General features: G+C 42.0%; 2 protein-coding genes across 3 annotated transcripts in view; both read left to right on the top strand.

The window, feature by feature from the left end:
• LOC117513525 (zinc fingers and homeoboxes protein 1-like) overlaps positions 1-7,043 on the top strand; it is a 19,176-nt gene extending 12,133 nt beyond the window's left edge. The window contains 5 exon segments of the mRNA XM_034173693.1: positions 67-282; positions 1,322-1,486; positions 1,675-2,410; positions 2,413-2,882; positions 6,333-7,043. Coding sequence (XP_034029584.1) covers positions 67-282; positions 1,322-1,486; positions 1,675-2,410; positions 2,413-2,882; positions 6,333-6,602 — 1,857 coding nt within the window. The 3' untranslated portion in view covers positions 6,603-7,043.
• Positions 7,044-25,763: 18,720 nt separating this feature from the next.
• Positions 25,764-104,677, top strand: zgc:101716 (uncharacterized protein LOC492784 homolog). 2 transcript variants are annotated; one of them, XM_034175406.1, is made up of 8 exons: positions 25,764-25,949; positions 83,795-83,896; positions 86,066-86,209; positions 87,397-87,447; positions 87,527-87,671; positions 87,791-87,890; positions 88,041-88,173; positions 104,015-104,677. In XM_034175406.1, exons 1-8 carry the CDS (start codon positions 25,845-25,847, stop codon positions 104,204-104,206), a joined length of 972 nt encoding a protein of 323 aa, XP_034031297.1. In that variant the 5' UTR covers positions 25,764-25,844; the 3' UTR covers positions 104,207-104,677. The 2 variants fall into 2 exon arrangements, with proteins under 2 accessions (XP_034031297.1, XP_034031296.1); XM_034175405.1 differs by having other exon boundaries at positions 87,752-87,890.
• Positions 104,678-105,094: the final 417 nt, after the last annotated feature.

Below are 105,094 nucleotides of genomic sequence, written 5' to 3'. Positions count from 1 at the left end.
AATAAAGAATCTGTACAGACACGTTTATTTATTTAAATCTAGTTTTGTTTGTTTTTTTTTGGCCAGGTGTGGTTTTCAGCTCAGCGGCTGAAGCACGGTGTCAGCTGGACCCCCGAGGAGGTCGAGGAGGCCCGGAGGAAACAGTTTAACGGCACCGTGCACACGGTGCCTCAGACCATCACGGTCATCCCAGCTCACCAACTCTCAGCAGCTGCTAATGGCCTGCAGTCCATTCTGCAGACCTGCCAGATCGTCGGTCAGCCCGGTCTGGTGTTCACACAGGTAGATCAGAAAACCACATGTGGAAAATTTCACCACAAACTGTCCGTCCACTCACTTTCTAAACCCCTTTACTGGAGTTAAAGAGCCGATCCCGGCGGTGATATCGGTGATTATTTATGAACAGTAGGTGCAGCTTTATTTGTGTCAAATGTTATTTTTATTCATGTTAAGACATGATGAGTTGTTATAAAAGCAAAACTTGCAGAAGTTAAATGTTTGGAGCAGTGAAGAGCCAGAACAGGAGCCATCCAACACAAATATGTGGTTTTATGAGGTACTAATAACAGTATTCTAATCCACATGACAGACTCTGGATTATAGGGAATATGGAAAATATGCTTTTTTTCACTATAATGAGCAAGAAAATGGGACTGAGAAATATCTCTCATTTTGTTTATGAATTGCACAAAATTGCAGGTATTTTTTTTAAATTTGTCACAGGGAGGTCCCCCAGATCCCCACCCACCCACCCACCCACTCCTGCACACTGTGGGCCTTATGAGAAGAATAAAGTTTTCACTTAATTTTTTTTCTTTTTTCACCAAGTGCCTCTCACATGTGTGGTTCTAATCAGCAGGTATTTCTTTCAGTACAATAGCAATTTTATTCATATAGCACTTTTACAACATAAGTCCAAATGGCTGCACAGTATTAAAATCAATAAAGAATAATTGATAAGGAAAACTGCAAATGAAGTAGTGGAACGACGTTTTTGTCTTATTTATTCTAATTTTGTGATGTGTGTGACTAATGTAACCACATCACTTTGAAAACATGTCACATCCTGTGACCTGAAGCTCTGGACAAAATGTTTGGAGATGTTTTGATTTTTGTGCTTCAGTTGCTGTGTGGATATTTGAGTTTCTGTCAGTCATCTGCCTGCTTCGTCACGTGTTTCTGTTCACGATTCCTTTTTATTTGATTTGATTTATAAATCGGGGTAGACGGACTGCTTCTCTCACATTCTCCTTTTGGGTAAAGGTGCAGTTTGCACACTCCTGTGTATTTACTGTGCTCCTGATTCGATGGCTTTGTGTAGATCGGCCCTGGAGGGAACCTTCCAGTGACCAGTCCAATCACGCTGACCGTCGCGGGGCTGCCGAGCCAGTCGCAGAGCTCCGGCAGAGTTTCCTGCCAGTCCATCCTGACAAACAGTGAGCTGAAACGAGCCACAACTGTGCAGCCGCCGTCTCTGTCTCCACAGGTGAGAAGAACACCTTTTTCTTAAAAATGTGACTTTTCCTCAAGACTGCAAGAACACAGTTTGTTAAAACAAGTTACTTTACCAATTGTGAATATTACGAACATGAATAAATAACTGTCTGTCTGGTCAGTGCTGTTTGTGTTTTAGCCCTGATGTTCATTGTGGGTTGCTGTCCTTCTCTTCCTCAGGAGAACTCGGCCCTCAGCGCTGACACATTCAATATGCGGCCTAAGAAGTCCAAAGAGCAGCTGGCAGAGCTGAAAGCCAGTTACCTGAAAAACCACTTTGTCAGCGATGCTGAAATCGCCCGATTGATGAAGGTCACCAACCTGACGAAGGGCGAAATCAAGAAATGGTTCAGTGACACCAGATACAACCAGCGCAACTCGAAGAACAGCCACGTCATCATTTTCCACGATGCAGGGAGCAGAGGAGGCGGCAGTAACAGTAACAATACCACCATAGTTATTGATTCCAGCGACGAGACTCCCGCGTCCCCACGGACGCCCCCCGTGAAGGAGAAGGAGACTCGGCCTAAGACGTGGAATCCATTCCCAGACTTTACCCTGCAGAAGTTTAAGGAAAAAACACCAGAGCAGCTGGTGGTGTTGGAGGAGAGTTTTGAGAAAAGCGTCACCCCATCGGACGAAGAACTGGGCCGACTGAGGATGGAGACGAAGCTGACCCGGAGGGAGATTGACGCCTGGTTCACAGAGAGACGAAAGATGCAGTCTGTCAGTATCTCCTCGCCTAATTCTGCTGAGGGAGGAAAGATGGATATGGAAGGTGAGGGTGGAGGACCAGGAGCCGACTCGTCTCCTCCTTCTGCCTTCTCATCCCGAAAAGGCAGCCAGACTCCTCCCAGTGGTCGCAGCAAGCAGTGTCCCATGAACAGTAACACCAACAAAGACGCAAAAGATAAAAATAAAAGACTCCAGAGCAGCTCCATATTCTGAAAAGTGCCTTTGTGCGCACCCAGTGGCCAACGCCAGAGGAGTATGACCAGCTGGCAGACGAAAGCGGCCTTCCCCGATCCTACATCGTCAGCTGGTTTGGAGACTCTCGGTATTCCTGGAAAAATGGTAATTTGAAATGGTTCTACCAGTACCAAAGCGGGATCGTGGAGGGGCCAAACGGCGGAGGTAGTGGTAAAATGGGAAACGGCAGCAACAGCGGTCGGAAGAGACGTGCGCGGAATCGCGGCTGGGGCCGGTCCCGAACCAGGAAGCAGCCCAGGAGGTCGGCCTCCTTCAGTGCCGATGACGACCAACCCCACCCTGCCAAGAAATTCAAGACCGGAAAGGAGATTCTGAAGGAGTACTACCTGAAACACAGCTTCCTCAACGAGCAGGATTTGGACGAGCTCGTCACCAAGACCAACATGAGCTACGAGCAGGTAATTGAGTTCGTTTCTGGAATGTGAAGTTGCTTAAACTGCATTTGCATGTTAGCGGCCCGCAACAACCAGGACAGCAAGAGAGGACTTGATTTAGTGCAGATACTCTGATATTTATGTCGAATAAACAGGAAGAATCTGTGATACTACGGAGAGAAGTTAAATTAACAGGAAAAAAAATTTGACTTTTTGAGCAACAACCAGAGCCGTTGTTTCCTGATTGAATATAACTTTGTGCAAAACGCTGTCCGATTAAGTAAATTTTTGTCAGTTTAGTTAATGCTGCAGAGAGATTCTGCTGTAAAGACGAGTGCAAATGTTTTTTTTTCTCTCCATTTTATTCCATTTTAAACAAACAACAAACACAGTTGCTCAGACAGAACAAGTGGGACTTCAACAATACAGTGTAAACAGAGTGTACTATGTCAAATGACAAACCATCTAATAAACCATCTAATAATGAGAGGATAGACCTTTCATGATAAGAGGCCAAGTCTGGACCAATAAATTTTAAGTATGGGATCCAGGTAGAATAAAATGTATCTGAAGAACCACTGAGCATGCACGAAATATATTCACTCGGGATGCATTCTAAGATTAAATTGTGCCATGACCTCTTTGTGGGAGCAAAGTCCTTGATCCAGAAATGTAAAATGTTCTTTCTTGCAATAAGAGTCAAAAGACTTAATAGTTGATTACCCTTGGAATTTATATGTGGATATGAGAGACTGAGCAGAAAATACTTGGGATCCAAGGGTATGGCTATTTTTAAAATAGAGAATAAGTCCTTAGCAACATCAAACATCAAAAGAGGTACGCTCATGACTACCCTCTATTTTGCGGACCATTTTCCAAGCTTTAACAGTATTTAATGAAATGGGATTAGTACATATATTTCTGATAAGACTGTTTGTAAAAAGGAGATTCCAGAGAGGACAACTACACTGAGAAGATTCAACATCAATCCATACTGATGTGGGACTATTCTTAAACCAATGTGTAATTGCACGCAAGTGCACTGCTAACTGATAATGTATAAAATTAGGCATATCAAGACCCCCATCTGAACATGGTTTTTGGAGTTTAGACATTTTTAATCTAGGTTTTCTTTTACTCCAGATAAAAGAGCTCAGCCAACCTTCAAGCAATTTAATTACCTTTTTTGTTAATAATAGAGGTATCATCTGCATAGGGTAAAGTAACCTGGGTAAAATATACATTTTAATAAGGGAAATCCTGCCAAGCCAAGATAAGGGTAGAGGAGCCCACCTATCTAAATCTACTTTTATGGCATCCAGGAGACATGGATAATTAGCTTTATATAACAAATCAAATAATGGTGTTATAGTTATACCCAGGTAAACAAATCCAGATGGTGACCAGCGGAAAGGAAAATGACAAGACAGTTGTTGAACTGATGATAAAGATCCAAGAGGCATGGCTTCTGATTTAGAAAAATTAATTTTATAACCTGAAAACTCACTAAACAAAGCTATGGTGTCAATTAGATTCAAAATAGAAAGCTGAGGAATAGACATAAAAATAATTTATTCTGTCTGATTGCTTGTGCTAATGGCTCAATGGCCAGATTGAAAAGCAGAGGACTTAAAGGATCGCCCTGCCTGTTTCCTCGGAAAAGAGGAAAACTATTAGATTTTAAACCATTTGTAATGACAGCTGCAGACGGGGAATTATACAGAATCTGAATCCAACGAAGAAAATTATTACCCAAGCCAAACCTAGTAAGGACAAAAAATAAATATGACCATTCTACACGATCAAACGCTTTTTCAGCATCTAAAGAAACCACTAAAGCTGGGTCAGTAGAGCCTCTGAATAGTTGAATGATATTAAGTAGACGTCTCATATCACAGGAGTGACGTCCTTTGATAAAGCCAGTCTGATCTTCACAAACAATATCAGGAAGCACCTTTTCCAAACGTAATGCCAAAATTTTAGAAAGTAATTTTAAATCTGAATTAAGTAAAGAAATGGGTCTGTAGGAAGTACATTTTTCAGGGTCTTTACCCTTCTTAAGAACAAGAGAGATGTTAGCCTCTCTTAAAGAAGGAGGAAGGATACCTGTTGTGAATGAGTGGTCCAACATGGCTAATAAGGGGTCTATAATAGTATCAGCAAATGTCTTATAATAGTCATAACCATATCCATCTGGCGAGTGGAAGTGTTTGAATACAGCATCATGCACGTCTAATTGTCTTTTGAACAGTAACCCTGACAGTGGGACGTTTCTTTCTGTTCATATTTCTATGCAGTAGTTATGAGTTGAGAGTCATAATCCAAGTGTAGAATGTTTCAAAGAGCAAAATAAACTAGCTTAATCATTAAAGTTTTGCTGCAAGAATAATTGCAAGAAATTGTCCTCAGCTGAGACAAGGAACCAGAATTATGTATGTCTCTGACATGGTGGTCAAATGAATTCTGACCATCTACCATGAAGAATAACATCATCTGCATATAAAAATATCAGCTGCAATGTAACAGGACAAATGTATTTAATCTTATGACTACGTAGTCTACATTTACTGACGGGATGTAGACACTGGTCTAGTTTTTTGTCACTAGTTCTGGCCTAGTCCCAGTGGATTTCAAAGTAAAAAGAGGCGTTTTGAAAACTCCATACAGACTGCTTTAGTCTGTGTTCTTGTTGTTAAGAAACAGCAGGTATCAGGTCTGTTTTGGACTTGGTAGATTTCCCCACTCCAGTTTCAAGTCTGCAGACATTTATTATAATTTTTAATCAGTAAAGTCGACCAGTTAACACGCTGCACTACTGGTTTAGATGTAACTAAACCTGTCCATGTTCAAATCTGGAAAAGTCATTTCCTTTCATGCCATAATTCAGCGTGTCCATCTGTCCTGGTTCAGGGCAACGTTCACAAGAGTTAAGTGAATGTTTCATGGATATTCTATCTTTGTCTCAGGTTCAGCGTTTATTTGTAGATGTCATAGCTTGAAGTTGTTTCATCTCCAGGATGATTGGAGAGTTGAGTAACGTCACTGATTTTTCAGGTATCACAGCAAAAGAAAAAAGATCTACAACTTGTAAAACCACACCCACAGTGAAAGACATCAAGGACACACATGACACATGTCTGACTCTGAAATGGTGTCTTTGAATATGTGTGACCTCATCAGGAAGTAATTTATTTTTTTGGATCATGCTTTCCTTGAACTTTGATCAACCTCCAAAATGTAATCCCCTTAAGGTATTTATCAGAGCAATTCTCACGCCAAGTTTAAAGGAAATCCATCCAGCTGTTTTTGAGTTATCTTGTGTGTGTATACACACACACACACACCAGTGAAAACAACACCCTACTGTCACTGCTTTACCGTCACACGGGGTAAAAATCAAGAGTTTGCTGCAGTCAACTTCTGATGTTATCAAGTTTTTCTTTTTTTTTTTTTCTTTTACTTCTTCTGACAAAGGTGAGGGAGTGGTTTGCTGAAGTTCAGCGACGGTTGGACATGGGAGCAGATCCTTTCCAGGAGCCCACTGCCAGGAAGACCACTGGAGAGGAAGGAGGAGAGGAGACACCAGGAGGCACCTCGGCCACTCAGGAGCAGAACGCCGCCGGGATGGAGGACGAGGATGACGAAGATGAAGATGAGGAGGATGAGGGTGAAGAATCTGATGACAGTGAGGTTTGGGAGCCGTCGCGCAGCGTCAGGAAGTCCTTGTCAGTTTCTGAGGATTAATGATTGTTGGAAACCCATTGTCCGCTCAGCTCGGCGAAACTTTCTGGAATGTTCGGAGAATAATCCTGATAATCAGTGCTGGAAGTTCCCTAAACTTAAGTCCTTTTTGCTGTTGTTTGCTATGGATATTTGTAACATTAATTCACTGTGTGTTTTGGAATAACTCTGAATCTTGTGAGACTAACAAGCGGACGGTCTGCTGTCATCGATATTTATTTTAGTGGTGGTGTCACGTGACCATTGAGGTGAGTCTTTGGCAATCCTTGAAAATGTTACGTAGTAAACCAAATTGAAACAAAACTGCCAAAAAAAAAAAAAATCTAAATATTTGTTTGTTTCAAAGCGATACCACAAAGTGCACTCCAGACGAGTAGAGGATTAAACTGATTTTCTTAAAAAAGTTAATTTAAAAAAAGATTTTTCCAAATAATCCCTACTTTTTTTTTTAACCTTAGAACCAACAAATGACTGTTGTTAATAAGAAAAAAATGACCTGTTTACATGTTTGCTGCCCCACTTATTAAATTTACACTCATTACTTGTTTAATTAGCAGGTAAATGGGTTAACCCCCCCCCCCCCCCAAGACAGTGATGCTGCATTTGATTTTGTCGTGTCCATCAAGGCGTTGATTCTGGGTCTGACTGTTGACTTCTCAGAGCGCTTCACAGGTTTAAGAGCAAACTCAAAAACTCAGTCAGAGATTTTATCCAGATGAGCCTCCTTGGATTGAGAATGCTGAAGTCGCTGTAAAATGTTTTAATACTGAGACCCAACATAATGAGAAAAAACAAAAGTACCTTAATGTGAAATGAACGGACACGATGTAGGATGCCGACTCAAGTCTTCCATTTATGATTAATTGTTGTTTTTATTGTAGGATTTTAACTGAACACCTGCAGATGTAATTTAAAAAAAAAAAATAATGTAATTATTTAAATTTTATCTTTTTATAGATTTCCACATCTTTCACCACCTTAAAAAAAAGTTTATTTTGTAGATTCAGGCAGTGTGAGACTGTCGTGCCAAAGGTGAATATATTTTTTTTTTCCTTCTACAAAGTGATGAAAAGTCCCAGACTGAGACAGAAACTCTGAAAGTACAAAAACGTCACTGTGAGGCCGACTAAAGAAAAAAAAAGTAAACCCACAGTAGAAATATTTTACAGCAGTGTTTCAAACAGTGTGGATTTAATCCAGATGCCAAGCCAATTAAATATCTTCTGTCAGCGCCGACTCCTGCTCCAAAGTCAGTTTTTTTTATTGCACAAATTCTTCCCCAGAGGACTCCAACATTTTAATCTAAAACTGCGTTCGCTCATTATTTATTTTTTTAACCAATAATTCCGTACATTTTTGCACATAATAATTTTGTGTCATCCAATTATCAACAAGTGAACGGTTAGAGAATGGACAGAGGTTAATCATCGTTGGGGCCCGTGTTCACAAACATCCTGAGAGCGCTCGCAGACACGCCCTAAAGACGAGTCCCAGCTTAGGTCTCTGTAGGCTGGACTCCATACAGGAACCTTGATTTTGAGAGGAGGTGTGGTTGATTCTGTTGCTACTTATGAGGTGTTCTATTCCACAGAGTGCCATCCCTTCCATTTAATCCTGAATAGCAAATCAGGGCATGTTGTGAAGCATCACAGTAACTTCTTGACCCATCTTTTGTCAATCTTGAACCAACCTGGTACGGTCATCATCGACATCAGATTTGAAATTGGGATCCAATTTTTGAACTGTTCAAAAATTTCATCCTGATTCTTGAAATCACTGTTAGTATGTAGTAACTTCTGAGTATTTGTAGTCTTAATGGCTTCAGTCAGGTTCCAGCGTCTTTAATTGACCATAGCTATATATATATATATATATATATATATATATATATATATATTTGTGTGTGTGTGTGTGTATGTAAAGTTTAACTACCCAAATGACCCAGATCAAAAGTTTGCATACACCTGTTCTTAATACAGTGTATTGCCTCCTTTTAACGTGAATGACAGCTTGGAGTCTTTTGTGGTCATTGTGGATGAGGCTCTTTATTTTCTCTAATGGTAAAGCTGCCCATTCTTCTTGGCCTCCAGTTCCTATAAATTCTTGGACTGTCTTACATGAACTGCACATTTGAGATCTCCCCAGATTGGCTCAATGATATTGAGGTCAGGAGACTAAGATGGCCAGTCTAGAACCTTCACTTTATTCTGCTGTAGCCAATGACAGGTCGACTAGGCCTTGTGTTTTGGAATGTTGTCATGTTTGAAGGTCCAAATACGTCCCATGCACAGCTTCTGTGCTGATGAGTGCAAACTTTCCTCCAGTATGTTCTGATAACATGCTGCATTTATCCTGCCATTATTTTTGACCAAGTTTCCTGTGCCTTTGTAGCTCACACATCCCCAAGACATCAGCGTTCCACCTCCGTGTTTCACAGTAGGAAGGGTGTGCCTTTCATCGTAGGCACACTCCTCTCCAAATGTAACATTCATGATTGCGGCCAATAAGTTCACTTTTGGTCTCATCACTCCAAATGACTTTGTTGTCTGTGCTGTTTGGCGTATTATAAGCGGGATACTTGCTGGCATTTGCATAGTAATGGCTTTCTTCTGACAACTTGACCATGTGGCTCATTTTTCTTCAAGTGCCTCCTTATTGTGCATCTTGAAACAGCTACACCACTTTGGTTCAGAGAGTCCTGTATTTCATCTGAAATTATTTGTGGGGGTTTTTTGTTTTTGTTTTTTTCATCCTGAACAATTTTCCTGTCAGTTGTTGCTGAAATTTTTGTTGGTCTACCTGACTGTGGTTTGGTTCCAACAGAATCCATCATTTTCCACTTCTTAATTAGAGTTTGAACATTGCCGATTGGCATTCTTAGGTCCTTGGATATCTTTTTATATCCCTTTCCTGTTTTATACAGTTCAGTTACCTTTTCTTTGACAATTCTTTTGCTTTCCCTGTGACTCAGACACCAGAAACGTCAGTGCAGCACTGAATGGAAGATGCAAGGGTCTGTCAGGAGCCCAGAAATGCACGCACACTTGATTACAAGCAAATAGATCACAGGTGATGATGGTTACCTTTTGTAGCCATTCAAACCTGTTTGTGTCAACTTGTGTGTATGTTATCAGGCCAAAATCACCAGAGTATGTAAACTTTTGATCAGGGTCATTTGGTTAGCTTCTGGTGTAATTATGATTTTAAAAGAGAAAACACAGTTGTTAGACAGTAAATGGCTTCACACAACCACTAACCATGAGTGAAAAAAGGGGTTTGTGTTATCGTTCATGTTCTCTGAAAAATGGCCAAAAAAATCAAAGATTCTTCCGTGGCATGTAAACGTTTGAGCACAACTGTATATTGGTCAAGTAGCTCATGTAGTATCATTTTGAACGGCAGTGTTTTGAAATGCCAAACGTGTGACTATATGTCAGATTGTTGTGTCTTATGCAAAGAACAGTGTTTAGTGCATTTAAAAAGTGCAAAATGTGTGTAAAGCAGAAAATCCGTTTAGAGTTTTGGCAACTTCAGAAGAAGTTTTGCTCTCTGTGTGTCAGTTTAAATAATTGTGCTGCACATCATTTTAGTTTGTTAGCAATTTGGGAAAACGGTAATCAGGATATAATCAATCAATCAGTCAATACCCAGCAGCTGTCCCCAGTTTGTTGGAGTATTGGACATCTCCTCCACACTTTGATACCAACAACAATAACGACCTCATGTTGGCCAATTAGGGCCAAAAGTGTCTTAAGCAGAGAAAATCCCTATATGGTCATCTGTTAAGAGTGTTTCACCCTAGGAGCTCTTTTTAGAGATGTTAAGTGCCATGTGAATGGTTTTTATCTTCACTGCGATCTGGTCTTAATTTCAGGAGAAATTTTTAGAAAAACATCATTATTCTGAGACTCTGTGAACGCGGGCCCAGAAACGTAAAGTCTTGATTGACCAGTCTAGTCTTATGAAGCGTAGCCACCTGATTATTGCCCCACAACCATTGCGATCAATGTAATATTGAAACCTTTTCTTTTAGGTTTCACACCAAGTGTCACTTTATCGGCTCACAGTTGGGTGTGTGAATGTTTTTGGGGAAACACCGTTTTACAATATTTTGAGTGATTTTTAATGGAGTCTACTCTGCACTGAATTGAGATGCGTGAAGCACCTAAAAACTAAAGAAAATCAAATCTGCACTTTTTCCGCTTCTGCACGGTGGATTAAATCCTGATTAGGCACCTTAATTTCTTATTAAACCATGAAATGGCTCTGAGAGACCAAATCAGTTTTATACGATGACGAGCTGAACCAGTATTTTGCCTTTTGTAGTTGTGCGTTTTTTTTTGTTTTTTTTATATATATAATTCTGTGTTTATATGGCTCAAAAAAGAACTTATTCTACAATCAAGCTGTTTTCTTTGAGTTGCGTGGCACAGTTTGAGCCTGTTGCTTTAAAGTCTTTAAAGTTCTGTACCACTGCCTTCACGTGCCGGTTTACGCTAACGACTCCTTCAGCCGCGCACTTGTAACATTAATGCCTTGAATGATGATGATGTGCACTTCTGGAGGCAAACTCCCACAGCAACTGTTCCAGATGGATATAGCATATGTACGTCGGGACAGATTGGACACGGGTGTTTGTCTTTTGTGGAAAGAGTTATTGTGTTGTCTGAAGACCAGCACAGCTTTGGCTCACCTCCTGGCGGTGGGACGTTTACCAAATCTGCTTCACTGCATCCGCAGTCAGGGGCATGGCGCTTGCGTGCACATAAACCTTTGTGCCTGCACGGCTTTCAGCACTTGTTTGGACAGAATTTTGTTTCCCACAGGTGGAACTCTGGAGTGGTTCAGCGACTTTTTTTATCCTGTATGCACAACCTGTTGTGACGCATGCTTGAGCGCTGCTTTCTGTGGACCCTAAAAGACGCTGTAGTACCCTCACCTTGTTTTAACACCAGGTTCTTGTCACTCTGCATATTTGCGTATGTTTATGTGGGTTCCCTCCATTTGTGACTATAGATTGACCTGTGGGTGTGAGTGTGTCTGTGTGTTGACCCTGCAACAGCCTGGCGGCCTGTCCGGGGTGAACTCCGTCTCCAGCCAAGTGACCCCTGAACTGGAATAAACAGAACTCCTAAAATGCATTTTGTGGGGCTGTGACGATTTCCTGGTCATTAAGTTGAAAACGTTATGCTGCATGCAATAAGGAAGTGGATTAGCTACTCATTTTGTGCATACGGTGTTGGCGGCGGGCTGGTGTACTCGGTACAGGAGGAGCCTCATCTGTCCTAAATGGTTATTTTTAGTGATGGTAGCACTGAGTTAAGTCTTTCACTACCATTGACCTGTATCCTTTTATAAAGGGGGCTGGGTGGTCTTTTTTTTAGAGTCACGGCTCGAAGACACAGTTGAGCACACCTGGAGGTTTTAGGAGCCTCCACCTTTCAGCCGAGTTTCGCTCTGCAGTTCTCCGGGATCTGCAGAACTCTCCTTGGTGCGCATTATGTGTTTATGCAGACAGGAGACGGTATTTTACATCTTAATTTCATGACTTTTTAAGGCTCCGTTCTGCTCCAGGGTATCCAGCCCGGTGTGCCGTTTCTTTGCTCATCACTCTTCTGAATGGTTTTTAAAATATGTTAATGAAATTATGTCACTGCTGTTGTGTCGGGACGTCAGTGGATCGCTTGTTTAAAAAGAGACTTTGACCGTATGTGCAGTAGGCACAGTCGTAGTTTTGAACTAGATTCAGTGTTGCCCAAGTGGCATTTTGGTACTTTGCTTTCACTTTGTACAAATAATATAGAGTCAGAACTCAGTAGGAAAGACATGGTTAATTTAAAGAATGTTGGTTTTCCTGATTTATACGCCTGGGAAAAATATCCGGCATTAAAGTGTGGCCAAAATTTGTATTTATTCTACCCCACCACCACCACCAAAAGTGTTGCATCCATTCTTGCCACCTCTTCAAAAAATAAAAAATACAGATATGCTAGCAAAGGGTTCAAGGCTCCCATGCCACTGCAGATCCAAGCCTGCCCCAAGCAGGGACCACGGAGGGGCCTTTTACTCTCAGGCAAGATCTACATGAATTTTGGAGCATGTTACAGCTTTGAAAACTATCAAAATATACATTGCAGTGCCATCTGCTGGCACAGTTCCACCAAATTTCACAGTGTTTCCAACAGAGGCCACCCATAAACATGTCAAATTTCATGCCATTCAGTTCACCCATTAATGAGAAAACCCATCATAAATTAAATTGCTGCACCAATTTAGCCTTTCTGCATAAAAATTCAGAGACAAGTTTGTACTGGCTTATTTTGCATATTTTGCAAATTGCGAAAAACCAGTCTTGGCACAAAGAGGCGTGGTCTATGCCACTGGAAAGAGCTTTATCCACCAATCACCAGAGTATAAAGGTTTCCGATGTGTGATAGATGGATCAGAATTTATTAGAGGTTTTTTTTTTTTTTTTTTTTTTTCAAAGCGGTTTTATTATTTATAGCACCACTGGGCATTTTCTTATACAGAGACGGTTTATACTGTGCTCTACACACCACACACACACTTGTCCTGGTTCAAGATGGCAAATTTGGTAGCATTTGGTCATTCATGAGAGTGGATTTTCAGTTGTTTTGGCTGTTGTAAAATGAATTTAAAAATATGAAATAATTATTTTAAGAGGTGATTTTTCATCATCTTTGGTCTGACAGAAAAACAGCATCTCGTCAGACTCTGGGAAAATCGACATGAAATTTTGAGCAATTTGTACCTTTTGAAATTAAATGAAAACATATTTTACAGTGCCATCTAGTGGTGCAGTTTCACCAGATTTGGCACTGCTTCTCTGGAGGCCATGATTTCATGCTGTTCGCCGATCCCATTCCTGGTTAAACACGTCATGAAGTAAAGGGCATCATGCACGGTCAAACTCAAAGCCATGAATATTGCAAAAAGAGCAACAGATTTTAAGGTTTCTGGTCCAATTCTTCAGATTTGCAAACCAGAGAACATTTCGATACCAGTCTAGTTTTTCTATGTCAAAAGTGCAAATGCACTTGTCCTAAATGGTTAGAATGGGCTCACGCTACTGATCACAACTTTATGAAGTCTTCCTGTGTTTGTCCCCATGGATCAAAAGTTATTAGTGTTAACACAGTTTTATTAATTATAGCACCACCTAGTGTTTTTCACCAGCCATTTTTTTTTTGTATACGGTGAGTTTTTCCAGAAAACTACCAACCCAGTAAGTTTCACATTTCCACTCCGGCTGGTTTAGGCGGTCCAAACACTTTCTGTGCCTAGGGAAAAAAAACAGCACAAAAACAAAAGTGTCCTTGGACCAGTGTGGCTCAGGCTTGGACTCTAAAAATCAGCAAAAATATAAATGCAACACTTTTTCCCATTTTTCATGCATTGATGTAAGAGCTCAAATATTTCGTGTATGTACCGTATTTTCCGGACTATGTCGCACCAGAGTATAAGTCGCACCAGCCACTTTATCCATTATAAAGAAAAATAAACCATAAATAAGTTGCACTGGACTATAAGTCACATGGACATACAGGTATGTTAACATGAAAAGTTCAGATGATAATATTGTGACGGCTACCGTTTTCAGATGCATATTTCACCAGTCGTAACTTGTAATCTGCAGAGTATGATTTTCTTTTTGGTGGCATTTTTTCGGGCCTTTTCCGTTGTCTTGTTAAGTTATCAGTAACGTTGAAATTTTTATTTTTCTATGGTAGTCAGAAGTCGCAGGAACAGTCACACAAGCCTCGAGTGCCCTCTTGTGAGCTGCATTTTACCTACGGATATGTTTGTATTTTGCGGACCACATTGCGAGCCGAACCATGCAGCACCTACCTGCGCAGCTCATGACCACCCAGCGGTGTCGATCCAGCTCCTTCCAAGTGCACACGCTAATCCTCCACCGTCGCTCAGTGCTCCCACGGAGCTCTCAGCGTCAACTTAAACACTCTGCTCACATTGATATCCAAGGGTTGAAGCTGTTTTGTTCGCCATGCCGGAATAACAGCAAGCACCGTGTTCATCAGCTTCACACGCTGTGGGTGAGGTGAGGAATACGCGTCCAACGTTCTATTCTCTGATTGGTTATCGCGACCAGCGTGACCTGTAGGACGGCTGCCATACTACAGTGTCCATGATGCATTGCATTTCCTTTTCCGGTGGCCATTTTAAAACATAGATCGATTCTGTCACGTAAAATTGTTTTGTTACAGTAAATTAATTGAGATCCTACCGGTATATTTTTCATTTATAAGTCGCACCGGAGTATAGGTCGCACCCCAGGCCAAAACATGTAAAAAAGTGCGACTTATATTCCGGAAAATACGGTACATAAAAAAATGTTCAGAAATGTATTAAAATACACATTAACAAGCATTTATTCAGTCCACCTGGATGCTGATTAAACAGCATGATTATTGCACAGATGCATATTAAAATCAATAAATAAATCCTAGAACAGTCTCAGAGTAAAACCAATGAAAATGTTAACGGTAGAAGGGAGAGCGTCTAGTTTCGACACTTTATCTCCAACGCACCGTCTCATTTGCACTTGAACTCGTGCGAGATGACACACGTTTTGCTTCGAGGCCACAGCTGGATGGTTTTCCCATGTCTGATGAGGCGCCACGTCTGCAACACCAGTTGTGATTTATTTTTAATAAGCCGACGCCCGTTGTTTTTTCCCGTTAATCTTGTGCAGTAGCTTTAACATTGTGACCAGAGGAGTTACCTGTTGTGCACATCTGTATCTTCTGTTGTACGCCGCACCTGTTTTCTACACTTAGCCTGTTGTTTGAATGTTTTCTTACAGCTGTCAATCTTCTTGACAAAAAAAAAAAAAACCCTAAGGACTGTAATATATTTTTACTCTGGGTTATTGCTTGTTATGAATGTGCTTTGCTTTTAACCACAAACTGAACATCTTTTTCTTTTTTTCTTGTTTTAATACAGCCGATGTTGCACTGTTTCACCATTTGGTCCATTTTAATGTTTTTTGTTTTGTTTTTTTTTCTTGTTAAATACAATTCTAAATGTATTTATTGCCCTGTTTGGACAGTTCACATTAATCTTTATAAGAGCCTGTTGGGTCAGACTGTTCTTACAGCAAAAAATTTGTCTAAGTCAGTTCAACTGTCCACTTTATTTACTTGTCATTAAAAAAAAAATCTAGATGTTTTTCTGTTTTTATTCACCATGTCAGATTTTCGGGACTCGGATCCTTTTCACACCATGTTATCCATCAGGGACTTTACTGTAATGTCTGTGGTACCTGAGGACATACACTAGTATGATGGCTTTCAGGACTTATGTAGGACTTGGTCCTTACATACCTCAAGATGACAACATGGACGATTCAGGAAATGACTTTTGCTACTTTTACAGGTAAGTTGTCCATAAGTTCAGGTATAATCAACTGTAAGCTGATTTTTGGCTGTCAGCCCGGCTTATTTTTGCCAAAAGTTAATTTATAAAATGAATAAACAGTTGACACTTTGCCATATACATTTATGCTCAAAGGTTTACATACCCTGGCAGAATTTTTGCTTTTTTGGTCATTTTTAAGAGAATATGAATGACAACACAAACTTTTTTTTCACTCATGGTTAGTGGTTGGGTGAAGCCATTTATTGTCAGACAGCTGTATTTCCTCTTTTTAAATCAAAATGACAAGAGAACTACCCAAATGACCCTGATCCAAAGTTTACATACCCCTGTTCTTAACCCCTTTAACATCACTGACAGCTTGGAGTCTTTTGTGGTGGTTGTGGACGAGGCTCTCTGATGGTGAAGCTGCCACTGAATATGTTTTGGACTTTATTTACATCAATTACAAAGAAATACAAACAGTATGACACTTTATGGTAAATCTGCATGGAGTAGACAGTTCTCGTGCGCTTTACGTTCTCAGGATGCAGGACTACTTTGTGTCCCTAAGGTGGATAAGAAGTCTGTGGGTCACAGAGCTTTCTCTTATCATGCCCCTGTTCTGTGGAATGATCTCCCTGCGTCAATAAAACAGATTCTGTGGAGACTTTCAAGTCCAGACTAAAGATGCACTTATTTTCCCCTTCATATGGCAGCATACTGGTACAGTTTTGTTTTACACTTTTTACTCTTTTAATTCATGTTATTAGTAATTGGAGCAGGCTGTGGCCTCAACTTGACCTAAATTCTGGGTCTTTTAGTGAAGTTTAGGGCTAGTGGTAAAGTATTTCTTCTGTTTTTCTTGTTGTTTAATGCTGACAAATTATACTGTATTTTTTGTCTTTCTGATGCCTGATTCTGTTTTTTCTCTCTGTTTAAGGTGCAGCTCCATCCAGAGATGGGAGTTGTATTTGTGTTGGTCACCCTCCTGTCCTGTGCACCAACAGCATTTCTTGTATATTTGTACGTGAATTGTTCTGTAATTTATTTCTGTAATTTATGTCTGTGTCATGGCCCGAGCAGAGGGTCACCCCTTTGAGTCTGGTCTGCTTGAGGTTTCTTCCTCAGAGGGAGTATTTCCTTACCACTGTTGCTCTGGGGGTTGGTAAGGTTAGACCTTACCTGTGTGAAGCGCTTTGAGGCAACTCTGTTGTGATTTGGCGCTATATAAAGGAAAATAAATTGAAATTTTTGTGTTGTCATTCATATTCTCTTAAAAATGGCCAAAAAAGCAAAGATTCTGCCAGGCTATGTAAACTTTTGAGCACAGCTTTATCAGTGAGTGCTGTGAGCATTTCAGGGCTTCTGATACATTTCCCACTTGAAACCCAAAATTTGGCCCACAGAGCTTTGACCTTCCCGTATTAATGTGAGTCCCTTCAGCTGTTCACTCGAGGTCCCCACAGGATTTGTATGTCGAACCAGGAACTTTCTGCACTGAGACCAAGTGCACCCCCCAATTCCAGTATAAATGTATAAAACTTTCAACTTTGAGAGTTTTACAGTTCATGAGTTCTAAGATAAAGTTTGCTGGAAGGACTGAATCCCCCACCCACCCACCCAGAAGCTGAAAGGTTTTAGTCATGCTCCCCTGAAGCAAAAAAAAAGACTGAAGGACCTAAATGACATGGTGAGATACTGAAGAGCTTCACTTATTCATGACATGACAGAAATATATTACAATTACAGCATGTTTCAAAGCACCCAAACTGTTTCTCCTTTTGGTGGGTTCCTGTCTTAATTTCTGGGGATCAGAAAGTCCCAGCGCCTATGATGACGGATTAGCTCCCAGCCAGAAGGTCAGTGGATCAAAACCACCTGAGCATCATGCTGACCATCCATCTGGAGGTCATCTGGTGGAAAACGTGTGCAGGACCCACTATGGTAACACACAGAGAGAGACACAAAGATACAGACACACACTCAGACAGACACACACACAGAGACACAAAGAGACAGACACACAAAGATACAGACACAGAGACACAAAGATACAGACACACACTCAGAGACACAAAGATACAGACACACACTCAGAGACACAAAGATACAGACACACACTCAGAGACAGACACACTCAGAGACACACACAAAGATACAGACACACACTCAGAGACAGACACACAGGGACAGACACACTCAGACAGAGACACAAAGATACAGACACACACTCAGAGACAGACACACACACAGAGACACAAAGATACAGACACACAGACAGACACACACAGAGACACAAAGATACAGACACACACTCAGAGACAGACACACACAAAGATACAGACACACACAGGGACAGACACACTCAGACAGAGACACAAAGATACAGACACACACACAGGGACAGACAGAGACACAAAGATACAGACACAGACACAAAGATACAGACACACAGACAGACACACTCAGACAGAGACACAAATATACAGACACACACACAGGGACAGACAGACAGAGACACAAAGATACAGACACACACAGGGACAGACACAGACAGACACAAAGATACAGACACACACAGGGACAGACACAGAGACACAAAGATACAGACACAGAGACACAAAGATACAGACACACACAGGGACAGACACACTCAGACAGAGACACAAAGATACAGACACACACACAGGGACAGACAGAGACACAAAGATACAGACACACACACAGGGACAGACACAGAGACACAAAGATACAGACACACACACACAGACACAAAGATACAGACACACACTCAGATACAGACACAAAGATAGACACACACACAGGGACAGACACACTCAGACAAAGACACAAAGATACAGACACACAGAGACACAAAGATACAGACACACACACAGGGACAGACACACAGAGACACAAAGATACAGAGACACAAAGATACAGACACACTCAGAGACAGACACACACACACAGAGATACAGACACACTCAGACAGACACACACACAGAGACACAAAGATAGACACACACTCAGAGACAGACACACACAGACACAAAGAGACAGACACACACACACAGAGACACAAAGATACAGACACACTCAGAGACAGACACACACACACAGAGACACAAAGATACAGACACACACACAGAGACAGACAGAGACACAAAGATACAGACACACACAGGGACAGACACAGACAGAGACACAAAGATACAGACACACACAGGGACAGACACAGAGACACAAAGATACAGACACACACAGGGACAGACACAGAGACACAAAGATACAGACACACACACAGGGACAGACACACTCAGACAGAGACACAAAGATACAGACACACACACAGGGACAGACAGACACAAAGATACAGACACACACACAGGGACAGACACAGACAGAGACACAAAGATACAGACACACACACAGACAGACACACACAGACACAAAGATACAGACACACACTCAGAGACAGACACAAAGATACAGACACACACTCAGAGACAGACACAGACACAAAGATAGACACACACACAGGGACAGACACACTCAGACAGAGACACAAAGATACAGACACACAGAGACACAAAGATACAGACACACACACAGGGACAGACACACACAGAGACACAAAGATACAGACACACAGAGACACAAAGATACAGACACACACACAGAGACAGACACTCAGAGACAGAGACACACACACAGAGATACAGACACACACTCAGACAGACACACACACAGAGACACAAAGATAGACACACACTCAGAGACAGACACACACAGACACAAAGAGACAGACACACACACACACAGAGACACAAAGATACAGACACACTCAGAGACAGACACACACACACAGAGACACAAAGATACAGACACACACTCAGAGACAGACACACACACACACAGAGACACAAAGATACAGACACACACTCAGAGACAGACACACACACAGAGACACAAAGATACAGACACACACACAGAGACACAAAGATACAGACACACACACACAGAGACAGACACACTCAGAAACAGATACAGACACACACACAGAGACACACACACACAGAGACACAAAGAGACAGACACACACAGAGACACAAAGATACAGACACACACTCAGAGACAGACACACACACAGACACAAAGAGACAGACACACACACACAGAGACACAAAGATACAGACACACTCAGACAGACAGACACACACACACAGAGAGACACAAAGATACAGACACACACTCAGAGACAGACACACACACACACAGACACAAAGATACAGACACACACTCAGAGACAGACACACACACACAGAGACACAAAGATACAGACACACACTCAGAGACAGACACACACACACAGAGACAGACACACTCAGACAGACACACACACAGAGACACAAAGAGACAGACACACACTCAGAGACAGACACACACACAGAGAGACACAAAGATACAGACACAGACACACAGAGACAGACACACTCAGAAACAGATACAGACACACACACAGAGACACAAAGATACAGACACACACTCAGAGACAGACACACACACAGAGACAGACACACTCAGATACAGACACACACACAGAGACACAAAGATACAGACACACACAGAGACACAAAGATACAGACACACACACAGGGACAGACAGACAGACACAAAGATACAGACACATACACAGGGACAGACACTCAGACAGACACACACACAGACACAAAGATACAGACACACACACAGGGACAGACACTCAGACAGACACACACACACAGAGACACAAAGATACAGACACACACTCAGAGACAGACACTCAGACAGACACACACACACACAGAGATACAAAGATACAGACACACACAGGGACAGACACACTCAGACAGACACACACAGAGACACAAAGATACAGACACACACACACAGAGACACAAAGATACAGACACACACACAGGGACAGACAGACAGACACACACACACACACAGAGACACAAAGATACAGACACACACAGGGACAGACACACTCAGACAGACACACACAGAGACACAAAGATACAGACACACACAGGGACAGACACACTCAGACAGACACACACAGAGACACAAAGATACAGACACACACAGGGACAGACACACTCAGACAGACACACACAGAGACACAAAGATACAGACACACACTCAGAGACACAAAGATACAGACATACACACTCAGAGACAGACATACACACACAGGGACAGACACACACACACACACACACAGAGACACAAAGAGACAGACACACACACACAGAGACACAAAGATACAGACACACACACAGGGACAGACAGACACACACACACACACAAAGATACAGACACACACACAGGGACAGACACTCAGACAGACACACACACACAGAGATACAGACACACACACAGGGACAGACACTCAGACAGACACACACACACAGAGATACAGACACACACACAGGGACAGACACTCAGACAGACACACACACACACAAAGATACAGACACACACACAGGGACAGACACTCAGACAGACACACACACACAGAGACACAAAGATACAGACACACACACAGGGACAGACACTCAGACAGACACACACACACACAGAGACACAAAGATACAGACACACACAGGGACAGACACTCAGACAGACACACACACACAGAGACACAAAGATACAGACACACACTCAGAGACAGACACTCAGACAGACACACACACACACAGAGACACAAAGATACAGACACACACAGGGACAGACACACTCAGACAGACACACACACACAGAGACACAAAGATACAGACACACACAGGGACAGACACACTCAGACAGACACACACACAGACACAAAGATACAGACACACACAGGGACAGACACTCAGACAGACAGACACACAGACACAGACACACACACACAGAGACACACAGACACACACACACACACAGAGGCACAAAGATACAGAAACACACACAGAGGCACAAAGATACAGACACACACACAGAGGCACAAATATACAGAAACACACAACACAGAGGCACAAAGATACAGAAACACACACACACAGAGGCACAAAGATACAGAAACACAACACAAGGGCTCAAAGATACAGAAACACACACACACAGAGGCACAAAGATACAGAAACACAAACACAGAGGCACAAAGATACAGACACACAAACACAGAGGCACAAAGATACAGAAACACACACAAGGGCACAAAGATACAGAAACACACACACACAGAGGCACAAAGATACAGAAACACAAACACAGAGGCACAAAGATACAGAAACACAAACACAGAGGCACAAAGATACAGAACACACACACACAGAGGCACAAGTATACAGATAACACAACACAGAGCACAAAGATCAGACACACTCAGAGACAGACACACACACACACAGGGACACAAAGATACAGACACACTCAGAGACAGACACACACACAGAGACACAAAGATACAGACACACACACAGAGGACACAAAGATACAGAACACACCCACACAGAGACAGACACACTCAGAAACAGATACAGACACACACACAGAGGACACACACACACAGAGACACAAAGAGGCAGACACACACACACACAGAGACACAAAGATACAGACACACACTCAGAGACAGACACACACACAGACACAAAGAGACAGACACACACACACAGAGACACAAGATACAGACACACTCAGACAGACAGACACACACCACACCAGAGACACAAAGATACGACACACACTCAGAGGACAGACACACAAAACACACAGAGGACACTAAAGATACAGAACCCCACACTCAGGAGACAGACAACACACACACAGAGCAACAAAGTACAGACCACACACTCAGAGACAGGACACACAAAACACAGGAGACAGACACATCAGACAGACACACCACACAGAGACACAAAGAGACAGACACCACACTCAGTAGACAGGGACACAAACACAGAGAGGACACAAAGATAACAGACCAACACAGACACAGGAACACAGAGACAGCCAAACCAAGAAAACAGATACAGGACACACAACATAAAAAGAGGTACACAACAGAGATACAGACACACCATCAGCAGAGGACAGAAACACACACAGAGACAGCCCCACACTCAGATACAGAAAACACACACAGGAGACACAAAGCTACAGGGGAACACACTCAGAGGACAGACACACACACATAGACAGGACCATCCGAAAACAGATACAGAACACAACACACAGAGACACAAAGATACAGACACACACAAGATACAGACACACACAGAGACACAAAGATACAGACACACACACAGGGACAGACAGACAGACACAAAGATACAGACACATACACAGGGACAGACACTCAGACAGACAGACACACACACACACACAGAGGCACAAAGATACAGACACACACACCACAGAGGCACAAAGATACAGAACAACCCACAACAGAGGCACAAAGATACAGAAACACACACACAGAGGCACAAGATACAGAAACACACACACACAGAGGCACAAAGATACAGGACACACCACACAGAGGCCACAAAGATACAGAAACACACACACAAGAGGCACAAAAGATACAGGACACACACACACAGAGGCACAAAGATACAGACACACACACACACAGAGGCACAAAGATACAGAACACACACACAGAGGCACAAAGATACAGAAACACACACACACAGAGGCACAAAGATACAGACACACACACACACAGAGGCACAAAGATACAGAAACACACAAACACAAGAGGCACAAAGATACAGAAACACAAACACAGAGGCACAAAGATACAGACACACACACAGAGGCACAAAGATACAGAAACACACACACAGAGGCACAAAGATACAGAAACACACACACAGAGGCACAAGATACAGAAACACACACACAGAGGCACAAAGATACAGAAACACACACACAGAGGCACAAAGATACAGACACACACACAGAGGCACAAAGATACAGAAACACACACACACAGAGGCACAAAGATACAGAACACACACACACAGAGGCACAAAGATACAGAAACACACACACACACAGAGGCACAAAGATACAGAACACACACACAGAGGCACAAAGATACAGAAACACACACAGAGGCACAAAGATACAGACACACACACAGAGGCACAAAGATACAGAAACACACACACACAGAGGCACAAAGATACAGACACACACACACAGAGGCACAAAGATACAGAAACACACACAGAGGCACAAAGATACAGAAACACACACACAGAGGCACAAAGATACAGAAACACACACAGAGGCACAAAGATACAGAACACACACACACAGAGGCACAAAGATACAGAAACACACACACAGAGGCACAAAGATACAGAAACACACACAGAGGCACAAAGATACAGAAACACACACAGAGGCACAAAGATACAGAAACACACAACACAGAGGCACAAAGATACAGAAACACACACACAGAGGCACAAAGATACAGACACACACACACAGAGGCACAAAGATACAGAAACACACACACACAGAGGCACAAAGATACAGAAACACACACACAGAGGCACAAAGATACAGACACACACACAGAGGCACAAAGATACAGAAACACACAAACACAGAGGCACAAAGATACAGAAACACACACACACAGAGGCACAAAGATACAGAAACACACACACAGAGGCACAAAGATACAGAACACACACACACAGAGGCACAAAGATACAGACACACACACAGAGGCACAAAGATACAGAAACACACACAGAGGCACAAAGATACAGACACACACACACAGAGGCACAAAGATACAGAACACACACACACAGAGGCACAAAGATACAGACACACACACACAGAGACACTCAGACAGACACACACACACAGAGACACAAAGATACAGACACACACACAGGGACAGACACACTCAGACAGACACACACACACACAGAGACACAAAGATACAGACACACACAGGGACAGACACACTCAGACAGACACACACACACAGACACAAAGATACAGACACACACAGGGACAGACACTCAGACAGACAGACACACACACACAGGGACAGACACTCAGACACACACACACACACACACACACACACACACACACACACACACACACACACACACACACACACACACACACACACACACACGAGCAGCTGCTTTACACGCATTGTGTTCAGTCAGCGTTCATAAAAATGTAACTGTTTGCAGTAACGATAATACATAAAGCAAATGTTAACCTGTATAAACGTGTTGAAACTGAAATTTAAAAGTTTTTTTAAATGACCGTCTTTGAAAAATTCATTTTCAAAGACAAACATGAAACGAAAACCAGGTCCTCTGGTTCGTTTGTGAGATTCAAAAAAAATTAAAACCAATAAATAATGCAGGTGTCAAACACATTTATTGAAAAAAGGAACAGAGAATATAATAATTGAAATGAACATAATGTATTTTAATTTTATAATTTAAACTTTATTTAAGCAGGTTAGTCCCATAAAGTTTCCAGTCCACCGAACCTGCATTGTCTTTAATAAATCCGTGTCTGCTTCGACAAGTAGGAATATTCTATTTAAATGTTTTGATCTGTGCTGAATTTTATTAAGACGTCGTACTTTAATGATCATCGTTTTATTTGTAGTTTATAAATTAAAAAGAAAAGTCGGAACCTTTGCCACCGGAACTTGAATCTCGTGCGTGTTTCACATCGAGCGCTTTTACAGTTGCGGTTCGTCGCTGCGATCAGTTTGTTTTTTTTTTGTTGTTTTTGTTCTAACGGTATTTCTGACTCCTGATGGAGATATTTGGGAGCACATTTGATGACTCTATGTTTTCAGAGGCGAGAAACAGAGTCTGTGTCTCTCTGACGTCATACAGCGCCAAACTCTGCCAGCCTGAGGTCAGTCTGACTTTATTTTCATTTCCGGTTCGACATTCCGCGTTAACGTTACATTTATGTTTTGTATTTTTGAGCCTTTTATCTTTGTGTGTGTCGAACTAAATGTATTATTTCTGTTCAACATAAAGTGATTAAAAAGTGATGGGCTTAGTGGTTAGCACTGACGCCTCACAGCAAGAAGGTCGTGGGATCGCTTCCCGGCCTTTCTGTTTAGAGTTTGCATGTTCTCCCCGTGTCTTTGTAGGTGGCCTCCCACAGTTAAAAACATGCTTATTTAGGGTCTGCTCCTTTCTGTGCCCCTGAGCAAGGCAGCATCTTTACATCTGGAGTTGGTCCCTGGGTGCAGGTGTCGTGCCAAAGTTCTTCTCCCCGTCAGAACTTGTATCTCCTGGCGCGGAGCGCGCATTCACTCTGCAGCGCTTCCACACGTTCTGCAGCTCTTTAAACGATCTCCTCCTGCTCCCAGACAAAAATAACAGCATGTTGGTTGTTCAATACATGACATTAAAAAATTAAGTTTCATAATCTTTTGACGACGTTTAATGCACGCGTGTCTTCACGTCGATTACACGCACAGACACAGAAACGGTGTCCAACATAAAAAAACGCCGAAAACGTTTATTAAAAAAAGAAAACGCTGTAAGACGTTTATTTAAAAAAGAAAACGCTGTAACCCGTTTATATGTAAAAAAAAAAAAACACGCTTTAATACGTTTATGATTGCATCACCGTCAAGATAATACTTAGGTAAAGTTAGAAAGATATTCACAGATTCGAAGTTCACGGCTCAATAGATCTGAAGAGAAACGTTGTAGAAAGACAAACACCACTAGTTTCTAACCTCAGGAAGGTAGACAACGAGCTACAACCTTATTTTTATCCATATGAGCCGCTGAAAAAAATAACACTGATCTGAACGGGCAGCCGGCAGAGAAACGGAAGCTTAGGGACCGTCTACAAAGTGCATACATGAAAAAAAAGAAGACCACAGGAAATTATTGAATAAATCATTGTAATAAGGAGTGATATCACCAAATTCACTGCACACATCAGTGGGGTCCTGCTGATTATACTACAGAGCTCAGTTTGGAAAAATGCCATTATGAAAAACTTTGCAGAATTTTTTATTTTTTAAATTTTTAATAGCATTAAAGTCACAAGATGTGGTGTCACCAAATTCACTGCACACAACAGCCGTGTCCTGTTGATTATACCAGAGCACTCAGTTTGGGAAAAAGTAATTTAAAAAATTTTGGAGAATTTTTCATTGATTATATTTTCAAAAGCATCAAAGTCATAAGGTGTAGTGACACAAAATTTACTGCACACAACAGTGGTGTCCTGCTGATTATACTACAACACTCACTTTGGGAAAAAGTCATTTTAAAAAAATTTGGAGAATTTTTGATTGTTTACATTTTCAATAGCATCAAAGTCATATGGTGTAGTGACACAAAAGTTACTGCACACAACAGTGGTGTCCTGCTGATTATACTACAACACTCACTTCTGGAAAAAGTCATTTTCAAAAATTTTGGAGAATTTTTCATTGTTTATATTTTCAATAGCATCAAAGTCATAAGGTGTAGTGACACAAAATTTACTGTACACAACAGTGGTGTCCTGCTGATTATACTACAATACTCACTTTTGGAAAAAGTCATTTTCAAAAATTTTGGAGAATTTTTCATTGTTTATATTTTCAATAGCATCAAAGTCATAAGGTGTAGTGACACAAAATTTACTGTACACAACAGTGGTGTCCTGCTGATTATACTACAGGACTCAGTTTGGAAAAAAAGTAATTTTAAAAAATTTGGGGGGATTTTTCACTATTTAAATTTTCAATAGCATCAAAGTCATAAAGTGTAGTGACACAAAATTTACTGCACACAACAGTGGTGTCCTGCTAGTTATTGTTGGGAAAGTGTAGTGACACGGACCCACAACAGGGGGCGTAAATGAACGGACAATTGAAGGAGTCAAATTATAACACTTTACTGTTGTGAATGACACAACCAAACACAGCAGATTCAGAATGTGCAACAGTCAGTCAATAAAGGTGTTGTGTGGGCAGGCTCGACGATAGGAGACGCCCGTCTGGAAACGAACCGGAACCACACGATTTCCATCGCCACCGAACCCGAGGAATACTGGAGTCGCAAAGTCCCGGAGTCCCCAGGTGGCCACCTTCACGGCGTGTCGGATCTGGTACTGCTGGCAAAAAGCAAAAGACAGTCAAAGGGTGGGTGTGTGAACACCCAGTAACAATCCTGGAGGGAATTCCACCTCCACCTCTCACTCAACACGTTGCAGCGGTCTCAGAAGAAAAAGAGCGCCGTCTTGCACAGCCTCCACAAAAACGACCGGTACTCCTGCAAACACTCACAATAACAGATTTACAAATCTCACAAAAAAGGCTGAGAGTATTACCTCTGATAGAAGATGATATCTCGGCAGTGTGGTGGAGGTGTCTTCCTGCTTTTATACCAGATGTGGATGATTAGTGACAGCTGTCACGGATGATGGGTGACAGCTGTCACCACGGCTTGTTCCTGAGGCGGCAGCGCCCTCTCGTGCCTGAAGCCCGCACTTCAGGCAGGGCGCCCTCTGGTGGTGGGCCAGCAGTACCTCCTCTTCAGCGGCCCACACAACAGGACCCCCCCCCTCAACGGGCGCCTCCTGGCGCCCGACCAGGCTTGTCCGGGTGGCGACGATAGAAATCGGCCAGGAGGGCCGGGTCCAGGATGAAGCTCCTCTTCACCCAGGAGTGTTCTTCAGGTCCATATCCCTCCCAGTCCACCAAATACTGAAAGCCCTGGCTCATTCGACGGACGTCCAAGAGCCGGCGAACTGTCCAAGCCGGCTCCCCGTTGATAATACGGGCAGGAGACGGCGCCGGACCGGGTGCACAGAGGGGTGAGGTGTGATGCGGTTTAATCCTGGAGACATGAAAGACCGGATGGATCCGCAGTGAGGCCGGGAGTTGGAGCCTCACTGCGGTAGGACTGAGGACCTTGAGGATGGGGAAGGGTCCAATGAATCAGTCTTTTAATTTGGGGGACTCGACCTGGAGTGGAATGTCCTTGGTGGAAAGCCATACCTCCTGCCCGGGCTGGTATGCGGGGGCCGGGGACCATCGACGGTCTGCATGGGCTTTAGCCCTCGTCCGGGCCCTCAACAAGGCCGAACGGGCGGTGCGCCACACCCGACGGCATCGCCGCAGGTGGGCCTGGACCGAGGGCACACCGACCTCTCCCTCCACCAAAGGAAACAAAGGGGGTTGGTACCCCAGACACACCTCGAACGGGGAGAGGCCGGTGGCAGAGGACACCTGGCTGTTATGAGCGTACTCGATCCAGGCCAGATGTTCACTCCAAGCCGTCGGGTGTGCAGAGGTCGTGCACCTGAGGGCCTGCTCCAACTCCTGGTTGGCCCGTTCGACCTGTCCGTTGGTTTGCGGGTGATACCCAGACGAGAGGCTTACAGTGGCCCCCAGTTCCGGCAGAAACTTCTCCACACCTGCGAGGAGAACTGGGGACCGCGATCTGAAACGATGTCTGTAGGTATCCCATGCAGCCGGACGACATGGTGGACCAGGAGATCCGCCGTCTCCTGGGCCGACGGGAGCTTCGGGAGGGCCACGAAGTGGGCCGCCTTGGAGAAACGGTCCACTATCGTGAGTATGGTGGTGTGTCCCCGGGACGGCGGGAGGCCCGTGACAAAATCCAGACCGATGTGGGACCAGGGGCGGTGAGGCACAGGAAGTCCCTGTGCCTTCTGGTGGTCCGCCTTGCCCCTGGCGCAGGTGGTGCAGGCCTGGATGTAAGCCCGGACATCAGTCTCCAGGGACGCCCACCAGAAGCGCTGCCGGACTACTGCCACGGTCCTACGCACCCCTGGGTGGCAGGAGAGCTTGGACCCGTGACAGAAGTCCAGCACGGCAGCTCTGGCTTCTGGTGGGACGTATAGTCTGTTCTTTGGTCCTGTTCCGGGATCCGGGCTCCATGCCAGGGCCTCCCGGACGGTCTTCTCCACGTCCCAGGTAAGAGCAGCCACGATAGTGGACTCCGGGAGAATGGGTTCCGGTGGATCCGACAGCTCGGTCTTGACTTCCTGTTCATGCACCCGGGACAGGGCATCCGATCTTTGGTTTTTGGTCCCGGGGCGGTAGGTAATCCGGAAGTCAAAACGGCCGAAAAACAGTGACCAGCGGGCTTGCCTGGGGTTCAGTCGCTTGGCGGTCCTGATATACTCCAGGTTCTGGTGGTCAGTGAAAACCATGAAAGGCACTGACGCTCCCTCCAGCAGGTGTCTCCACTCCTCAAGAGCCTCTTTCACCGCAAGGAGCTCTCGATTGCCCACGTCATAGTTCCGGTCTGCTGGGGTCAACCTGCGGGAAAAATAGGCACACGGGTGAAGAACCTTATCGGTTTGTCCGCTCTGGGATAGCACGGCTCCTATCCCTGAGTCAGAGGCGTCCACTTCAACCACAAACTGGCGACCAGGATCGGACTGCACCAAGACCGGTGCAGTCGAGAACCGGCGTTTCAACTCCCTAAACGCGGCTTCGCACCGATCCGACCAGGTGAAGGGAACTTTTGGTGAGGTCAGGGCCGTCAGGGGGCTAACTACCTGACTATACCCCTTAATGAAGCTCCTGTAGAAATTTGCGAAGCCGAGGAACTGTTGCAGCTTCCTACGGCTTGTAGGTTGGGGCCAGTCTCTCACCGCTGCGAGCTTGGCCGGATCTGGGGCGACGGAGTTGGAGGAGATGATAAACCCCAGGAAGGACAAAGAAGTGCGGTGGAACTCACACTTCTCGCCCTTCACAAACAGCCGGTTCTCCAACAACCGCTGCAGGACCTGACGTACATGCCGTACATGGGTCTCAGGGTCCGGAGAAAAGATGAGTATATCATCCAGATACACGAAGACGAATCGGTGCAGGAAGTCCCGCAAGACGTCATTAACCAAAGCTTGGAACGTCACGGGGGCGTTAGTGAGGCCGAACGGCATGACCAGGTACTCAAAATGACCTAACGGGGTGTTAAATGCCGTCTTCCATTCGTCTCCCTTCCGGATCCGAACTAGGTGGTATGCGTTCCTAAGATCCAACTTTGTGAAGATTTTGGCTCCATGCAGGGGGGTGAACACTGAATCCAACAAAGGCAACGGGTATCGGTTGCGAACCGTGATCTCGTTCAGCCCCCGGTAATCAATGCATGGACGAAGACTGCCATCTTTTTTGCCCACAAAAAAGAAACCTGCTCCCATCGGAGAGGTGGAGTTACGGATCAGCCCGGCAGCTAAGGAGTCCCGGATGTAGGTCTCCATTGATTCGCGCTCAGGTCGGGAGAGGTTGTACAGCCTGCTGGACGGAAACTCCACGCCTGGCAACAAATCGATGGCACAATCATATGGACGGTGCGGGGGAAGAGTGAGTGCCCGATCCTTGCTAAGAACGTCAGCAAGATCGTGGTACTCAACCGGCACTGCCTACAGATTGGGGGGAACTTGGACCTGCTCCTTAGCCTGGGAACCGGGAGGAACCGAGGATCCCAAACACATCCGATGGCAGGTTTCGCTCCACTGTACCACCACCCCGGACGGCCAATCAATCCGGGGATTGTGTTTCAGCATCCAGGGGAACCCCAGAATCACACGGGAGGTAGAAGGAGTCACAAAAAACTCAATCTCCTCCCTATGATTCCCTGACACTACCAGAGTTACTGGTGGTGTCTTGTGTGTGATTAAAGGGAGTAGGGTGCCATCTAGTGCTCGCACCTGCAATGGTGCAGGTAGCGCAACCAGAGGGAGCCCTACCTCCCTGGCCCATCTGCTGTCTAGCAGATTCCCTTCTGACCCTGTGTCTACCAGTGCTGGGGCCTGAAGGGTTAAATCCCCACTAAGGATTGTAACCGGGAGTCGTGTGGCAATATGTGTGTGTCCCACGTGAATTTTTTGGCCCACCCTAAGCCCAGTTTCTAGGGGCGGGCGTTGGTGTTTAACCGTTCGGGGCAATTGCTCAATTGATGCTCCATTGAGCCACAAACAAAACACGCCCCGCGGGGAAGCCTCCTCTGTCTATTAGGTGGTCTAAATGTGGTCCTGCTCGTGTCCATAGCTTCGTCAGCAGGGGGAGCTGTCGCCCCACAGGACGTAGAGGCCAGGGAGCGTGGGAAGGGCGGACCTTGCTCGGACCCGGAAGGAAGAGGGACGGCGCGTGCCCGGCCACGTCCTTCGTCTCGTTCCCGACGGCGTTCCTCCAACCGATTGTCTAACCGTATAACGAGATCAATAAGCCCATCTAATTCCCGCGGTTCATCCTTGGCCACTAGGTGCTCCTTTAGGATCGACGACAGTCCGTTTACAAAGGCGGCGTGGAGCGCAGCGTTATTCCAGCCGGACCTCGCAGCCGCGATGCGGAAGTCGACTGCATAAGCAGCTGCGCTTCGGCGCCCCTGTCTCATCGACAGCAGCACGGTTGAAGCGGTCTCTCCCCTGTTAGGGTGATCAAACACAGTTCTGAACTCCCTCACAAACCCAGTGTATGTGTGAAGGAGCCGTGAATTTTGCTCCCAAAGCGCCGTAGCCCAAGCGCGTGCCTCTCCCCGAAGCAGAGTGATCACATAAGCTATTTTGCTTGCGTCTGACGCGTACATGACGGGACGTTGTGCGAAGACGAGCGAACACTGCATAAGAAAGTCCACGCACGTCTCCACACAACCTCCGTACGGCTCAGGAGGGCTTATGTAAGCTTCAGGGGATGGTGGGAGGGGTTGTTGAACCACCACTGGGATATTTATATCCAGCACAGGGTCGGCAGGAGGTGGAGCTGCAGCAGCGCCCTGAGTGCTTGCCGCCACTTGCGCGGAGAGAGCCTCCACCCTGCGGTTCAGGAGGATGTTTTGCTCGGCTATTTGATCCATTCGAGCCGTAAAGCCGGTGAGAATATGCTGTAGCTCACCAATCACGCCTCCTGCAGACGCCTGCGCTCCCTGCTCTCCCATTGGCTGTTCAACAGCCGGGTGACGCCCCTCGGAGTCCATGACACTGGCCGAGATGTCCTGTTGGGAAAGTGTAGTGACACGGACCCACAACAGGGGGCGTAAATGAACGGACAATGGAAGGAGTCAAATTATAACACTTTACTGTTGTGAATGACACAACCAAACACAGCAGATTCAGAATGTGCAACAGTCAATCAATAAAGGTGTCGTGTGGGCAGGCTCGACGATAGGAGACGCCCGTCTGGAAACGAACCGGAACCACACGATTTCCACCGCCACCGAACCCGAGGAATACTGGAGCCGCCAAGTCCCGGAGTCCCCAGGTGGCCACCTTCACGGCGTGTCGGATCTGGTACTGCTGGCAAAAAGCAAAAGACAGTCAAAGGGTGGGTGTGTGAACACCCAGTAACAATCCTGGAGGGAATTCCACCTCCACCTCTCACTCAACACGTTGCAGCGGTCTCAGAAGAAAAAGAGCGCCGTCTTGCACAGCCTCCACAAAAACGACCGGTACTCCTGCAAACACAATAACAGATTTACAAATCTCACAAAAAAGGCTGAGAGTATTACCTCTGATAGAAGATGATATCTCGGCAGTGTGGTGGAGGTGTCTTCCTGCTTTTATACCAGATGTGGATGATTAGTGACAGCTGTCACGGATGATGGGTGACAGCTGTCACCACAGCTTGTTCCTGAGGCGGCGCCCTCTCGTGCCTGAAGCCCGCACTTCAGGCAGGGCGCCCTCTGGTGGTGGGCCAGCAGTACCTCCTCTTCAGCGGCCCACACAACAGTTATACTACAATACTCAGTTTGGAAAAATGTCATTGTTTAAAATTTGAGAGATTTGTTGTTTAAATTTACAGTTGTGTCAGTGTTAAAAGGTGTAATGACACAAAATTTCCTGCACACATCTGCTTAGATTAGATAGAACTTTTTGTGATCTCTTAGGAAACCTCCCTCAGGTTCCAGCAGCACTGTATAGCATCACACAGTGTAAGAAGCACACAAAGTATCAAAAGTGAAAGTAAAAAAAAAAAAAACAGTTTGTAAATATAAATATAAATACGAGACATATGGATCAATACTGGTTTACTGGCTCCTACTGTTTCTCTGCACTTAAGAAGGAGCAGTCTGTGGCTGAAGAGGGTCCTCTGGTTACCAATGACGGTGTGCAGAAAGTGACTGACATCTTCCATAATATCCAGCAGTTTGTCCAGTGTTCTTTTCTCTGCCAGCATCACCAGAGAGCCTAGCTTCATGCCAACCACAGAGTCAATCCACCTGGTCAGTTTGTCCAGCCTGAATGTGTCCTTCTTGGATATGCTGCGCTCCCCGAGCACACCAAAGTTTAAAAGAAGACGGTGGCTACTATGGACTGGTAGAACATCCACAGGAGTTTCCTGTTAAACGGCTGCAGCCTCTTCAGAAAGTCCAGCTTGCTCTGTCCCTTCCTGTACAGGTGGTTGGTGTGGTTTGTCCAGTCCAGTTTGATGTCCAGCCACAGCCTGGGGTACTTCTAGGAATCCACAGCCTCCACCTCAGCTCCCTGGATCAGAACTGTTTGTGGATTTGGTCTGGACTTTCAAAAGTCAATGACCAGCTCCTTTGTCTTTTAGGTTTTGAGCTGTAGATGGTTTCTGTCGCACCAGGCAGCAAAGTCCTTCACTAGGCTCCTGTACTCCTCCTCTCTGTCATCCCTGATGCATCCAACAATGGTTTTGTCATATATGAACTTCTGAATGTGACACAGCTCAGAGTTGTAGCAGAAGTCTAAGGTCTACAGGGTGAAGAGAAGAAGGGCCATCACCATGCTCTGGGGTGTGCTGGTGCTGTCAATTACAACGTCAGATATGGTGTCCCTCAGCCTGACGTACTGTCTGTCTGTGAGGTAGCTGGAGATCCAAGTGACCAGGCAGGGGTCCACTCACATCCTATTCAGTTTGTCCTGGAGCACAACGGGCTGGATGGTGTTGAAGGAACTCGAGAAGTCCAGGAAGAGAATCCTCACTGCGCCATTTCCCATTATCCAGGTGTGAGTGGACTTGTAGCAGGTAGAGGATGGCATCCTCCACACCAACAGCTGCACTATATGCAAACTGCAGACAGTCATGGGTGTGTTGCACCTGGGGTTTGAGGGAGTCGAGGAAGAACCGCTCCAACTTCATCAGGTGTGGAGTGAGTGCCACTGGTCGGAAGTCATTCAGCTGGCTGGGCTGGTTCTTATAAAGAACTGGAAGGATGCATGAAGTCTAACTGAGGGTGGGCACTCTCCCTCACTGCAGGCTAGGGAGAAGATATATCATAGCAGTTCTCCCAGTTCAGTTGCGTAGGTCTTCAGTAGTCGGGGACACACCTTGCGTGGGCCTGCCGCTTTCATGGGATGAAGTTTCCTTGGCTGTTCTCTGACTTGGTCCACAGTGATTTGTGAAGGAGGTTGTGTTGAGATGGGGGAGGTGTCCACCACATCAGCAGTGTCCTGCTAGTTATACTACAGCACTTTTATAAGCTGTAGAGTGATGTAAACATCAGCACATATACTCCATATCATGCTGTTTACACTACAACACTTGGCTTGGAGATTTTGGCTTTCACTCAATGCTGAGGAAGTCTTTATACCTACCAAATAGGAAACATCATTTCTGTGTCATCACCTTTTAGTAGCAGTGCTCAGTTTGAACAGCAGGGGTCTCTTTTATTTAGTTCATTAATTGTCATAAATTATTACTATATTTCAAAAGTGAGTGCTGTAGTATAATCAGCAGGACACCACTGTTGTGTGCAGTAAATTTTGTGTCACTACACCTTATGACTTTGATGCTATTGAAAATTTAATCAATCAAAAATTCTCCAAAATTTTTGAAAATGACTTTTTCCCAAAGTGAGTGCTGTAGTATATCAGCAGGACACGGCTGTTGTGTGCAGTGAATTTGGCGACACCACACCTTATGACTTTGATGCTATTGAAAACTTAAACAATCAAACATTTCCAATTTTTTTTTTAATGACTTTTTCCCAAAGTGAGTGTTGTAGTATAATCAGCAGGACACCACTGTTGTGTGCAGTAAATTTTGTGTCACTACAAACAGCGGTACAAAAATATGTTTTTTTTTTCTGGGTATAGGGAGGAGGAAGGGTAATGAGGGTTAGGGTGTTTTTGTTTTTTGCTTCGGCTTGTAAATATATAGTATTTTGTATGTAAGTAGGTATGTGTAGGTGTATATTTATGTTTGTGTATATATATGTGTATATGTGTATGTATATGTGTATGTATGTTGATGTGTGTATGTATATATGTATGTGTATGTGTATATATATGTATATATATATATATATTGATATCGGTTTAGGTGTGTAGGAATCTATGTGTATATGTGGCAAAGGGTATTACTGGTTGTGGGGAAGAAGGGGTAGGGATAAATAAGCTGATGCTTCACCCTACCCCTTTTCGGACATGTTGGGTACACAGTAGGAACTTTTTTGTTGTTGTCTTTACTGATGTATCTTGTAATTGTTGTTGTATCAAATGTTCGAAATAAACAGTTTTCATTCATTCATTCACTTTGATGGTATTGAAAATATAATCAATGAAAAATTCTCCAAAATTTTTGAAAATGTTTTTTTCCCCAAAGTGAGTGTTGTAGCATAATCAGCAGGACATCACTGTTGTGTGCAGTATAATTGTGTGTCACTACACCTTATGACTTTGATGATATTGAAAATATAATCAATGAAAAATTCTCCAAAATTTCTTTTTTTAAAATGATTTTTTCCCAAAGTGAGTGTTGTAGTATAATCAGCAGGACACCACTGTTGTGTACAGTAAATTTTGTGTCACTACACCTTATGACTTTGATACTATTGAAAATTTAAACAATCAAAAATTCTCCAAATTTTTTTTAAATGACTTTTTCTTAAAGTTAGTGTTGTAGTATAATCAGCAGGACACCACTGTTGTGTACAGTAAATTTTGTGTCACTACACCTTATGACTTTGATGCTATTGAAAATTTAAACAATCAAAAATTCTCCAAATTTTTTTAAAAATGACGTTTTCCCAAAGTGAGTGTTGTAGTGTAATCAGCAGGGCACCACTGTTGTGTGCAGTAAATTTTGTGTCACTACACCATATGACTTTGATGCTATTGAAAATATAATCAATGAAAAATTCTCCAAAATGTTTTAAAATTACTTTTCCCAAACTGAGTGCTCTGGTATAATCAACAGGACATGGCTGTTGTTTGCAGTGAATTTGGTGACACCACACCTTATGACTTTGATGCTATTGAAAACTTAAACAATCAAAAATTTCCAATTTTTTTTAATGACTTTTTCCCAAAGTGAGTGTTGTAGTATAATCAGCAGGACACCACTGTTGTGTGCAGTAAATTTTGTGTCACTACACCTTATGACTTTGATGCTATTGAAAATATAATCAATGAAAAATTCTCCAAAATTTCTTTTTTTAAAATGACTTTTTCCCCAAGTGAGTGTTGTAGTATAATCAGCAGGACACCACTGTTGTGTGCAGTATAATTGTGTGTCACTACACCTTATGACTTTGATGCTATTGAAAATATAAACAATCAAAAATTCTCCAAATTTTTGAAAATGATTTTTTCCCAAAGTGAGTGTTGTAGTATAATCAGCAGGACACCACTGTTGTGTACAGTAAATTTTGTGTCACTACACCTTATGACTTTGATACTATTGAAAATTTAAACAATCAAAATTCTCCAAATTTTTTTTAAATGACTTTTTCTTAAAGTTAGTGTTGTAGTATAATGAGCACAACATCACTGTTGTGGGGAGCAAATCTTGTGTCACTACACCTTATGACTTTGATGCTATTGAAAATTTAAACAATCAAAATTCTCCAAAAATTTTTTAAATGACTTTTTCCCAAAGTGAGTGTTGTAGTGTAATCAGCAGGACACCACTGTTGTGTACAGTAAATTTTGTGTCACTACACCTTATGACTTTGATGCTATTGAAAATTGAAACAATCAAAAATTCTCCAAATTTTTTTAAAATGAGTTTTTCCCAAAGTGAGTGTTGTAGTATAATCAGCAGGACACCACTGTTGTGTGCAGTAAATTTTGTCACTACACCATATGACTTTGATGCTATTGAAAATTAAAAACAATCAAAAATTCTCCAAATTTTTTTAAAATGACTTTTTCCCAAAGTGAGTGTTGTAGTATAATCAGCAGGACACCACTGCTGTGTACAGTAAATTTTGTGTCACTACACCTTATGACTTTAATGCTATTGAAAATTTAAACAATCAAAATTCTCCAAATTTTTTTAAAATGACGTTTTCCCAAAGTGAGTGTTGTAGTATAATCAGCAGGACACCACTGTTGTGTGCAGTAAATTTTGTGTCACTACACCATATGACTTTGATGCTATTGAAAATATAATCAATGAAAAATTCTCCAAAATGTTTTAAAATTACTTTTCCCAAACTGAGTGCTCTGGTATAATCAACAGGACATAGCTGTTGTTTGCAGTGAATTTGGTGACACCACACCTTATGACTTTGATGCTATTGAAAACTTAAACAATCAAAAATTTCCCATTTTTTTAATGACTTTTTCCCAAAGTGAGTGTTGTAGTATAATCAGCAGGACACCACTGTTGTGTGCAGTAAATTTTGTGTCACTACACCATATGACTTTGATGCTATTGAAAATATATTCAATGAAAAATTCTCCAAAATTTTTTAAAATTACTTTCCCAAACTGAGTGCTCTGGTATAATCAACAGGACATGGCTGTTGTTTGCAGTGAATTTGGTGACACCACACCTTATGACTTTGATGCTATTGAAAACTTAAACAATCAAAAATTTCCAATTTTTTTTAAGACTTTTTCCCAAAGTGAGTGTTGTAGTATAATCAGCAGGACACCACTGTTGTGTGCAGTAAATCTTGTGTCACTACACCTTATGACTTTGATGCTATTGAAAATATAATCACTGAAAAATTCTCCAAATTTTTTTTTTAAATGACTTTTTCCCCAAGTGAGTGTTGTAGTGTAATCAGCAGGACACCACTGTTGTGTGCAGTATAATTGTGTGTCACTACACCTTATGACTTTGATGCTATTGAAAATATAAACAATCAAAAATTCTCCAAAATTTTTTAAAATGACTTTTTCCCAAAGTGAGTGTTGTAGTATAATCAGCAGGACACCACTGTTGTGTACAGTAAATTTTGTGTCACTACACCTTATGACTTTGATGCTATTGAAAATTGAAACAATCAAAAATTCTCCAAATTTTTTTAAAATGAGTTTTTCCCAAAGTGATTGTTGTAGTATAATCAGCAGGACACCACTGTTGTGTGCAGTAAATTTTGTGTCACTACACCATATGACTTTGATGCTATTGAAAATTTAAACAATCAAAAATTCTCCAATTTTTTTTAAATGACTTTTTCCCAAAGTGAGTGTTGTAGTATAATCAGCAGGACACCACTGTTGTGTGCAGTGAATTTTGTGTCACTACACCATATGACTTTGATGCTATTGAAAATATATTCAATGAAAAATTCTCCAAAAATTTTTAAATTACTTTTCCCAAACTGAGTGCTCTGGTATAATCAACAGGACATGGCTGTTGTTTGCAGTGAATTTGGTGACACCACACCTTATGACTTTGATGCTATTGAAAACTAAACAACCAAAAATTTCCAATTTTTTTTTATGACTTTTTCCCAAAGTGAGTGTTGTAGTATAATCAGCAGGACACCACTGTTGTGTGCAGTAAATCTTGTGTCACTACACCTTATGACTTTGATGCTATTGAAAATATAATCACTGAAAAATTCTCCAATTTTTTTTTTTAAATGACTTTTTCCCCAAGTGAGTGTTGTAGTGTAATCAGCAGGACACCACTGTTGTGTGCAGTATAATTGTGTGTCACTACACCTTATGACTTTGATGCTATTGAAATATAAACAATCAAAAAATCTCCAACATTTTTAAAAATGATTTTTTCCCAAAGTGAGTGTTGTAGTATAATCAGCAGGACACCACTGTTGTGTACAGTAAATTTTGTGTCACTACACCTTATGACTTTGATGCTATTGAAAATTTAAACAATCAAAAATTCTCCAAAATTTTTTAAATGACTTTTTCCCAAAGTGAGTGTTGTAGTATAATCAGCAGGACACCACTGTTGTGTGCAGTAAATTTTGTGTCACTACACCATATGACTTTGATGCTATTGAAAATTTAAACAATCAAAAATTCTCCAAATTTTTTTAAATGACTTTTTCCAAAGTGAGTGTTGTAGTATAATCAGCAGGACACCACTGTTGTGTACAGTAAATTTTGTGTCACTACACCTTATGACTTTGATGCTATTGAAAATTTAAACAATCAAAAATTCTCCAAATTTTTTTAAAATTACTTTTCCCAAACTGAGTGCTCTGGTATAATCAACAGGACATGGCTGTTGTTTGCAGTGAATTTGGTGACACCACACCTTATGACTTTAATACTATTGAAAACGTAAACAATCAAAAATTTCCAATTTTTTTTAATGACTTTTTCCCAAAGTGAGTGTTGTAGTATAATCAGCAGGACACCACTGTTGTGTGCAGTAAATTTTGGTGTCACTACACCATATGACTTTGATGCTATTGAAAATTTAAACAATCAAAAATTCTCCAAATTTTTTTAAAATGACTTTTTCCCAAAGTGAGTGTTGTAGTATAATCAGCAGGACACCACTGTTGTGTACAGTAAATTTTGTGTCACTACACCTTATGACTTTGATGCTATTGAAATTGAAACAATCAAAAATTCTCCAAATTTTTTTTAAAATGAGCTTTTTCCCAAAGTGAGTGTTGTAGTATAATCAGCAGGACACCACTGTTGTGTGCAGTAAATTTTGTGTCACTACACCATATGACTTGATGCTATGAAAATTTAAACAATCAAAATTCTCCAAATTTTTTTAAAATGAGTTTTCCCAAAGTGAGTGTTGTAGTATAATCAGCAGGACACCACTGTTGTGTACAGTAAATTTTGTGTCACTACACCTTATGACTTTGATGCTATTGAAAATTTAAACAATCAAAAATTCTCCAAATTTTTTTAAAATTACTTTTCCCAAACTGAGTGCTCTGGTATAATCAACAGGACATGGCTGTTGGTTTGCAGTGAATTTGGTGACACCACACCTTATGACTTTGATGCTATTGAAAACGTAAACAATCAAAAATTTCCAATTTTTTTAATGACTTTTTCCCAAAGTGAGTGTTGTAGTATAATCAGCAGGACAACCACTGTTGTGTGCAGTAAATTTTGTGTCACTACACCTTATGACTTTGATGCTATTGAAAATTTAAACAATCAAAAATTCTCCAAATTTTTTTAAAATGACTTTTTCCCAAAGTGAGTGTTGTAGTATAATCAGCAGGACACCACTGTTGTGTACAGTAAATTTTGTGTCACTACACCTTATGACTTTGATGCTATTGAAAATTTAAACAATCAAAAATTCTCCAAATTTTTTTAAAATGACTTTTTCCCAAAGTGAGTGTTGTAGTATAATCAGCAGAACACCACTGTTGTGTGCAGTAAATTTTGTGTCACTACACCGTATGACTTTGATGCTTTTGAAAATATAATCAATGAAAAATTCTCCAAAATTTTTTAAAATTACTTTTCCCAAACTGAGTGCTCTGGTATAATCAACAGGACATGGCTGTTGTTTGCAGTGAATTTGGTGACACCACATAAAAAATTCTGCAAAGTTTTTCATAATGCCATTTTTCCAAACTGAGCTCTGTAGTATAGTCAACAGGACCCCACTGATGTGTGCAGTGAATTTGGTGATATCACTCCTTATTACAATGATTTATTCAATAATTCCTGTGGTCTTCTTTTTTTCCATGTATGCACTTTGTAGATGGTCCCTAAGCTTCCGTTTCTCTGCCGGCTGCCCGTTCAGATCAGTGTTATTTTTTTCAGCGGCTCATATGGATAAAAATAAGGTTGTAGCTCGTTGTCTACCTTCCTGAGGTTAGAAACTAGTGGTGTTTGTCTTTCTACAACGTTTCTCGTCAGATCTATTGAGCCGTGAACTTCGAATCTGTGAATATCTTTCTAACTTACCTAAGTCAAGATAATTCAATGATTTTCACTCTTTCTTCAGTTCAGTTCGTTCATTTGAGATTACAATATGACCAGTTATAAACTGTACACTCTTGTACTTGTCTGTGATTTTTTGTTTTAAATAAATAAATAAATAAAATATAAGCAGACAAACATGATGAGGGTGATGGTTGTTTTGGTTTACAAGAAATAAAATTCAGCTCTTTTACACTGTAAAAAAAAAAATCCAGTTGTTTTTACAGAAAAATTCTGTCAGCTGTGGTTCCAGGGGAATTCTGTCAAAATTACAATGAATATGTAAATGGTTTGCACATACATATTTATGTAAATTTTACAGTTTAAACCTGTAATTAAAAAATATTAATCTGTAATTTTGACGGTCTTTTTCATGTTGAATTGTCATGGCCATGCTGATATTACCACTTTTTTTTTTTTTGTAAAATTTACAAATATATTAAGTCCCTTTGGCTGCTCCCATGATTCACTCAGGGTCACCACAGAAGATGCAAGGAGGGTCTGCATGTTGATTTGGCACAAGCTGTACACCAGATGCCCTTCCTGCTGCAACGCCACATTACACAGTGAAATGTGGCAGGGGTGGTGTTCGAACCAGGAACCTTTGTTACTGAAACAAAGTGCACTAAACACTTGGCCACCACCCCTGATATCTGTCTGTATCTTATAGATTAATCAATCAATCAATCAATTTTTTTTATATAGCGCCAAATCACAACAAACAGTTGCCCCAAGGCGCTTTATATTGTAAGGCAAGGCCATACAATAATTATGTAAACCCCAACGGTCAAAACGACCCCCTGTGAGCAAGCACTTGGCTACAGTGGGAAGGAAAAACTCCCTTTTAACAGGAAGAAACCTCCAGCAGAACCAGGCTCAGGGAGGGGCAGTCTTCTGCTGGGACTGGTTGGGGCTGAGGGAGAGAACCAGGAAAAAGACATGCTGTGGAGGGGAGCAGAGATCGATCACTAATGATTAAATGCAGAGTGGTGCATACAGAGCAAAAAGAAAAAGAAACAGTGCATCATGGGAACCCCCCAGCAGTCTACGTCTATAGCAGCATAACTAAGGGATGGTTCAGGGTCACCTGATCCAGCCCTAACTATAAGCTTTAGCAAAAAGGAAAGTTTTAAGCCTAATCTTAAAAGTAGAGAGGGTGTCTGTCTCCCTGATCTGAATTGGGAGCTGGTTCCACAGGAGAGGAGCCTGAAAGCTGAAGGCTCTGCCTCCCATTCTACTCTTACAAACCCTAGGAACTACAAGTAAGCCTGCAGTCTGAGAGCGAAGCGCTCTATTGGGGTAATATGGTACTACGAGGTCCCTAAGATAAGATGGGACCTGATTATTCAAAACCTTATAAGTAAGAAGAAGAATTTTAAATTCTATTCTAGAATTAACAGGAAGCCAATGAAGAGAGGCCAATATGGGTGAGATATGCTCTCTCCTTCTAGTCCCCGTCAGTACTCTAGCTGCAGCATTTTGAATTAACTGAAGGCTTTTTAGGGAACTTTTAGGACAACCTGATAATAATGAATTACAATAGTCCAGCCTAGAGGAAATAAATGCATGAATTAGTTTTTCAGCATCACTCTGAGACAAGACCTTTCTGATTTTAGAGATATTGCGTAAATGCAAAAAAGCAGTCCTACATATTTGTTTAATATGCACTTTGAATGACATATCCTGATCAAAAATGACTCCAAGATTTCTCACAGTATTACTAGAGGTCAGGGTAATGCCATCCAGAGTAAGGATCTGGTTAGACACCATGTTTCTAAGATTTGTGGGGCCAAGTACAATAACTTCAGTTTTATCTGAGTTTAAAAGCAGGAAATTAGAGGTCATCCATGTCTTTATGTCTGTAAGACAATCCTGCAGTTTAGCTAATTGGTGTGTGTCCTCTGGCTTCATGGATAGATAAAGCTGGGTATCATCTGCGTAACAATGAAAATTTAAGCAATACCGTCTAATAATACTGCCTAAGGGAAGCATGTATAAAGTGAATAAAATTGGTCCTAGCACAGAACCTTGTGGAACTCCATAATTAACTTTAGTCTGTGAAGAAGATTCCCCATTTACATGAACAAATTGTAATCTATTAGACAAATATGATTCAAACCACCGCAGCGCAGTGCCTTTAATACCTATGGCATGCTCTAATCTCTGTAATAAAATTTTATGGTCAACAGTATCAAAAGCAGCACTGAGATCTAACAGAACAAGCACAGAGATGAGTCCACTGTCCGAGGCCATAAGAAGATCATTTGTAACCTTCACTAATGCTGTTTCTGTACTATGATGAATTCTAAAACCTGACTGAAACTCTTCAAATAGACCATTCCTCTGCAGATGATCAGTTAGCTGTTTTACAACTACCCTTTCAAGAATTTTTGAGAGAAAAGGAAGGTTGGAGATTGGCCTATAATTAGCTAAGATAGCTGGGTCAAGTGATGGCTTTTTAAGTAATGGTTTAATTACTGCCACCTTAAAAGCCTGTGGTACATAGCCAACTAACAAAGATAGATTGATCATATTTAAGATCGAAGCATTAAATAATGGTAGGGCTTCCTTGAGCAGCCTGGTAGGAATGGGGTCTAATAAACATGTTGATGGTTTGGATGAAGTAACTAATGAGAATAACTCAGACAGAACAATCGGAGAGAAAGAGTCTAACCAAATACCGGCATCACTGAAAGCAGCCAAAGATAACGATACGTCTTTGGGATGGTTATGAGTAATTTTTTCTCTAATAGTTAAAATTTTGTTAGCAAAGAAAGTCATGAAGTCATTACTAGTTAAAGTTAATGGAATACTCAGCTCAATAGAGCTCTGACTCTTTGTCAGCCTGGCTACAGTGCTGAAAAGAAACCTGGGGTTGTTCTTATTTTCTTCAATTAGTGATGAGTAGAAAGATGTCCTAGCTTTACGAAGGGCTTTTTTATAGAGCAACAGACTCTTTTTCCAGGCTAAGTGAAGATCTTCTAAATTAGTGAGACGCCATTTCCTCTCCAACTTACGGGTTATCTGCTTTAAGCTACGAGTTTGTGAGTTATACCACGGAGTCAGACACTTCTGATTTAAAGCTCTCTTTTTCAGAGGAGCTACAGCATCCAAAGTTGTCTTCAATGAGGATGTAAAACTATTGACGAGATACTCTATCTCCCTTACAGAGTTTAGGTAGCTACTCTGCACTGTGTTGGTATATGGCATTAGAGAACATAAAGAAGGAATCATATCCTTAACCTAGTTACAGCGCTTTCTGAAAGACTTCTAGTGTAATGAAACTTATTCCCCACTGCTGGGTAGTCCATCAGAGTAAATGTAAATGTTATTAAGAAATGATCAGACAGAAGGGAGTTATCAGGGAATACTGTTAAGTCTTCTATTTCCATACCATAAGTCAGAACAAGATCTAAGATATGATTAAAGTGGTGGGTGGACTCATTTACTTTTTGAGCAAAGCCAATAGAGTCTAATAATAGATTAAATGCAGTGTTGAGGCTGTCATTCTCAGCATCTGTGTGGATGTTAAAATCGCCCACTATAATTATCTTATCTGAGCTAAGCACTAAGTCAGACAAAAGGTCTGAAAATTCACAGAGAAACTCACAGTAACGACCAGGTGGACGATAGATAATAACAAATAAAACTGGTTTTTGGGACTTCCAATTTGGATGGACAAGACTAAGAGACAAGCTTTCAAATGAATTAAAGCTCTGTCTGGGTTTTGGATTAATTAATAAGCTGGAATGGAAGATTGCTGCTAATCCTCCACCCCGGCCCGTGCTACGAGCATTCTGACAGTTAGTGTGACTCGGGGGTGTTGACTCATTTAAACTAACATATTCATCCTGCTGTAACCAGGTTTCTGTTAGGCAGAATAAATCAATATGTTGATCAATTATTATATCATTTACCAACAGGGACTTAGAAGAGAGAGACCTAATGTTTAATAGACCACATTTAACTGTTTAGTCTGTGGTGCAGTTGAAGGTGCTATATTATTTTTTCTTTTTGAATTTTTATGCTTAAATAGATTTTTGCTGGTTATTGGTAGTCTGGGAGCAGGCACCGTCTCTACGGGGATGGGGTAATGAGGGGATGGCAGGGGGAGAGAAGCTGCAGAGAGGTGTGTAAGACTACAACTCTGCTTCCTGGTCCCAACCCTGGATAGTCACGGTTTGGAGGATTTAAGAAAATTGGCCAGATTTCTAGAAATGAGAGCTGCTCCATCCAAAGTGGGATGGCTGCCGTCTCTCCTAACAAGACCAGGTTTTCCCCAGAAGCTTTGCCAATTATCTATGAAGCCCACCTCATTTTTTGGACACCACTCAGACAGCCAGCAATTCAAGGAGAACATGCGGCTAAACATGTCACTCCCGGTCTGATTGGGGAGGGGCCCAGAGAAAACTACAGAGTCCGACATTGTTTTTGCAAAGTTACACACCGATTCAATGTTAATTTTAGTGACCTCCGATTGGCGTAACCGGGTGTCATTACTGCCGACGTGAATTACAATCTTACCAAATTTACGCTTAGCCTTAGCCAGCAGTTTCAAATTTCCTTCAATGTCGCCTGCTCTGGCCCCCGGAAGACAATTGACTATGGTTGCTGGTGTCGCTAACTTCACATTTCTCAAAACAGAGTCGCCAATAACCAGAGTTGATCCTCGGCGGGTGTATCGTCGAGTGGGGAAAAACGGTTTAAAGATGTGAACGGGTTGGCGGTGTACACGGGGCTTCTGTTTAGGGCTACGCTTCCTCCTCACAGTCACCCAGTCGGCCTGCTTTCCCGGCTGCTCGGGATCTGCCAGGGGGGAACTAACGGCGGCTAAGCTACCTTGGTCCGCACCGACTACAGGGGCCTTGCTAGCTGTAGAATTTCCACGGTGCGGAGCCGAGTCTCCAATTCGCCCAGCCTGGCCTCCAAAGCTACGAATAAGCTACACTTATTACAAGTACCATTACTGCTAAAGGAGGCCGAGGAATAACTAAACATTTCACACACCAGAGCAGAAAAGTGCGGGAGAGACAGGAGAAGCCGCCATGCTAAATCGGCTAAGAGCTAGTAGCTACGCTAAGCTAGCGGATTCCTAAAAACACGCAAAGCGAATAATGTGTAAATAATTTAGAGGTGATTCAGCAGAAGGAGTGCTTTAGTTAAGGCACGTAAAGATTACACTGGGAAACAAATCGTAATCTAGATAACTAGATCAATCTAACTGCGCAGATCAAACAGCTAACAGATACAGAAAAACACCGCTGTGCTCCGGAACAAGAAGTGATACAATACCGCAGTGAGAGCCGACCACCAGTAGAGTCAAGTAAAAAAGTAAAAAAAAAAAAAAAATAAAAAGGTAAAAAAGTAAAAAAATCTTGAAAAAGACTATTAGTTCAAAGTCCAAAGCAGCAGGTAGCAGTCTCTGTGTAAACAGTCCCAACAGAGAGCCAAAATTAACAGATACAGCAAAACACCGCTGTGCTCCGGAACAGGAAGTGATACAATACCGCAATTCAAACGGGCCAACTTAACATTAATAAGCACAGTAGCTTTGTGGTTAGCGCATGTTGCCTCAGAGCAAGAAGGTCATTGCTTCGATTCCCACCTGTGGCCATTCTGTGTGGAGTTTACATGTTCTCCCATGTTTGTGTGGGTTTCCTCCGAGTGCTCCGATTTCCTCCCACATTTAAAGGCATGCAAGATAGGTGAATTGGAAACTTTATATATATTCAGGTCTTCCTTGCAAAAGAGATCTTGATCTCAATGAGACTAACCTGGTTAAATAAAGGTTCAATTAAAATTACACCCTACCATCAGCTGTTTTATCTTCATTTATTTATTTATCCCCATCTTTATAGCTTTTATTGCACCCTACGATCAGGTGTTTGTCTTCATTTATACTTTAGCTCATCCACATTACTGCAGTAAATTGAGAAAGTTTTGTCTTTGTTTAGTAGAGTTGCATAGGGGATACATTTTCTGGCAGCCACCATCTGTCAGTCTGCCAGAATTTGTATCCCTTATCTTTATAGCTGGAATTGCACCCTACCATCATGTGTTTTATCTTCATTTATACTTTAGCTCATCCACAATACTACAGTAAATTTGAGAAAGTTTTGTCTTTGTTTAGTGGAGTTGCATAGGGGATACATTTTCTAGCAGCCACCATCTGTCAGTCTGACAGAATTTGTATCCCCTATCTTTATAGCTGGAATTGCAACCTACCATCAGGTGTTTTGTCTTCATTTATACTTTAGCTCATCCACAATAACAACAGTAAATTTGAGAAGTTTTGTCTTTGTTTAGTAGAGTTGCATAGGGGATACATTTTCTGGCAGCCACCATCTGTCAGTCTGCCAGAATTTGTATCCCTTATCTTTATAGCTGGAATTGCACCCTACCATCATGTGTTTTATCTTCATTTATACTTTAGCTCATCCACAATTACTACAGTAAATTTGAGAAAGTTTTGTCTTTGTTTAATGGAGTTGCATAGGGGATACATTTCTAGCAGCCACCATCTGTCAGTCGACAGAATTTGTATCCCCTATCTTTATAGCTGGAATTGCAACCTACCATCAGGTGTTTCATAGTGATATACACTTTAGCTCATCCACAATAACAACAGTAAATTTGAGAAAGTTTTGTCTTTGTTTAGTGGAGTTGCATAGGGGATACATTTTCTAGCAGCCACCATCTGTCAGCCTGCCAGAATTTGATCCCCTATCTTTATAGCTGGAATTGCAACCTACCGTCAGAGTTTTATCTTCATGTAGACTTTAGCTCATCCACAATTACTACAGTAAATTTCAGGAAGTTTTGTCTTTATTTAGTAGAGTTGCATAGGAGATGCATTTTCTCGCAGCCACCACCTGTCAACTGCCAGAATTTGTATCCCCTATCTTTATAGCTGGAATTGCAACCTACCATCAGGTGTTTTGTCTTCATTTATACTTTAGCTCATCCACAATAACAACAGTAAATTTGAGAAAGTTTTGTCTTTGTTAGTAGAGTTGCGTAGGGGATACATTTTCTAGCAGCCACCATCTGTCAGTCTGACAGAATTTGTATCCCTATCTTTATAGCTGGAATTGCAACCTACCATCAGGTGTTTCATAGTGATATACACTTTAGCTCATCCACAATAACAACAGTAAATTTGAGAAAGTTTTGTCTTTGTTTAGTGGAGTTGCATAGGGGATACATTTTCTGGCAGCCACCATTTGTCAGCCTGCCAGAATTTGTATCCCCTATCTTTATAGCTGGAATTGCAGCCTACCGTCAGATGTTTTATCTTCATGTAGACTTTAGCTCATCCACAATTACTACAGTAAATTTCAGGAAGTTTTGTCTTTATTTAGTAGAGTTGCATAGGAGATACATTTTCTCGCAGCCACCATCTGTCAACCTGCCAGAATTGTATCCCCTATCTTATAGCTGGAATTGCAACCTACCATCAGGTGTTTTGTCTTCATTTATACTTTAGCTCATCCACAATAACAACAGTAAATTTGAGAAAGTTTTGTCTTTGTTTAGTAGAGTTGCGTAGGGGATACATTTCTGTCAGTCTGACAGAATTTGTATCCCCTATCTTTATAGCTGGAATTGCAACCTACCATCAGTGTTTCATAGTGATATACACTTTAGCTCATCCACAATAACAACAGTAAATTTGAGAAAGTTTTGTCTTTGTTTAGTAGAGTTGCATAGGGGATACATTTTCTGGCAGCCACCATCTGTCAGTCTGCCAGAATTTGTATCCCTTATCTTTATAGCTGGAATTGCACCCTACCATCATGTGTTTTATCTTCATTTATACTTTAGCTCATCCACAATTACTACAGTAAATTTGAGAAAGTTTTGTCTTTGTTTAATGGAGTTGCATAGGGGATACATTTTCTAGCAGCCACCATCTGTCAGTCTGACAGAATTTGTATCCCCTATCTTTATAGCTGGAATTGCAACCTACCATCAGGTGTTTCATAGTGATATACACTTTAGCTCATCCACAATAACAACAGTAAATTTGAGAAAGTTTTGTCTTTGTTTAGTGGAGTTGCATAGGGATACATTTTCTAGCAGCCACCATCTGTCAGCCTGCCAGAATTTGATCCCCTATCTTTATAGCTGGAATTGCAACCTACCGTCAGATGTTTTATCTTCATGTAGACTTTAGCTCATCCACAATTACTACAGTAAATTTCAGGAAGTTTTGTCTTTATTTAGTAGTTGCATAGGAGATGCATTTTCTCGCAGCCACCCTGTCAACCTGCCAGAATTTGTATCCCCTATCTTTATAGCTGGAATTGCAACCTACCATCAGTGTTTTGTCTTCATTTATACTTTAGCTCATCCACAATAACAACAGTAAATTTGAGAAAGTTTTGTCTTTGTTTAGTAGAGTTGCGTAGGGGATACATTTTCTAGCAGCCACCATCTGTCAGTCTGACAGAATTTGTATCCCCTATCTTTATAGCTGGAATTGCAACCTACCATCAGGTGTTTCATAGTGATATACACTTTAGCTCATCCACAATAACAACAGTAAATTTGAGAAAGTTTTGTCTTTGTTTAGTGGAGTTGCATAGGGGATACATTTTCTGGCAGCCACCATTTGTCAGCCTGCCAGAATTTGTATCCCCTATCTTTATAGCTGGAATTGCAGCCTACCGTCAGATGTTTTATCTTCATGTAGACTTTAGCTCATCCACAATTACTACAGTAAATTTCAGGAAGTTTTGTCTTTATTTAGTAGAGTTGCATAGGAGATACATTTTCTCGCAGCCACCATCTGTCAACCTGCCAGAATTTGTATCCCCTATCTGGGTCCGGAGAAAAGATGAGTATATCATCCAGATACACGAAGACGAATCGGTGCAGGAAGTCCCGCAAGACGTCATTAACCAAAGCTTGGAACGTCACGGGGGCGTTAGTGAGGCCGAACGGCATGACCAGGTACTCAAAATGACCTAAGGGGTGTTAATGCCGTCTTACATTCGTCTCCCTCCGATCCGAACTAGGTGGTATGCGTTCCTAAGATCCAACTTTGTGAAGATTTGGCTCCATGCGGGGGGTGAACACTGAATCCAACAAGGCAAGGGTATCGGTTGCGAACCGTGATCTCGTTCAGCCCCCGGTAATCAATGCATGGACGAAGACTGCCATCTTTTTGCCCACAAAAAAGAAACCTGCTCCCATCGGAGAGGTGGAGTACGATCAGCCCGGCAGCTAGGAGTCCCGGATGTAGGTCTCCATTGATTCGCGCTCGGTCGTGAGAGGTTGTACAGCCTGCTGGACGGAAACTCCACGCCTGGCAACAAATCGATGGCACAATCATATGGACGGTGCGGGGGAGAGTGAGTGCCCGTCCTTGCTAAGAACGTCAGCAAGATCGTGGTACTCAACCGGCACTGCCTACAGATGGGGGAACTTGGACCTGCTCCTTAGCCTGGGAACCGGGAGGAACCGAGGATCCCAACACATCCGATGGCAGGTTTCGCTCCACTGTACCACACCCCCGGACGGCCAATCAATCCGGGGATTGTGTTTCAGCATCCAGGGGAACCCCAGAATCCACGGGAGGTAGAGGAGTCACAAAAAACTCAATCTCCTCCCTATGATTCCCTGACACTACCAGAGTACTGGTGGTGTCTTGTGTGTGATTAAAGGGAGTAGGGTGCCATCTAGTGCTCGCACCTGCAATGGTGCAGGTAGCGCAACCAGAGGGAGCCCTACCCCCTGGCCCATCTGCTGTCTAGCAGATTCCCTTCTGACCCTGTGTCTACCAGTGCTGGGCCTGCAGGGTTAAATCCCCACTAAGGATTGTAACCGGAGTCGTGTGGCAATATGTGTGTGTCCCACGTGATTTTTTGGCCCACCCTAAGCCCAGTTTCTAGGGCGGGCGTTGGTGTTTAACCGTTCGGGGCAATTGCTCAATTGATGCTCCATTGAGCCACAAACAAAACACGCCCCGGGGGAAGCCTCCTCTGTATATTGGGGTCTAAATGTGGTCCTGCTCGTGTCCATAGCTTCGTCACAGGGGGAGCTGTCGCCCCACAGGAAGTAGAGGCCAGGGAGCGTGGGAAGGGCGGACCTTGCTCGGACCCGGAAGGAAGAGGGACGGCGCGTGCCCGGCCACGTCCTTCGTCTCGTTCCGACGGGTTCCTCCAACCGATTGTCTAACCGTATAACGAGATCAATAAGCCCATCTAATTCCCGCGGTCATCCTTGGCCACTAGGTGCTCCTTTAGGATCGACGACAGTCCGTTTACAAAGGCGGCGTGGAGCGCAGCGTTATTCCAGCCGGACCTCGCAGCCGCGATGCGGAAGTCGACTGCATAAGCAGCTGCGCTTCGGCGCCCCTGTCTCATCGACAGCAGCACGGTTTGAAGCGGTCTCTCCCCTGTTAGGGTGATCAAACACAGTTCTGAACTCCCTCACAAACCCAGTGTATGTGTGAAGGAGCCGTGAATTTTGCTCCCAAAGCGCCGTAGCCCAAGCGCGTGCCTCTCCCCGAAGCAGAGTGATCACATAAGCTATTTTGCTTGCGTCTGACGCGTACATGACGGGACGTTGTGCGAAGACGAGCGAACACTGCATAAGAAAGTCCACGCACGTCTCCACACAAACATCCGTACGGCTCAGGAGGCTTATGTAAGCTTCAGGGGATGGTGGGAGGGGTGTTGAACCACCACTGGGATATTATATCCAGCACAGGGTCGGCAGGAGGTGGAGCTGCAGCAGCGCCTGAGTGCTTGCCGCCACTTGCGCGGAGAGAGCCTCCACCTGCGGTTCAGGAGGATGTTTTGCTCGGCTATTTGATCCATTCGAGCCGTAAAGCCGGTGAGAATATGCTGTAGCTCACCAATCACGCCTCCTGCAGACGCCTGCGCTCCCTGCTCTCCATTGGCTGTTCAACAGCCGGGTGACGCCCCTCGGAGTCCATGACACTGGCCGAGATGTCCTGTTGGGAAAGTGTAGTGACACGGACCCAACAACAGGGGGCGTAAAGAACGGACAATGGAAGGAGTCAAATTTAACACTTTACTGTTGTGAATGACACAACCAAACACAGCAGATTCAGAATGTGCAACAGTCAATCAATAAAGGTGTCGTGTGGGCAGGCTCGACGATAGGAGACGCCCGTCTGGAAACGAACCGGAACCACACGATTTCCACCGCCACCGAACCCGAGGAATACTGGAGCGCCAAGTCCCGGAGTCCCCAGGTGGCCACCTCACGGCGTGTCGGATCTGGTACTGCTGGCAAAAAGCAAAAAGACAGTCAAAGGGTGGGTGTGTGAACACCCAGTAACAATCTGGAGGGAATTCCACCCACCTCTCACTCAACACGTGCAGCGGTCTCAGAAGAAAAAGAGCGCCGTCTTGCACAGCCTCACAAAAAACGACCGGTACTCCTGCAAACACAATAACAGATTTAAAATCTCACAAAAAAGGCTGAGAGTATTACCTCTGATAGAAGATGATATCTCGGCAGTGTGGTGGAGGTGTCTTCCTGCTTTTATACCAGATGTGGATGATTAGTGACAGCTGTCACGGATGATGGGTGACAGCTGTCACCACAGCTTGTTCCTGAGGCGGCGCCCTCTCGTGCCTGAAGCCCGCACTTCAGGCAGGGCGCCCTCTGGTGGTGGGCCCGCAGTACCTCCTCTTCAGCGGCCCACACAACAGTTATACTACAATACTCAGTTTGGAAAAATGTCATTGTTTAAAATTTGAGAGATTGTTTGTTTAAATTTACAGTTGTGTCAGTGTTAAAAGGTGTAATGACACAAAAATTTCCTGCACACATGCTTAGATTAGAGAGAACTTTTGTGATCTCTTAGGAAACCTCCCTCAGGTTCCAGCAGCACTGTATAGCATCACACAGTGTAAGAAGCACACAAAGTATCAAAAGTGAAAGTAAAAAAAAAAAAAACAGTTGTAAATATAAATATAAATACGAGACATATGGATCAATACTGGTTTACTGGCCCTACTGTTTCTCTGCACTTAAGAAGGAGCAGTCTGTGGCTGAAGAGGGTCCTCTGGTTACCAATGACGGTGTGCAGAAAGTGACTGACATCTTCCATAATATCCAGCAGTTTGTCCAGTGTTCTTTCCTGCCAGCATCACCAGAGAGCCTAGCTTCATGCCAACCACAGAGTCAATCCACCTGGTCAGTTTGTCCAGCCTGAATGTGTCCTTCTTGGATATGCTGCGCCCCGAGCACACCAAAGTTTAAAAGAAGACGGTGGCTACTATGGACTGGTAGAACATCCACAGGAGTTTCCTGTTAAACGGCTGCAGCCTCTTCAGAAAGTCCAGCTTGCTCTGTCCTTCCTACAGGGGTTGGTGTGGTTTGTCCAGTCCAGTTTGATGTCCAGCCACAGCCTGGGGTACTTCTAGAATCCACAGCCTCCACCTCAGCTCCCTGGATCAGAACTGTTTGTGGATTTGGTCTGGACTTTCAAAAGTCAATGACCAGCTCCTTTGTCTTTTAGGTTTGAGCTGTAGATGGTTTCTGTCGCACCAGGCAGCAAAGTCCTTCACTAGGCTCCTGTACTCCTCTCTGTCATCCCTGATGCATCCAACAATGGTTTGTCATATATGAACTTTGAATGTGACACAGCTCAGAGTTGTAGCAGAGTCTAAGGTCTACAGGTGAAGAGAAGAAGGGCCATCACCATGCTCTGGGGTGTGCGGGTGCTGGTCATTACAACGTCAGAATATGGTGTCCCTCAGCCTGACGTACTGTCCTGTCTGTGAGGTAGCTGGAGATCCAAAGTGACCAGGCAGGGGTCCACTCACATCCTATTCAGTTTGTCCTGGAGCACAACGGGCTGGATGGTGTTGGACGGAACTTCGAGAAGTCCAGGAAGAGAATCCTCACTGCGCCATTTCCCTTATCCAGGTGTGAGTGGACTTGTAGCATGTAGAGGATGGCATCCTCCCACCAACAGCTGCACTATATGCAAACTGCAGACAGTCATGGGTGTGTTGCACCTGGGTTTGAGGGAGTCGATGAAGAACCCGCTCCAACTTCATCAGGTGTGGAGTGAGTGCCACTGGTCGGAAGTCATTCAGCTGGCTGGGCTGGTTCTTATAAGAACTGGAAGGATGCATGAAGTCTAACTGAGGGTGGGCACTCTCCCTCACTGCATGCTAGGGAGAAGATATATCATAGCAGTTCTCCCAGTTCAGTTGCGTAGGTCTTCAGTAGTCGGGGACACACCTTGCGTGGGCCTGCCGCTTTCATGGGATGAAGTTTCCTTGGCTGTCTCTGACTTGGTCCACAGTGATTTGTGAAGGAGGTTGTGTTGAGATGGGGGAGGTGTCCACCACATCAGCAGTGTCCTGCTAGTTATACTACAGCACTTTTATAAGCTGTAGAGTGATGTAAACATCAGCACATATACTCCATACATGCTGTTTACACTACAACACTTGGCTTGGAGATTTTGGCTTTCACTCAATGCTGAGGAAGTCTTATACCTACCAATAGGAACTCATTTCTGTGTCACACCTTTTAGTAGCAGTGCTCAGTTTGAACAGCAGGGGGGTCTCTTTATATTTAGTTCATTAATTGTCATAAATTATTACTATATTTCAAAAGTGAGTGCTGTAGTATAATCAGCAGGACACCACTGTTGTTGTGCAGTAAATTTGTGTCACGACACCTTATGACTTTGATGCTATGAAAATTTAATCAATCAAAAATTCTCCAAAATTTGTTGAAAATGACTTTTTCCCAAAGTGAGTGCTGTAGTATATCAGCAGGACACGGCTGTTGTGTGCAGTGAATTTGGCGACACCACACCTTATGACTTTGATGCTATTGAAAACTTAAACAATCAAACATTTCCAATTTTTTTTTTAATGACTTTTTCCCAAAGTGAGTGTTGTAGTATAATCAGCAGGACACCACTGTTGTGTGCAGTAAATTTGTGTCCTACAAACAGCGGGTACAAAATATGTTTTTTTTCTGGGTATAGGGAGGAGGAAGGGTAATGAGGGTTAGGGTGTTTTTGTTTTTTGCTTCGGCTTGTAAATATATAGTATTTTGTATGTAAGTAGGTATGTGTAGGTGTATATTTATGTTTGTGTATATATATGTGTATATATGTGTATGTATATGTGTATGTATGTTGATGTGTGTATGTATATATGTATGTGTATGTGTATATATATGTATATATATATATATTGATATCGGTTTAGGTGTGTAGGAATCTATGTGTATATGTGGCAAAGGGTATTACTGGTTGTGGGGAAGAAGGGGTAGGGATAAATAAGCTGATGCTTCACCCTACCCCTTTTCGGACATGTTGGGTACACAGTAGGAACTTTTTTGTTGTTGTCTTTACTGATGTATCTTGTAATTGTTGTTGTATCAAATGTTCGAAATAAACAGTTTTCATTCATTCATTCACTTTGATGGTATTGAAAATATAATCAATGAAAAATTCTCCAAAATTTTTGAAAATGTTTTTTTCCCCAAAGTGAGTGTTGTAGCATAATCAGCAGGACATCACTGTTGTGTGCAGTATAATTGTGTGTCACTACACCTTATGACTTTGATGATATTGAAAATATAATCAATGAAAAATTCTCCAAAATTTCTTTTTTTAAAATGATTTTTTCCCAAAGTGAGTGTTGTAGTATAATCAGCAGGACACCACTGTTGTGTACAGTAAATTTTGTGTCACTACACCTTATGACTTTGATACTATTGAAAATTTAAACAATCAAAAATTCTCCAAATTTTTTTTAAATGACTTTTTCTTAAAGTTAGTGTTGTAGTATAATCAGCAGGACACCACTGTTGTGTACAGTAAATTTTGTGTCACTACACCTTATGACTTTGATGCTATTGAAAATTTAAACAATCAAAAATTCTCCAAATTTTTTTAAAATGACGTTTTCCCAAAGTGAGTGTTGTAGTGTAATCAGCAGGGCACCACTGTTGTGTGCAGTAAATTTTGTGTCACTACACCATATGACTTTGATGCTATTGAAAATATAATCAATGAAAAATTCTCCAAAATGTTTTAAATTACTTTTCCCAAACTGAGTGCTCTGGTATAATCAACAGGACATGGCTGTTGTTTGCAGTGAATTTGGTGACACCACACCTTATGACTTTGATGCTATTGAAAACTTAAACAATCAAAAATTTCCAATTTTTTTTAATGACTTTTTCCCAAAGTGAGTGTTGTAGTATAATCAGCAGGACACCACTGTTGTGTGCAGTAAATTTTGTGTCACTACACCTTATGACTTTGATGCTATTGAAAATATAATCAATGAAAAATTCTCCAAAATTTCTTTTTTTAAAATGACTTTTTCCCCAAGTGAGTGTTGTAGTATAATCAGCAGGACACCACTGTTGTGTGCAGTATAATTGTGTGTCACTACACCTTATGACTTTGATGCTATTGAAAATATAAACAATCAAAAATTCTCCAAAATTTTTGAAAATGATTTTTTCCCAAAGTGAGTGTTGTAGTATAATCAGCAGGACACCACTGTTGTGTACAGTAAATTTTGTGTCACTACACCTTATGACTTTGATACTATTGAAAATTTAAACAATCAAAAATTCTCCAAATTTTTTTTAAATGACTTTTTCTTAAAGTTAGTGTTGTAGTATAATGAGCACAACATCACTGTTGTGGGGAGCAAATCTTGTGTCACTACACCTTATGACTTTGATGCTATTGAAAATTTAAACAATCAAAAATTCTCCAAAAATTTTTTAAATGACTTTTTCCCAAAGTGAGTGTTGTAGTGTAATCAGCAGGACACCACTGTTGTGTACAGTAAATTTTGTGTCACTACACCTTATGACTTTGATGCTATTGAAAATTGAAACAATCAAAAATTCTCCAAATTTTTTTAAAATGAGTTTTTCCCAAAGTGAGTGTTGTAGTATAATCAGCAGGACACCACTGTTGTGTGCAGTAAATTTTGTCACTACACCATATGACTTTGATGCTATTGAAAATTAAAAACAATCAAAATTCTCCAAATTTTTTTAAAATGACTTTTTCCCAAAGTGAGTGTTGTAGTATAATCAGCAGGACACCACTGCTGTGTACAGTAAATTTTGTGTCACTACACCTTATGACTTTAATGCTATTGAAAATTTAAACAATCAAAAATTCTCCAAATTTTTTTAAAATGACGTTTTCCCAAAGTGAGTGTTGTAGTATAATCAGCAGGACACCACTGTTGTGTGCAGTAAATTTTGTGTCACTACACCATATGACTTTGATGCTATTGAAATATAATCAATGAAAAATTCTCCAAAATGTTTTAAAATTACTTTTCCCAAACTGAGTGCTCTGGTATAATCAACAGGACATAGCTGTTGTTTGCAGTGAATTTGGTGACACCACACCTTATGACTTTGATGCTATTGAAAACTTAAACAATCAAAATTTCCCATTTTTTTAATGACTTTTTCCCAAAGTGAGTGTTGTAGTATAATCAGCAGGACACCACTGTTGTGTGCAGTAAATTTTGTGTCACTACACCATATGACTTTGATGCTATTGAAAATATATTCAATGAAAAATTCTCCAAAATTTTTTAAAATTACTTTTCCCAAACTGAGTGCTCTGGTATAATCAACAGGACATGGCTGTTGTTTGCAGTGAATTTGGTGACACCACACCTTATGACTTTGATGCTATTGAAAACTTAAACAATCAAAAATTTCCAATTTTTTTAAGACTTTTTCCCAAAGTGAGTGTTGTAGTATAATCAGCAGGACACCACTGTTGTGTGCAGTAAATCTTGTGTCACTACACCTTATGACTTTGATGCTATTGAAAATATAATCACTGAAAAATTCTCCAAATTTTTTTTTTAAATGACTTTTTCCCCAAGTGAGTGTTGTAGTGTAATCAGCAGGACACCACTGTTGTGTGCAGTATAATTGTGTGTCACTACACCTTATGACTTTGATGCTATTGAAAATATAAACAATCAAAAATTCTCCAAAATTTTTTAAAATGACTTTTTCCCAAAGTGAGTGTTGTAGTATAATCAGCAGGACACCACTGTTGTGTACAGTAAATTTTGTGTCACTACACCTTATGACTTTGATGCTATTGAAAATTGAAACAATCAAAAATTCTCCAAATTTTTTTAAAATGAGTTTTTCCCAAAGTGATTGTTGTAGTATAATCAGCAGGACACCACTGTTGTGTGCAGTAAATTTTGTGTCACTACACCATATGACTTTGATGCTATTGAAAATTTAAACAATCAAAAATTCTCCAAATTTTTTTAAAATGACTTTTTCCCAAAGTGAGTGTTGTAGTATAATCAGCAGGACACCACTGTTGTGTGCAGTAAATTTTGTGTCACTACACCATATGACTTTGATGCTATTGAAAATATATTCAATGAAAAATTCTCCAAAAATTTTTAAAATTACTTTTCCCAAACTGAGTGCTCTGGTATAATCAACAGGACATGGCTGTTGTTTGCAGTGAATTTGGTGACACCACACCTTATGACTTTGATGCTATTGAAAACTTAAACAACCAAAAATTTCCAATTTTTTTTTATGACTTTTTCCCAAAGTGAGTGTTGTAGTATAATCAGCAGGACACCACTGTTGTGTGCAGTAAATCTTGTGTCACTACACCTTATGACTTTGATGCTATTGAAAATATAATCACTGAAAAATTCTCCAATTTTTTTTTTTAAAATGACTTTTTCCCCAAGTGAGTGTTGTAGTGTAATCAGCAGGACACCACTGTTGTGTGCAGTATAATTGTGTGTCACTACACCTTATGACTTTGATGCTATTGAAAATATAAACAATCAAAAAATCTCCAACATTTTTAAAAATGATTTTTTCCCAAAGTGAGTGTTGTAGTATAATCAGCAGGACACCACTGTTGTGTACAGTAAATTTTGTGTCACTACACCTTATGACTTTGATGCTATTGAAAATTGAAACAATCAAAAATTCTCCAAAATTTTTTAAAATGACTTTTTCCCAAAGTGAGTGTTGTAGTATAATCAGCAGGACACCACTGTTGTGTGCAGTAAATTTTGTGTCACTACACCATATGACTTTGATGCTATTGAAAATTTAAACAATCAAAAATTCTCCAAATTTTTTTAAAATGACTTTTTCCCAAAGTGAGTGTTGTAGTATAATCAGCAGGACACCACTGTTGTGTACAGTAAATTTTGTGTCACTACACCTTATGACTTTGATGCTATTGAAAATTTAAACAATCAAAAATTCTCCAAATTTTTTTAAAATTACTTTTCCCAAACTGAGTGCTCTGGTATAATCAACAGGACATGGCTGTTGTTTGCAGTGAATTTGGTGACACCACACCTTATGACTTTAATACTATTGAAAACGTAAACAATCAAAAATTTCCAATTTTTTTTAATGACTTTTTCCCAAAGTGAGTGTTGTAGTATAATCAGCAGGACACCACTGTTGTGTGCAGTAAATTTTGTGTCACTACACCATATGACTTTGATGCTATTGAAAATTTAAACAATCAAAAATTCTCCAAATTTTTTTAAAATGACTTTTTCCCAAAGTGAGTGTTGTAGTATAATGAGCAGGACACCACTGTTGTGTACAGTAAATTTTGTGTCACTACACCTTATGACTTTGATGCTATTGAAAATTGAAACAATCAAAAATTCTCCAAATTTTTTTAAAATGACTTTTTCCCAAAGTGAGTGTTGTAGTATAATCAGCAGGACACCACTGTTGTGTGCAGTAAATTTTGTGTCACTACACCATATGACTTTGATGCTATTGAAAATTTAAACAATCAAAAATTCTCCAAATTTTTTTAAAATGAGTTTTTCCCAAAGTGAGTGTTGTAGTATAATCAGCAGGACACCACTGTTGTGTACAGTAAATTTTGTGTCACTACACCTTATGACTTTGATGCTATTGAAAATTTAAACAATCAAAAATTCTCCAAATTTTTTTAAAATTACTTTTCCCAAACTGAGTGCTCTGGTATAATCAACAGGACATGGCTGTTGTTTGCAGTGAATTTGGTGACACCACACCTTATGACTTTGATGCTATTGAAAACGTAAACAATCAAAAATTTCCAATTTTTTTTAATGACTTTTTCCCAAAGTGAGTGTTGTAGTATAATCAGCAGGACACCACTGTTGTGTGCAGTAAATTTTGTGTCACTACACCTTATGACTTTGATGCTATTGAAAATTTAAACAATCAAAAATTCTCCAAATTTTTTTAAAATGACTTTTTCCCAAAGTGAGTGTTGTAGTATAATCAGCAGGACACCACTGTTGTGTACAGTAAATTTTGTGTCACTACACCTTATGACTTTGATGCTATTGAAAATTTAAACAATCAAAAATTCTCCAAATTTTTTTAAAATGACTTTTTCCCAAAGTGAGTGTTGTAGTATAATCAGCAGAACACCACTGTTGTGTGCAGTAAATTTTGTGTCACTACACCATATGACTTTGATGCTTTTGAAAATATAATCAATGAAAAATTCTCCAAAATTTTTTAAAATTACTTTTCCCAAACTGAGTGCTCTGGTATAATCAACAGGACATGGCTGTTGTTTGCAGTGAATTTGGTGACACCACATAAAAAATTCTGCAAAGTTTTTCATAATGCCATTTTTCCAAACTGAGCTCTGTAGTATAGTCAACAGGACCCCACTGATGTGTGCAGTGAATTTGGTGATATCACTCCTTATTACAATGATTTATTCAATAATTTCCTGTGGTCTTCTTTTTTTTCCATGTATGCACTTTGTAGATGGTCCCTAAGCTTCCGTTTCTCTGCCGGCTGCCCGTTCAGATCAGTGTTATTTTTTTCAGCGGCTCATATGGATAAAAATAAGGTTGTAGCTCGTTGTCTACCTTCCTGAGGTTAGAAACTAGTGGTGTTTGTCTTTCTACAACGTTTCTCGTCAGATCTATTGAGCCGTGAACTTCGAATCTGTGAATATCTTTCTAACTTTACCTAAGTCAAGATAATTCAATGATTTTCACTCTTTCTTCAGTTCAGTTCGTTCATTTGAGATTACAATATGACCAGTTATAAACTGTACACTCTTGTACTTGTCTGTGATTTTTTGTTTTAAATAAATAAATAAATAAAATATAAGCAGACAAACATGATGAGGGTGATGGTTGTTTTGGTTTACAAGAAATAAAATTCAGCTTTTACACTGTAAAAAAAAAAATCCAGTTGTTTTTACAGAAAAATTCTGTCAGCTGTGGTTTCCAGGGGAATTCTGTCAAAATTACAATGAATATGTAAATGGTTTGCACATACATATTTATGTAAATTTTACAGTTTAAACCTGTAATTAAAAAATATTAATCTGTAATTTTGACGGTCTTTTTCATGTTGAATTGTCATGGCCATGCTGATATTACCACTTTTTTTTTTTTTTGTAAAATTTACAAATATATTAAGTCCCTTTGGCTGCTCCCATGATTTCACTCAGGGTCACCACAGAAGATGCAAGGAGGGTCTGCATGTTGATTTGGCACAAGCTGTACACCAGATGCCCTTCCTGCTGCAACGCCACATTACACAGTGAAATGTGGCAGGGGTGGTGTTCGAACCAGGAACCTTTGTTACTGAAACAAAGTGCACTAAACACTTGGCCACCACCCCTGATATCTGTCTGTATCTTATAGATTAATCAATCAATCAATCAATTTTTTTTATATAGCGCCAAATCACAACAAACAGTTGCCCCAAGGCGCTTTATATTGTAAGGCAAGGCCATACAATAATTATGTAAAACCCCAACGGTCAAAACGACCCCCTGTGAGCAAGCACTTGGCTACAGTGGGAAGGAAAAACTCCCTTTTAACAGGAAGAAACCTCCAGCAGAACCAGGCTCAGGGAGGGGCAGTCTTCTGCTGGGACTGGTTGGGGCTGAGGGAGAGAACCAGGAAAAAGACATGCTGTGGAGGGGAGCAGAGATCGATCACTAATGATTAAATGCAGAGTGGTGCATACAGAGCAAAAAGAAAAAGAAACAGTGCATCATGGGAACCCCCCAGCAGTCTACGTCTATAGCAGCATAACTAAGGGATGGTTCAGGGTCACCTGATCCAGCCCTAACTATAAGCTTTAGCAAAAAGGAAAGTTTTAAGCCTAATCTTAAAAGTAGAGAGGGTGTCTGTCTCCCTGATCTGAATTGGGAGCTGGTTCCACAGGAGAGGAGCCTGAAAGCTGAAGGCTCTGCCTCCCATTCTACTCTTACAAACCCTAGGAACTACAAGTAAGCCTGCAGTCTGAGAGCGAAGCGCTCTATTGGGGTAATATGGTACTACGAGGTCCCTAAGATAAGATGGGACCTGATTATTCAAAACCTTATAAGTAAGAAGAAGAATTTTAAATTCTATTCTAGAATTAACAGGAAGCCAATGAAGAGAGGCCAATATGGGTGAGATATGCTCTCTCCTTCTAGTCCCCGTCAGTACTCTAGCTGCAGCATTTTGAATTAACTGAAGGCTTTTTAGGGAACTTTTAGGACAACCTGATAATAATGAATTACAATAGTCCAGCCTAGAGGAAATAAATGCATGAATTAGTTTTTCAGCATCACTCTGAGACAAGACCTTTCTGATTTTAGAGATATTGCGTAAATGCAAAAAAGCAGTCCTACATATTTGTTTAATATGCACTTTGAATGACATATCCTGATCAAAAATGACTCCAAGATTTCTCACAGTATTACTAGAGGTCAGGGTAATGCCATCCAGAGTAAGGATCTGGTTAGACACCATGTTTCTAAGATTTGTGGGGCCAAGTACAATAACTTCAGTTTTATCTGAGTTTAAAAGCAGGAAATTAGAGGTCATCCATGTCTTTATGTCTGTAAGACAATCCTGCAGTTTAGCTAATTGGTGTGTGTCCTCTGGCTTCATGGATAGATAAAGCTGGGTATCATCTGCGTAACAATGAAAATTTAAGCAATACCGTCTAATAATACTGCCTAAGGGAAGCATGTATAAAGTGAATAAAATTGGTCCTAGCACAGAACCTTGTGGAACTCCATAATTAACTTTAGTCTGTGAAGAAGATTCCCCATTTACATGAACAAATTGTAATCTATTAGACAAATATGATTCAAACCACCGCAGCGCAGTGCCTTTAATACCTATGGCATGCTCTAATCTCTGTAATAAAATTTTATGGTCAACAGTATCAAAAGCAGCACTGAGATCTAACAGAACAAGCACAGAGATGAGTCCACTGTCCGAGGCCATAAGAAGATCATTTGTAACCTTCACTAATGCTGTTTCTGTACTATGATGAATTCTAAAACCTGACTGAAACTCTTCAAATAGACCATTCCTCTGCAGATGATCAGTTAGCTGTTTTACAACTACCCTTTCAAGAATTTTTGAGAGAAAAGGAAGGTTGGAGATTGGCCTATAATTAGCTAAGATAGCTGGGTCAAGTGATGGCTTTTTAAGTAATGGTTTAATTACTGCCACCTTAAAAGCCTGTGGTACATAGCCAACTAACAAAGATAGATTGATCATATTTAAGATCGAAGCATTAAATAATGGTAGGGCTTCCTTGAGCAGCCTGGTAGGAATGGGGTCTAATAAACATGTTGATGGTTTGGATGAAGTAACTAATGAGAATAACTCAGACAGAACAATCGGAGAGAAAGAGTCTAACCAAATACCGGCATCACTGAAAGCAGCCAAAGATAACGATACGTCTTTGGGATGGTTATGAGTAATTTTTTCTCTAATAGTTAAAATTTTGTTAGCAAAGAAAGTCATGAAGTCATTACTAGTTAAAGTTAATGGAATACTCAGCTCAATAGAGCTCTGACTCTTTGTCAGCCTGGCTACAGTGCTGAAAAGAAACCTGGGGTTGTTCTTATTTTCTTCAATTAGTGATGAGTAGAAAGATGTCCTAGCTTTACGAAGGGCTTTTTTATAGAGCAACAGACTCTTTTTCCAGGCTAAGTGAAGATCTTCTAAATTAGTGAGACGCCATTTCCTCTCCAACTTACGGGTTATCTGCTTTAAGCTACGAGTTTGTGAGTTATACCACGGAGTCAGACACTTCTGATTTAAAGCTCTCTTTTTCAGAGGAGCTACAGCATCCAAAGTTGTCTTCAATGAGGATGTAAAACTATTGACGAGATACTCTATCTCCCTTACAGAGTTTAGGTAGCTACTCTGCACTGTGTTGGTATATGGCATTAGAGAACATAAAGAAGGAATCATATCCTTAAACCTAGTTACAGCGCTTTCTGAAAGACTTCTAGTGTAATGAAACTTATTCCCCACTGCTGGGTAGTCCATCAGAGTAAATGTAAATGTTATTAAGAAATGATCAGACAGAAGGGAGTTATCAGGGAATACTGTTAAGTCTTCTATTTCCATACCATAAGTCAGAACAAGATCTAAGATATGATTAAAGTGGTGGGTGGACTCATTTACTTTTTGAGCAAAGCCAATAGAGTCTAATAATAGATTAAATGCAGTGTTGAGGCTGTCATTCTCAGCATCTGTGTGGATGTTAAAATCGCCCACTATAATTATCTTATCTGAGCTAAGCACTAAGTCAGACAAAAGGTCTGAAAATTCACAGAGAAACTCACAGTAACGACCAGGTGGACGATAGATAATAACAAATAAAACTGGTTTTTGGGACTTCCAATTTGGATGGACAAGACTAAGAGACAAGCTTTCAAATGAATTAAAGCTCTGTCTGGGTTTTGGATTAATTAATAAGCTGGAATGGAAGATTGCTGCTAATCCTCCACCCCGGCCCGTGCTACGAGCATTCTGACAGTTAGTGTGACTCGGGGGTGTTGACTCATTTAAACTAACATATTCATCCTGCTGTAACCAGGTTTCTGTTAGGCAGAATAAATCAATATGTTGATCAATTATTATATCATTTACCAACAGGGACTTAGAAGAGAGAGACCTAATGTTTAATAGACCACATTTAACTGTTTTAGTCTGTGGTGCAGTTGAAGGTGCTATATTATTTTTTCTTTTTGAATTTTTATGCTTAAATAGATTTTTGCTGGTTATTGGTAGTCTGGGAGCAGGCACCGTCTCTACGGGGATGGGGTAATGAGGGGATGGCAGGGGGAGAGAAGCTGCAGAGAGGTGTGTAAGACTACAACTCTGCTTCCTGGTCCCAACCCTGGATAGTCACGGTTTGGAGGATTTAAGAAAATTGGCCAGATTTCTAGAAATGAGAGCTGCTCCATCCAAAGTGGGATGGCTGCCGTCTCTCCTAACAAGACCAGGTTTTCCCCAGAAGCTTTGCCAATTATCTATGAAGCCCACCTCATTTTTTGGACACCACTCAGACAGCCAGCAATTCAAGGAGAACATGCGGCTAAACATGTCACTCCCGGTCTGATTGGGGAGGGGCCCAGAGAAAACTACAGAGTCCGACATTGTTTTTGCAAAGTTACACACCGATTCAATGTTAATTTTAGTGACCTCCGATTGGCGTAACCGGGTGTCATTACTGCCGACGTGAATTACAATCTTACCAAATTTACGCTTAGCCTTAGCCAGCAGTTTCAAATTTCCTTCAATGTCGCCTGCTCTGGCCCCCGGAAGACAATTGACTATGGTTGCTGGTGTCGCTAACTTCACATTTCTCAAAACAGAGTCGCCAATAACCAGAGTTTGATCCTCGGCGGGTGTATCGTCGAGTGGGGAAAAACGGTTAAAGATGTGAACGGGTTGGCGGTGTACACGGGGCTTCTGTTTAGGGCTACGCTTCCTCCTCACAGTCACCCAGTCGGCCTGCTTTCCCGGCTGCTCGGGATCTGCCAGGGGGGAACTAACGGCGGCTAAGCTACCTTGGTCCGCACCGACTACAGGGGCCTTGCTAGCTGTAGAATTTTCCACGGTGCGGAGCCGAGTCTCCAATTCGCCCAGCCTGGCCTCCAAAGCTACGAATAAGCTACACTTATTACAAGTACCATTACTGCTAAAGGAGGCCGAGGAATAACTAAACATTTCACACCCAGAGCAGAAAAGTGCGGGAGAGACAGGAGAAGCCGCCATGCTAAATCGGCTAAGAGCTAGTAGCTACGCTAAGCTAGCGGATTCCTAAAAACACGCAAAGCGAATAATGTGTAAATAATTTAGAGGTGATTCAGCAGAAGGAGTGCTTTAGTTAAGGCACGTAAAGATTACACTGGGAAACAAATCGTAATCTAGATAACTAGATCAATCTAACTGCGCAGATCAAACAGCTAACAGATACAGAAAAACACAGCTGTGCTCCGGAACAAGAAGTGATACAATACCGCAGTGAGAGCCGACCACCAGTAGAGTCAAGTAAAAAAGTAAAAAAAAAAAAAAAATAAAAAGGTAAAAAAGTAAAAAAGTCTTGAAAAAGACTATTAGTTCAAAGTCCAAAGCAGCAGGTAGCAGTCTCTGTGTAAACAGTCCCAACAGAGAGCCAAAATTAACAGATACAGCAAAACACCGCTGTGCTCCGGAACAGGAAGTGATACAATACCGCAATTCAAACGGGCCAACTAGTAACATTAATAAGCACAGTAGCTTTGTGGTTAGCGCATGTTGCCTCAGAGCAAGAAGGTCATTGCTTCGATTCCCACCTGTGGCCATTCTGTGTGGAGTTTACATGTTCTCCCCATGTTTGTGTGGGTTTCCTCCGAGTGCTCCGATTTCCTCCCACATTTAAAGGCATGCAAGATAGGTGAATTGGAAACTTTATATATATTCAGGTCTTCCTTGCAAAAGAGATCTTGATCTCAATGAGACTAACCTGGTTAAATAAAGGTTCAATTAAAATTACACCCTACCATCAGCTGTTTTATCTTCATTTATTTATTTATCCCCATCTTTATAGCTTTTATTGCACCCTACGATCAGGTGTTTTGTCTTCATTTATACTTTAGCTCATCCACAATTACTGCAGTAAATTTGAGAAAGTTTTGTCTTTGTTTAGTAGAGTTGCATAGGGGATACATTTTCTGGCAGCCACCATCTGTCAGTCTGCCAGAATTTGTATCCCTTATCTTTATAGCTGGAATTGCACCCTACCATCATGTGTTTTATCTTCATTTATACTTTAGCTCATCCACAATTACTACAGTAAATTTGAGAAAGTTTTGTCTTTGTTTAGTGGAGTTGCATAGGGGATACATTTTCTAGCAGCCACCATCTGTCAGTCTGACAGAATTTGTATCCCCTATCTTTATAGCTGGAATTGCAACCTACCATCAGGTGTTTTGTCTTCATTTATACTTTAGCTCATCCACAATAACAACAGTAAATTTGAGAAAGTTTTGTCTTTGTTTAGTAGAGTTGCATAGGGGATACATTTTCTGGCAGCCACCATCTGTCAGTCTGCCAGAATTTGTATCCCTTATCTTTATAGCTGGAATTGCACCCTACCATCATGTGTTTTATCTTCATTTATACTTTAGCTCATCCACAATTACTACAGTAAATTTGAGAAAGTTTTGTCTTTGTTTAATGGAGTTGCATAGGGGATACATTTTCTAGCAGCCACCATCTGTCAGTCTGACAGAATTTGTATCCCCTATCTTTATAGCTGGAATTGCAACCTACCATCAGGTGTTTCATAGTGATATACACTTTAGCTCATCCACAATAACAACAGTAAATTTGAGAAAGTTTTGTCTTTGTTTAGTGGAGTTGCATAGGGGATACATTTTCTAGCAGCCACCATCTGTCAGCCTGCCAGAATTTGATCCCCTATCTTTATAGCTGGAATTGCAACCTACCGTCAGATGTTTTATCTTCATGTAGACTTTAGCTCATCCACAATTACTACAGTAAATTTCAGGAAGTTTTGTCTTTATTTAGTAGAGTTGCATAGGAGATGCATTTTCTCGCAGCCACCACCTGTCAACCTGCCAGAATTTGTATCCCCTATCTTTATAGCTGGAATTGCAACCTACCATCAGGTGTTTTGTCTTCATTTATACTTTAGCTCATCCACAATAACAACAGTAAATTTGAGAAAGTTTTGTCTTTGTTTAGTAGAGTTGCGTAGGGGATACATTTTCTAGCAGCCACCATCTGTCAGTCTGACAGAATTTGTATCCCCTATCTTTATAGCTGGAATTGCAACCTACCATCAGGTGTTTCATAGTGATATACACTTTAGCTCATCCACAATAACAACAGTAAATTTGAGAAAGTTTTGTCTTTGTTTAGTGGAGTTGCATAGGGGATACATTTTCTGGCAGCCACCATTTGTCAGCCTGCCAGAATTTGTATCCCCTATCTTTATAGCTGGAATTGCAGCCTACCGTCAGATGTTTTATCTTCATGTAGACTTTAGCTCATCCACAATTACTACAGTAAATTTCAGGAAGTTTTGTCTTTATTTAGTAGAGTTGCATAGGAGATACATTTTCTCGCAGCCACCATCTGTCAACCTGCCAGAATTTGTATCCCCTATCTTTATAGCTGGAATTGCAACCTACCATCAGGTGTTTTGTCTTCATTTATACTTTAGCTCATCCACAATAACAACAGTAAATTTGAGAAAGTTTTGTCTTTGTTTAGTAGAGTTGCGTAGGGGATACATTTTCTGTCAGTCTGACAGAATTTGTATCCCCTATCTTTATAGCTGGAATTGCAACCTACCATCAGGTGTTTCATAGTGATATACACTTTAGCTCATCCACAATAACAACAGTAAATTTGAGAAAGTTTTGTCTTTGTTTAGTAGAGTTGCATAGGGGATACATTTTCTGGCAGCCACCATCTGTCAGTCTGCCAGAATTTGTATCCCTTATCTTTATAGCTGGAATTGCACCCTACCATCATGTGTTTTATCTTCATTTATACTTTAGCTCATCCACAATTACTACAGTAAATTTGAGAAAGTTTTGTCTTTGTTTAATGGAGTTGCATAGGGGATACATTTTCTAGCAGCCACCATCTGTCAGTCTGACAGAATTTGTATCCCCTATCTTTATAGCTGGAATTGCAACCTACCATCAGGTGTTTCATAGTGATATACACTTTAGCTCATCCACAATAACAACAGTAAATTTGAGAAAGTTTTGTCTTTGTTTAGTGGAGTTGCATAGGGGATACATTTTCTAGCAGCCACCATCTGTCAGCCTGCCAGAATTTGATCCCCTATCTTTATAGCTGGAATTGCAACCTACCGTCAGATGTTTTATCTTCATGTAGACTTTAGCTCATCCACAATTACTACAGTAAATTTCAGGAAGTTTTGTCTTTATTTAGTAGAGTTGCATAGGAGATGCATTTTCTCGCAGCCACCACCTGTCAACCTGCCAGAATTTGTATCCCCTATCTTTATAGCTGGAATTGCAACCTACCATCAGGTGTTTTGTCTTCATTTATACTTTAGCTCATCCACAATAACAACAGTAAATTTGAGAAAGTTTTGTCTTTGTTTAGTAGAGTTGCGTAGGGGATACATTTTCTAGCAGCCACCATCTGTCAGTCTGACAGAATTTGTATCCCCTATCTTTATAGCTGGAATTGCAACCTACCATCAGGTGTTTCATAGTGATATACACTTTAGCTCATCCACAATAACAACAGTAAATTTGAGAAAGTTTTGTCTTTGTTTAGTGGAGTTGCATAGGGGATACATTTTCTGGCAGCCACCATTTGTCAGCCTGCCAGAATTTGTATCCCCTATCTTTATAGCTGGAATTGCAGCCTACCGTCAGATGTTTTATCTTCATGTAGACTTTAGCTCATCCACAATTACTACAGTAAATTTCAGGAAGTTTTGTCTTTATTTAGTAGAGTTGCATAGGAGATACATTTTCTCGCAGCCACCATCTGTCAACCTGCCAGAATTTGTATCCCCTATCTTTATAGCTGGAATTGCAACCTACCATCAGGTGTTTTGTCTTCATTTATACTTTAGCTCATCCACAATAACAACAGTAAATTTGAGAAAGTTTTGTCTTTGTTTAGTAGAGTTGCGTAGGGGATACATTTTCTGTCAGTCTGACAGAATTTGTATCCCCTATCTTTATAGCTGGAATTGCAACCTACCATCAGGTGTTTCATAGTGATATACACTTTAGCTCATCCACAATAACAACAGTAAATTTGAGAAAGTTTTGTCTTTGTTTAGTGGAGTTGCATAGGGGATACATTTTCTGGCAGCCACCATTTGTCAGCCTGCCAGAATTTGTATCCCCTATCTTTATAGCTGGAATTGCAGCCTACTGTCAGATGTTTTATCTTCATGCAGACTTTAGCTCATCCACAATTACTACAGTAAATTTCAGGAAGTTTTGTCTTTATTTAGTGGAGTTGCATAGGAGATACATTTTATGGCAGCCACCATCTGTCAACCTGCCAGAATTTGTATCCCCTATCTTTATAGCTGGTATCAGATATTCCAGTAAATGCTTGTTAGTTTATTCCTTCGTAAAAAAAAAAAAAAAAAGAAGCCTGTTATTGTGCTACTGTCATGAACCCATAGATTACTGTACTTTTCAAAATGTCACCACAAGCTGGCATGAGACTGAAGGGCATGAAGGGAGGGGCTCACATTGCCCACCTCCATCCTATCCTGTACTCTGAAAATACCCCCTATATTATATACCTATATGTGCACATAACTTGGTTCCAAGAATCTGCATGGTCCCAGAATCCACCCAGCTGTGAGTAGGAACCAGCCTTGGCTGGAGAAGTAACCTGTGTTGGACTCACATCCCTCCCAGGGTGTCACAGACTCAAAACTCAAATTTACTCCTGTGTGAATCTTAGGTAGGGATGGGTATTGATTTTATCGATATCGATGCCATTATTGATTCTGCTTATTGATCCGTTTCCTTATCGAGTCCCTTATCGATACCTCTTGTGAATTTTGTACTAAAAGTAGGCTTTACAGGTTTTCTATGTATTTCATTGAGTCTTAAAGTAAATAAATATGAAATTGGTCACTGTATCCTTGATCTCTGGACATAAATAAAAATAAACAAAACGACGTTTCGCTTTGAAGTTATTAATTCCGACTGGATTCTGTTGTTCTAACTTGACTCAGCAGAGAGCCACGTGAACAGAACGGAGGACGATTCTCGTTTCTTTCTCCCAACAAGACAGGAGTCCCAGTTAGTGACTTTAATCTGCACAAAAGTGACTCACGATTGACATATTCAGGGATGAAAGTGGTGAAAAACAAAAAGCCGAAACCCAAAATTACCCCCCAACACCACCCACATGAAAATGTTTGAATTCTAGAAGCTCTGAAATGCAATCTGGGACTATTCCAGACAATAAACTGCAGTGAGTGCAGCATCCATTTAGGTAAGAAAAAAACCCAACTTTCCTTATTCAGATTCATTCCAGTAGTATTCTGCTCTTACTAGGATGCAGCAGTTTTCTAGCTTGGCAGATAGTTCTAGAGGAAATCACTGAAACAAATTTTCATTAAACGTAAATAAAACAGGGATGAAGTGGAGGCGTAAGAGTCACAAGGTGTTCACAGGAAACATTTATTTCTATATGTATTTATTTTCATTGTTAGTTGGTTTTATATTTTCTGTTGTGTTATTATTCAGGTTCTTTTTTGTCTCTTTCTATAAAATTGTATATAATAACTAATCATTAGATTAGTTATTATTACTATTGTTGTGGTTGCTATTATTATTAATATATAAACAAAAATAAATTTAAAAAATATTGCAGTTTGTAATACATTTGACTCTTTTACGACAACAAACGCTTATTATACAGAAAACAAATGCACCCGAACGTGCTGACAGCTACAACTGCTTAATGCTAACTTTAACATTGAAAATGCCATAGACATGCTAACGCATTAGCATTGGTCCCATTTTTAAGTTATAAAATACATCTATCAACTGTTTCAGAAGACCATAACAAGTCGGTTTAACATAAAAAAGGTAAATAATACTCACAGACATATGCTCTTTAGGGTTTTAGTGGGGGGAAATTAAGATAAACCGATAGAAAAAAATGAATCAACGAAGCAATAGATCAAATCACTGCTTCAATTGGTTCAAGGTTAAGTGTCAGGGTCAAAAGACAGTACCCCTTGCAGACACTTAAAAATGAATGGACACGAGACCAGCAAATCTTAGGTCAGCTTTGCATGCAGAGGGAAGAGCAGTCTCAGGGCAGTCACCACTCTCTCGACTCTCGTCAAACTGCCTCTCTGTGCGCGGCATCTTTTACTCAAACAGACAAACAGAATCAAAAAAACAGTGACCTACAAACAGGGCATGATGGCATTGTCAGTTGTAATGATTAGAAGCACACATCCTGTGTTGTTGATGACCCATTACTGGATTCAATTAAAATGTGTTTCATCTGTGAGTTTGCTGTGGTCTGCAGGCCTATCATGCTACACTCCCTTTCCTCCCATCAAACAGTTCAAACACACACTCTGTGAAACCGACTAGTACACATCAATGCCATTATTTCGCCGTCCTCCTATGGGAACATTCCTCTGTCAAGGCCGAAAACCCAGCAGAGACCTGCAACACACTAATTTGTGCAAAAGATACAAGCATGCATATGTCATGTGAAGCAGAACAAACGACAATATATGATGTGATGTTATATAAATGTGATAGTATATAATTTTTCTAACATATCCCTCCTGTTTTTCGTTTGTGAATGCAGAACATCAGATGCTTATCATTTTTCACATTTTCAATAAGCACATCATAAAAGCATCACACATTCTCATATGCCACATTGGCGTCGTCAAGCGGTTGCTGCATGGGTTCGTAGGTTTCATCATGTTGTTGCTGTAGGACTTGGAGCTGCAGGAAAGAACGAGACATCACTTGAGAGAACATGCTACGAATACATGGAAGCACACAGAGCATGAGAACACAAAACACAATTAAAACAACGATTGGTATACACGTCTTCATAAGGAGTTGCCACCAAGTTCCAGATGTGAACCAAGACCAGAAGTCCCAGCCTTTGGAGTTCATGGTAGTCTGCACAGCGTCTCTGGTGGTAGTCATTTCAGCGATGGCCCTGTGGATGGCTCTGCTGTCCGCAGTGTTGTCCAGTATGAAGGTGCAGCATGCAGTTCCCACTATCACGCACACACCTCCCTGTGGTGCGGTCAGAAGGTTGAGAACCATGCGGTTCTGGAGCACCATCAGTCGTAGAGCGGTGAGTTCCTCTGATGTGGCCTTTGCGAAGGTTAAGGATGATTTCATGAACTGCAGAAACTTGTATCTGGTGAATTCCACTTCTCTTCTTACGGTGGTGATCCCAAAGTTGGGAAAGAGAGCCATGGCGATGTCTTGTCCTGTGGGGAAGATGTCATGGTCCTTCGGAATTTCTTCATATCCTCGTTTGTTCTGGCGATGGGTTGGTGCCTTGGGTTCACTCAGTTTGCTCAGATAGCCTGGTTGAGTCAGTTGGAGGTGGTCAGATAGTCTAAGGAGATGGTCTTTCGGGATGTAAACCAGAGCCTGATGTAATATTACCAGACTGCAGACTCCAGACCAGTTCGGAGGCAGACTGGTGTATATGTTTGTGCCACACTGCCAATAGTAGTCCAACAGGACTCTGGTACCTTTTGACGATGGTGCGAATGGTGAGCAAAAACATCTGTACGGGCTGTCTTTGCACCATGCTTTGTCTGACATTCGTATCCTGCTGACTGTGTTGAGCAAGCTGTGATCTCGCCAGTTCTTAAAAGCCGTCTCATTCTCGTATGCACAATACGTGAAGGTGAAGTTACAGAGCGAGGGTGGGATTTCTCCCACATCGTTTGTTCCATGTCCCGCCACACACCATCCATAGAAGCCATAATGGGTGACACCCTCCATCACCTGAGGAGCGGTTGCTTGTGGCCAAGCCTGGTACACCACATGAGGTAACCTTTTGCAATCATGAGAGGTTAGAGGGTCATTTGTCTTGTATGGCTGAAAAAGGGTGAGTAGAGAGTCATTTGTCTTATATGGCTGTGAGTAATCAGCCTGAGTCATTGTCTTGCCCCTGCCGGGGTACGTTGCCATTGCCATCAGGCATCCTGATTCCACAGTTGTGGGTGTAGTCGTGTAGACATTGTGTTGTGATGTTCATGTTGGCATGCGAGCACAAACATAGCAGTTAGTCATGTTGTTGGACGTGGCAGTATAGTTAAAGCGCCACCACATTGCCTTTGTAATGATGCATCAATGTGCCACTCGGTAGTACTTCAGATTGACGGTGTCTGTTATGTAGCGCTCCTCTTCTGCCCCATTCCTGTGTCAGCCACCATGTGAGAAGTCCAATCAATATCCCACACACTAAGACCACAACACAACAGCTACTTTTGCAATGCCGGTGACCACGACATTCCCGCCGCTGTTCCCCAGCCGGAACGCCCCGCCCCACCAAAGCATCCTCCAGTAGCATTGTTGCTCAGCTTAGTGTCACCAAAACACCTCACACTAAATGAGTAGGGATCAGGTGGTTGCTTCACTGACGTTGAGACGAATCACCCCTAAACGGTGAAACCCCTTTGTAGTCAGACTTCCCCACTACTCATTGGAGGGTCTGGCACACGCTGTAGCTTACAGTGGCTTAGGTGGATCCAACTGGGTCGCTCGGCGATTTTCACAGCGGTGGGTGTCGTCAGCAGCACTTGGTATGGCCCCTCCCAGTGTGGGCTGGACCAGCACTTTCTTTGATGACCTTTATGAACACCCAATCACCTGGATGAACCAGTGGACTGTCCTGTGGGGACAAAGAATCAGATGGTAGTAAATTTGCTTTTGACACATCTTTCTCTTGTAACAATCTTCTCATATAATCAGCTAATGTGGTCTCCTCATCAGCAATTTCTAAGTCTTTTGGGAACACTGGCAACCTATAAGGTTTACCATATATAACTTCAAATGGTGTGAGGCCTGCTCCTGCTGGTGTAATACGCATGTAGAGTTTAACCAGGTCCAAACATTCTGGCCATGGCCTTCTCGTCTCTTCCATACATTTTTTGTGTCTGCTTTTAATTGTTCCATTAGTTCTTTCTACCAACCCTGCACTTTGTGGGTGGTAGGCGCAATGATTTTTCAAAGTTATTTGTAAATTCTCTGCCATCCTAGATATCACTTTATTTACAAAATGAGGTCCATTATCACTGTAGATGGTCTCTGGAATGCCATAATTTGGCACAATAGTTTTACAAATGGCTTTTGCTACAGCTAGTGCATCAGCTTTTGCAGATGGAACAATTTCAACCCATTTGGAAAAAGCATCAATGTGGACCAAACAGTATTTATATGGTCCACTCTGATTGAGTTCAATGAAATCCATGTGAAGTGTTTGGAATGGATATTTTGGCTGTGGAAACTGGCCTCTTTTGGTCTCACATTCCCCTGTGGATTGTGCCTAATACATGTTGGGCCCCTTTTTACAGTAAATTTTCGAGTAGGCAGTAAACCCAAACGTTGCAAAATGTTTGCTAATGAGGGCTACTATCCCTCCTGTGGAAACGTGACTCGGCCCGTGCGATAAAATGGCTGCTGCTTTAAACAATCTTCGAGGTAAGACCGGCATATCATGTATGCAATACAGTTGTTCTGTGTTAAGCACAGCTCCTTTGTCAGTCCAGAGTTTTTTCTCTGTTAACGGAGCCCCCTGTTGGCAGCTCCTCAGTACCTCAACATCAATCAAGGAGGTATCAATTTCAGCGGAATAAATGTCAGACATTCCAAACGTGCCTGCCTGAGGCAGCGGTTTTAGCAATTTCGTCAGCAAATCTCTTACCAATAGATACCATGTCTGTGCCTTTGGTGTGTGCTACACATTTGCACAGAGCCAATGAGGTGGGTAAACAAATGGCAGATAAAAGGCCTTTCAGGAGAGCAGCATGTGTTACGGGCTTGCCTGTAGATGTCACCATTCCTCTTCGCTGCCATTGCTTAGCAAAGAAAAAACTGTTGAGAACGCATATTGACTGTCCATGTAAACAGTTACTTTTCTATCTTTGGCTAAAATACAGGCTCTCGTTAGAGCAATGAGTTCAGCTGCCAGAGCTGAATGTGTGTGTGATATTTGTTTTGCTTCAATTACATCATTCTGTGAGGTCACTACAGCGTATCCTGTCTGCGTCTCTCCCTTAACATTCTTGGAACAAGAACCGTCAACAAACCACACCTCTCCCTCAGACAGGGGAGTATCTGTCAAATCGGCTCTAGGGAGTTGGAGGCTTTCAGTAACAACAACACAGCTGTGGGGGTTTCCTTCCTCTTCAGTGGGGAGGAGAGTAGCTGGATTCAGGGTGGTACATCGCTTTATGACCACGTGGGGTTGTGACAGCAACGTAGCAGTGTAGGATAAATGTCTGGCTGGTGACAGAAAAGTCATTTTAGCCTGTAACAGTAGCACATCTACAGCGTGTGGTACCAACAGTATTGTTGGATGAAATAAAACAACATCAGCTGATGACTCAACGGTCATAGCTGCGGCACACAGAGCTTGAACACAAGGGGGCAGTGCCTGTGCCACAGGGTCTAACCTTTTTGAATAAAATGCAGTCGGTTTCAATTTGCCTCCATGAGGTTGTAGGAGCACTGATTGCATAAAGCCAGATCTGCAATCAAATGTTTGTGTGAACGGTTTAGAATAATCAGGAAGTGAGAGCACAGTAGAAGACGATAGTTCTACTTTCAAATCACAGAACTGCTTTTCTGCTTCTTTAGTCCACGTGATCCTGTCTGTCAGTCCCATGGGGGTGTCATAGATCAAATTCAGCAGCAGTTGGGTTTTGGCAGCGTAGGATGGAATCCACGCTCTGCAGTAATTACAAAGGCCCAAAAAGGCCATCATCTGTTTCTTCGTCACAGGCTTGGGAATGTTTAGGATAGCCACTTTTCTCTGCTGCTGAATTTGCCTCCCTTCAGCGGTAAGTGTGTGTCCCAAATAATCCACACTCAGCTGCACCCATTGCATCTTTTCCTTTTTCACTTTATTCCCTGTCACTGCTAAATGAGCCAAAAGGGCTAGAGAGTCAACTTTACAGCTCTCAGCAGTGTCGGACGCAATCAAAATGTCATCAACATACACAAGAACTTGACTTCCTCGTGGGGGTGTGAACGTGGATAAACAACTTGTAATAGCCTGTGTGAAAATGGTTGGGCTGTCCAAAAAGCCCTGGGGCAATCTGGTGTACGTATATTGTTTGCCAGCATGTGTAAATGCAAACCAGAACTGAGAATCAGGGTGAATCGGAACTGAGAAGAAAGCATTGTTCAAATCAATCACTGTAAAAAATGCACTGCCTGGTCGTAATGAGTTTAACGTGTGTGGATCTGGCACTAAAGGAACTCTTGTTTCAATAGCTGCGTTAACAAGTCTGAGATCTTGTATCAGACGCCAGTCGACACCGTTTGCCTTTTTGACAGGAAATATAGGAGTGTTACATGGCGAATCAGGACATTCTCTAAGGATTCCTGCTTTTAACAACCCGTCAATGACAGGTTTGATGCCATCTTGCGCGTCTGCCTTGAGTGGATATTGGTGCGCCCTGGGCCTCCAGTCGGATCTAGGTTTCAACTGCACTGGAGCTATGGACTGGATGAGTCCCACGTCAGTGGGATTCTTAACCCAAAGAGTTTCTGGGAGGTCAGCAAGGTCAGCCTCCTCCTCTGCGGTTAGCATTAGCAGAGCACCAGCCATGTCTGGTCAAAACAGATCATGTACAGCAGGGTGTGCACTGGTGAGCAGCCCCAAAGATTTGCGGTAGATTTGTGTTGAGGGGCTAAACTCCCAGCCTTCCTCAACTTGGGCTTGAAAATCAGAAGCACACACTGCTCGGGTCATAAACTGTCCTAAATCTTTCCACTGCAAAGTTTGAGGCTTGCATAACGACACGTGAGGGCTCCCCGACATGACAAACAGCGGGGAGACGTCAGGAGATAACACAGCATCGGTACCCACAGTGGATTTCCTATCTGTGTACAGATAAGGAATGCGAAGGGTAGCTGGGTCATGTGACATTAGTTTTTCTTGGTAAACACAATCAGGCCGCTGCGTGACGCACATTGTAACATGCAACCTTTCAGCTGCCATAACGTCTTCTGGTTGTTCCAGCGTGGTTTGAGCCATCATCAATAATTCATTAGTGAGCCCAGAAAACGGGTTTTGTGCCAAATCAAGCGAATAATACACTCTTTGATTACCAGTTTCCGCCTGTGCGTGAAAAAGTTATCTGGGTTGATTCTGAATGCCCTTTGAAGTGGGAACAACAGCAATATGGAGGAGCTTCATTAAATCTCTCCCCAGCAAATTAACAGGACAGTCTGGTGAGAGAACCACAGAAGCTCGAACATTTTCGCCACTCTCAGGATCAGCGACACACATTGGCTTGGATATACGCCGTTGTTCAGCTGCACCATTAGCTGATTTAACCCAAATTAGTCCATTCGATACCTGGGCATGAGGCACAGTTATTTTGAGAACAGTCCTACACGCACCTGAATCACAGAGAAACTCCACCACCTTGCCATTCACTTTCAAAAAGATGTTTGGTTTTTCCTCCAATGAGTTTAACAAATTCCACACTGCACAAACATCCACACTAATTTCTGGTGACGTGAATGCAGTATTTAGTCACTTCGAGTTGTCATAATCGTCATGGCATGGTGGTGCAGAGGGTTTGGGGCCACGGCGTCCCCAGCTTTGTTGTTCACAGTCATTGTAAGGACAGTTTCTGGCATAATGCCCTAGTTCGCCGCATATCCAGCATGCATCTGGATGTAGTCTGCTTCGGTTCATTTTTCCACCATGGAAACCACTCCGGCCACGCCCTCGGCCATGGTAGTGACCCTGGAGTCCCCCCCCCCGTTGGAAAAATGCTTCCCCGCTTACTGATGGAGCATCATCGTACCAGAACACGTTGGCGCCGGATTTGGATTACAATTTGGGTTTCGCGCTTTTCTTCGTCTCAAGTACTCTGGAGGCGTGTCTTGCCCACTGCATAACCGAAGCAACTGACGCTGTATCTAATTCAATCATGTGTTTCTTTATCCAGGCACTTAGACCTGGTTGGAAACCATTCATTAACGCCTGTTTTAATTGTTGTTGATATGGAGATTTTGTCTCCTCCTCAAACAGAATACCGCTATGAACACGGAACTCTTTTTGGAAATGGATTAAAAAATCGTCTGGTGTTTCGTCTGTCTTTTGTTTGACACTTGCTAAGTGTGCATAATTAGCATGACGTTGGAAGGTTTCACGGACCCTCGCAAAAACTTGCTTCAGTTCTGCGAGATATCGGCCGGCCAATTTGCCATCGGTCGGATAGGGGAAAATCTTGCCGCTGTCTCTTCTACTGGTGTAATCTCCCCTCACTCTGGCCCAATTTTTCCCTAATGAACATTGCATTGCTTCACCGGCTTCCTGGCCGTTTAATCTGTATGACTGTATTATCCCCAGTATGTCCTCTATCCATGCCTCTGGGTCTTCCTGTACGTCAGTTACTCCCGAAACTGCATCTGCCACCTCTTTCAAATTCCATGGTCGGAAAACGTACATAATGGGTTCACGGCCCTCCGTTGGGTCAGGATTAAGGACCTCTATTAGGGGAAGTGATTCAGTGCGATAACGCTGTGGTTTTGTAATCTGCTCTCTGTCTCGCAGCTCCATGTGAGCGCCGGCAGTCTCACTTGGCTCTGGAGACGTCGGCCTGTCAGCTGCTTCTGGTTCCGAATCGTGTGAAGCAGCAGCAGGTGATTCTGCCTGCGGTTCCTCTATCTTTACTTTTTTCTTTCTCCTAACCACAACCACACCTTCATTGTCCTCTTTTCTCACAAACATCGCCTTAGCCTCTGCAATCCCTCTCCTCCTTTTCACACATTGTTCCAGCCACAACCTTGCCACCTTTAACTCTTTCTCCTTCTGTCCCTTAGAAGAGAAAGAGTAAGTATAGCAGGCAAAACAGTTCCCTGTTTTGCCTGCTATACTTACTTCTAACTTTCCCACAACATCCTTCCAGTCCTCCAGCTTCAACTTTCTAGAAACACCATATTTCCTCCTCCACTTGGGTAAAAACTGTACAGCATCAGGATTTAAAGACAACATAAACTTCACATCACCTGGTGAGGTAGGCTCCGCCTTGGAGCAACAACAATTCCCCATTATATAATATTTACTATATTTACAATTGTTACACCCAATATCACCAAAGCACTCAGCTGCTCAACAGCTTTACATGTAAAACACTGTAACACGCACCGACATGCATTCACTGTCACTTTGGTTCTTCAGCGCCACTATTCTCAATCATCTCAATCAATTTGCTAATGTCCAATGAGTCATTTCAGCATGACCATGCAAACACAACGGTAAATCATAAAACTTGTGCACCTTGTTTTGCTGTCTGTCTCCGTTCCACTCGTCTGGGTCCGGATGCCGTCAATCCGCCGTTGGCAGTCGGAGGTGACTCTAAACACCGGCCTGGTGAGGAACGACCCCTCCCAGGTCTTTGCTTCAGTCCCACTAATAGGAACCGGCTGTCGACGGGCTTCGGCGCGTCGTCCTCCTCCTGTCAGCGACTGGGTATGTTGGCAACTGGGCGGAAACACCAAATTATGTCAGGGTCAAAACACAGTACCCCTTACGGACACTTAAAAATGAATGGACGTGAGACCAGCAAATCTTTTGTCAGCTTTGCATTCAGAGGGAAGAGCAGTCTCAGAGCAGTCACCACTCTCTTTCGACTCTCGTCAAACTGCCTCTCTGTGCGCGGCATCTTTTATTCAAACAGACAAACAGAATAAAAAAAAAACAGTGACCTACAAACAGGGCATGATGGCATTGTCAGTTGTAATGATTAGAAGCACGCATCCCGTGTTGTTGATGACCCATTACTGGATTCAATTAAAATGTGTTTCATCTGTGAGTTTGCTGTGGTCTGCAGGCCTATCATGCTACACTCCCTTTCCTCACATCAAACAGTTCAAACACACTCTGTGAAACCGACTGGTACACATCAATGCCATTATTTCGCCGTCCTCCTACGGGAACATTCCTCTCTCAAGGCCGAAAACCCAGCAGAGACCTGCAACACACTAATTGGTGCAAAAGATACAAGCATGCATATGTCATGTGAAGCAGAACAAACGACAATATATGATGTGATGTTATATAAATGTGATAGTATATAATTTTTCAAAGCCGCACTGCAGAAATGTTGATTACAGACCCGCTGCTGGGTCTGTAATCAATGTAGAGAAATGATCATTTTCCTGACAAACACCCCCAAAAACAATGGCCACTCTGAAGGACCAATAAGGGAATCGTTAAGCAAAAGGTTATTGATGTCTGTGGATCGAATCATTTCTTAACGATACCCAAAAGGAACCGGTTCTTGATACACATCCCTAATCTTAGGAGTGGTTAGCATTTTTGTTAGTGGTTAGCTTGTGCTAGTTTGGCTATACTCTTGGCTATACTTTACACTTTATGTAAATCCTGCGTGATGTTGGAAGATAGGATGGCTCTCTTAGAGAGCTGTGTCCATAAGCAAGAACAGCTTCTTAGCTCAGTGGAGTTAGATGTTACGGGCACTCCAGACAAGGTTAGTGTTGGGCCAGCTAGCATGCCCATTAGCATCAGCCTAGAAATGCCAGCTGTGGACAACAGCTTTCGGACTGTGGTCAGGCAGAGGAAGTCACATAGGGCTTGCTGCCCAGTTGTGGTACCACAGTCACACTCGCCACTGAACTGTGAATTGGTTCTCCCCCTTGGATTTGCCTGATGTGAATTCTCTGAGCCCACGAGTGACTTCCACTCCTGTCTCCAGGCTGAAACGCTGGGCTTTAGTGATAGGGGATTCTATCACCCGCAAAGTCAGTTTACAGATGCCGGCTGACGTTAAATGTATTCCTGGGGCCAGATCTCCCGACATTGCATCCCATCTTAGGGTGCTGATGCTGCAGAAGGGTAGACAGACAAAGGAACATGACACTAGATACAGTTGCATAGTTATTCATATTTGCACCAATGATGTCAGGATGAAGTACTCCGAGATCACAAAAATGGACACAGAGAGGACTTGTGACCTTGCCAGAAAGATGTGTTGGCATCAATTAATAGTCTCTGGTTCCTTCCCCTCCCGGGGTAAGGATGAGGCATTTAGCAGGCTGACATCGGTGGCTGGCGCAATTTTGTAGACAGCAAGGCTTTAGTTTTATTAATAACTGGCCTTCATTCTGGGGCCGCCGTGGCTTTCTGATGCCCGACGGCCTCCGCCCTACTGAGGAAGGCGCCGCCATCTTGTCTGTGAACATAGATAGAGCTCTACAGGGAGGGTAACATTAGGACTCTACAGCAGGCCACATGATTAGAGGAAGTAATATTTAGACATTCCAAATTTGATTCCGTTGAAACACACACATTTAAAAATAATTTTTATTTAAAAACCAATTCTAGACTCCCTACAACTTTTGCTCAATGTTCTTTCTGTGATATGTAGACCCTGAGACCCCGTGGTACCAGTGCTGAATTTCAGTTTATTTTCATTTATATACCGCCAACTCACAATTCAATCAGGTGACAAACCTCTTTCTCACAGCAGGAAGACAGTTGGTGATGATAATTCAACAATAAAATTATTGCATAGACTGAATTAAGTACAAATTTTCTTATAAAAAAAAATCAGTAAATTTTGTTTCAAATTGTTGTTTTCTTTCTGTCCAGTGGTTTTGTGAGAATTCTGCTCTGGACACAGAAGATCCTCTGGAGAAGTTAAAAGTTTATAAGTTCAGAGGTGATCTGGCTTTGAGACAGAAGGATTACCAGGTAGGTGAAAACTTGACTAGTGCTACGTTCAAACCAGTCAGCCTGTGAGCTTTTAAAACCACATTAATCCCATTTTAAACAGGTTTTTTCAACACAGTGGCTCATTATTATTATTATTATTATTGTTGTTATTATCGTTGTTGTTGTTGTTGTTAATGTTATTATGTACTGATTCCAAACATTAAATCAGTAATAAAATATCATGAACTGGTTTCTGGCTTTATGAGAAAAGCTGATACTGGTTTCAGGCCGTTTCCCATTAACTGATTTAAGCTGATTAAAAATAATTAAATGAACATTAAACTGGTTTTGAGTTGGATATTTAAGAGCTAAATATTTATAAGCAGCTCTAACCCAAAGGTCAGTATATTTATACTCAACAAAAATATAAACGCACCACTTTTGGTTTTGCTCCCATTTTGTATGAGATGAACTCAAAGATCTAAAACTTTTTCCACATACACAATATCACCATTTCCCTCAAATATTGTTCGCAAACCAGTCTAAATTTGTGATAGTGAGCACTTCTCCTTTGCTGAGATAATCCATCCCACCTCACAGGTGTGCCATACCAAGATGCTGATTAGACACCATGATTAGTGCGCAGGTGTGCCTTAGACTGCCCACAATAAAAGGCCACTCTGAAAGGTGCAGTTTTATCACACAGCACAATGCCACAGATGTTGCAAGATTTGAGGGAGTGTGCAATTGGCATGCTGAGAGCAGGAATGTCAACCAGAGCTGTTGCTCGTGTATTGAATGTTCATTTCTCTACCATAAGCCGTCTCCAAAGGTGTTTCAGAGAATTTGGCAATACATCCAACCAGCCTCACAACCACAGACCACGTGTAACCACACCAGCCCAGGACCTCCACATCCAGCATGTTCACCTCCAAGATCGTCTGAGACCAGCCACTGGGACAGCTGCTGAAACAATCGGTTTGCATAACCAAAGAATTTCTGCACAAACTGTCAGAAACCGTCTCAGGGAAGCTCATCTGCATGCTCATTGTCCTCATCGGGGTCTCGACCTGACTCCAGTTCGTCGCCGTAACCGACTAGAGTGGGCACATGCTCACATTCACTGGCGTTTGGCATGTTGGAGAGGTGTTCTCTTCACGGATGAATCCCGGTTCACACTGTTCAGGGCAGATGGCAGACAGCGTGTGTGGCGTCGTGTGGGTGAGCGGTTTTCTGATGTCAATGTTGTGGATCGAGTGGCCCATGGTGGCGGTGGCGTTATGGTATGGGCAGGCGTCTGTTATGGACGAAGAACACAGGTGCATTTTATTGATGGCATTTTGAATGCACAGAGATACCGTGACGAGATCCTGAGGCCCATTGTTGTGCCATACATCCAAGAACATCACCTCATGTTGCAGCAGGATAATGCACGGCCCCATGTTGCAAGGATCTGTACACAATTCTTGGTGTCTAATCAGCATCTTGATATGGCACACCTGTGAGGTGGGATGGATTATCTCAGCAAAGGAGAAGTGCTCACTATCACAGATTTAGACTGGTTTGTGAACAATATTTGAGGGAAATGGTGATATTGTGTATGTGGAAAAAGTTTTAGATCTTTGAGTTCATCTCATACAAAATGGGAGCAAAACCAAAAGTGTTGCATTTATATTTTTGTTGAGTGTAAAACAAGAGCAATCGCAGATTTGTGATGTCCACCAAGGACTCAAAATAACAAATACATGATTCACATCGTGACCTGGACTTTACCTGGATCCGGATTCCACAACACACTGCAATAACTGCATACTGATCCAGAATAGATGCTGATCTCCCCCCCCCCCCCCCCCCCCCCCCCAACAAGGTCAATACTTAAAACCTTGAGGTCAGTGCATAAAGAACAAAAAAAGAAAGAAAATCATAGGATGGAGGTTCACACAGAAATACTGAGAGAATTTCATGGAATCATTTGTACACAAAATGTAGCACGAGAGTCATGTCAGGAAAAAACAAACAAAAGACCAAGAACAAGATGTCCCTGACAAGGACATCCAAGGCCTGGACAAAAAAAAAACAAAAAACAGGTGGGGGTGTTTTAATGTGCCTTAAGGCCTCGAGAACAGTGCAACATTATTATTGAGGATTGTGACATCAAATCTTGTTTGAGTGAACTTGAGCCCAGCTGTTTCTGGTCCTCTGGTCCAGAAAGCTCTGGACGCATACAGCAGCTGTCTGCAGTGGACCGCAGACAACAACCTGTCCATCAGGAGGGACGTGCTGGAGGGGATGTCCCGATGCTGCACCAAACTGGGACACAGAGACAGAGCTCTGGACGCGGCCCGCCTCCTGGTAATCATCCAAACCTCAGTCCACTTTGATTTTAGTGTCAGAAAATCCAGAAGACGCTTTTAAATTCTCAGTCATCATTAGTTTGGAACAGAAGTAAATCACAAAAACCGCACAGGAACAGTTAATTTTAGTTATTTTAACAATTATTTAAGTCACATTGACAGTGAATATTTTGACTCTTTTTCGGGTTCTCAGATGTGATTTTTTTTTTTTTTTTTTTTTTTTTATCTTTTATGTGAGATCAGCTGTTTTTAAGTGGTTAAGTGTCAAAGACAACTAAATGATTTAAATGGTTTTAAACTCTTTTAATGTTTTTCACTGACATTACTGAAGGACTTTTCATTAATGTTATTTAAAGTGTTTTTATTCCATCGATGGACTTTTAAAGACATTTTGAGCTGCTTAAAATGGTTTTCAAATGTGTTTTTTCACTGAGCTGGTTTTAAATGTGTAACTGATGATAAACAAACTGAATTCAGTCGACTTAATTTCTAGAAGATTTGTTACCAAAAATTCAAAGTATATCTGTGTTTGGACATGAATTAAAAAAACACATCTAATACTTATTAAGAAAGAAACCAGCTCAAGTCCAGGCTAAATTCTCCCATGTGCCTTCTGTCAAAGTGTATGTGTAACTTCACGTCTTGTTGTTAATAGGATCTTCTCTGTTCACTCCACCGTGAAGCTGTGGTGACACTTCAGAAGAAAGCTGCATTTTGCAGTTTCTCCAGAAGCCGATGACTTGAAGGTGTCATCACGGTGTATTGACGACTCCTCACCTGTTCCATTCTTACTCATATGAAAATTTCTATAAATTATGTAGCAGGTGGAATGAACACAAGCAGTCGGTGTTCTAGAATTAATATCTGCTGAATGTTGTCCAGAACATCGTATGCAGAGTCTAAGAAAAAAAATGAAAAATAGAAAAAACCTGGACGTTATATTTCATCAGCAGTTATCAGAAGAAAAAGATTCAGCATCAACTTTGTCAGACTTGATATTTTCACTCTGAGGAAATATTTGAGACTGTGTGTGTGTGTGTGTGTGTGTGTGTGTGTGTGTGTGTGTGTGTGTGTGTGTGTGTGTGTGTGTGTGTGTGTGTGTGTGTGTGTGTGTGTGTGTGTGTGTGTGTGTGTGTGTGTGTAGTACCTGTGTGAGGTACCCATGTCCTTCTGATCTCACTGCAGGGTAAAGACGTGTCCAACACGAGTCACCTGACCAGCCTGCTGCTGCTGAAGGTCGGCACCGATGTCTCTCCGGATTCTTTCCTGCTCAGTTGGTTTTGTGATCTTCACACCAACTCTTGTGTGATTAAAGGTCGGCATCTACCAGCACTTTGGCGCCGCCGCGTCCACGATGGCATCCCTGCAGCAGCTGTGCGTCCTGCTGCCCTTTAACCCCTGGCACTGGTACAGACTGGGCCAGACGTGTTTGGAGCTGCTGGATGCCGACACGCCTGCAGGTACGATGGGCTTCATTAGGCCTCTGAAGAAAGGCGGTGCTCTCAGTCGCTCCTCTGATTTGTGGGATTTACATCTGCAGCAGAGACGCCGCGTTCTCATCAGGAATGTGACTCGTCAGGAAAGTGGAGCGAGGAGCAGCAGGAGTTTGACCTGGAGCTGGAGGAGGTCCATGGTGGCAGACTGTGGCTGAAGGCCTGCACCTGTTTCATCAGGACCAGGTGAAAGTCGTGTTTTTAAATTAAATTATGGTGATGTCACCGACGTCTTTGTCACTTTTAGATGTCTTTGTACTTTCTGGCAGTTTGTTGGTTTTGTGTCAATGTGGAAACGATCCACGTTAACGGATTCCTTATTTTGCTCTTCCTCAGACTCCTGCTGAGAATCCTGCAGCGGCAGCAGTCCTCCTTTGTGCTGCAGCGCAGTGACAGCGCCCTCCAAAGCACAAATAAAGCGCTGCAGCGACTAAACCCCAACGAGGAGACGCTACAAACCCTCACCGAGGTCAGGACCCGATCCTAGCACCACGCTCACTGCGGCATGGTGACGCTGCAGCCATATTTGTTCCGTAGTTTTGTTTGTATTTTGGAGACGTGTTGAGAAAAACGATTTAACATCGGAGGCTTTTTGTTGGTTTGTTCATGGCAAACAGCGCCACCTGTGGTAGGACAAGCAGCTCTGTGGTTTTGTGACAGAAAAACCCACACACAATTTTTTTTTGGGGGGGGGGGGGGGGGGGGGGGGGGGGGGGGGGTCTTTTGTAAGTTTTGAACTAAAATCTCTTTCGTTATGATTTTAGTTGTAAATTTGTAACTTTATTACGACGGCGTTTTAGGACCACATGGAGTTTTTTTATTTTAAGACTTTGAGAATTAAGACGTAATTTTAAAAGAAAAAACTCATTTTATGAGAATAAAGTTGTAATTTTATGAGAAAAACATCTCAAAATGAGATCTGTGGAGCGCTTTAGGTTGTACTTCAGTATAAGTTTTACAAATAAGGAAATACTTCAACTTGTAGCCATCTGCACCACATTATCATTAGTATCAGAACTTTGAAAAGAATACGCAAGAAAATGGGTCTATTCCGGAGGAGGAACCACACAGACTTTGCCTGTAGTTCTGGTGATTAGTAGCTCCTGAAATCACCTCTTTCATGGAGGAGGAGATACAATAGGGCACCGCAGTCTTGTTTGAACCCTGCGTGATGTCACAGGATTTGACCACTTATGGGGACCGCCGTCCCGTTGTGCAGTTTACACACAGCATAACTTCACACGGATAAATGGTGGACTGTTTTGTTTTCAGCTGCCATCACCGAAGCAGTCGGGAAAAGTGTTGTTTTTTTTTTTTTTTTTTTTTTGGTTCTCAGTGGAGAAGAAAAAAGGTGAGGAGGTAGGAGACGTCGTGTCGGTGTTAGCCTACACAGCTAACCAGAGTCGCTTCGTTCTCTCACCTGCAAAACCGCCTTGACATGTTTGAGCTCCAGGTCATAAACAAACTTCAACACGTGTCTACTTTCTACCGCATCGTTACTTTTTCTTTGCATTTTCACTTTGAGTGCAATTTGCCCAAAAATCCTTTGAAAATGCTGTGTTTCCTTCCCTCAGAAGTAGAGAAATTACATCATATTTTACCAGTTCAGCGCCCATCCTCAAACAAGACTGCGGTGCCCATAAGTGGTCAAATCCCGCGACATTTTGGTGGACAAAGTGAATCTACTCATGTTTGGTTGGACCCTTTGTCCGTCCTTCCTCATGCTCATACCGTGGACAAGAACACGGTTAATCACAGTAGCTCTGATGTCATCAGATATTACTGTTCTTTGTCTTCGTTGACCTCCTCTCACACCAACTGATACAATCAGTGGGTTCACACAACTGAGCATTTGGTTCAGACAACAAGGTTTAGTGTTTTAGCCACTGAGAAAAACTAACATATCATTTTTGAAAAAATACAGTAATTTTCTGAGGTATAAAAACAAAACAGCCCTCGTTTGGGGAGCAATATGAGCAGAGGATCCAGTTTGTTGGGATGATGGCGAAGGTGATCCCACATTGCTCCCCACACGAGGGCTGTTTTGTCATTTTGACCATCACCAAGCACAAACAACTACTTGGACTAATTAAGCAGTGAGGACGTCTGGCTTTGAAAGTTTCAGTTTCAGTTTATTTGCCATTTGCAGTAAAACTACATTGGAAAAAAACGTTGCAAGAGCTTAGTGTGCATAAACATACATTTTAAAAACATGGACACAAAGACATAATTAATAAATGAATAAATAGATAACACTTGCCGCAATAAAAGCAATAAGAGATAATAAAAATAGTAAAGTGCTTGTCAGTCAGTGTGCACAGTTCAAAGCCATCACAGGTTGTGTGGAAAGAAGCTGTTTACATGGCGAGACGTGGTGCATTTAATAGAACGATAGCGTCTCCCAGAAGGAAGGAGCTCAAATATATTCTTAGCAGGATGGGTGGGGTCATTAATGATCAGTAATGCCCGCGAAAGAAGCCTGCCTTTAAAAATGTCCTGCAGGGCTGGCAGCTCACAGCCTATTACCCTGCGAGCAGAACGCACCACTCTGTTTAAAGCTTTTTTTTCTTTACATGTAAGATTTCCAAACCATACAGAGATAGTTTATAAGGAGACTTTCAACAGCACAGTGATAAAAATTTAAAAGAATGTGCTTATTTAGAGTAAACTCCTTAAGTTTACGTAGAAAATAGAGCTGCTGTCTGGACTTTTTGGCAATAGTTTGAGTGTTAGCATGCCAGCTCAAATCATTAGAAAGGGTCACACCAAGAAATTTCACACTGTCAACCCTCTATACCTCTGTGTTGTTAATAATAATAGGCAAGTGAACATTGCTTTTCCCAAAGTCAATAATCAGTTCGTTTAGGAAGTGTTAAGAACTAGATGATTTTGTTCACTCCACTGGACTACATACTGAGCCTCTGACCGATAGAGTCATCACCATCTGAATTAACAAGACCAATAATAGTAGTATCATCTGCATATTTGATGATCATATTATTGGGAAAAGATGCAACACAATCATATGTGTACAAAGTGTAGAGCAGAGGACTTAGAATACATCCTTGCGGAGAACCTGTATTCACAAAAAGTACATTTGAAAAAGTTAATTTTAACCCTCTGTGGTCTACCAGTTAAAAAGTTTAAAATCCATTTGCAAATGGCATCATATAAGCCAAGAGTTTTCAATTTGTGAATGAGCTGCACTGGAACAAGAGAATTAAAAGCAGAGCTGTAGTCTATAAAAGCATACGGACATAAGATTTTCCTTTATCCAAGTGCTTATACAGAGTTCAGTGTGAAGGAGATGGCATCTTCGACACTCCTTTTGCGTCTGTAAGCAAATTGGAGCGGGTCCACAGACACTGGTATTTGACTTTTAATATAGTCCAACACCAGACGCTCAGATGTCTTCATTAAAACAGAGGTTAAGGCCACAGGCCGATAGTCATTAAAACAGGTCACAGGCATCTTCGTAGGTACTGGTATTATGTCTGACTTTTTAAAAGATAAAGGGACAGTACAGTACCACAGTGACAAGTTAAAACAGGAGCTAGTTGCTCTGCACAGTTTGAGCACCCGGGGTGGGATTCTGTCCGGTCCAGGGGCCTTCCTCACCTTGGTCCTGGACAAAACCCTTTGGACTTCTTCCAGAGTGATGGTAAGTCCACTCTGCTCAATTGAAAAGACAACAGACTCAGTGTTCCCAGTTTCAAATCTACAATAAAACTGATTAAGATCATTTGGCAATGAGGGATCAAAGTCAGTAATGTTCGCTCCTTTAGGTTCCCATGTGGTTGCAGCATTCAGTCCCTCCCACATTAGATGTGGGTCATCTGCATTGAGGTAACCTTCCATTTTGTGTTCCAAAGAACACAAATACTACCTGTACTACTAAACACCCCAAATACTATCAAACTTTTAGACCAGATACAATCCATCTATCTATACTCAACAAAAATATAAATGCAACGCTTTTGGTTTTGCTCCCATTTTGTATGAGATGAACTCAAAGATCTAAAACTTTTTCCACATACACAATATCACCATTTCCCTCAAATATTGTTCACAAACCAGTCTAAATCTGTGATAGTGAGCACTTCTCCTTTGCTGAGATAATCCATCCCACCTCACAGGTGTGCCATATCAAGATGCTGATTAGACACCATGATTAGTGCACAGGTGTGCCTTAGACTGCCCACAATAAAAGGCCACTCTGAAAGGTGCAGTTTTATTTTATTGAGGGGGGATACCAGTCAGTATCTGGTGTGACCACCATTTGCCTCATGCAGTGCAACACATCTCCTTCGCATAGAGTTGATCAGGTTGTTAATTGTGGCCTGTGGAATGTTGGTCCACTCCTCTTCAATGGCTGTGCGAAGTTGCAACGATGAACTGGAGTCAGGTTGAGACCCCGATGAGGACGACGAGCATGCAGATGAGCTTCCCTGATACGGTTTCTGACAGTTTGTGCAGAAATTCTTTGGTTATGCAAACCGATTGTTCCAGCAGCTGTCCGAGTGGCTGGTCTCAGACGATCTTGGAGGTGAACATGCTGGATGTGGAGGTCCTGGGCTGGTGTGGTTACACGTGGTCCGCGATTGTGAGGCTGGTTGGATGTACTGCCAAATTCCCTGAAACGCCTTTGGAGACGGCTTATGGTAGAGAAATGAACATTCAATACACGAGCAACAGCTCTGGTTGACATTCCTGCTGTCAGCATGCCAATTGCACGCTCCCTCAAATCCTGCGACATCTGTGGCATTGTGCTGTGTGATAAAACTGCACCTTTCAGAGTGGCCTTTTATTGTGGGCAGTCTAAGGCACACCTGTGCACTAATCATGGTGTCTAATCAGCATCTTGATATGGCACACCTGTGAGGTGGGATGGATTATCTCAGCAAAGGAGAAGTGCTCACTATCACAGATTTAGACTGGTTTGTGAACAATATTTGAGGGAAATGGTGATATTGTGTATGTGGAAAAAGTTTTAGATCTTTGAGTTCATCTCATACAAAATGGGAGCAAAACCAAAAGTGTTGCGTTTATATTTTTGTTGAGTGTACAAGGCATAAAAATAGTACACAGTACTACTGCACAGAACAATATTTAAACAGGCCCTAGTTTATTTAACTATATTTAAACAGGTCCTAGTCACATTGGGTGCTGAGGCCCACTGCTGTCTATGACTCAATGTGGACGGGACACCGGTCCATCACAGGCCACTTCTCCAGTCAAATCTGGGGTCCATTTACAACCAGGTAGACTGGGACAGAATGCAGATGAAGCGTCTCGTCCCAGGACTCCAGCAGCCTGACAGGGAATCAAACTCAGGTCTACTCATCACTAGTCCAACTCTAAACTATTCTGTTTAATAATCCTTTATTAAAATGTCTTCTACAGATGTAAATACAGGTTTTTCCAGCATGTAAGTCTCAGGACCTCTAAAACATTTTTTTAATCACTGTTTAATTTAAATTGACAAACATACAACAGAATAATTTCTCAGCACTGTACAAAAACATTGATTAGGGAAATGAAACGACATCGCACTTCTTTGTGTACACATTTGTTTGAGATAAAGAAATTCTCAGTTTCACTACATGAGGAAAAAACAAAAACAAAATAAGTCAGGGTTACAGATTACAGTCAGCATTTTCTAATTCTTCTTCATCATTCATTGCACTTATTTACCCCCCAGGAAGAGAAGATACAGTGAAGAAGAGGTCTGTTAAAAAAAAAAAAAAAAAAAAATTAGGCTCGTCCATGTCTAGAAGTATTTACTAGATTCACGCTGGCAGTTATGCCGCATTCACACCACATGCCACACATTCAGAATTTGCTGCAGGAGCTGCGTCTGGATGACGGCCGCTTTCAGCGGTACTTCCACCTCTCCAGGACCCAGTTTGAGTACCTCCTGTCCTGTTCGCGTGCGCACGTGAATTAAAAAAAAAAAAAAAAAAAAAAACTGGCTGCCACCGCTGCTCGCTCTCCCCTGTCATAATTGTGAAATAAAGGACAAAAGGGACATAATTTGCTCACAGGCTGGCTGCCAGAGACAGGACATGTCCACATCAAGTATAAACTCCAGACATGTCCATGTCAAATCAACTTTATTTATATAGCGCCAAATCACAACAAACAGTTGCCCCAAGGCGCTTTATATTGTAAGGTAAAAGCCACACAATAATTACAGAAAAACCCCAACGGTCAAAACGACCCCCTGTGAGCAAGCACTTGGCAACAGTGGGAAGGAAAAACTCCCTCTTAACAGGAAGAAACCTCCAGCAGAACCAGGCTCAGGGAGGGGCAGTCTTCTGCTGGGACTGGTTGGGGCTGAGGGAGAGAACCAGGAAAAAGACATGCTGTGGAGGGGAGCAGAGATCAATCACTAATGATTAAATGCAGAGTGGTGCATACAGAGCAAAAAGAGAAAGAAACAGTGCATCATGGGAACCCCCCAGCAGTCTAAGTCTATAGCAGCATAACTAAGGGATGGTTCAGGGTCACCTGATCCAGCCCTAACTATAAGCTTTAGCAAAAAGGAAAGTTTTAAGTCTAATCTTAAAAGTAGAGAGGGTGTCTGTCTCCCTGATCTGAATTGGGAGCTGGTTCCACAGGAGAGGAGCCTGAAAGCTGAAGGCTCTGCCTCCCATTCTACTCTTACAAACCCTAGGAACTACAAGTAAGCCTGCAGTCTGAGAGCGAAGTGCTCTATTGGGGTGATATGGTACTACGAGGTCCCTAAGATAAGATGGGACCTGATTATTCAAAACCTTATAAGTAAGAAGAAGAATTTTAAATTCTATTCTAGAATTAACAGGAAGCCAATGAAGAGAGGCCAATATGGGTGAGATATGCTCTCTCCTTCTAGTCCCCGTCAGTACTCTAGCTGCAGCATTTTGAATTAACTGAAGGCTTTTCAGGGAACTTTTAGGACAACCTGATAATGAATTACAACAGTCCAGCCTAGAGGAAATAAATGCATGAATTAGTTTTTCAGCATCACTCTGAGATAAGACCTTTGTAATTTTAGAGATATTGCGTAAATGCAAAAAAAAGCAGTCCTACATATTTGTTTAATATGCACATTGAAGGACATATCCTGATCAAAAATGACTCCAAGATTTCTCACAGTATTACTAGAGGTGAGGGTAATGCCATCCAGAGTAAGGATCTGGTTAGACACCATGTTTCTAAGATTTGTGGGGCCAAGTACAATAACTTCAGTTTTATCTGAGTTTAAAAGCAGGAAATTAGAGGTCATCCATGTCTTTATGTCTGTAAGACAATCCTGCAGTTTAGCTAATTGGTGTGTGTCCCCTGGCTTCATGGATAGATAAAGCTGGGTATCATCTGCGTAACAATGAAAATTTAAGCAATGCCGTCTAATAATACTGCCTAAGGGAAGCATGTATAAAGTGAATAAAATTGGTCCTACCACAGAACCTTGTGGAACTCCATAATTAACCTTAGTCTGTGAAGAAGATTCCCCATTTACATGAACAAATTGTAATCTATTAGATAAATATGATTCAAACCACCGCAGCACAGTGCCTTTAATACCTATGGCATGCTCTAATCTCTGTAATAAAATTTTATGGTCAACAGTATCAAAAGCAGCACTGAGGTCTAACAGAACAAGCACAGAGATGAGTCCACTGTCAGAGGCCATAAGAAGATCATTTGTAACCTTCACTAATGCTGTTTCTGTACTATGATGAATTCTAAAACCTGACTGAAACTCTTCAAATAGACCATTCCTCTGCAGATGATCAGTTAGCTGTTTTACAACTACCCTTTCAAGAATTTTTGAGAAAAGAGGAAGGTTGGAGATTGGCCTATAATTAGCTAAGATAGCTGGGTCAAGTGATGGCTTTTTAAGTAATGGTTTAATTACTGCCACCTTAAAAGCCTGTGGTACATAGCCAACTAATAAAGATAGATTGATCATATTTAAGATCGAAGCATTAAATAATGGTAGGGCTTCCTTGAGCAGCCTGGTAGGAATGGGGTCTAATAGACATGTTGATGGTTTGGATGAAGTAACTAATGAAAATAACTCCGACAGAACAATCAGAGAGAAAAAGTCTAACCAAATACTGGCATCACTGAAAGCAGCCAAAGATAACGATACGTCTTTGGGATGGTTATGAGTAATTTTTTCTCTAATAGTTAAAATTTTATTAGCAAAGAAAGTCATGAAGTCATTACTAGTTAAAGGAATACTCGGCTCAATAGAGCTCTGACTCTTTGTCAGCCTGGCTACAGTGCTGAAAAGAAACTTGGGGTTGTTCTTATTTTCTTCAATTAGTGATGAGTAGTAAGATGTCCTAGCTTTACGGAGGGCTTTTTTATAGAGCAACAGACTCTTTTTCCAGGCTAAGTGAAGATCTTCTAAATTAGTGAGACGCCATTTCCTGTCCAACTTACGGGTTATCTGCTTTAAGCTGCGAGTTTTGTGAGTTATACCACGGAGTCAGGCACTTCTGATTTAAAGCTCTCTTTTTCAGAGGAGCTACAGCATCCAAAGTTGTCTTCAATGAGGATGTAAAACTATTGACGAGATACTCTATCTCACTTACAGAGTTTAGGTAGCTACTCTGCACTGTGTTGGTATATGGCATTGGAGAACATAAAGAAGGAATCATATCCTTAAACCTAGTTACAGCGCTTTCTGAAAGACTTCTAGTGTAATGAAACGTATTCCCCACTGCTGGGTATTCCATCAGAGTAAATGTAAATGTTATTAAGAAATGATCAGACAGAAGGGAGTTTTCAGGGAATACTGTTAAATCTTCAATTTCCATACCATAAGTCAGAACAAGATCTAAGATATGATTAAAGTGGTGGGTGGACTCATTTACATTTTGGGCAAAGCCAATTGAGTCTAATAATAGATTAAATGCAGTGTTGAGGCTGTCATTCTCAGCATCTGTGTGGATGTTAAAATCGCCCACTATAATTATCTTATCTGAGCTAAGCACTAAGTCAGACAAAAGTTCTGAAAATTCACAGAGAAACTCACAGTAATGACCAGGAGGACGATAGATAATAACAAATAAAACTGTTTTTTGGGACTTCCAATTTGGATGGACAAGACTAAGAGTCAAGCTTTCAAATGAATTAAAGCTCTGTCTGGGTGTTTGATTAATTAATAAGCTGGAATGGAAGATTGCTGCTAATCCTCCGCCCCGGCCCGTACTATGAGCATTCTGGCAGTTAGTGTGACTCGGGGGTGTTGACTCATTTAAACTAACATATTCATCCTGCTGTAACCAGGTTTCTGTAAGGCAGAATAAATCAATATGTTGATCAATTATTATATCATTTACTAACAGGGACTTAGAAGAGAGAGACCTAATGTTTAATAGACCACATTTAACTGTTTTAGTCTGTGGTGCAGTTGAAGGTGCTATATTATTTTTTCTTTTTGAATTTTTATGCTTAAATAGATTTTTGCTGGTTATTGGTGGTCTGGGAGCAGGCACCGTCTCTAGGGGGATGGGGTAATGAGGGGATGGCAGGGGGAGAGAAGCTGCAGAGAGGTGTGTAAGACTACAACTCTGCTTCCTGGTCCCAACCCTGGATAGTCACGGTTTGGAGGATTTAAGAAAATTGGCCAGATTTCTAGAAATGAGAGCTGCTCCATCCAAAGTGAGATGGATGCCGTCTCTCCTAACAAGACCAGGTTTTCCCCAGAAGCTTTGCCAATTATCTATGAACCCCACCTCATTTTTTGGACACCACTCAGACAGCCAGCAATTCAAGGAGAACATGCGGCTAAACATGTCACTCCCGGACCGACTGGGGAGGGGCCCAGAGAAAATTACAGAGTCCGACATTGTTTTTGCAAAGTTACACACCGATTCAGTGTTAATTTTAGTGACCTCCGATTGGCGTAACCGGGTGTCATTACTGCCGACGTGAATTATAATCTTACCAAATTTACGCTTAGCCTTAGCCAGCAGTTTCAAATTTCCTTCAATGTCGCCTGCTCTGGCCCCCGGAAGACAACTGACTATGGTTGCTGGTGTCGCTAACTTCACATTTCTCAAAACAGAGTCGCCAATAACCAGAGTTTGTTCCTCGGTGGGTGTGTCGCTGAGTGGGGAAAAACGGTTAGAGATGTGAAGGGGTTGGTGGTGTACACGGGGCTTCTGTTTAGGACTACGCTTCCTCCTCACAGTCATCCAGTCGGCCTGCTTTCCCGGCTGCTCGGGATCTGCCAGAGGGGAACTAACGGCGGCTAAGCTACCTTGGTCCGCACCGACTACAGGGGCCTGGCTAGCTGTAGAATTTTCCACGGTGCAGAGCCGAGTCTCCAATTCGCCCAGCCTGGCCTCCAAAGCTACGAATAAGCTACACTTATTACAAGTACCGTTACTGCTAAAGGAGGCCGAGGAATAACTAAACATTTCACACCCAGAGCAGAAAAGTGCAGGAGAGACAGGAGAAGCCGCCATGCTAAACCGGCTAAGAGCTAGTAGCTGCGCTAAGCTAGCAGATTCCTAAAAACACACAAAGTGAATAATGTGTAAATAATTTAGAGGTGATTCAGCAGAGGGAGTGCTTTCGTTAAGGCACATGAAGATTACACTGTGAAACAAATCATTATCTAGTTAACTAGATCAATCTAACTGCGCAGATTAAACAGCTAACAGATACAGCAAAACACCGCTGTGCTCCGGAACAGGAAGTGATACAATACCGCAGTGAGAGCCAACTACCAGTAGAGTACGTCACTACATATCCAGTCCCTGATTGGTCATTGCAATGCAACGTGACGAAAATGTTCAGATTTTTCAACTTGGGGAGGAGGGCAACGCGATGTGATATCGTGCCAATCACTCAAAATCACTTCATTCACGTCAATCGCGTCGCATCGCGTGGCTTGAACTTTTGTGGCGCCACAACGCATCCTTCCATAGGGATTACATGGCAACCTGTCACCGCTGTCACTCGCGTGTCGTCTGGTGTAAATGTGGCATATTAGTAATGAGCCCTGAATAATTAAATATCTCCCAAGTTTATCCTCATTTACTTTAGATATTTTAAAAGGAATTGGACTGTGACAGTCGTAGCTGCAAGTGTCTGTGAGTTAAACCACTGAGTGAGAGCCAACCACTGGTGGTTGGCTCTCACTGCGGTATTGTATCACTTCCTGTTCCGGAGCACAGCGGTGTTTTTCTGTATCTGTTAGCTGTTTAATCTGCGCAGTTAGATTGATCTAGTTATCTAGATTACGATTTGTTTCCCAGTGTAATCTTTACGTGCCTTAACTAAAGCACTCCTTCTGCTGAATCACCTCTAAATTATTTACACATTATTCACTTTGCGTGTTTTTAGGAATCCGCTAGCTTAGCGTAGCTACTAGCTCTTAGCCGATTTAGCATGGCGGCTTCTCCTGTCTCTCCCGCACTTTTCTGCTCTGGGTGTGAAATGTTTAGTTATTCCTCGGCCTCCTTTAGCAGTAATGGTACTTGTAATAAGTGTAGCTTATTCGTAGCTTTGGAGGCCAGGCTGGGCGAATTGGAGACTCGGCTCCGCACCGTGGAAAATTCTACAGCTAGCCAGGCCCCTGTAGTCGGTGCGGACCAAGGTAGCTTAGCCGCCGTTAGTTCCCCCCTGGCAGATCCCGAGCAGCCGGGAAAGCAGGCTGACTGGGTGACTGTGAGGAGGAAGCGTAGCCCTAAACAGAAGCCCCGTGTACACCGCCAACCCGTTCACATCTCTAACCGTTTTTCCCCACTCGACGACACACCCGCCGAGGATCAAACTCTGGTTATTGGCGACTCTGTTTTGAGAAATGTGAAGTTAGCGACACCAGCAACCATAGTCAATTGTCTTCCGGGGGCCAGAGCAGGCGACATTGAAGGAAATTTGAAACTGCTGGTTAAGGCTAAGCGTAAATTTGGTAAGATTGTAATTCACGTCGGCAGTAATGACACCCGGTTACGCCAATCGGAGGTCACTAAAATTAACATTAAATCGGTGTGTAACTTTGCAAAAACAATGTCGGACTCTGTAGTTTTCTCTGGGCCCCTCCCCAATCAGACCGGGAGTGACATGTTTAGCCGCATGTTCTCCTTGAATTGCTGGCTGTCTGAGTGGTGTCCAAAAAATGAGGTGGGCTTCATAGATAATTGGCAAAGCTTCTGGGGAAAACCTGGTCTTGTTAGGAGAGACGGCATCCATCCCACTTTGGATGGAGCAGCTCTCATTTCTAGAAATCTGGCTAATTTTCTTAAATCCTCCAAACCGTGACTATCCAGGGTTGGGACCAGGAAGCAGAGTTGTAGTCTTACACACCTCTCTGCAGCTTCTCTCCCCCTGCCATCCCCTCATTACCCCATCCCCGTAGAGACGGTGCCTGCTCCCAGACTACCAATAACCAGCAAAAATCTATTTAAGCATAAAAATTCAAAAAGAAAAAATAATATAGCACCTTCAACTGCACCACAGACTAAAACAGTTAAATGTGGTCTATTAAACATTAGGTCTCTCTCTTCTAAGTCCCTGTTGGTAAATGATATAATAATTGATCAACATATTGATTTATTCTGCCTAACAGAAACCTGGTTACAGCAGGATGAATATGTTAGTTTAAATGAGTCAACACCCCCGAGTCACACTAACTGTCAGAATGCTCGTAGCACGGGCCGGGGCGGTGGATTAGCAGCAATCTTCCATTCCAGCTTATTAATTAATCAAAAACCCAGACAGAGCTTTAATTCATTTGAAAGCTTGTCTCTTAGTCTTGTCCATCCAAATTGGAAGTCCCAAAAACCAGTTTTATTTGTTATTTGTTATTATCTATCGTCCACCTGGTCGTTACTGTGAGTTTCACTAATTGAAGAAAATAAGAACAACCCCAGGTTTCTTTTCAGCACTGTAGCCAGGCTGACAAAGAGTCAGAGCTCTATTGAGCTGAGTATTCCATTAACTTTAACTAGTAATGAGTTCATGACTTTCTTTGCTAACAAAATTTTAACTATTAGAGAAAAAATTACTCATAACCATCCCAAAGACGTATCGTTATCTTTGGCTGCTTTCAGTGATGCCGGTATTTGGTTAGACTCTTTCTCTCCGATTGTTCTGTCTGAGTTATTTTCATTAGTTACTTCATCCAAACCATCAACATGTTTATTAGACCCCATTCCTACCAGGCTGCTCAAGGAAGCCCTACCATTATTTAATGCTTCGATCTTAAATATGATCAATCTATCTTTGTTAGTTGGCTATGTACCACAGGCTTTTAAGGTGGCAGTAATTAAACCATTACTTAAAAAGCCATCACTTGACCCAGTTATCTTAGCTAATTATAGGCCAATCTCCAACCTTCCTTTTCTCTCAAAAATTCTTGAAAGGGTAGTTGTAAAACAGCTAACTGATCATCTGCAGAGGAATGGTCTATTTGAAGAGTTTCAGTCAGGTTTTAGAATTCATCATAGTACAGAAACAGCATTAGTGAAGGTTACAAATGATCTTCTTATGGCCTCGGACAGTGGACTCATCTCTGTGCTTGTTCTGTTAGACCTCAGTGCTGCTTTTGATACTGTTGACCATAAAATTTTATTACAGAGATTAGAGCATGCCATAGGTATTAAAGGCACTGCGCTGCGGTGGTTTGAATCATATTTGTCTAATAGATTACAATTTGTTCATGTAAATGGGGAATCTTCTTCACAGACTAAAGTTAATTATGGAGTTCCACAAGGTTCTGTGCTAGGACCAATTTTATTCACTTTATATATGCTTCCCTTAGGCAGTATTATTAGACGGTATTGCTTAAATTTTCATTGTTACGCAGATGATACCCAGCTTTATCTATCCATGAAGCCAGACGACACACACCAATTAGCTAAACTGCAGGATTGTCTTACAGACATAAAGACATGGATGACCTCTAATTTCCTGCTTTTAAACTCAGATAAAACTGAAGTTATTGTACTTGGCCCCACAAATCTTAGAAACATGGTGTCTAACCAGATCCTTACTGTGGATGGCATTACCCTGACCTCTAGTAATACTGTGAGAAATCTTGGAGTCATTTTTGATCAGGATATGTCATTCAAAGCGCATATTAAACAAATATGTAGGACTGCTTTTTTGCATTTACGCAATATCTCTAAAATCAGAAAGGTCTTGTCTCAGAGTGATGCTGAAAAACTAATTCATGCATTTATTTCCTCTAGGCTGGACTATTGTAATTCATTATTATCAGGTTGTCCTAAAAGTTCCCTAAAAAGCCTTCAGTTAATTCAAAATGCTGCAGCTAGAGTACTGACGGGGACTAGAAGGAGAGAGCATATCTCACCCATATTGGCCTCTCTTCATTGGCTTCCTGTTAATTCTAGAATAGAATTTAAAATTCTTCTTCTTACTTATAAGGTTTTGAATAATCAGGTCCCATCTTATCTTAGGGACCTCGTAGTACCATATCACCCCAATAGAGCGCTTCGCTCTCAGACTGCAGGCTTACTTGTAGTTCCTAGGGTTTGTAAGAGTAGAATGGGAGGCAGAGCCTTCAGCTTTCAGGCTCCTCTCCTGTGGAACCAGCTCCCAATTCAGATCAGGGAGACAGACACCCTCTCTACTTTTAAGATTAGGCTTAAAACTTTCCTTTTTGCTAAAGCTTATAGTTAGGGCTGGATCAGGTGACCCTGAACCATCCCTTAGTTATGCTGCTATAGACGTAGACTGCTGGGGGGGTTCCCATGATGCACTGTTTCTTTCTCTTTTTGCTCTGTATGCACCACTCTGCATTTAATCATTAGTGATCGATCTCTGCTCCCCTCCACAGCATGTCTTTTTCCTGGTTCTCTCCCTCAGCCCCAACCAGTCCCAGCAGAAGACTGCCCCTCCCTGAGCCTGGTTCTGCTGGAGGTTTCTTCCTGTTAAAAGGGAGTTTTTCCTTCCCACTGTAGCCAAGTGCTTGCTCACAGGGGGTCGTTTTGACCGTTGGGGTTTTACATAATTATTGTATGGCCTTGCCTTACAATATAAAGCGCCTTGGGGCAACTGTTTGTTGTGATTTGGCGCTATATAAAAAAAAATTGATTGATTGATTGATTAACAGTATGCACATTTGTGCACAGAGTCCTTTAGCTTTTTCATAAAATTTTTTTTTTTTTTTTTTAAGAAACAGTCTACAATTCCAGGACATAAATTTACGTTCTACTCTTTGTGACATTCAATAAAGCAAAGTATAATTTTACTACTAAAAGTGACTTGTCTGAGAAGGTTAACCAATGAACTACTGAACATTAAAGAAAATAACTTCGTTCACCGCACTAAGTGATGCAGCTTCCCTTAACCTTCAGGGACAGATCTTGGATCAGTTCCCTGAGGCTTCTGATACGATTATTACAAAAGACGTAAAAAATAAATAAGTAAATCCAAAAAACCTAATAGCCTTTGCCTGCTCTTTCTAAGTATAAAACACCTGCTTTTGAAAATGATTATGCAGAGACCTTAAAACAACTACCTGAAAATAAATATTATATAGCAGGGAAGAATAGCAAAACCAAACATCTTGTCTGTGTTTAGTTCAAACCTCACCAAAGAAACATCTGGTACTTTCTTACAAAATAATGTAAGTCCACTCTGACCAGGTCCTCTGGAAGTAGGACCTGGAATAATCTTCAAAAAAATTAACAAAATTAATGCCTCGCAGATGTGAAGAAATCATGAAAAACTACAAGTCTGCAAACTGCAACAGGATTGTCTAGTAAAAATATATCGGAGCAGCCCCCCCCCCCACACACACACACACACCACTCCCCCTGCCTTCACTGCACATGTCGTTTCGGAGCATCAGCTGTGGTTCACCGCATATCGCCTCGTTTCTGCTTAAAATTTCCCTCCACTCATCATCTATCTCAGCTACAGAGAGCTGAAGCTTTTGGACGACAATCATTTACACATAAATTCAGCATTATTTCATCATAAGACAGAGGAAGCGATCAGAGCAGCACGTCTGAGTCTGACTCTCTTCACCCAAAGCGATCAAAGGGAATAATGTGATTATTAACTATCAGATGACAAAGTAAAACCTCTTAAATAATTCTAAAGTCAGTTCTAACCAGAAATGAGGTGATAATTGGTGAATCGCTGCTGATGCTCCAAAATGACTCATGCGCTGTGAGGGGGGGGGGGGCGATGGAGGGGGGGGGGGCTGATCAGACCGCAACACCAGATGTCCCACTTGGTTAATTTGAGAGCTCCAGCTGTTCAGGGCCAGAAGGCCCACGTTCAGATCACCATTTTTCTCCTGCAGCGCTTTAAGTCTGTTTTGATGATTCCAGGTGATGTCTGAGGACCTGATCCCGGAGAAGATGAGGGAGGAGAACCAGGATGGGGAGAGTCTGTCCGGTTTGTGTGTGCAGAGCTTCAGTCAGCGCTGGTGGAACAAGATCTTACTGACTGGACCAGGACAGAGACCAAACCCTGACGCTCCAGTAGAGACTGTTCCAGAAGACCATCAGGAAGAAGACTGAAACATCTCAGAGGTCACTGAGGGACAGGCATCTGAGGGGGCTTTCTAAGATGTCATCGTTTACATTTATTTAACAACCATACAAAAACATATTTGCAGGTTTAATGAATTTAGAGATTATTCCCAAAATGTGGCAGAACATTTCCCACGTTCCCGTGCACATAGTGACAAGACGAGACCGCGCTACTCTGTCAAATACCAGATCAAGAGCTTCTCACTGAGGCTCAGAAGAAAAAATGCATTTCATGTTTTAAACTTCAGCATGTTCTCATCAAAATCATTTCAATACAGTGCTTTTTTTGATACACAAGACTGTTGCCCACTTTTGAACATTTGTCAAACTTTGACCGAAGCTTCAAGTCCAAATTATGTTTCAGATGAAAAGCTGACTTTGACACCTGGTTCAGGTTCAGGTTCCCTGCCTGTTCTGGGATTTTTGACGCCGACAGGTTTTACAAGCTTTAGTTTGGTCTCAAAACTAATTCCAGGAAGGACTGACAACCTTCTGGTTTCCATGACGACCACAGACTGCACTTGAGTAGAGGGGAGGAGTTAGTTATGTGATGAACCCGCCCCCTGATCTGTAGGTGGTAGAATTGAAAACTTGCACCATTTCTGCTAATTCTGGAACCAGACCGAGACAACTGCTTTATACCGTATTTAAGTCCGAGTCCTCTTCGGACCAGAACCTGGTCCTTGAGGAGTTCCTGGGGATCTGTACATTGTGCTGCTGCTGTTTCTCACTGCCGTTGTAATGCCACTGTAAAATGACGTCTCGTAGGTGGTGAGGAAACACCTGTACTGGTCCACTGGTTTTCTCGTATGAATCGGAGTCGTCCAGTTTGGGTTTGGTGGGGACGTAACTTGCAGAGACACATGGACGTTGGAT

This window comes from Thalassophryne amazonica, chromosome 7 (genome assembly GCF_902500255.1).
Source record: "Thalassophryne amazonica chromosome 7, fThaAma1.1, whole genome shotgun sequence".
NCBI lineage: Eukaryota > Metazoa > Chordata > Actinopteri > Batrachoidiformes > Batrachoididae > Thalassophryne > Thalassophryne amazonica.
This window is presented reverse-complemented; position numbering and strand designations above follow the sequence as displayed.

Excerpts from the sequence above, each read along its gene's own strand:
- zgc:101716 (XM_034175405.1), top strand. The coding sequence starts at position 25,845 with ATGGAGATATTTGGGAGCACATTTGATGACTCTATGTTTTCAGAGGCG. Across the intron at positions 25,950-83,794 it reads CCAAACTCTGCCAGCCTGAG|TGGTTTTGTGAGAATTCTGC; the intron begins GTCAGTCTGACT and ends CTTTCTGTCCAG. Across the intron at positions 83,897-86,065 it reads TGAGACAGAAGGATTACCAG|AAAGCTCTGGACGCATACAG; the intron begins GTAGGTGAAAAC and ends CCTCTGGTCCAG.